The sequence below is a fragment of the Rhamphochromis sp. 'chilingali' genome, assembly GCF_963969265.1.
Source record: "Rhamphochromis sp. 'chilingali' genome assembly, chromosome: 14".
NCBI lineage: Eukaryota > Metazoa > Chordata > Actinopteri > Cichliformes > Cichlidae > Rhamphochromis > Rhamphochromis sp. 'chilingali'.
In genome coordinates, this window is record NC_137941.1 from 12,794,720 (window position 1) to 12,916,615 (window position 121,896).

The 121,896-nt window shown below is 39.4% G+C and overlaps 4 protein-coding genes across 14 annotated transcripts in view; 3 read left to right on the plus strand and 1 right to left on the minus strand.

Moving 5' to 3' along the window:
• The window catches only part of map2 (microtubule-associated protein 2), a 94,236-nt gene extending 52,447 nt beyond the window's left edge, over positions 1-41,789 (plus strand). For 3 of the 8 annotated variants that reach the window (XM_080904056.1, XM_080904057.1, XM_080904058.1), the window contains 15 exons: positions 8,138-8,227; positions 9,456-9,530; positions 11,516-11,731; positions 16,069-19,173; positions 19,271-19,513; positions 19,796-19,933; positions 21,290-21,351; positions 22,392-22,523; positions 22,725-22,866; positions 23,285-23,341; positions 23,488-23,795; positions 33,014-33,106; positions 36,488-36,569; positions 38,155-38,267; positions 39,505-41,789. In XM_080904056.1, the coding sequence (XP_080760182.1) occupies positions 8,138-8,227; positions 9,456-9,530; positions 11,516-11,731; positions 16,069-19,173; positions 19,271-19,513; positions 19,796-19,933; positions 21,290-21,351; positions 22,392-22,523; positions 22,725-22,866; positions 23,285-23,341; positions 23,488-23,795; positions 33,014-33,106; positions 36,488-36,569; positions 38,155-38,267; positions 39,505-39,726 (5,078 nt within the window). In that variant the 3' untranslated portion in view covers positions 39,727-41,789. Of the gene's footprint in view, positions 1-8,137; positions 8,228-9,455; positions 9,531-11,515; positions 11,732-16,068; positions 19,174-19,270; positions 19,514-19,795; positions 19,934-21,289; positions 21,352-22,391; positions 22,524-22,724; positions 22,867-23,284; positions 23,342-23,487; positions 23,796-33,013; positions 33,107-36,487; positions 36,570-38,154; positions 38,268-38,755; positions 38,815-39,504 lie in introns of all 8 variants that reach the window. The other 5 variants (XM_080904063.1, XM_080904060.1, XM_080904059.1 and 2 more) reach the window with 5 other exon arrangements.
• Positions 14,656-15,688, plus strand: LOC308410607 (uncharacterized protein). The gene has a single exon (XM_080904068.1). The coding sequence runs from the start codon at positions 14,660-14,662 to the stop codon at positions 15,020-15,022; it is 363 nt and encodes a 120-aa protein (XP_080760194.1). The 5' UTR covers positions 14,656-14,659; the 3' UTR covers positions 15,023-15,688.
• Positions 41,411-46,770, minus strand: myl1 (myosin, light chain 1, alkali; skeletal, fast). The gene is made up of 6 exons (XM_080904067.1): positions 46,547-46,770; positions 45,884-45,911; positions 44,083-44,226; positions 42,850-43,023; positions 42,672-42,749; positions 41,411-41,951 (listed from the first exon to the last, which is right to left on the minus strand). Exons 1-6 carry the CDS (start codon positions 46,673-46,675, stop codon positions 41,923-41,925), a joined length of 582 nt encoding a protein of 193 aa, XP_080760193.1. The 5' UTR covers positions 46,676-46,770; the 3' UTR covers positions 41,411-41,922.
• A 9,261-nt stretch (positions 46,771-56,031) lies between these two features.
• On the plus strand, positions 56,032-121,669 carry cps1 (carbamoyl-phosphate synthase 1, mitochondrial). Of its 4 annotated transcripts, XM_080903022.1 has the most exons (39): positions 56,033-56,676; positions 57,806-57,915; positions 58,195-58,339; positions 59,860-59,949; positions 60,032-60,088; positions 60,178-60,270; positions 60,394-60,483; positions 61,096-61,224; positions 61,413-61,519; positions 61,670-61,811; positions 62,052-62,129; positions 62,773-62,871; positions 63,001-63,096; positions 64,711-64,900; positions 65,206-65,363; positions 65,626-65,754; positions 66,902-67,046; positions 69,673-69,883; positions 70,167-70,365; positions 70,455-70,631; positions 73,017-73,138; positions 77,333-77,474; positions 78,470-78,535; positions 79,102-79,165; positions 79,410-79,591; positions 82,375-82,569; positions 85,571-85,638; positions 88,106-88,181; positions 89,266-89,343; positions 95,154-95,261; positions 96,964-97,053; positions 97,449-97,619; positions 108,366-108,440; positions 108,655-108,753; positions 113,731-113,790; positions 115,595-115,707; positions 119,627-119,756; positions 119,859-120,011; positions 121,401-121,669. In XM_080903022.1, the coding sequence occupies exons 1-38, from the start codon at positions 56,554-56,556 to the stop codon at positions 119,970-119,972; spliced, it is 4,521 nt and encodes a 1,506-aa protein (XP_080759148.1). In that variant the 5' UTR covers positions 56,033-56,553; the 3' UTR covers positions 119,973-120,011; positions 121,401-121,669. The 4 variants fall into 4 exon arrangements, 3 of the variants coding, with proteins under 3 accessions (XP_080759149.1, XP_080759148.1, XP_080759147.1); XM_080903021.1 differs by lacking the exon at positions 121,401-121,669 and having other exon boundaries at positions 119,859-120,942; XR_013974098.1 differs by lacking the exons at positions 115,595-115,707; positions 119,627-119,756; positions 119,859-120,011; positions 121,401-121,669 and adding an exon at positions 97,708-97,762 and having other exon boundaries at positions 56,032-56,676; positions 113,731-113,771.
• Positions 121,670-121,896: the final 227 nt, after the last annotated feature.

Sequence of the window (121,896 nt, forward strand, 5' to 3'; positions counted from 1 at the left end):
ATATAGAGTCTGAAGAGTGTGTTTCATTTTGGTTTTTTACTCCAGTGCGTGTGTGAAATGTCGGTTTGTATGACTGGGCACATTGGTATGTTTGTGTTTGCACATTGGTATATGTGTATTTGTATCTTTACAGTATTCTTGGGTTTGTATGCTGGATAGCGATGTGTTTGTGTGTGTTTGCGTTCTGTCTCCACTCTAAGCTTTCTAAGTCCTCACTGCAGACACATACTGTTATTAACAATGCTATAATTAACACATAAAATCTGTCCCCCCCCACCCCCTCCAATCGCCAACCTCACTTACACCCTGGAGACAAGACCAGTAACGTACCAATGGTGTAACCATGGCAACTGCTCCCCTACAATTTAGTTTGCCAGGCCTTTGTTCTTTTCAACTGTAGCTTACCACTGACAAGACCAAAAAGCATGCAATGACAAGACCCCAATTAACCTCCCATCTCCCCATTACTGCGACCTAGCAGTTACTAATTTTTGCTCTGATAACGGTGTTTTTGAGTGGCCGTTTTTATGTCTTCAGTGCCCATCTTTGATATGCTTACTTTGTCCATAAATAGGTGAGCAAGTTGTTCAGTAAACATAATGCATGGGCACTTGCCTGTACAGGTCAACTGCTTTTTTTTCTGTGCAAGCTGAAGTACAAACACTAAAACGGAATAGTTGTTATATTAATACACTGTTTTTATAGCTAATAATGTTATTCTGCGGAGCATGCAATGGACCGTATCATCAGTTGTAATTACAAAAGTGTACTTTCGTTCCAGTTTGACATCCTGTGCTTAATTAATCCCTTAAGTCAGTTCACATTTTTACCAATGTCCTTTGAATATATTAAATATAGTTTTCAAAATTAACATGTTAATGCCTGTGAATAAAATGTTTTGCTCCCTGCAGTGTCACGAGAGAATTTCCAGATTTTCGGAAAATATGCGAATCAAATACCTACTGTGATGGAAATGAAATTGTTAGTGACCCTTTCCAGATCTGATTATTTTTTGTCTTTATGACTTGTATACTTCCAGTGTGTGCAGTTTTCATCTGTCACTGAGATTAAATGTATCTCACAGGAGTTTAAGGATTATAATGTGTCAGCTTGACAGACCCGTGCAAATCTGATCCAGTCACATGCAGGATTCAGAGGGAATAATCTGATGGGATATCCTGTTATTTGAGTGAATGAATGATCCATCAAGGTCATAAGATTAATGTGAGGATGTCTCTAAAATATGATGACCAACAAATAGCTCTATTATCAGTGGAATAGTAATGGCTACCATTATTCTTACATAATGGTAGCCTGTAGTTACAAATGGACTAAGTCAATTTGTGAAAACGGAAAATATCAAGTAGAATTCCTCTTCTATACCAGCTTTCATAGATGCTGGTCTATAACAATGATAATTAAGAGTATATCAATACTTTTAACACAGTGCATTCTGTTTAAATATGACATTCTCTCCCCAGCTGTGTAACCAAAGCTGTGTTTATCTGCAGAGCATCTTGTCAGCAGACATTAGCATTGCCACAGAACAGAGCAGTCTGGGGGATAAGTGGGGTAGGAAAGGTGGCAGAAGGGCTGATACTGATACTCCAAACCATCGCACACACCAACCTGTAAATGCTCTTTTGCACAATATTATTACTAGATATATTATATATTATTATTTTTTTTGCACTAACTTGTCTTGTAGCACCCTGGTTCCTGGAGGAACGTTGTTTCGCCTCACTGTGTATTTTTAAACTGTATATGGTTGAAGTGACAATAAAGTTGAACTTGTACTGGCACTTGGTGAGCCTTCTCTCGCTGTGAAAAGCTCTTCAGACACAACAAGAACTACCGAAGCATGAAATTGCCCTCTTGACTTTCTTTGAAACAAAGTTAAAAAAGCCAGTCGGCCATTCTACAAGCGGTCAAGAGAAAGAGATGAAGAGAGAGAAAGAGTCAGACTTAATAGAAGCAGAAAGAATACAAAGCGTTGTTGAGCTCATTACAGGGGGTGCTTGGCTTACATAAATCAAGGAAGCCTTGGTGTTATGCTAGGGCTATTGCTTTGGCTGATGTCTGTGTCATTTATATCGTTGATGTGAATAACTGGGCATAGTGTCAAGAATCCTGGACAAGATTTTCTGTTGTTAATGTCCATCCATAGCAACAGCCTAAGTCAGTATGTTTGGCAGCATCAGAGAGGAGATTATTTTTTTAAAATATTTCCACTTTGGGCTGGGCCATATCATACCGTTCATGGTAATACCTGTATAATGTTAGGCAATGATAAGAAAATGAAATATCGCGATAGAATATGGGTAAAACGTGCATGCGCAGTGCCTTTGTTATCATACGCACATGGCAGAAAAAGCATGGCGGCGACGCAGAATGAGAAGGGCGAAAGCGGTGAAACTTCAGTGGTGCAGAACTGGTTTGGCTTCCGTCCATCAGATACACATTTTTTGGTAGAGCATGCAAGGGGGCCATCGTTATTACAGTTATTACCGAAACAATTTTATGTGGTACACGGCTCTCAAAAATCTGTCAAAAAATGTTTTAGTACGACTTTGCTAAGCTGCGAAGCCGCATCACTTGATGGATTGTCAGAGCATTACGAGTACCGTAGTCAGGAGCCTTGCGGAGTGATACATACTGTGCTTCAACATAATATTACTGCATAGTGTGTGTATAAACTCTTTATGCTAAGGATATGTCGGCCATTTTATGCTGGAAATGCCTTTTGGTTAAACTGTCAGCAAGGAATTTGCATTTGCACTGTTAAATTTTTATATAGCTTTAATGCACATAAAAAACAGCTGCTTGTTTAAGTGAAAATACATTGATGGGGTTTTTTTTTTTTTTGCACCAATAAAGTTGAGGAGTATTTTGTCTCGTGTCAATTATATCGTCAGTTATATCGTTATCGCAAATTTTCAAATATATATCATGATAAATATTTTTGGCCATATTGCCCTGCCCTATTTCCACTACATGTGTATGTCTGATCTGTATGTGTTGGGTTAAGAAAGCAAAATCTAATTGGTAGGGCTGGGCGATATGACCCAAAATTCATATCTCGATATTTTTTTAGCTGGATGGCGATATAAGATATATATCTCGATTTTTTTTTTTTTTAAAGCCATAAGTTAAGAACAAAAAGAGAGTTCTTAGTCACACTGTGTCCCAGATGTCACACGGGCACTTTTATTTACATACAGCGTAGATGTACATGAAGAAATTACTCAAAAATAAATTATCAGCATTTATTAAATAATCATGGTCCATAAATAAAAGAAAATGTTGTTTTTGTGCATAACAAAAAGCTCACAATTGTGCAGTCAAAATGTAAACTAATAGACGCTGAGCATAATAACAAAGAGACAGATTTCACAGCTGCACCACGTCTCTGAACAGGTGCCATTTGTGGTCCTTATACACACACAGTACGTATCACTCCGCGAGGCTCCTCCCCGGTAGCCATAATCCTCCGACATCAAGCCGTGCAGCTCCGTAGCTTAGCAAAGTCATATTAAAATTTTTTTGACAGATTGCTGAGCGCTGTGTACCACATAAAATCGGTTCGTGGTCAGTAAGCACAACCAGAATTCATACATAAGGCGCACTGTCGAGTTTTGAGAAAATGAAAGGATTTTAGGCCGTGCAGCCCCTCCGGGCTGCATGTCGTTAGCGCGGTTAGCTCGCTAACACGTTGACACCGTCCAGCCCCACGCACGGGGCCATCCGCGGTAATTCGCTAACGGAGATTTTCCGCTTTCATCTTGTCATTGCCTTGTCATTGTCAGGTGAAGCTATGGGGGAGGCGGAGTTGTGTTCAGTGAAGGAGAGGCGAGGCAGAGTAACGTTGCGTAGAGACAAAAGTGGACGAAAGAGAGGCAAACCTGCGGCTCCACAAGTATAATTATAACGTAACATAGACTATATCGATATAAACGATATTGTCACATCTTATATCTCGTATGAAAATATATCGATATTTTTAAAAAACTCGATATATCGCCCAGCCCTACTAATTGGTCTAATTGCCGAGGATACTATATTTTGTGAAGGTTTTTGTCTCCGATTACGTAGCTACAAACTGAGCTTGCTTGTGTTCTGGCAGGCAGACCGTGGGGATATGGGGAATGAGGACCCAAAACGCAGACTCTGCGATGCAAACAGTGCTTTTTATTTACAGTGAGAAGCTGTAAACACAATAACTCCCCGTTGCTCCCTTGAATCCCGTGTGTGTGCTTCCCTCCGACATCTGTGCTCGTGCTCCCCGCTCTTGTGTTTCCGCACACCCCGTGCGTGCAGCCTTTCTGGACCACTCTTTCTCCTGGTAGGATAACTCAATGAACCCGCACTGGTAGGAGCTCCAACACTCTCCTAAGTAGCTCCCCCGACGAGCCCTGATCACCAACAGGTGTGTGGTAGGAACTTCAGGTGTGGCCAGTCCTCCTGCCGGGCCACACCCATCAGGCCCGCATGTGGCTGTTCTCCATCCTCCAGCCACACTTGTACACACCCACACACCCACACCCTGCCTCTACATATAATGAGTGGAACACAGAACAACACAGCACAGTGCAGAAAGACACACATCCCCAAATAACAACACTAATAATAATAATAAAAACAATAATAATAATACTAATAACAATAATAATGATAATAACGGTCCATCCTGCTCACGGACCCCCGAGTCCTCCAGAGCCGGGTCCGTGACAGTTAGCTGTTAGCTGTCACTCCTGGCTTACTTAACTATATTACATACTTTAAGGTAATCACCACTATGAAAACAGGGGTTTAATTTAACCTTTTGTTTTGAAAGAAATTGTTCAAATATCTGTTCTTTATAGCTACAAACAAAACAATTTGTTCCACTGCGATTTCATTGAGAAAATGAAAACAATTAACATTTATTTTACTTCATCAGATGATTTAAAAATAGAAATTGCTCAGACTTGCATCATGTGTCAAAAAAAAGGAAATAAGTCATCGTTTCTTTTGATTGGTAGCTTTAGACATGGAGGTTGAAACCGAATGACAGGATGCTCGCATCTGAATTACGTATGGACCCAAGTCAATGGCCCACTGGTCTGTTGCTATGACAACCACTTGCTTTACACATTTTGGGTGCCTGCTGGTATCATGCCAAACATCAGTCCTGCTCTCTCTGTGCCGTGTGTGTGTGTGTGCGTGCGTGCGTGCGTGCGTGCGTGCGTGCGTCTGTGTGGTGCACTGTTTGTGCCTTGCGTCGACTTTGGGGCTTCCAGTCACAGTCTCTGCTCAAAGAGGGAGCATTCAGAGGTTCGGTCGCCTGTCATACAGGTAATGCATGCTTTTCTTTTACAGTGAGAGCAGGTCTGTTTATACGTATCGTGTTACTTTTGTTTAGTGGTGTAGTAAGATAGATTCTGCTGTCACAGCCAGTGACAGACAGGCTGTCATTTGACATCACTTCATCAGAGAATGCTGAGACAGCCATACAAGGCTAGTTTTCATCAGTGCCAGCTGGCTTTATGGATGTGACAAGGTTGGGTTTTTTTGCATTGCTAATGCTTTGTCATTGTGCATTTGTCTAGATTTGTTTGTCACTCACACACACACACACACACACGCACGCACGCACGCACGCACGCACGCACGCGCGCACACACACACACACAAAATTCACAATTTCCCAAAAAGTGGTTGTTGTTTTTTACACATAAATTCCATACTGCTCTAGTAGTCAAGTTGACATTTCCATATTTTTTAGTTTTCATTTGAATCTTGCAATTGTGCAATTAAGCTACTTCCCTATTCTGTAATAGTTGCACTATCTTCAGTAGATCCCTATGCTTGCTTCAGAAACTTTGTAAGGACATTTGTAAGTGGCTTACATGAACGTAACTGGAATTTTGTGCCAAGCATTAGTTTGAATAAAATATGTCGTTCTCAGTGTTAAAATCATCTTTGCAATTGTTAATGTGGGGGAAAAAAAAATGACACAAAGGCAGTGTGGTTCTAAACCATTCACAAAAATGTACAGGCTTTTCTTTTAATGCCCGTTTTTAGCTTTAGGGGCTGTTATTTGATGTTACAACCATTGAGCAGGTTTGACGAGGACGCCTCTCTTCTACTTTTTAGTATCAGATGAAAGGATTTTGCCTGGAAGCAGTGAAAAAGGTGGTACACATTTATTGCACTTTGCTATTGAAAATGGGAAATGGTGGCTTCGAGTTGGTGAGTGGGCTGTGTTAAGTGTTCCCGGAAGAAGTGAATGTATGTGGGTTATTGCGCGTGTGTGCGTGTGTGTGTCCCTGCCAGCTTGTGTGTGTTGATGTGTGGGTGATGCTGGAAAGAAAAAGGTTCTTAAACGGCAACAGTAAAAAAACATCACAATGCCATCCAGCCATACATAACTGCTGTTACTATAGAAATGATGGTTTTGTTTAAAACTCTGCCGTCCTCTCTGATTCGTACATGCATGCAGGCAGACTGATGAAAGCTTGAATGCAGACTGCTTGACCAGTTTCGTATGGTGCCCTTTTGTGTGTGTCCTGATTTAGGATAACACTATATTAGCGCATGAGTACATAACTGTCACAGACTTACTCCCTTTGTTACAATTGAAAACTGTGTGCATGCTGGCTTTTCCTGTTATACTGTAGTTATTTAACACCTACTGCCTACAAGTGTTAGACGGGCATATTGTGTTGACAGCTTCTTGCTAAATGCTAACACTAGTATTACCATCTAACATTGTTTTTATTTCTTACTTTACTGTATAGCTGGTAAAAAGAAAAAAAAAGAATTGCAGAGAGTTTATCTAAATTTGCAATAAACCCAATCTGACATTATATTATCAGGAACTAATTTTGCTAATGGACCCTAAAGCAAAATTGTTGCTGGGCTTTCTGATATATAAATACCAAACAGTACCAAACTGCCTTGTGCTTCAGCACCTGGCCATGACAAACTCTCCTTGGGTTTGGCCACATTTTTGGAGCTTTTGGATTGTTTTTTTAAATTAAATATTTACTGTTTGGTTTCATTGGTGTTCTAATGTTCAAAGTTTTTGATTATTGTTAGTTTCCTGTTGTGATTTTATTGTATTTCCAGTATCTTTATCCTTCCAGGTCTAGTTAATTTTTAGTGTTGGAGTGCGTTGTTATGGGATCTGAATACTGTTTAGGATAATGGTTTGCTCTACTGTTGCTTTTCATTCAGCTTTAGTTCCTAGTTTGAGTTTGTTACCTGTGTTTAGCTCCCTCAGTGTTTCCCTATCTCCTTTCAGTCCTCCTGCTGCCAGTTTGTTCATTTATCTTTTATTCTTGTGGCTCATTTTCCTCTCATGTCCGCTGTTTCACTTTCTGTCTGTTTATTGTGTTGATTAAGTTCTGTTTCCTATTCCCAGTTAGTCCTCTGTGTACCTCTCTCTTTGTCATTCTCTTCCTGTTCCTGCTTTTTGTCAGGTTTTTTATATTCTTGGTTTAATCAGTTCCATATTTGCTTTCATTCTGGACTGTTTTACCAGCTTAGAAATAAAGCTCACTTTTTTTGTGCTGGCCTGCAGTTGGGTCCATCTTTGAACTGCATCTTGAGACAGCACTCTTTCCTGGATAATGAAATGAATTCAGATTGATAGTTAAATTACAAAAAAGTCTGCGCCGACGGAACTGGATTCAGCTCACATTTGATCATTCATTAAAAAAAATCAAAAACAATAGTAAACAACTGACAGTATTACACATTGCGGTATCATTCTTGTATTTCTATGTAAAAAGCTGTTGCATTCTTTATTCTTTATGTTACTTTTAGGTTTGGCAGTATTTTTATAAATGTTACTGTGTGTTATTGAAATGTAAAATTTCCTTTCTCTATTTTCGTGATGAAAATAGAGAAAGTATTACAGGTATTTTTTCATACTTTGTGTCTGCATGGGATGTTGTGTTCCCATGGTGACACTTGCAGCCTTCACTAGCAGACATGGTGTTATGAAGACAATCTCAGCCCCCTCATGCTGCCTTTCGTCTCACATTTTGAGTGACATGAAAGAGCTACTGTAAAGCAAAATGGACAGAGAATTAGTCTGGTTGAAACATGTTTAATAATATTGCATTGACCTTGTATGTCTGTGTCTGGGTAGAGCAAGTGTCAGCCCGGATTGTACAGGAAGTGACAGCAGAGGCAGTGGCAGTACTGAAGGGAGAGCAGGAGACTCAAAGACTGCCATCAGGTGAGCTATAAAAATGCACATATGTTCTTTAATGGTGCTAGAGAGCAGTAGCAATTGGAAAACTATAATATGCAGGCCCCTGTTCACATGGGACCTGGCCCTGGGTACAGAGGACATGTCTCCAGATCCCTAAAAGCAGCATTTCAGGAGTCGGAGCACCTAATCCATCTGCTAGACAGCTGAAATTATTAATCTTTAGTCCTATTGTTATACCTGTTTTTTTTTTTTAATAAGTGAACAGTGGAGCAATATAGCAGACTGTTACTAACCTGAAAAGACTCGCTAATTGAAGAACGTTAAAAACATGTTGCAGCAAAAGAGAATATGTTGGAGACACAGAAATGTCTGTATTTTCCCTCAGCAACTCTAGTAGTTCTTTCTAAACAGTAGACCAGTTGTATATTTTGTTTAATTAGTCTCATAACCTGCACACTTGAAAACCAGGCTTCTGGTTGTCAAACATTTACATGGAACAGTGTACCTGTAGTAACAAGAGTAGCTCATACCTCCATCCTTTAATTAGTCACTTTCAACTCCCACGTTGCCTAGCCTGTTTCTTACTGTCTGACCCCCGTCTTTGGCAACAGAATCAAGCAGGGAACAGCCACATATATAATACCCATAACAGGAGTAAAATGTGCATAAGCATAGTGTAATGTGCCTGTGTATATGTACAGAAAGGATATATGATCTGTGCAGTTTATAACTGTGATTTAAAAAAAAAAAAAAGACTAAATTGTTTCTAATTACTGCTGCAGTGAAAACTGTGAGCAACTGACACTGAAACTACAAATAACAGGGAATATGCACTCACTGGTATTAACTGATGATTTAAGCAATGGTTGGACAGCAATCCTGTTTGGCTGCCAGATGTGGTACCGATTGGATGGCCAGAGTTCATATTTAGCAGTGCCTTTCTTTTTCTGCTATTTAAACAGAAAAATACAAAGCTATTGCTTATTCACAGCACTTTTTTACAGGATTCTGCACCTGTACTCCATGTTTTACTCTTTTTTTTTTTTTTTTTTTTTTTTTTTTTTTTTGCTTGTAAAAATGCATGTGAAAATGGAAATTAGCAGTTTTCAGCCTTGCAATACCTTGCTATACATATATATGCTTGGCATGTTACCTTGCAAGAAGTGTTTTCTGCTAGTGGAAAGTATCCTTTATAATATGTGATTTATTTTTTTTAATAACTTCAGTCTTTTATCTCTGTCACACTTTCTAGTTGAAGACACCACCAATTTGCCTCCCTCGCCTCCCCCCTCACCTGCTGCAGAGCACTTTGGACCTCTAGAACAAGGTAGGCCAAGAATATAAATACATACTCGGTATGTCTCTTAAAGAGAGAGACTTCTTCTTTTGACTGTGGCTTCTGATGCTTTATGACCACCAAGACTTGGGCCTTGGTGTATGCTTGCACTGGAAGTGCCCCACCTCTCCGGACACGCCCTGCCTAAAGGGCATGAACCACACGTTGATAAACGTTCAGAAAATCTACTTAAGCTGCTATAAGCAGAAACATCTTCTCCTTTTTTTCCTGTCATCCATTTCTTTTGGAATACTGCATATGTGTCATCATTGTATGCCTGAAACAGATAAAATGAATATCTTCATTATGATCCCCATTTATCCTGACAAAGACGCAATAACATGCATGAACACTCCACCTCTACTAAGTGCACTCTTTTTGTCATCCTTTCCATCCATTTCCTTTTCTAACCTCTTCATTTCACTGTCTTCTACACACTAATATGACAGCCAATTTAGGTAACCCTCTGATTTCTTGTTGTTTGTGATTTTACTTGAGTTATGTCTTCAGTTTTGCCTGTCTAATCATTGTGTTGCGTTTTTTGGTCATTGTACCCTGTGTCTTTGGCTGTGGCTATAGGTGACAGAGATCTAGCTCTGTTTATACAAATTATACATTTAAGGACTAAGAAAGCTGCAGCAAGGTGTAGAAAAGCCAATAAATTGGGTATTAAAAGAGCCCCTCCCAATGTAGAAATGCAATCTAGTTACATAATTTAGTATAGCTTGCCTCTTGAGACTGGAAGATGATGAATGCCGTTTGCACACATAAAATACTTTATATTTAATTTACATTTTCTGAATCACACAGTGTAGATTTATCCTGTGATTTTGAACATCCCAGTTAGAGCTGTGATAAAGTTTGATTATTTATGTTTGATCGAATTTTTTAAGCAGTGACTGGGCTATAAAACTAAAACTAAAAGAAATAAGGTTAGGAGCTGCAAAGCCTTGTGACATGTGTTGTTATGTGTTGTGTGCTCATGACAAACAGCTGTAAAGCTGTTGGGATGTAGGTTCCTTACTGTAGGTGGAGTGTTTTACAGGACTGAGTAGTTTGTATTAGTGTTGAGGTTTGTTCTCACTGTGGCTTTTAAAACCCCCACAAAACATTACAGGTTTGTTAGCGACTTCTGCTGTATTAGTGCTATAACTGTTGTAGCTGTTTATTTTTAATGTTGTATGTATTTTATTTTTGGTTGAATCATTCATATGTGAAGCAGATATCTTTCACAAATGATACAATATGCCCGTTTTGTTGCTCTCAAAGAATGGCTGGCCCCCAAAGCTTTGTTATCTTGAGTTGCTTGTCACTGTCTGTTTGTCATTGTCCTCTGTGTGTTACGTCTCTCTTGCTCTCAAACAAGTTTTCTCTTCTTCTTCTTTGGCATTCCCCTCTCTGCTGACTCTTTCTGTTTCTTTTGTCGGTTTCTCTTCAAGCTTTATCTCTCTTTTCACTGCAAAAAATGTCCATCTTAAATAGTCAGGCAAAAATTGTTTTGAACTTGCTGGTTACTTAGCATTTCATAAAAGTTAAAGGACCATAGCTGGGCCCATATTTGTTCTGCTTTCAGTTCTGTTCAGTCTAGTATCAGTAGTAGCTAAATCAATAACGATACAATAAATGCAGAATATATTTTCCTGGTCATATCTATAAAGTTTAATTCTGCCGTTTGACCAGTCTCAAAAAGTTACATGTGCAAAGTGACTGCTGTTCAGTTGAACTGGCTGATGAAATAATAAAGTCAAGACCAAATGGAAAAAGTTTGGACCAAAGCTCCTTATAGAAAAAAAATCTTTAATTGCATGTTAAGTCACTTTTAAGATGGCCATTCTTTGGTGGTTTTTTTTTTTCAGTTTTTTGCTTTCTTCTCCCTTTTCCTTTATCTTTTTTTCTCCATCCTTTTCACTCTCTCTTTCAGTCTGCGTGTCCAGATTTCCCTGCAGTTCTTCTCCTTGTGTCTGTCTTGTTTGTAGATGTAGGGGATGAGGAGGAGGCGGGCCCTCTCCGCCGCTTCCAAAATTCTCGTGAGAGGTGCAAGTTCCTCGCCCCCTCCATCTCAGTTTCCGTGCCCGAGGACGACCCCTACCACTCCGAAGAGGAGTACTATGAGCACCCATTGTTCAGCCCAGAGTGGACGCACTCGGGCTCTCGCCCCACAGGGCAAGCCGTGGCCTTTAGACAGATTGAAGGTGAACCACGCATGGTTCCTCTTTGCCATCCCCACTCCCTCCATCTCCTTTCTCTTTCTTTCCTCTCTTCTCTTGTGATTTGACTCCCTTCCCCCATTCCTCTCTCCTTTCGTCTTTCCGTCTCTCCGTCCGTCAGCTCGTCTCTTCGTCTGTCTTTGTGTGCGTTTGTGTGTCCTTGTGTTGGTTATTCAATCAAAACAGCATATTAATTTAACAGCCATATTTCTCTTCTGTTTTAAATTTCTTTTACCCAAGCCCATTGCTATCCGTGTTTGCCATGCTGTTAACTCTAACACATAGTAGTGACGGTTCAAAGTAGTTATATAAATAACAGTGTTTTATTGCCATTCGCTCATCAGTCAGACCATCGTGCAAGTCCGACTTGTGGAACATGACCATAAGCCTTTCATAGATGTCTTGGAGACCCAGAGATGTATTTTGGTTCTTTTCTCCAGACTACTTCTCATCCCCTAAACCATACTGTGCTATGTCAGACCCTCTACACTCATCCGTACCTACCTTTACACTCTCACTGTGGCAACAAGGAAGACTTTCAGTTCAGACATATTCACCCACATTTGTGGTTCAGAAATGTGGACGTCATGCACATGCAGTCTTATGAGGCCCTTCTGCCTTTTTAATAAACACCCATTATCAACTCTGTTATTAAAAAAAATCATTCCATTCATTTGTTCTTGTTATTCGGGGTCATCAGTAAGCATAATAAATAACCTTTTAAAAAAGCAAACCAATCTAAAAATAATCAGCTGATTTTTCATGGTTTTTTTGGCATTTTTTAACAAGTTTGTCAGTCATTCAGCACAAAATAAGTGTAAAGTCTAGTATGACTGTAATGCTGTGAAGGTGCTGTAAAAATAGCATAATAAATCTTTGGAAATCTAATGGCAGAATCCAAATCCCTATCCAGTAATATACAAAAAAAGTAATATAGAGAAACCAAGAGCCCATCTCGAACCGATTCAACTTGTCTCAGTTATTAAACTTTCCTGATGCTGCTGATTTTTTTTTTCTTGCTCAAAAGAGTGCAGGAAAGAAAGTTCTTTCTCCAGAGATATTAAATTAAAATGAAATGAAAAGCCAGAACTCTTGACTCCCATAGCTTAGGGATTCAGAAGTTATCTTACAGGACATATTTTACTGTCGTTGTTTGGAATCACAGATCTCAGCTGAACTTAACATTTGTGTAATACTGAAGACATTTATTAACTTCTAGTTAGTGTAAACTAATGTAAATGATCATATTTAATGACTATTAGCAACCACTTTGTACGATCAGCTAGGGCTGCTCGATTATGGCAAAAATGATAATCACGATTATTTTCACTGAAATTGAGATCACGATTATTTGACGATATTTATTTAACCCTTTAAGACCTACTATAGAACCAAGTCCACCAGAGCTTATATTATTATTTTTTTTACATGTTGTAGTGCCATTTGTGGGAGCATTTCAAGTTGCTATACATCAATACAACTGTTATAGCCCATATTTTAATAATATGTATGCATTAAGTCCATAGTAATTACATAAATTGCAAAAAAGTGCAATAAACTACAAAAAAAATAGAAAATCGCTTTTGTTTTGTTTACATATATTTCTACTTGGAGAAATTCAAGAGGTTTATCCCTCAAAACTTTAAATACAATAAAGTTGCAAAAAATAGTTTACAACAACAGGAAATTTATTTTGAGTGTCTTCATAGTTTTATTTTGGAGATACAGCAATTTTTATATACTGCAGGAAAAACAAAAAACAATCCTATGATGCAAATTTGCAAAGAAAACAGCATGTGCATCATTTCACTGTGGGAAGTGTTACGAACAGCTGATAGGAACGGCAAAGCGTGTTTCTGGAATATTATGCTTTTGTTCCTGCAAGCGCTTTTTATGCAATTTTTGCAAAGCTATATGTGGAACGAAACCGTGACTGAGGACAAGCTGATGGCATAAGATGTAAGTACAACTCCTCCGGTTTCATATGCAAAACAAATTATTGCGCTAGCTTACACGGTTCAGGTTCTAAAGGGATTTAAAAATAGTTACACAAAACGGAGCGTGCTGCTCTGACCGGCTTTAAAGGGTTAACAATGACTTTAAAAAATAATATAAAATAGTGTGCAACACCACTGAAGTTTTTTTTTACCTCTCTTTTCAACCAACGGCAGTCACTCTCCTCTCCAAATAACTTCTGCTTAGCTTTCCGAGCTTCCCTCGGGTCCTCTTAATCAGCGGTCTCCACCCTTTTTTGCGCCACGGACGGTTTATGCCCGACAATATTTTCACGGACCGGCCTTTAAGGTGTCGCGGATAAATGAGGGAGGGGCTAATAATCGGCTCAGTCATTTTTAATGATCGTTGAAAGCCCAGATCGTAATCGTGATTAAAATTCGATTAATTGAGCAGCCCTACGATCAGCTGCAAATCCTTAGAAAGATGCGACATTGTCACGGTGGATCTGCAGCTAACTCTCCTTTCACTCAAATGAATACAATGTTCCTTCATTTACTTGCATATATAGTATCCTGTCCATGCAGTGTAAAGCCATGAAGTGTTGTTTCCTGTTATCTTTACCACTAAACAACTGACCTTAGTCGTAAAAGATCAAAGGTCAGTATCTGTTAAGGATTTGCTTATGGACTGGAAAAAATATTTTAAAAAGACAGATATTTGGGGGGAAAAAACATATTCTTCTAATATGATAAAAAGAAAACAAAAAATGCATAAATAACAGCAGTCTGTACTGTATGTGTAATGTACATATATGTGTGAACAAATAAATATTTTAGGCCATCTTTCCCTAGAGCTGAAAGTGTCCCGTCATAAGTTGTGTTCGCACATAACCCAAGTCTGTGTTGCCTGTAGTCTTAATGTGTCCCCCTTTCACCCTGTTCTCGGGAAGAAGAGACCATGGAGGCTCTTACAGCTGAATACGAGGAGGAGGTGGAAGATGAGGAGGAGAGTGCAGAGGCAGCAGAGTCCGAGGCAGCTCTTGATGAGCAGCAGTGGAGTGGGGAAGAGCCCGAGCTGGACAGCCCCCAAGCTGAGCCCTTAGAGCAGGCAGAGGCCATAGACGAGGCCCAGGATCTAGACCTGGAGCCGGCTGAGGCAGCTAGTGCTACTGCAGAGAGCTCTATGGACAGAGAGGAGGAGGAAGCAGAGGGTGAGGAGAGCCCGGAGACAGGTGTGTCCTGCCCTCTGCTCTCCCTGCCTGCATGTTCCTGCATTGCCCACTGTATAAGAACGCAAGATGTGTACAAAGGAAATGTATAACTTATAAGCATTATAATTCAAGTGGAATGGCAAGTAATCCTCCCTGCGCTCTGCTGCGGCTGCAAGGCAACACAGGCTTGTTGGTGAAAAAAAGCCACATTGTTTTAACTTAACCTGGTTTTATTGTGTATTTTTGCTTATATTTTCTTTTACTTGCTGTGGTTTTCGGGGCCGGCCGTTTTCGTAGTGGTATGATGAAGTGAAGTGATGCTAATCGTGACGGTTGCTGGTTTTATTTTTTCCACCTGCTATAAGCTTCCAGATTTTTCATTGTGTTTATACATTGCCTAGTGCTGGTATGCCAGTGCTGTGCGCAGTTTTGTAGCCATGATTCATTCCTGCAACACGTGCATAAATCATTGGTATCATGAATCTGAGTACAGAGTTTGCAGGGGATTTTGTGTTGGCTGTCTCATGTTCAGTGTGGTGCAGTTGTTGGTAAAACCATCTCATCAAATGCATTTCTGTATCAGCTTAATTCCTAATTATTTCTCTTTTTTGGGTTGTTTTTGTCACCTTTAGCTGGTGACAGCATATAGCATTTATCTGTCATTTACCAGTAAAGTTCTTCCATGATTGTGCTAATAAACTGACATCTGAACATTTAAACCCTAGATTTTTCACAATAGTGAAAACTATTTAAATATTAAAAGCTTTAAACTTGACAAACTGACTAAACACTTCATTTTACTGAATGACAGAAATGTTATTTCACTTGGTATCTGATGGTTTTGAAGGTCAGCATGGATATTTCTCCCATCTGTTATTGCTTGTTTCCCATAAAGCAACATCACAGTTGCCTCATGCTGGTTTCCGTCACGCCACCATCCCATTTTATCATCCATCTGTGACTTGGTGGACCGCGTAATCTCGCTGTACTTCTTCATTGATGGCCGTACCATTGTGCTGTAAGTTTCTGAGGAGAGCTTTGCCTGTTTTTGTCATAGCTTTTCCAGACCCTGGCTTAATAGATATCTCATTCACAGCATGCTAAAACAATGCATTTCTGTAATGATCGAACAGCCAACTTACAGATATCCTTTCAGCTTTGAAGATGGAGACAGACAAGCAGGACAGTGGATCCATGAGCCCTGACAGCATTGGATCAGAGAAACGCCCAGAGGAGTTTTATGAGCCCCAGATCCAAGGGTTCTTTGCTGGTGAACGAGTTGTACCAGAGAGTCCCACCATGGATATGCCATCCTTTGTACCCCCAGATGTTCAAAGTCAAGCCAAGGAACCCGTCAGATCGCTCACACTTCAGCCTACATATGGTGAGCCGATTACAGTGTCAGAGAAGCAGCCATCAGTGGAGCTGGTAGAGTTCAGCAGCATCAGCTCTCCTGCTGATTTCACATCAGTGGGAGCCAAAGTTCAAGGAGGAGACTCAACAAGTGACACAAAAGACAGATCTGGGATGTCAGCCTATTTTGAAACATCAGCCATGGAGGTTAGTGAAGGTCCTCACAGTAAAGGTGAGGGTTATTACGAACTGAGTAGAGCTGGTGAAAAGCAGAGTACTGATGATACCAGTTCTCCTGAGATCAGCTACAGCACACTTGCTGAAGCTCAAGATAAACCTGAAGCTAAAAAAAGTACAACAGAAGACACTAGGGTATTTACAGTTCCTGACAGGAGTAATGACTGCAGGCTTTCCCCAGGTAAACTTGCCTTAGAGCAGAGGAGTTACTCACTTAACATCACCATAGGAGCAATGGATCAAAGTGGCCAAGGTAGACAAAGAAACTTCTCCCCACTGGCCACAGATATCATGTCATATACCAGTGGAAGCTTAGATGACTCAGCAGACTACCTTCCAGTTACCACACCATCTGCAGATAAGCCACCATCTTTCCCTCCACTCATACTTGAGACGGCAGCTTCCATTACTTCAGACTCCTCATCTCCTCCAAGGATCACAGAGCAGCCTCCAAAACCTAGTCCTGAACCGGAATCTCCAGAATCCCCTGAGCCTCCCAAGAATACATATAAAAATGGCACAGTAATGGCACAAGACTTGCCCGAAATGCTTGACCTTGCTGGTAACCGTTCGGGACTGCAATCAGAAAACAGTGACCCAGAAATCATTCGGAGGAAGTCGATTCAATCTGATTCTTCTGCCTTAAATTATGACCCACTGGCTAGCCTAATTTCAGGGGAACAGAGTCCTGGAGCTAGAAAGAGTGACAGCCAGCTGGAAGAGATGGGTTATTGTGTTTTTAGTGAATATTCAGGGCCCATGCCGTCCCCTGCAGATGTGTTCAGCCCTACAGACACTTCTGCACAAGTCTTCACCCCGTCTGTCCTGGAGGAAAAGGTAGCTGAGCAGGCAAGAAAATTAGCAGTCAGAGATGTGTCTTTGGAGGATAAGACACAGCCATCAGGAGTTGCTGATGCAGCTGAAGAAAAAGACCAGAAAGAAGAAGAGAGAAAAGATTCAGCTGAAGAAAATAAAAAGAACAAAGAAGATGATCAGATGATTACCTCTGTAAGCGAGACACCACTTGCTCAGCCCTGTGAGCCTTTTGTGACACCAACTGTCACTGTGACACTGGAGGAAGGTGGGAGGTCAGTGAGCGAGACTGAACGGCAAGCCAGCGGTGAAGGCTCAGCGTCAGAAACTGAGATTGCTGACTATGAGAGGCAGATCCGGAAACTGGAGATGGAGGACAGGCCTCTCAGTTTGGAGGAGGAGCGAGAGCTGCAGGAGCTTCGAGAGAAGGTGAAGCTGGTGCATCAGGAAGCCTATGAGGAAGTGGATGCTGAAGATGTGTACCAGCTGACTGGTGTGGCCAAGGACCGAATTGCCAGGCCTGTTAAAACTTCATCTGCCTCATCTGTGGAGAGCAATATCGATGATGACAAGCTGCTCTCCCCAGTGCTCTCACCCTCCAAACTTAAACAAAGAGAAATGTATGGCTCCCCGAAAAGATCAGCTTCACCTGTGTTAGGCATAAACAAAGATGAGAGAGAAGATCCAGAAAAGAAAATGAAGGCAGAGCAAGAGAAAGAAGCAGTCGAGAAGAAACTTAAAGAGGAGGAAGAAAAGAAAATCAAGGAAGAGGCAGAAAAGAAAGAACAAGAAATGGAAGAGAGGGAAGAGCAGAAAAGGAGAGAGAAAGAAGAGGCAGAGAGGATATTGAAGGAAGAAACAGAAAGGAAGGAGAAAGAACAGAAAGAGCAGGAGATGAGGGAGAAATTGGAGAAAGAAGAGAGGGAGTTGAAAGAAAAGCAAGAGAGAGAGCAGAAAGAAAAAGAGGAGCGAGAGTTGAAAGAAAAACAAGAAAGAGAGCAGCGTGAGAGAGAGGAGAGGGAGTTGAAAGAAAAGCAAGAGAAAGAGAAGAAAGCGAAAGAGGAGCAAGAGTTGAAAGAAAAACAAGAAAAAGAGCAGAAAGAAAGAGAGGAGAGGGAATTGAAAGAAAAGAAAGAGAAAGAAGAAAAGGAGTTGAAAGAAAAGCAAGAGAGAGAGGAGAGAGAAAAGAAGGAAAAGGAAGAAAGGGAGAGAAAAGAAAGAGAAGAGAGGGAAAAGATGGAACAAGAGGAGAGAGAAAGGAAAGAAAGGCTGGAAAAAGAAAGAATAGAGAAGGAGTTGAGAGAGAAGGAAGAGAAAGAAACAATAGAAAGGCAGCTGAAAGAAAAGGAAGAGCGTGAGAAGGAAGAAGAGATGAACACAAAAGTTGCAGACCAGCCTGAAGTGGATGCAAGACAAAAAGAAGCTGATGCAATAAAGCCTGCTGAGGTTGAGAAGATGAAGGACAAAGGCGACGTGACGAAGGAAATACCCGAGGCTCATGCTGCCATTGAGTCTGTGGTGACAGTTGAAGATGATTTCATTACTGTGGTCCAAACCATTGATGAAGCCGAAGAGCCGGGCCACAGCGTTCGTTTCTCTGCCCCACCTGAGGCCGAAGCAGTTTGCATTGCTGCCCAGAAAGAAGAAGAAGAAGAGGAAGAAGAGTCTGTGGAGCTGGCTCAGGAAGCGGACATAGAGGCTGCCAGTTTAGAGGAAATGGGAGATGTTCCTGAAATTCCCGGCTCCCCTGAGAGGGAGGCTCAGACCATAGAAACAGAAGGACCAACAGAAAGCTATGATAGAGATGAAACCACAATGGATGACTCCATTCTGGACAGCTCCTGGGTTGACACTCAAGGTGAGATCACCTTTTTTGGTTCTTCTTTTTATTCCCTCTTGTCAGCTTCAAATACACAAACTGAATAAAGTCTCATGCCCTATTTTCCACACTGCAGATGACGATAAGAGTATGGTAACGGAGCACACTGAGCCTTTGCCCAAGATGTCTAGTCCGGTCAAAAAACCTGCTGTGGTCCAGAACAAACTGGCACAACAGTGGAAGACAGAGAAACAGGAAAAGCCTGTTAAAGCCAAGACTAAGGGGGGGCGGCCTAAGGGACGAATCTCGACTCCAGAACGCAAACCTACCCGCAAAGAACCTGCCTACATCCCCAAAGAGGAACTCAAGAAGAAAAAAGGTTATTGTAATTTTATTTTTCGTCGTATGTAAAATAAAGTCAATAACTGAAGCAATAATCATTGTTAAATAATGTTCAAGTCAGCTGCTCCTCAAACACAGCACTCTGTGTATCTGACTGTTTTGTATGCAGGCTTTCTTATTGAATAGATAGCTAATATTCAGTATGCATGAACCGTACACAGGCTTTCTGTGGTGTTTTCCGTATTATAACACGACTGTCTCTGTCTGTGGTTGCACTCCTCTGCTGTTGTCACTGGTCCTCTTTTCTCCGATAATGCAGCAGTGATAAAGAAGGCTGACCTGGCCAAAAAAATGGAGACTCGGACTCAATCCCCGTCCAAGAGGACTGCGGGGAAAGCAGCAGTCCGCCAGACCCGTCCTATCCAGCACCACTCCTGCCCCAGGAGAATAACCACAGGTGACACGTTGCCTTGGTCTGTCACACAGCTGGTGCTTGCTGCAGGACAGTCACCGCAACAGCATTCCCTGTCTCGCCTCCGCTTCATTTTTGTTTTATTGGTTGTTTAATGTTATTAGTTTTGTTAGTCATTTGTTTTCAAATGCATTTATTTTGTGTTTCATCATAATAAAGATTGACTTTCATTAATATTTTCTTTGGATTCATTTGTGTATTTTTTGCTTTTTTTGTGTTTTTTGTTCGTTCTCCGAGCTAACAAATACTGTCTCACTTGTGTTCTCTGTTTTAAGCATTTGTTTGTGCTTACACCTATGCTCATATATACATGTGTCTAAGAAGGCACAGCACACTTCCCTTAACTACAGTATTGTTAACTTAAATAATACTTTAATTCCTAACACATTCATAAAGATGTTATTCTTTATGAATACATCTTTCCTTCATAAAATCTTTTTTTGCAGTTTGTATCTAGGTTCTCTGTCAGCTGCTGGTGTCCAGCTGACTTGTCACAATAATGAATCTTGTCAGTAAAGAAACTATAGACCTTCACAACCTCGATGGTCTTTTAAATTACATATCCAGTTTAGCCATTTCCAACTTGTGGTATCTTCTCCGTGGTGCTAAAAGCACTTTTCCACTCTGAGTACTGAAAGCACTTTTTACTACAAGCTACTTTAATATAGTCTATGCCTTGAAGCATTTTCTATTACACACACACTGTCACTACGATCAATGCATCGGGGGGAATATGGGGGCCTCAGCATCTTGCCCAAGGACATGTCAATATGAAGACCAGAGGTACCAGAGATTGAACCACTGACCTTCTGGATGGTAGACAGACTTTGCTAAGTGACAGCCACCCTTTAACTTATTACTAGGTTTGCTAATGCTGCTCTGACCCAGAGGCAGTTTGCTCTCCATTTTCCCCTGACGGACTGAATTCTGTGTCAGTGATGAGGAAAGCTCAGTATACTGCTGCAATGCCCCAATTCGATTTTTTTTTTTCCAAGGTTGCCTTACATAATACAAAATCCCCCATTCTGTGTGATATCTTGCCAAATCTTTGCAGAACAAAGCTGTCAAGAGAGAAACATCCAGCTCCTATAGAACATTGAATTTGGCATATCGCTTACCATGCCACATTTAAGAATGCAAAGTTGGATGTCTGTAATTTTTACATTTTATGTAATGGGAACATATTCTTGCAAGGATATAAATATGGGGGTAATCCTCCAAAGTAGGGCATTTAGAGAGCCCTAACTCCTTCTCCTTCAATGTACGAAGGTTAACGCACAAATTCTTCTGAAGTATTTTTGTTTCCCTGAACTTCTCTGTCTGTCTGTCTCCGTCCCTCAGAGGTCCTACCTGACAGTCGTCAGCCTCTCAGCGTTGCCAGACAGTCTCGTGACAGAGCATCGGTAAGTATACTCAACAAACCTAACAATGGCACGACCTCTGGCACAAAAAACACTGAGAGAGATTCCAAGAAAACTCTGCTGGCAGTCAGCATGAATGAACAATTAAATTATAGGCATAGAAACTCAATGGATACTGAACACTAGAAACAGGCAGAACCTTTTTTTGGTGCAACATATTTGAAACTTTTGCTTTTTTGCTATTAATATGAAACCGCTAATACACATCTTGACTTCTGCAGGATCTGAAACAAAAAGCATCTCGGTAATTTTGAAAAAACAATTATCAGTAGAATCATTAAAATGATGTTATTTCCTAGGGTGACTTGCTGAGTTCAAAAAAAAAAATCTCAAAAGACATTAACACAATAACACATCACATCCAGATAACGCAAATGCTTTGTCCTTCCATCTACACACTAACACGGGCAGGTGTTGCATTAGTTTTTTGTTCATATTTCATGAAGAAAATTATTAATGGTGGTTACATTTTGTAAAATGTTTCCTCTTCTTGGCATATTTTAATGGGTTTTTGCACAAGTAGTGAAGACAGACGCATTTGGAGTGTTTATTTTGCTGAGTGGGTGTTGAACCAACCTGTGACATTTCTCCAGTGCCTGTGGTCGTGACTCCATTTCACTCCTCCGCCATGGTAATGACAGTTATTGTGTCTAAAAGAACATGCTTTCTATATTTCCTAAATGTCATGTCATCACAGCATACTGAAAGTGTCTTCTAATACCATGCTCTGCAGTGTAGCTGTTGCATGGGCATGATGAAGAGTATCCCTCACATTCTTAAGTTTTGTTTATTTGTTTGATATTTTCATGTCCCATGAGTTTTCAGTTTCTTACTAAAATGAATGTGCAAGAGGAGCTGCTTTAATAGATTACATAGTAAATTGTTCCACATGATTCATGAGATCATGTGCATTCATGATGCATGTTGTAGCAGTGGTATTTTCACCACTTTTTGTCATCCTGTGTTCTTTATTTTGTTTTCATGCGCCTCACCAACCACGCCTCTTTGTTGTACCATCTCAGTGCCATGCCCATCATTTACCGTTTACAAAGATCCCCACCTTCATATCCAGAGCGGCTGCCTCGCTAGATAGACCTCGTCCATCCTCAGCAGAGCCTCAGGGCTCCACAGAATTACAGAAACAAATAGCTAAGGTAGGTGGATGGAAGAGTGACATGGTTCCTGCACAAGTCCTGGAAATTTCATACATGTTTTCATGCAAACATGAATATTATTTGCTTTAATTTTGTAATATTGCTTGCAAACGATATCTGTTGTTTCACATTGAATTAAAAAGATAAACCTCAGTCTGCCTGACTGGCCTAACAATGCGCTCCCTGTATGCTTTCCAACAGGATGGTGGGTCACGGAGCCCAGAGAAGAGGTCTTCAGTGCCACGCCACACCTCATTTATGAGTCGCCGTGGGCCCCATGACCATGAAGAGAGCTCTACCTCTATCACTAGCTCTGGCTCTACGGCTCCTCGCAGGCCCACATGTAGGGTCCAGTTCCCCTAAACTGTACAAAGTATCAGCATTTAGTTTACGTTAGGTTGTCTAAAACGAAACTCTTGATAGCCTCCAGTGTGCGATAAATGCTACTAATTCAGTCTTTACTACTGTTGATCAATTTTAGAAAAATATTTCTAGAAAGTGAAAAGCACACTCATAAGGCCTTATGCTTGATTATTTTAAGAAGTCCCAGCTGACATCTGCTAATGAGTGATTTTTGCATACTCGCTCTATTTCTGTCTGTCTTCTGGCATCTTTAACATTTGTTTTTTTATATTAATACTTAATTTACTTTTATTACAAAGCCAAAATGTTATGTTGGACTATTAGCGTGCACTAAAACTCCTCTTTTTCTTCATTCTCCATCACTAAATCCAAAACTTTTGATTTTTCCCTTTCTCCAGCATTTCGCACTGAGATGAGGGCAGAACACAGGACAGGGCGAGCTCCTAGCATGACAGGTAATTACAGACTATTTCTACTATTTCTAGATATAAATTAAGAGCATTTTGTAATTTTGTGCTGTGGACTCAAAATATTTTGAATAAAAGGAATTGCAGCCTGTCTTCACCTCCACCTCCATCACCTGTATTTGTCATCTTACCAGTTACAGAATCAGTGCGCTCACGTTCAGCTCGCAGTGGCCACTCCACCCCACGCACCCCTGGCTCAACAGCCATCACCCCAGGAACTCCTCCCAGTTACTCATCATCTTCGAGGACCCCCGGGACCCCACGCTCCCTCAGTCTGATTTGTCAGGAGAGGAAGGTGGCTGTGGTCCGTACCCCACCCAAGTCACCTGCAACAACACCCAAGCAGCTCCGTATTATCAACCAGCCACTCCCTGACTTCAAGAATATCAAGTCTAAGATTGGCTCCACAGAGAATATCAAGTATCAGCCTAAAGGAGGACAGGTAACACTTTTACTTTGTCCAGAAATCTGCAGCTTTTTTTAACTGCTTGCTAATTTTCTTCCATCTTCACATTTGGTTTTACTGCTTATTGTAGTTTCCTTTTTTCCTACCTCTCCCTTCTGCACTGATCTCAGAGACAGAAGCTGCCATGTATTTTATTTTTGTTTCAGGAAGTTACATGTAATAGAAATAAAAAGTATATTAGGTATATATAGGTAGATTTACTGAGCATGCAAAGAAACTTAATGCTTGCCTCCTAGCAGATTTTACTCAGGATTTGACCTTTGAACCATAAAGCAACAACAAAACATTCAATAGGAGGAAAAAATTGAGTCAAATAACTGTTTCATATGGATCTGCAAGAAAAATCTGTACAATATATTTACAGACCACTGATCTGTGATGAGGTCTGCTTTACCATTCCTCGTATAAATAATATTATAAGGTTTTGTCTAACATCTTCTGTCTTTTTCTTCTGCTTTAAGATGCTTATTTCCCATATGTTTCCTCCCGTCTCTAGGTCCTCGCTAAAAGTCCTGCTTTAGTCTTTTAGTTTCCCTTGCCTGCTGCTAGCTCGTGAATAATCTTGCCCATCCATCATCGTAAAAAAAAGAGTACAAAATATTACATAATGATGTTTTGTATAAGAAAAAAGGAAAATCACACGTAATTACACGTGTCCATTGGTTAAATTTACAATGTCTACAATGTAAAGTGTAGCGTGTTAAACTTTTCCTTTACCTGATAGACTATCCTAAAATGTACTTCAACTTATAATGTTGATTTTAATGATATATAAACCTATTGGACATATGATTTATCATCTAAACTATTTATATGGTGAATCAAGACCTACAGCAGCTTAGCAGTTCTTTACCACTTCTAGATATTTTCAGTTCCCAGTCTGATTTTGTGGCTGTCTTCCTCTGTTGTCTCTATGTGAAGCATTAGTTCAGATATCAGTTGCTGCTGTCAGTGAAAGTAAAAGTATGCTTGCGTTAATCAGATTGCAGAAAAATTTGTCTTCAAGAGCTGTAAATGTTGCTCTGTGTCTGATGGATGAAAGCAGTTTGATATATCTGTTGCCATCAACACAGTAGACCGAGGCTCTTTTTCTCTGAGTTTAATATAGACTAATATAGACTGCCACCTGATGGCAGGTTAAAAAGTCATTTTAACATTGTTGTGATTGATTGTGAGTTTATCCCAAAGATAAACACTGAGATAAAGGTCTAAAGAATGATTTCAAAATATGTATATATACATTTTTTACAATTTTAAAGCAGTAAATGCTAGCTTATGTTATGTCAGCTTTATTTTTACCTGTGATTTCTCACCACCAAGCAGTTCTCCATCTAGAGATTTCAGTAAACAGAAAATGACATGACTATGACACCTGAGCGAGAGTCTGAACTCTGAGCAGTATTGTCCCGTAAGCGTTCCTCCTGGCTCTCTAAAGCAAAGACAGCAGTTCAGCAAAATCAGAATTACAAATCTTGTTTTCTGTTGCTGCACAGAATCTGCATTAGCACAGTGTCTCGGGGTACATTTCTTACATTTTGACAAATGTCTCGAGTCTGAAACACAAAGGCAGCACTGCACCAGGAAGCAATGTGTCTGTAGCCATCAGTTCCTACAAGCCTTTGCTGATGACCTGATTAGGAATCTAAGTGTTTGGCTGGCATCTTTATGACTTAGCAGGCCTCTGAGCTGCTCTGTGCAGTCAGCCATAAAATAGGGAGGGATCATGTTCCAAATGCCAGCCTGTCATCTGCAGGAGAAACACGCTTGAGCTTCTCTGGGGGGGGTTAGCATGTGTACAGCATTACTGTTTATGCTTTGTCAAAGTGTTCATAACTAGCTTCATCAGTGTTTGCAATGTAAATACTCAATTATACAGTCACATCACTCACTGTGGATGTGGAAGTGCTTGGCCAATATTTCAGTGTGGATTTTGCTCCACTGTGTGTTAGTTTGCTTGTGTGTGATTTTGAATACGTCATGCTTTTGTGTATTTCTTATCTGTAACACAGATAGCAGATACATTGACTAGGGGGTTATCTCCCTGTTAGATAGACGTGGCTATTTATCAAATGCATCTATTGAATTTGCACAGATATCTGATCCTTAATGGGAATTATTCTCCTTATTGTGTAGTTGTTCCTTCTGATTACAGGTGTTTGTTTCACACATGAGCATGCTGTCTTCAGACAAAGTCTTTTGTTTTTGGAATCAGCATAGATTAATGCAGTGCGTTATTCGTCTTCAGTGGTAGTTTGATAAGTTGTTGAGGTTCAGAGGTCTATGTTTATGCCCATAAATGAAACTGAATATAATGACTGATATCAGTACTGATATTTGGTGATATTTGGTGATTTTAAAAAGCTAATATACTGTAAATATGTTCTTTAATATTTCTTTTAGCCACACAAAACATTTGTTCCTCCTGGCTCTCTAACAAAACAAATGTTTAACTACACAAAACATTTGTTTTGTGTAGTTATTTGTCATTGTTTTATTATCACAGCAAATCATGGATTACTCAACGCTCAGCTCGACTCTGATCAGATCAGCTGAGATCTTGAAGTTGCAGAGTGCGCACTGGTGGACCATCAACACCCATAACATTGTTAAAGGATATTTCTCCTGTCTCATCTCTATTTTTTAAAATGTTAATTTATCAGCAGTTATAAAGAGTGATACTTTTTATAATTTCGGGCTATATGTCGGGCCTACTGACACATTGGTCAAATTGTATTAATCTTCACATTTTAGTTTAGATTTAAAAGACACCTTGATGCATATTAATAGAAGCATTTATAATTATACAATTACAAATCTATCCATCCATTTATTTTCTTACCTGCTTACCTGCCTTGGCTGCTATATAGTGAGAAGCTTGGCAAAGAATTATCATATATAATGATCTTTAACACTTGCATTAATGCTCCTGTTAATGTCTCCAAGGTTCTTTTAACAAAAGCAAATAACTTGAGAATATCATTGAGTGTTAATTATAAGAGAAAAATGGAAATACAAATAGAAAACTTTAGGACATTTGAATGAAACAAATGATTGATTAAAGTATTTGTTTAACTGGAGCCTTTATTGCAGTACAGTGTTATAAACATTCATTGTTGAAATGGTCCTCTAGTGTCACTATTGTACCACTGAAGTAGTACAAAATTATAGATAGCGCATAATTTTACCTCTTTTTTTAAACTTAATGAAAATTAAAAAGCCAAACTAGTGTGACAGCATTTATATTGTTGCAAATATTTATAGACAGTAGTCACATGACATGATGGAAGTGTACTCCTCACCTTAATATTCACAGCACCCTCAAAGATCCAAATAGTGTTACTATAAGCAGCTCCTGTAGTGAGCCTCCCCCAGCCCACAGCAATATAGCAAGCCTATACTCAGCTACTGACCTGTCTAATGACTGTCCTCATAGAAACAGAAGGACCCAGATGGGCCAACAGAGGCCAAACGCAGGGCCTCTTTGATCTGGAAGTCAGTGCTGCGCCTCATCTCTGTTACTCTGTGTCTGTCTGCGGTACACAGCGTGACCTGGACGCAGGACCTGCTGGTATACCTTATCACTTTTAATTATAGCACTTTGAATAAAAAGTCTGGAAACCTTTGTCCCAGTGGAATAATTAAAAAGAAAGCATTTACTATGTGTAATTTTACTCATTAATATCTTGAAAAGGTAATTTGATTGATTAAATTTAAATTCAAATGAGCCATTAATATTAACAATACAAAAAACTATTTTAGAGCCAATTAATTATTACGTGGCCACTGCCTTTTGTCTTTTGATTGATTATTGAATTTTAAAGTGCTGAAGAAAGTCCATCGCACAGAGCAGCAGCAGAACGTGTTTGCGTAGCTGCTTTACATAGGATCGAACCAGTCACATCAAAAAATCAAAAGGCAGTATTTTTCTTTTTTTTTTCTTAATATTTTAGTAATCATCATGTTGAAATTGTACAGTACTGAGGAAAAGTCTTAAGCCACCCCTCATTTGGGAAATATGTACAATGATTTACTGAAATGTGTGCAAACATATAGTATAAAAAACAAAAACTGAGTTTGTACAATTCTAAGTCAACATTTGGTATGCCCACCTTTATTCTTCAACACAGCCTAAACTCTAAGGCAACCTTTCTTTCAGTAGTGTTCAGGAATAGTTCTCCAGGCTTCTTGAAGAACAGTCAAAGCTCCTCTTTTGATGTTGGCTGCCTTTTGCTCTAATCTCTGTCAAGATGATCCTACATTGCTTCAATAAAGTTGAGGTCTGGACTCTGGGGAGGCCAATCCCTGATTGATTGGGTTTCATTGTGTGTTTTTCTATTTTGTTATGCTTTTATTGCATTGGCATTGTGTTTGGGATCGTTTTCATTTTGGATAAGGAAGCCATTGCCAATCAAATGCTTTCCAGATGCTATGGCATTGTGGATCAAAATGCTAAGATACTTTTCTGTCCATAATACACAAGAACCGACAACCAGCTAAATAAGAAATAAGAAAAAATTTAGCCTCAAACAAAGATGGAGCCTCTAAGAAGTTTTACAGATGGCTATAGAAACTCACTGTTGTACCTACTGACTATTTTAACCAATAGGTTCATCGTGTTCATCATGTTCTTCCTTATGAATGGCATCTTGGCAACAAACCTTTCATTGAGACCAATTCTGATGAGTAATCAGTAAACAGTAGATGGATCAACTGAAAGATCAAATGAATCTCTCGGGTCATGTGTCAGGTCTTTGGTGGAATTTTGACTTTCCGATACTGTTCATGTGTTCAAATAGTCTTCTTCTTGTGCAGTTTCCTCAAACTTTTTAAGAACACACTACACACCATGCTGAGATGTGTTTTTGTGACAGCCTGCTAGTAACAAAGAGCCTAAAGAGACAATTTAATTCATGTATTTATTTATCAGTTCATTTATGTATTTATTCTTTGAAAAGTTGTCTGTTATTTGTTGATAATACCTGGGTCCATCTCTTGCGTGAGGTGCCTTATTTATGCTGAAATTATTCATTAAAACTATGAAAGATCTCTGGAAAGCCTGGTGAACTATTGCGCAGGACCATTAAACATTACAAGAAAGTCTGGCTTCAAAGTGAAAGAAAATGTGAAGAAATGTGCGTTGGCTTGAGACTTTTCATAAAGAGAAGTCAAACAAATACTCTGGTTGGCAGACTGATGACTCATGGGAAGAAAATTGAAAAACTCTATTTGTTTCAACATGAATGCAAGAGGTACAGAAAACAGTTAAAGAAAACACAAACTTGTGATTTCTCATTCTTTAAAGCATTAATCATGCTCCAGAACAATAGAAATGTGTGCACTGACACTTTTTCAGTATGCTGATCATCAGTATCCTGTAGTCCCTAGAGTATTAGACAGTGCGATCAAGCATACGAAGATAATACACAGTCATTCCTATCTACCATTTAAGAGGTCCATATATCTCTGCATGTTTCCATAGATTCATATTTTAAACAAGAGGCAGGACTTCACCCCATCACTGTCAAAGTGCAGCTCCAAGGATAATCTGAAGCACTCTTCTCGTGGAGCCAATGTATGTACCCTTCAAGCTTTGCCTTCCTCATTAAGAGGATGGGTGAATGCCTTATACAGGGAGTGCAGAATTATTAGGCAAATGAGTATTTTGTCCACATCATCCTCTTCATGCATGTTGTCTTACTCCAAGCTGTATAGGCTCGAAAGCCTACTACCAATTAAGCATATTAGGTGATGTGCATCTCTGTAATGAGAAGGGGTGTGGTCTAATGACATCAACACCCTATATCAGGTGTGCATAATTATTAGGCAACGTCCTTTCCTTTGGCAAAATGGGTCAAAAGAAGGACTTGACAGGCTCAGAAAAGTCAAAAATAGTGAGATATCTTGCAGAGGGATGCAGCAGTCTCAAAATTGCAAAGCTTCTGAAGCGTGATCATCGAACAATCAAGCGTTTCATTCAAAATAGTCAACAGGGTCGCAAGAAGCGTGTGGAAAAACCAAGGCGCAAAATAACTGCCCATGAACTGAGAAAAGTCAAGCGTGCAGCTGCCAAGATGCCACTTGCCACCAGTTTGGCCATATTTCAGAGCTGCAACATCACTGGAGTGCCCAAAAGCACAAGGTGTGCAATACTCAGAGACATGGCCAAGGTAAGAAAGGCTGAAAGACGACCACCACTGAACAAGACACACAAGCTGAAACGTCAAGACTGGGCCAAGAAATATCTCAAGACTGATTTTTCTAAGGTTTTATGGACTGATGAAATGAGAGTGAGTCTTGATGGGCCAGATGGATGGGCCCGTGGCTGGATTGGTAAAGGGCAGAGAGCTCCAGTCCGACTCAGACGCCAGCAAGGTGGAGGTGGAGTACTGGTTTGGGCTGGTATCATCAAAGATGAGCTTGTGGGGCCTTTTCAGGTTGAGGATGGAGTCAAGCTCAACTCCCAGTCCTACTGCCAGTTTCTGGAAGACACCATCTTCAAGCAGTGGTACAGGAAGAAGTCTGCATCCTTCAAGAAAAACATGATTTTCATGCAGGACAATGCTCCATCACACGCGTCCAAGTACTCCACAGCGTCGCTGGCAAGAAAGGGTATAAAAGAAGAAAAACTAATGACATGGCCACCTTGTTCACCTGATCTGAACCCCATTGAGAACCTGTGGTCCATCATCAAATGTGAGATTTACAAGGAGGGAAAACAGTACACCTCTCTGAACAGTGTCTGGGAGGCTGTGGTTGCTGCTGCACGCAATGTTGATGGTGAACAGATCAAAACACTGACAGAATCCATGGATGGCAGGCTTTTGAGTGTCCTTGCAAAGAAAGGTGGCTATATTGGTTGCTGATTTGTTTTTGTTTTGTTTTTGAATGTCAGAAATGTATATTTGTGAATGTGGAGATGTTATATTGGTTTCACTGGTAAAAATAAATAATTGAAATGGGTATATATTTGTTTTTTGTTAAGTTGCCTAATAATTATGCACAGTAATAGTCACCTGCACACACAGATATCCCCCTAAAATAGCTAAAACTAAAAACAAACTAAAAACTACTTCCACAAACATTCAGCTTTGATATTAATGAGTTTTTTTGGGTTCATTGAGAACATGGTTGTTGTTCAATAATAACATTATTCCTCAAAAATACAACTTGCCTAATAATTCTGCACTCCCTGTATAATTCTAGTTAGTCCAATTCCCAATAAATATTTTGATTCATATCTCTTTAGGTAGTGTACAACATGTTGCTTCTTGTTGTGTTGTGCAGTATATGGGTAGGTTAATAGTATCAAAGTGAGCTAGTTTGTATATTACCCCCCTTTTCACTGTAGTTTGGCTCTCGGTTTTTAATTTTAGATACAGTTGTCTCTTTTCAACTATAGTTCAAGGGGTGACAAATGTCACTTGTATTATAGGTTATATATTACTGGCATTATGAATGACCAACAACAACATAGCAAGGAGGATGCATGCTTCTGACTTTTTTCTAATATTTAGCCGACTGTCTAGCACAAAAATGACCTGATGGTTAAGAGAAAGATCCACTCAGTTGACTATAGCCTTAGCTAAAATGCTAAAGTATACTTGAACATGCAGTCCTGTTGGATCCATATGAATACTGTAGCCTAACTTTTCTTTAGCACTTTACCCCAAAAAACCCCCGTCATGTATCTGTGATTAGTTTGACATTTAATCCTGCACTATTGTGTGTATTAGGTCTAGTCCTACATTTCGTGTAGAATAATACGAATAATAGTGAGTCGACAATAGATTAAATGTGTTTTTCCTTCCCCAGAAATCTCCCACTAGTTGAGTTCTCTTTTTCTTTCTATCCTCTTCTTCTATTTTTTCCCCTTTTTCCTCCATTTATTTCCTTCTGAGGGTACATAAAATGCTTGTTTCCTCACTTTAGTTTATCCCACAATTCTAGGTCACATGAGATATAATAGGTCACATGCTATGCTATAGTGATGGTGCTTTGTGGCAAGACGAGGTTTGCATATCTTGTGGATATTCTGTGGTGTTACAAGCATGAATAATCTGCTCTCATTATTCATTTAGTTTGCTACCTTGTGTTTAGGTTGCATTAAGAAGAAAGACAAAAATAATTCCTCTTTTAAAGAAGGGGAATAAATTCTCTGTTATATTTAGCTATTAAAAATTTATTGATAGTGTAACATTTTACTGGCAGTGGGTGGAAAGTTATGGTTCGATGTCCATTTATAGGTCACGGGAGCTGTTTAATGAGACCACTTGTGCATACCCGATGTTTGAAGGGAAGTAACAGCAGAAAACCTTGTGCTAATTGAGAACTGAATGAAAACACTTCCTCTTTGTCTATGTCTGTTGCATATTAAAGAAATTCTCAATATAGCATAAGAAAGGACGTCTGATCCCCCACAAATGAGATATTCTTTATATGTTCTTTATTGCCTCTGGTTGTCTTGAGCCCATCGGCACATAAGCATTGTTCCAGCAGTGTTTTGAACCGAGACTGATTGTCTTCCATATTCTTTGAACAGATGTCCACATATTTGAAAGCACTCCTTGTGTTTCATTAAGCGGTGAAGGAAAAGGAAAACAGTTCAGAGGCCACATACCCGAAAGTCTCCGTTGTCCTCATCTTTTCTAATTCACAAAATGTGTAAGAAGTGTATGCACTGTCACTTCTTTATCTGGTGTAAACCCCCATTGCTTTTGCTGTGCTGTCGTATAAAAATGAAAGCTATTTATTTGTTGTTTCAGTACTGTTCCAACTCTGCTTCGTCTGCATCTCACTCCTGCTTTTTCTCCTTGCAGCTACAGAGAGTCAGCACACGTCACAGCACACTCACATGTTCATCATCCTCAATCCCTAAAGTAGTGGCCTCAAATCAAAGAACTTTCAATTGTGTTTTTAGCTTCTAAAGGTTCATCAGTTGTTGCATTTTGGTACATAACCAAGGCTCACAGACTGTCACAGCTCACCCCATGAGTCAGATCAAATTGTCTTTTCCTCTGAGCTTAAAGTGATCTTATCAGTTGAATGATGTTTGTCCTGGGCAACAGGGAAACTACTAGTCCAATTGTACCGCCAAACACAGTCAGACATCTATTTAAACAGTGGGAGTATACAAACTGTTTAAAAGACTTAAGCCCAAGCGTTTTCCCACCTCATTCCTCACCTCCACCCTGCAGGTTTTCATCCCCAGTGTTAAACTGGACTATAGCCATGTTCAGTCTAGGTGTGGGTCCTTGGACAGGCGTGGCTACTCGGCAGGAGGTGGAAACGTGAGTCTTGTGCTGCAAGCCCATTGTGTCAGTGTTGTTGTCGGTATTATTTATGTGCCGTGCTGTGCTGTGTTTCCTCTGTTTCCTCTGTGTTTTCCTGTATTTTTATTTTGCCTTACTGCTTCTCAGTTTAATAGTTAAGTCACTCATTCATTTGCAGTGCTCTTACTAGACTGCTCTTCATCTTTGCATTATTCTCCACCAGTGGTTTGTGTCCTGCAAGTAATGATACCAAGGGCTGAATGTGTCTGCCTCCAGAACCTGACATTTGACTAGTCTGCTGACTTAGCTTCTAAGGGCACTAGCTAATATTAGGATGTAGCCAAGTTATCAGGAGATTAGAAAAAATATATCCTTTTTAAAATGCGGGCATGTTAAAAAAAGCTAAGTCTTCGTCAGATGATAGCCAGTGGTTTCAGTATTGCATTTTACCAAATGCAATGTCTTTATGATCCCCATCTTGACTTTGTAACTGCATGCAGACACAGCCTGCTTGGACTACAAGTTCAAAAACAAAACAAAACAAATAAACCCAGAAAGCTTCTGGTACCAAAAGCTCCTTCCTGCTTGTACATATTCATGTTTGTTACACTTTTCTGCTTAATGCTTTTCTAATCCTATATTGTATTTTGTACTGGACAGAGAAGCTCATCAAATCTTAATGAATTTTCTTTATGTACGATGAAAATAAAGCTAATAAAGGCTTTCTTCTTCATATGCAGAAACACACAGAAGAGAAAGTAGACTTAGTGCTTAACAAAATTAGCCCACTCATTGCTAGCAAAACTCTTGCCAGCATCTCTCATCCACAACAGGTAGCACGCTGCATGAAGCACTTGATTAAGACTGATTACAGCCATCTGAAGGCAGCAGGTATAGTGTGCGCTCCATCTGCAGTTTCTGATTTGAATAATGCACATTAACAATGCACAGTTATGCAAGCTTAATAACAATGAGACAGTTAAAACTTATCTCTTGACTTTATATCACTTCCCTCAGAATGATCTGTTCCCATAAAACCTCTTTTTATTTGATTCTTGCTACAGCAGCTGAAAAAAGTAGTGCCAGGAACATTTATGAGGTCAGTGCTTTTGGCACAGCAGATATTATCTGTTCAGGTGACTGTAGTGATTAAATTCATCTGTTGTGTAACAAGAAACAGCTATTATTCTGTGCCCAGTTTTACAATAGCGGCCTCAAAGTAGTGAAATCAGAGTTGGCATTGTGTGTATTATTCTGTATTCTTACATGTTACTTGTAATCGCTCGTCTTTAATTATCTGCAGAAAACCGCCGTCAACCTAAAGAAACACGTGGTAGCACATTTGCTCATATATTGCAGCATCTTAGTTTTGAGAGTCTCAAATAGAGTGTCAGTACACATCAAGTGAAGAATAGCGCAAAGGCCGCTCAACTGACAGTTCCTGCAGATTTTTAGGACAAGCCCAGCACAAGTCAAGGTCGCTCAGGAGAGCGAAGGTGGAGAGCGGTGGTTGGCTGAGTTGCTGAACGTAAGGACATTAAATTGCAGATTAACATTTGCAATCAAACATTACTAAAAGTTGTTGCATATAACTGTGCATAATTTCATGAGAAGTGCTCTTTACTCTTCCCTCTGTTGCAAATTATTATATTTGGAGATTACATCAGCTCCCGTCAGTGTATAAAAGAGCCAGTTCGTATTGCCTCTGATAAATTAGACTTTAAAAAAACTCACTAGAAAACTGAGGCAAAGGTTTGAAAAAATTAAAGCCATAATTAACTATTAGTCAGAAAATCTTTATTACATTTGATATAAATAAAGAAAACAATGTCATTTCTCCAAATTAAGCATGCAAACACTCAATTATTGCAGTTCTCTTTTGAGAAACAATTAAAAATGGATATCGTACTACTCTGCTAATGTGTAAAATCTACACCAATCATCGGCAACATTAAACCCACTGATTGCTTAAATAAAAAAAACATGTATCACAGTGTTATTATGAAAAGTGTTATAATTGTTTAGTAATCTTATTATGAAAAATGTGCAATTAATGAAGGTTCTTACTGTTAAAGACTTTGGATCCTTGTGTTCATCAATGATACTTTTACATGTATAACCTACATAAGAAGGCATACTAGCCTTTTTCAGTGGTAGCAGCCTTTCCCAGCAGACCAATGTGCTCCACCAGGCCACAAAAACTCTTCAGCAATGACTTTAAGAGACCAAAAGTCCAAGGTGACGATCCTGGCTCCAAGATCCCTAATGATGATCTGCAGCACACAGAAGAAACTTGATCCACAGAGACTCCAGCACACTAAAGGACCCTAAAGGACCCACTACCATCATCATACAGGGCCTCCATAAGTCCTAATGGGTCCAAGGTGCTTTGTACAAAGACCTTCAGAAAGATGGTTTTTAATGTTGTGTGTGATTGGTGTTTTCACTTCTTAGTAGAACTGATAAATTAAGCAATCATGCGCATCTGAAGAAAAATGCATGTATCTGGTTTATGTTCAGTTATATGAATAGGTCAAGAATTTGCATTTGCAGAAGGTACTGTGTTATGTAAGAAATCAACACATACCATACAAATGAAAAACATCAACAGTGGGGTTAACAGATGCCTAAGTGACATGACTACAGGAGCGATGTGCCAAACAGTAGCCTGATGTTCACCCACGCTGACACAAAGCACTTATAATCTCTTCTCTTTAAAACTCATATGGTATACTTTTGCTAGTCTTTTGCATGTGTAAGAGACTTGGTGTTCTTTGTCAGTCCACAGCTTCACAAAACAATAAGGCCACAACAAGATATATTGTAGGTAAAGGCTGCATACAGTATTGTGTGCTTGCGGTGTGGTTTTTTTTTTTATGTGACTTTCTATGTGTCATCTTACTTTTTATGTCATTTTGTGTCCCGGGCCTTGTAAAGAGGGTTGAAATTACGGGACACAAAATCACTGGTTACAAAAGACATTTGTACTAAATCAGCGACATGGCAAAGGTTGCTGACCACAGGCGTGTCTGCGTGATTCATCTCAGGATGTGGTGTATCTGTCCTTGTTCATCGTGCTGTGATTAAAGCTTTATGTTTGCTGTCTCATCAGTTCACTCCTTACACATTTCTCTGCGGGTTGCTCTTCAGACCTCCTCGGTGTGTCCTTGCCCTCTCTTTGCCTTACACTTCTCACTGTTATGTGTATCTGTTCAGTTTTATAAATGGGACAAATTATTTTCAAGACATACTTACAGCTTGAAAACAGGTTGCTTCGGTTACAGGTACAATCTAGATCAGATGTATTCCTCTTGATAAATCAGGGGGGGGGGGGACCTGATGATCTTGCCTTGAACTGTGGGCTCTAAACTTGCCTTTTCCTGACTGTGTTCCTTCCAGGTACAAATACAGAACAAGAAGATTGACTTGAGCCATGTGACCTCCAAGTGTGGCTCTCTAGACAACATCCATCATCGGCCAGGTAAAGGTTTGCAGTTCCCCTACAAAGAGGGCAACACTGCACTGCAGTGAGTGTGCTGTGACCAGAAGGTTGCTGCTGCAGTCCCTTACTTTCAAATATGAATTTTATATGTGGGATGTCCAGGAGGCCGTCGAACTGCTTAGATACACTTGAGCAATTTATCTAAATTTCATGAGCTTTTGAGTTCAGACTGTGGTTATACTGGAAAGCCTCAAGGTATGACTGCATGTGAAGCTAAAAATGTGAGTAGATAAGATGAACTGCACGCTCCCATTTTTTCTTTTAGTGATATAAGGAAGTGCATAGTAGACAAGCCAGACAGGTAAACAGTGTTGAGTTCAACATTCATCACCCAACTCTGTTTGATGCTGCTGGCTTACAATGCCAGGTAAACCCCTGTGCGCTTCCACCTGGTCTTATCATTACACGATAATACCAAGGGACACAGATTAGACGTTCTAAGACCGGTTTTCTTGTATTTGTTAGACAAAGAATTTCCTGCCCTATTTGAATGTATTTATTCATTTGGCAGTTTTTTTATTAACTCCTGAAATAACATGTCAATCAGATGCAGCTCCTGGACCAGTCTGTATCTAAATTTGCAACAACAGTGGAAGCAAGCAGTAAACTGACAGCCTGATAGATGTGTCCGCAGGTGGCCGCATGTAGGAGGTGTTTTGGTTCCTGGCAGCATTTTCTGAAATTTGTCTTTATACCTTGAGTGTTAGAGTGTGGGATATGATGTTAATAAATTGGGTTACATCAAACCTGGAGAGGGTTTTACATTCAATTTAATGTTTGTTCATCCAAATTTCTGAAATGCAAAGTAATAAATTGCCTTCACAGTAATCCCTTAACATTCCTAAGTCCATAGGACTTGCACTAAAAGAAAACTTGCATATTGGTTATAGGGGTTGCTGTTGGTAAGTTTGAAATTTCTTTTCCATTAATACAACAAAATAAATTCTCTGATGCTGTAGGGCAGTGTGATGCTCTGTGACAGTCATGTTAAAAGCTCTACAATTAAAATATAAATCATAATTATTAGATGCCATAAAAGTGGTTTTATGTTTTTTATTCTTCCGGATAACTGCACAGAACTTGTGCTTATATTTATCTGAATTGGCCTTTGAAATCATTTTCTGAATTTCCAGCTTAATTTACAGAACTGGAAAGATTTAGTTGCACTACCAGTACTTTGGCAGCAAAGCCCCAGGCAGAAATATGGAATCCCCTTTTTATTTACCCATAGAGAGTATTGGACTGTCCTGCAGCGCCACCTGCTGTTCATTCTGCCATGTTTATTACAGTCTTTCATCTATTCCTAAACTCTCATTGAGAAGCTACTGGGGTTTCATACTTTAACTCTGCACAATTTTTAACCTCACTCTCTCATCTGACCTTTAATAACTTCTTAATAAGGTGGGCGTGTCTTGAGTAGATATTAGGTGGATATTTGGTGACTAAGTATTCGCATTTTTTTTCACTTGATGCTGTTTCAATTTCAAAATTGAAATAAATACTTACAATTAATATAGCGCTCTTCTCACTTAATAGTTTTTACACTTCTTCTGCTTTTAAACAGGAGGTGGTAATGTGCGTATCGAGAGTGTGAAGTTGGACTTCAAAGACAAAGCCCAAGCAAAGGTGGGTTCCCTGGAAAATGCTCACCACATTCCTGGTGGAGGCCACGTGACGGTGAGTGTCAGCTCCATGCTTCTAATCAGCCATTTAAGGGAAAACATCAAGTTATTGAGAGATTGTCCTACTCATCAATTTAAATATAAGCCCTCATAAGTAATAGCCTTTACTCTCCCTTTACTCAATATTCACCCAAATCTCAGGCTGTGCAGTAGTCAGAGAAATTGCAAAAAAAGCCCAAGGCCTACATCTCAGACTCAATGTTCATGACAGTACAATTAGAAAAGGATTGCACAGATACGTCTTGTCTGGAAGGTTGTCAGGAGAAAGCTTTTCTCTACAAAGAACATAGCAACCAAGCTCAGGTTGCATCTAAACCTGCAAGACTTCTAGAGCGTGTTTTTCAATCAGACATCATTTAGATGTTTAACTGTAATATACACTGTTCCATGTAGTCAAAACCAAAGCACAGCATATCAGCACAAGCACCTTATATCAATTGTCAAGCATGGTGGTGTGATGATTTGGGTTTGTTTTTGCCACAGGACTTGGGCACCTTGCACTCAGTCGGTCGACCGTGAACTCCTCAGTATAAGTACTCTATGTGAGGCCATCTGTCTGACAGTTAAAGCTTGGCTGAAACTGGGTAATGCAACTAGACAACTATCTTGTTGCATTGCAAACCAGAAAAAAGGTTTTCCAGGACTCTGCAGTCATGTGAAAAACTAAGAACAAGCAAACCAGAAAATTGGTAATAGAATCTCTGAGAAAACCACAATGAACTGATGCAACGTAAAGAAGAGTACGTCGTGTAGAAAATTATTACTTAAGATTATTACTGCTCAAGGTGGTTCTAGAAGATATTAAACCATGGGTTGTACTTGGTTTTTCACATGACTGCAGAGTCCTGGAAAACTTTTCTGTAGTAGCAATAACTTGAAATAATCATTTTCTGTATGACCATCAGTCTCTCACGTCATTGTGTGTGTGCATCTTAACTATTTGTTTCCATAGTTCTGTAGTCAATTAAGTTTAAATCTTACAAAACGGTGTTTCCACCAGGCCAATCTTCCAAAAACTTGCTGTATTCCTTTAGCAGTAAAGGTACAGTATATACACATCAGTCCATACATGACTGCTCTTAATAAGTGATCAGTAATCCTCTGGAGGCATGGGAGTTTTTCCACTTGTTCTAAAGCCGTTTCTAAAATGAATCAATATTTCATATGACGTCTGATAGTAATATTTGTTTTTCCCTATTCGCTTCTCACATCACACCATCTGCCTTTAACAGATTGAAAGCCACAGGTTGACATTTCGGGACAATGCCAAGGCCCGAGTAGATCATGGAGCCGAGATCATCATCCAGTCACCAGGTCTCTCTGGCTCAGTGTCTCCCCACCGCATCCGCGAAAGCCATCTATCATCCTCCGGGAGTCTCAACATGATGGATTCCCCACAGTTAGCAACCTTGGCGGAGGATGTCACTGCAGCTCTGGCCAAGCAGGGTTTGTGAACACTGGATCTCTGGATCGCTGCTCTGCACCCAAGACGTCCTCATCCTGATCCATTCAAACTTTTCTGCCCTCTCCTGCCACCCTAAGGCTGACTGATCACCGCTACTACTCAGCTAAACCGGTTCTAAGTAGAGACTCAAAGTAGGAGCTACTGTACTTTGGTCCTATTTATTCTGTTTTCTGTCTATTTTAAACCCAAACGTCCTATTTCTGATTGATTTTGATCTCCCTCGTTTTGAATGATGTTGCAAAGAAAAGTTTGCTGTAACCTCTAAATAGTGGGGACAAAAGATTGGCTTTACTGGTCTTGGATCAGTGTTGAAGAAGCAACAGCCTTTTTTCTACTTTGAATAAGAAATAACGCCACGACCACCACACCGCACGTGTTGCTCTTGTTCAGTAAACGTGCATGGACACCCTATCAAAACACGCATCCTTACTGCAAGTCATTCTTGTCATCCAATATATAATATATTTATCAAATATATATAGAAACATGTATAAAATAAAGGTTCTTTGCCATCTACATGTCCTGAAAACATTTTAAAAGGAAGTGACAAAAATGGCTTGAAAATCTGTAAAATTGCATTTATGCAAGCAACTAGGTCATGTTACCACGAGCATGTATGGATTCAAGTCTTAAAAGAGGCTATTTTGTAATTTAAAATAAGGATTTTAGTAAGTTATTTCCTCATTTATTGGATAAAAATTAAACAAGTTCATGTTTTGTAGTTAATAGTTGTTTACAGTGTAATGCTTGGTGACAATGTCAGACAGCTGATTTGGTGTTGCTAAAGAATGCATCTCAGTCATGTCAAAGTGCATCACACACTTGCACCTGCTCAGCGGTTCAACGCAGAAGCCTGTCCATACATCACAGCAGTATTAAACACTGGCACTCATTCGACAAACATCCTCAAAAGGAAAGTCTGTTCAGACGCAGCTCACAAGAATAAACAGCACTGACATTTCTCCAGTATTACAGGCTGACATTGCCCTCATCGGGACTGCCGGAACCACAGAGGAGATGCTACAATTTGCGACCTGATATTTAGCAGAAGATGCAGCTACTCTGAAATCTGTCTGTGCGTGTGCTTTTTGGTGCAGGTCCCCTGCTGTTTTACAGCGGACGCTACCGTATCTGGATGTTTTGTTGCAATATGCGGGAGAATAAATTGGACAAAAATATTTTGAAAAATCCTAAAAGTTAAAAAGACTCAGTCAACTCCTGTTATGTCTGTTAGGAAAAAAAAAGTGTTTGGGTGATCTAGTTTCTTTTTCAGACACCATTTGTGGTATGCCCTGCCCTCCTGCCCACTACTTACTGCCCTCACCTGCAACTGTTTGTTTGCTTCCGTGTTTTTTCTGCATTCCCCATCTCTGTGTGCCCCTTCCCCACCTCCTACTCCAACCTACAGCAACTGTAAATGTATTTAAAAGGTCAAGTAGATGTACGCAGTTTTTCTCTTGTTGATATGACACCAGTTACAATAATTAATGACAATAAAACGACCAAAAAATGGGAAAAAAAGTGACGTACTTGTTTTGTTTTCCGCTAACCAGAAAAAGCACCGCGTATATAACTTCAAAATGTCAAACCACTTCCTTTTGAAAACATCTGGCTTAAAATAAATGTCCAAATATCAGCGTACAACACACGGAGTCAAAAAGAGGGAAATTAAATGGGAGTGTGAAAAGTTTATTGTGAAATGGCAGAGGATACAATAAGTTAAGACTTAGGGAGGGTTAGATTGGAAGAGGATTGAATTCATTTTGATGGCCAGTCCTGGGCCAAACGAGTCACTTTACTGGCAGATAGAGAGCCAGACAGGCAGTAAGTGGGGAGGGATGGTCATCGTTATTCCGCCTTCCCATCCATCACTGTTCCTCTGTGACGAATATAAACCCCAATGACACTGCGGGATTTTGGTGAAGATAACGAAAGAAGCACCTCATGAGTAATCAGGATAGCTTTCCAAGTGACAGGAGGAGGAAGAGAGGAAAATAAAAAGCACCAGTTTGGACAAAAGAGGAAAAAGAAAGTGTTGAAAAAATAAAACAAGGATTCAGGAAATGATATCTCATAGTCCTTTGATCCCTCTGCTTCCACAGATGGTACAGGAAGCAGCGAGCGAATGCAGCGACACCATGGGGTCTGCACATGTACGATGCTCACCACCACGGTGGCAGGGTCCTTACACAGACATGATGTGCTTGACGAAGGCTGCGGGCGAAGGCCGGGGCGGGAGACAGAAAAAAAAAAAAACAAGAAAGGAAGAGAGGGAAAACTGAGTGAACTGGAAGAAAAATACATTCTCAAACTTCCATGAAATAAACATATGTTTAATTTACTAAATGTGAAGACTGACACTGCAGTTTCTCTGTTAACACCCTCATCATTCATTACATTTTCTTTGCTGATAAAAAGCACTTTGTTCTTTGCTGTTTACATTTTATGAGCAAATCGCAAAGTAAGAAACTATCTCTGCTGTGGTTGTTTCTAAGATATTGTTTTCTGTGATTCACAGCATTTAAAGTATGAGAGTTTGTACTGTCTATAATAGCTTCATCTATTAAGCTACACTTTTTTGTCTAGAGGACAGATGACACTAGAAAAGGTTTGACAGTCACTTCTTTAAGACTATAAGAGAGACTTACACGAGGCTAAGATACTGTGTGTTAACTCCAAAAAGTCTGGATTCAACACTTCTATTAATATCAAAGAAAAGCAATGACATCATCAGGGATGTGAAGCTCCAAGACAGAAGGAGTCAAATAGTTTTCACAGGTTAGATTAAGCAAAACTTGTAAAGTAATTCTCACATAAGATAAAACAATCTATAATAATAGAGTTAATAATTATTTTGAACAGTGTGAATACTATCAGCAGCAGTAATAGTATCATCATGTTTTTATGTAGCTGTTGTTGGACTGTGTGGCTCACCCTCATAGTTGACACAGCCGTTTTCATCCTCTTGTCCTGTCATGAGAGCGTCAATCTCAGCCTCTGTCATCTTCTCTCCTGCAGGGGGAGGCAGAGGACATCTGATATTAACAACACACAAAGCGACTCGGGCACGCACCTGAACAGATCAAAGGAAACGCATCCTAGGCTGACTCACCAAGTGTTGACAGGACAATACGCAGCTCAGCACCCATCACTGTGCCGTTGCCCTCCTTGTCGAAGACGCGCAGACCCTCAACATAGTCTTCAAATCCTGCCTTGTTTGGGCTGTTGATGATGGCCTGGAGCATGGGCAGGAAGCCCTCAAACTCTACTCTCTTGCTGGCCATGTCTGCATGAAAGGAGGTAGAGTAAGTTGGATCTAGAGGTGACACTAAAGGAAGGCTCAGAGTTCTAGAGCTTCAGCAGGTTCACGATTGAGCACAGCGCAGTCCTATTTTAAGGCACATTTATTACTTTGTTTATTTATTTATTAGGTCATTTGTCATTTTGATCTTGATTGCAGTCTTGAGTTTGCACAAATCTGCACCTACACCATCATTTGTCTTCTTTCAGTTGCTCCCTTATTTAAAGGGGCTGCCATGGCAGATTCACATATTGGATTTAGCATAGGTTTTTATACCACATGCCCTTCAAGGGATTTGTGTCTCCTCCTGGTCTTGAACCAGGGATCTTTCTCGTCTTAGGCAAATATGTTAACCACTATAATAATATAGTTCTTCTGTTAGTTTAGAATACAAAGTGTGTGTGATTAAAAACAAACAAAAAAGTTTTAGATCAGGCTACGTTTTGTACTGAAAAATACAAGACGTGGACAAGCGTGAGCATTTATTGCATAGCTCTGTGCTACACTTCACAGTTTGGGAGAGTTTATGAATGAATATGACAATGTTGACCACTAGCTGGCAGCATAAACAATTTATTATGCCATTTCCTCAAAGGCACAGACCTGACCACAATATAAGACACTTTTGATGAGCAGACGATCATTTCTCAATTCTTTGAACATGACTGCTTCCAGTCAAAAAAGCAGCTACTGATAATTTCTCTCTCATACTTGCTATCGTTTGTGTTTGACAGCAGCACTGTACACCTCTTTTGCATATTTTACCAAAAACCCAGAGCTATCCATTAATGTTTACCACACATATTATTAAAATCAGTTTAGACAAATTAGCCTTTTGAACTATGCCTCAGTTAGTAATGTTCCTTGTTTTAGCCCAGTGACGACAGCATGTCATACTGGCATCAATACAAAAAGCAAATTGCTAACTTATCTTTATTGGGATTAGAATGAATCTAGTCATGTATTTCATGCTCCCTAACATCTTCTGTAGCAAATCTTTAAGTGATCAAGTGAGGGAGCAGTTACTAAATGTCATTACTGTACCATCAGCAGAGGGGTTTCCCAGCAGTTTGGTCACCTCCTTGTTGGTGGGGTTCTGTCCCAGAGCGCGCATGATGTCAGCAATCTGGTTGTAAGCCACCTTGTTGTCACCCACCCTGTCGAACAGACCGAAGGCCTCCCTGTAGTCTGTTTAACAGAAGCAAGAGAGGATTTTGCCAGCTTAATGATCCATAATTTCCATTTTTATTTTATCTCAAAGTTGGTAAAGTTTATAATCATTATAGTTTGTTATGTCTTTATCATGGACAGTAAGACATTTCTGTTATATTCCTTCTAACTGTAGAATTTCTTTATTAAACAGAAACTACAGCAATGCAAAAACCTATTTAAAGAAGAAGAACTGCATTTGGGGCACATTTACATTTAATTGCATAAAAATAGCACTAACCTGAGGTATTGCAATATTTTTGCATTTATGTTTGTATAAAAAGAAGCTTGTGATGTTTATTTTATAGACTAGCACAGTTGCTCATCAATATATGTGATATGCATTGTCATCTGATTGTATGTATATGCAAACATAACATATCTTACTTCAAAAATTGAAGTTATAGTTTGTGTAAATGCTTTTTTTAAACCGAGTCACTAGTTTATATTTCAGCCTTAGCTGTTGCATGTCAGCAGGTGGAGACAGCTATGCTACAAACTGACAAGGAAAATATCTAACAAGTGCAAGACATCCCAAAAGGTTGTGGTATTACTGGCTGAATAGAGTCTCTCCTGCCGATCTCGTCACCCCTCATACTATTTTCATCTCAGCTGTCTCCTTCTCTCTCAGTCAGCGGGGCAATGGGCTCTTTTAAAAGACCACCTTGGAATTGATAAACATAGCTGAGAATATGAGCTCCTCCTTTTAAAGGCAAGGCCCTCTGTGGGCGAGCTGAGTAAAAGTAGGGAATGCTGACTGCAGTGTAACAAGCAGCCTGCCAGACTTCAGGTTTGGTCATGTGGTTCCAACCAACAGCACACAGGTGTTTCTATCTGTCAAACACTACACTATCATTTTACTGTGCTTCCATCTGTAATCTTTAAATCTTCCGATCTTTTCTTTTTTTTTCTTGTTTTTTTTGGCTGTTGGCTCTTGGAACACAATGAGATATCGCTGATCTAGTGACACAGAGTTCTAAAAAGCATGTAAACAAGCTAAAGTTAATATCTGGTCACAGGGATTTGCTGGCTTGATTTGTGACATGCGACCCTTTCGTTATTAAATGATACTCTTTACAGCCAAACTGTGATGTGATCAAAATGCTTTTTAAAATGCAATCTGAGTGTTTTTAACTTGACACCAGTTGTCCTATTTATTTTTACTAACAAGTTCAGTTAGTTGATGCATTTGTTGCCAGTGTTTTCCATGCAAGAAGCCACATGTTTAACCACATATGCGGTTTCTTATTCAAGCATGCAAATCAGTCAAGCTTCTGAAACCGTAAAAGTCTTCCTAAGACTGACTGTACGCATGAAGTGTTTCTGAGCTTCATTAGCCACAAATGGGCTTCAGAATGGATTTGATGGCTTTGTGGAATTTCAAAATACAAAAATGAATGAGGTGTCCAACTGTCATGGATACGCTGAGACCTGTTATGATGTCTATTGTAGTTTTTTTTTACATTGCTGTACTCTGTTATTTCTCTTTTGCTCCCTGTATGTTTTTAATTGATGGAATTTGCAAGTCACATTTTATGATAAAGGCAGATTTTCAGATTTCTCTGATGGAGGGCCAGCTGAGTTTTGTGGACTGTAAGTAACAGTATAGAACTGAGGTGAATTAAGTTTTACATACCTTCAATCTGGTCTGCGCTGAATTCCACCTACAAGCCAATATAAAAGCAACATTTTAGTAAAAAACATGGAAAGGCAAAAGTTATCACTTGCCATGTAATTAACATCACATTTGTATTCAAACAACGTGATCAGGCACTTCCCATTTATTGTGCCCTAAACAATCACATCAAAACCAAATTTAGCTTCATATTATGCCACATATGTAGGTCCATCTTTAGCTACGTTAACATGTCCACATTTGGTGTCACTCTGCATTGCCATCACATATTAGTCCCTACTCTGATAGTCCAATCCAGAGAGCCCAGGGTGTGGTCTAAGAGATCTAAGACATGGTGCGCTATCCATGGTCCCACTCATTCTCCCCAATACTCTGCACACCTTTTATTGTGGTCCTGCCAACCCGCAGTTGCTCTCACTGACTCTCAAGTGCGTATAAGCTTATAGATATTCAAATCATTCATATAAATGTAATAAATGGTGATTGCCCCTCCCCCGCCACTCCACCAAGCTCTTACTCCATTTAGCAAAAACACTGCATCCGTCTACTTCTGTCATGCAACTTTATGAGTAGAGAGGAAGAGAGAGATAAATCCCAGTTCTTCCTTCCTCGGTATCCAGCACCCCAGTGTAGATCTGGTTAGGCCTTCACAGGTCATTGTACCTTGATGGCGGAAAGGTCGACAGCGGGAGCTGCGGGAGCAGGGGCTGGCTCGGGCGCTGGTGCAGGTGCAGGTGCGGGCGCAGGTTCGGCTTTCTTTGCGGGAGCCTTAGCGTCCTTCTTGGGTGCCATTTTTGCTGATAGTAGAACTACTTTGGCCCTGAAGCACAGACAATTCCCGGATCGGGTGACACACAAAGACTGTAGCACAGACTGAGCACAGAGGAAGAAATCACCGTTGGGGCGTATATATATGTGACTATTTTTCCTCTTGACCACCCGTCAACCCTATCCCCGTGTAAGGATTGGATAGCGGATGGGAGGGGTGTGTGTATGTGAAGGGGTTCTCTCTAAACTTGGAATATAGGGCTACGAGCCAGAAGGTGTTTAGCCATATACCTATAATCACAAACGAAAACATTGAAACGGCGTGAAAGGTTATCCGGGGTCACGTGATCTTTCCGCTGGATCGTTTCTTAAAGGATCTACTTTTACGCACTGCCCCCACTTTTACGCACAGCTTTGCGCTTCATTGCGTACACTATCTAGGTAATATATTCTGAAATGTTTTTCAGGCCAATCCAATAGATGATATGGATACATTAACACAAATCAGCGACTATCAGACCATTAAAACCTGACCTAAGAAATGGGAATGTGTCTGAGTAGAGGAGAGATAAAGCAATTTGATGGAAACTAAAGAGCAGATCCCGTGGAGCTGCAATATTAGACATGTGATGGAAAATGAAATCAGCTGCTGTCAAGCAGAAGTTAATGTGAGTGATTATGAGTGTGAGAGCAGAAATACGTCAATGACTTTTTTCTCTGAAAAGAAAAAGACGTCCATGGTCATATCCTCTAGGAACTGCAGTATCAGTGTTTCATTAAACACATCTCTGCTTACCACAATATTAGTAATGTTAGCTGAGCTGATCTTTGACAACATCTCTGATGGACTCTTCGGGGGGCTTCATTTTTACCATCAGCTGTGTATCCAAGCATTGCACAGAAATTTATTTGAAATATAGCACAGATATCCGTGTTTCCAGTGAGTTTAAGGTGACGATATTTCTAACATTCCTTTAAAATATTACACAACATATTTAGAATATGTGCAACTGATATCACGATGGTGCAATCATAAGAACATGGCACATTTGCTTTAATATTTAGCTTGAGATGACCCTATTATATGTGGTGCCAGTGGAGTATTGATACAAATACATTTGGAATATGTGTGTATCTAAGAGTGTAGAAAACTCAAAAAGGAATAAATGCATATGACGTTTTATGGTAAGAAATACGTCTGCTGTTGGCTGTAGTCAGAAAAAAAACCTAACTGATCGGACTACTTCAAATTAATATGTCAGTGTCAATATCTCATTTTTTAGATGAACAGGTGGTGGAAGGAGTGTCTTTCAGAACTAATAAAGAGCCATTGTTTATTTCTAGTCACGGATAATGTGCGTTGGGTAGATCAGCAGCTGTGGTCAGTTTGATTCTCTACTGAGGGAGGTGAATGGGGAGGAGGGGTCACCACAACCACAGGAAGGATGTGACGTAAAGGCACAGGGAGATGGCGACCTAGTGGAGCTTTCAGCTGCTGATGCCAGTAACCCAGACAAGACCAAGAGTGCAAATTCTACCTCCTTAATTCTTGTCTATATCTGTCTCCCAGTGCCAGCGGTGCCGCCCTGCCCCCAACACCATGACAGGGCCAAGTGACGAAGGAACAGCATAAATTCCTTCACCCCACAGCCCCCAACCCCTACACACTCCCCACCCACTTGCTTTCACTGACCCCATCTCCGTGAGGGTAAGCCAGAGAAAGCCTCAGTCCCTCAGCTGTCATCTAGGCTCACCCCCAGCACTCCACTTCATCTTCTTGGAGTCTGACTTCCCTTTACTCCCTCCCCCTATAGAAACTCTGCCCCAGTCCTTGCACCTGTGCTGCAGTCCAAACTGAGCTCCACTATAGAACCTTAATGGATTCAGCAGCACGATAGAGCTGGGCTTTATTAGGAGGTGATGGCAGGTCAGCTTATGAAAAGAGAAAAAAATGGACAGAGCAAGTTCATGAGGTGATAATCTTTAAAAATTTACCAAGCAATGTCATTTCTAACATTTATAAAACATTTTAGTGAGTAAAATACTGGGCAGTTTTTTTCCTTTTGCTTATTCAAACCTACATAATGTTTCAATTTCACTCCCGTAACAAATTAAAATCCAGACAAATAAGTTCTGTGTCATTTGCTCCAGCAGCGTGAAGAAAAAGGGTGTCTAAATATCTTTGGGTTTACTGTTACTGAGAATCGCATTAGTGAATATATACAGTGCTGTCTTCTCATGACTAAATGCTTAAACCTTTACTTAGCTATCTTCAGTACTCAGTTCCTTTGAGAATGCCATAGAAGACATATGAGGTCAGACCTTTGGAGAGAAGAATGAGCTTCAGCCTTACAGTGCATGGCACGGCAGTGACATCTGAAGAACAAATATAACAGCCCCCCTTGGTGATTCACGATGCCGTTCACGGTAACAGAACAAGAGGATAAGGGAGAAAAAAAAACCTGTATCCAATGTTACAATGAGTTGTGTTTTCTTATTTTTGTGGAGATGGAGTGGAGCTGTTACATTTATGCATGAGGAAGACTATCTAAGAGAGATCGTATGTGGAGCTTCTTCGTAGCATACAGTACTGTGTAAAAGTCTTGAATAACCCTCATTTCTTTATATTTTGCTCAAAAGAAGCCAGACGTGGTCTTGTGCAATAGTTCTACAGGCTTCTGAAGGACTTTCAGGTTTTCTTTGACAATGGCTGCTATTTTGGTCATTTTCAGTCCAGTCCAAGCTCGGGCAAAGGCAGCCATTGGCCAAAACTGGTTGCTGGTGAGGAAAGGGAGACAGGTCAAAAGATGGATTGTGGAAGAGATCTAGAGATAACCTTATGATTAAATGCGGAGTGGCTTTTATTGATAGAAAATCAAATAATCTTGTGTATGTAAAGTGGAGGTCAAGAGAGAGGTACAAAGGTAAGTGTCTACAGCCTGTAAAACATAGTGAAGTCTCTGTGATGGTTTGTAGCTAACATGGAGTGAAGAGGATTTTATCACAATTGATGGAATTTCAAAGACAGAAAAGGTCAGATTTGGGTCTACCATGAAATACTACCTGGAAAGCAATTGATTGGCAGTTATTACAATGTTCTCAAATACACTGCCAAGTAAAAGGATACCTGGATACCTAACCAACGTAGGATAATCTTGACAAAGAATGGAATAAAAGGCAGACAACATTCAGAGAAAAGCTTTGAATGTCCTTCAAGAAGCTTGGGGAACCCTAAAACCTGCTTAGAGAAATCTCAAAGCTTAACTAAGAGAGTTCAGGCTCTGTTGAAAATAAGGTGGTCATAGCAAATATTGATTTTCAAGCTCATTAGAATTGTATAGACTGTTTTTGCCTCATATGCCATATTTCCACCTGTGGTTGCACATATTTTATTAAATGCTTGCACCTATTTCCCATTTTCTTAGCAAAATATAAAGGAAAAGGAGCAGCTTAAGACCTTTGTACCATATTGATAAACAAGTGTAAGACTCTTTTTTTGCTGATATAGAGTTCACCCATACTCCAGTTCTCCAGTCTCAGGTTGGACCTTCCTTGGAGGACCAGCCTACATGCCCTGTAGCCATGTCGCTACCATTATATAGGTCTACATAATGTACCTGTAATTTAAAAAGTACTTTTTCTTTCTTTTATTTTTAAACTTTATTTTAAAATACCCTGAATATATTCTCTGATCATATAATAAGCTATGCAAAGTGACCAGCTAGCCAATCTTCTTCCAAGCTCAGACAATACTGAGCTATAATTATCCTAGTTAGGGTGAAGACCGTGAGCTGTCAGAGCTATTCATATTTCTTATGTGCCTCGTATTCCTTCTTTGGTAGTCAGGTCTTCCAGTTGGTCAACAAGCACTATAAAAGTTTAGCTCTTACAACCACAATTTTGCTAGTGGTTGTTTCCCCCGTTAAAGAAATAACAGAAATAGTGCATACAAAAAGTCTAGATCACTAGTTAGAATCAGCCATGGTGCATTCCCTACACAAATGTTTGTATTTATTCAACTTTCTTCTTACTAGAACTTTTCTTTTGAGTCTGAAGTGGATAGGATAAGATAAATCATCACTGAACATTATAGAGGATCTGGGATGTTAAAGCAAAACAGTAATAGGAAGCAATAACCAAAAGTGGGGTAAAACAAACAGTCTTTATTGAAGTGAAAGCCTATTATCTTCCTACTTAGTAATAACCAAATTATGTTCCACAGAAAGATCACAGAAAGACAAAGAAATTGTTTGCAGTAGAGTTGAACAAAGCAGTTGATAGATGTGAGTGGGGGGCTTTTGATGGGCATTCTTTTGCAGCTACCTTGCTTTAACCTGTCTTCTCTGGGTCACTTCCGCACTCTGTAGCTATGCCCTTGGTGGGGACAAGAGAGGCATTTCGTATTATCACTCCAAGGTTTGCTTCAGGACAGGTGCTATAACAGTCTCACCTCAGGAATGGAGTTGTGACATAAAGTGGCAATGAATGTTTGCTACTTTGCGTTCATAGTAATTTGTCAAATTCTGCAGTTCAAAGTATTTCTAACTTGTATCCGTACTGGAAATTCTGGATTTTATAGTACTGCAACTAAAACAGCCGTGAAATTACGAGTTGTGCAATTAAGATTCCACGAAGAAGGAAAGACAGAGGTACTGATTCCAAGACATAGCACCTGTCCTAGCCTTGGAGTACTCCTGCGTTAAGCATGATTAATGAAATGCTGAGAACACGAGCTTGAGAAAAACATCATGCGATGAGTGCAGTGTGGTGTAAGATTCCAAAGATGGCAGAAGCTCCTTGGTCACTGGCATTTGGCTCGGTGGGGAGCTGCAGTGCTGAAAGGGTTACTGAAAAGAAGGAAATGACGGACCGTAGCGAAGGACTTCCTTTGCTTCAAAATATTCAGCAGAGGTCACTGAGTCAGTCTTCTGAGATGAGCAGAGTAAATTTTGGATTCTGGTTCCATCTACCGCCCCCTCTTTTTAAACCCTGAGTGCTTCCTTCTCTGCCCTACATCCATGCCAAAAGGAATGAGGCTGTAACTGAGCCTGGGGGACAGATGGTGCCTATTTATAGTCCCCACAGAGAGGTGTGAAGTTTCTTGGGATTTCAAAGAGCGGGAGCCATGGCTCCTTAAGGGGTCTGATGCAGCCTCTGTGGCCCATGTGTTCTCTTCCCCTCCCTCGCTCTCTAGAAAGCCCCACACTGGCCACACAGGGCTTAAGATGGGTTCAGGCTAAACAAAGGTACCTATTGCCTTTTTTACTGAGGCCACTGCATCACTACAGAGGATGGGAATCTAATACGAGCCAAAGGGAAAAGTCTGCTCCTTCTTTTCTCTCCAGACGATAACTTTCTTTAATAATCCAGAGGTTGAATTTGCTGTCACAGCAAGACTGCTAAACTGTCACAATGCCACTCAAAGCATGTATGGTAACACTGTGAGCGGATTTTGTACCAGCTTGACAGCTCATGCTGAGGCACTGATTGATGCTAGCAAAACCTTGTTCAAAAGATTGTATTAACAGTATACAACACAACTCCATTATAGATACGGAGGCTTGACTCAATGATTATAAATCAGCGACTGTTCATTTAGAATAATTCAAATGAAAGCATTAAAATATAGTTTTACTATTTTTTCTTTTTAAATAATGGAACGTTTTGCTTCAAAGTACTGGTTCAGAAAGTCACACAAACAATTTTCCAGTCATTACAACTGTTGCAACAACTGATACACATGTCACTACTCCTGCTCTCCTGCCATTAGTGCTGTATGCATAAAATCCAGCCTAAGTGTGCAATGACTTGAACAAAATCAGGTCGGCCATGAATGTGAAACAAATCACTGCTTTCCGTGCATTTGCTTTCTGTATGCTGTGAACTGTAACTGAGAGGTTTGGTCCTGCGGTGCTGTACATTTCTCATCTGCTGCTACTTTATGAACCTTTCAGACCTCCAAAATCATCCCACGCACACACACACTTCTTCTTTTTTCGACCTGTTTATATTTTTCAATAGCATTTTTTATTAGTCTTATTGTTGGAACACACTATACAAACAAACTTGCTTTCATATGTAAAGTGAAAGTATTGTCAGTCAAACTGCTCAATTTAAGTAGTCCGAACTGACGGCGAACAAACCCCACCATACATCCTTGAAACGAAGCACCAGTTATCTCTCTTATGTCAGGGCCAAGACTTGGAAACCTGGCAAACAGCGGGGAGAGTTAGCGGGGCGTCTATTTAAGTCCTCTCTTAAGCTTGGTCCCCATCTGAAACTCATCTGAAACTCACACTTGAAACTGCAGACAATGTGGGATCCCTCCGCCGAGGATAGACACTAGAGTTCATTAGGCCGTACGCCAGCCAATCAGTGGAGGAATTTAAAAGGCAGCTAATGACAGCCCTCCCGGTAATAAAGAGCCATACAGTACATTGCCCAGGCTTCTCGTGTTCTCGCAGTCATCACATAGTTATTTTCTAGATGCAGTTTATTCATTATTGATAGAAAAGAGCTAAGGCTGAATTTTGGCACTCTATCTGTAAATGGAAACATTCAGCAGAGAAGATCAGAGGACGAAATTGAATACAGTTGAATATAGTATATGAATACAGTCCTATAATTACAATTATACAATCAGTTGTTTCGGTCTAATATAGTGCAGTGATAATCTCTAAACGCTGAGTGCATGTTTATTTTACCGCATTATTTTTAAAACAGAAAAACAACGACCCAGCATCAAATCGGATATTTGATGGCACTGTTTAAATGACCTGTGTATTTAAAAGTGACAGAGGAACAAAGTTATTGCCCAATTAAGTGTTGAGTGGCTTCATAGTCTCATAAAAATATTTACAGACTTAATATAAAGCTTTTTAATGCCAGTAATAATTCTCAGGCTTATGGATCTGCTATGACAGGTTTTTCTCAAGGACAACTTCAAATAAAATGATTTATTACTGTAACGGTTCAGCACCAGGACGAAAACTGATGTGTAATGAGGTCTGTAATGTATAGACTCCAGGCCAAATGACTGTAGGAGTTAATGTTAGAGTTTCACAATCTGATCAGTTTCAACCGGTGCACTTAACCTTTTAATTTTCAATGTGACATTGTCTCTCTTCACTACATACTAACAGATCTCCTGCAGACGCCTTACTTGTTCATGCCTCTTTTTTTTCGGAATATTTATTTCCACATAGTGGAACTTTATATGGTTGAACCATTATATTTAATTATCCTCTCAGCAGTGGGCTCTGCAGTAGGCTATACTCCCATGCACTCAAGGAAGATTTGCACTTGCATAGCTCACGTTTATTGTTGTTAAAAGGATACATAAATAAATGTTCTATGCACATGAAATGCTCTTCTGTGTTATTTTAATATGCAGAATAATACTGTACTGTAAATGTAAACTACTGCATAAGCTACAGCACGATCACAGAAATAAACAGTCTGACTATAGAGAGACAGAAGCTTGAGTTCCCTTGAAGTGGCTGTTGTTGTGATTTGGTGCTATATAAATAAAACCGAACTGTATGAAAATGAACCAATATTAACCTGAATGGCTAAGCTTGTGCTGGATATTTGCTCTCAAAAACATGAAACCAACCTTTTAAATCCCTGTTAAATGTTAAAGTTCACTACATTGGATTACAACATCAACCGTTTAAAAAAGCTGTAATGGTATTAAGTGAGGTTTAGACAGCAGTATAAACAGAGACTATGCATCACATCCTTTATTACATCAAAAAAGACATGTCCTCTGACTTAAATTTAGTTGTCGTTTTACCGATAAAGCTGTCAAAGCTTTTACAACATAGTAGGAGCGAAGGTGTTATTTTACTTATGCATATACAGAGAGCTGCAAATCTACACATCAAGTGTACCCACTCACTGAGCTGCTGTAACACTATTCAGTGACTCAAGATCCCTCCGCAGCTCTTGCACAACATCTGCCACTGGATGTCAGCAGTGTTCCACAGATCTACAGAAGGAGCTCACTAGGTTCATTTTGATCGGGGAAATGATTGTGGTTTGCAGGGAGAGGAGGGCAGTTTCATCAAATAGAAAGGAACTACACAAAATGCACAGAACTAAAAAAATATAAAAATAAAAACAAAATAAGCTTCAGCACAGGAAATGAGGCATATATGTACAATGCAATGACATATTGCACCAGAGCACTTCTTTAATGCTAAAGACTGGCACATGGCAACAAAGTTAACTATACAGCACATGTTATAGTTCCAAGTCTATTTTCTGGAGTGTGGAGGTATTTCCTGATCTAAACAGGTTCTAGTACTCACACCCACTTTGTTCAGACTGCTGAACACAGCAGAGTGGCAGTCAGACAGCCTTCTCCACAGAGGACCAGTCTTGCAGTGATCAGCAAATACACAGTACACTCTAATCCTACCACCATGCAGCCACTCCATGGTCAGTTTGCCTTTTTTTTTGCAGGCAATTGGCCTCAAAGAAAATGTTGTATAGAGTTTGTTGCACAGAAAGCACTATACAAAAGTTTGCTATAAGTGGGCACATTTATTCCCAGTGGGAAAGCATTTTTCTTTTAGCTCTGTCTGTGTTTAATGTTCTAAAATGCAGGGTGTGCATTTAATCACAAATGTCTTGTGTGTAGACATTTTTTAAAAAGTCAGTTGTTGTTTTTTTCCATTGTAACTTAAACTAAAAACATAATCTAAGAAAAAAATTGTCAAAAGCCTGTTTTTAGCTTGACATTAGTCTCTATAATAATGTTGAAACACGGCCAAATGATTAGAACAAAAGCTACATCCAAGGTCAACTTATTAGAAAACCAACAGGTGACTGTGATTATATAGTTCACAGGTTAAGTCACGCTGATACACTACAGAGCTACATTTCTGAACACTTCCTGCTAATCGTGCACTATATTTTTATCCTTTGTGTCCCTCCTCCCTCGTATTGAGACAGTGGACCTTATTTTTGTTTGGCTCTACTAGAGAATGAAAAGAATGAGTGTTCCTTTATGCTTTCAAAACAATTAAAGTCAATTCAAAATATATATTTTTGACATCTCACAGTGCAGCTAGGTAAGTAAGGTGTGGCCTTGATCCCAAATTGAATGTTACAAAGGTCACGTGTGTTTAGATTTCCTTGCATTCAGTAAGTACACCTCTGTGTTGTAGCTTGTATTTGCAGTGATAGTGATTGTTTTGAATTTTCAATTTGATAAAAATGAAGGAATTAGAGGTATTAGAACAGGGGTGTCACACTCCAGGCCTCGAGGGCGGGTGTCCTGCAGGTTTTAGATCTCACCCTGGGTCAACACACTTGAATCAAATGATTAGTTCATTACCAGGCTTCTGGAGAACTTCAAGACATGCTGAGGAGGTAATTTAGCCATTTAAATCAGATGTGTTGGACCAAGGACACATCTAAAACCTGCAGGACACCAGCCCTCGAGGCCTGGAGTTCGACAACTGTGTATTAGCACGTATGCATAAACAATTAGGTCCATAAATATTTGAACATTTAAAATCACAATATCAGTATTGTGATATCTGTCATCTTCAATTCAACAACAGGTTAAACAATATTGTTGCATCAACTGTTTAGAAAACCACAACCATTCTAGTGCTGGGATGTGATCACTTTACCCGTGAGTCGAAATTTAAACACATGCTACTTCTACATTCATTCGGCTTTCCCCGAGGCCCTAAACACCGCGCGCTTCAACAATTCCCCACCGGCGAATCCACATCAACGTTTCAAGCGCTCACTTGCTTATACTGCAATCCTGCGGCGTGGACACGAGGGAAAGCTTAAATCTCGCTCACACTTTTTCTCCCTCAGTTATTTGTTATAACAAGTAGCTTCTCAACCACGTCTGCGCCGTCTTACTGCCATAGGTTAATATGGCAAAAATCCTCCAAGCTGTCAGCGTTGTGAAATCTTTGAGACAAGGATGCGTGTTAGGCAGAAACGTGGGGAACGCGGGCTGCCTGAGACTTCACACTGCAAAACTTTTTAGTGTCAAGGTAAGAAAACAGAAGTGTGACTGGTAAGGACTGTTGTCTGCGATAAATCCAAGAACTGAACTGTTTTAAAGATCTCGCTGAAAGTAATTTACTTTATTCAGCCCTTGAAGTTCAGGAAAAAAATGCTGAAGTTTACAAACAACAGCTGATCCACATGGTGGCTGGCAAATAGGAATCCGTGCCAGATGAGGGGGGGGTAGAAACTGCAAGTGTATTAAAATAAATGGCGTCAGGCATGCTTTGCATACGGCGAATACACACACGAATATATTCTATAAAACACACTGAGTTGTTTGTGGTAGAGCTTGACGTTTTTCATTGTGCAACATTTTAGTAAATTGGCTGATTTTTCAAGGCAGATTGGAGCGGTCATGGACAAGTGAAATTTTAGTGTGACAATTCGTAAAAGAAGTTGTAAAATGAGATGCTGTAAGTGGGTGAGATGTTCACATGCCTGTCTCGGCTAAAGTGGCAAACAGCTGCACAACTATGCACAACGTGTAAATCAGAAGGAGTGTTGCGTCATGCTTCAGATGATCTCTGATTGCAACATTCACGGAAAAGGCGAGAATTTTATTTGTTTCGAGTCAGGGTTGTGGTAGATAAAGTACTAGTTTTTAAAATGACATGCATTAATTTGCTAAATAACGTTAGTAAGTAAATGCATTAATTGAGAAATTACTTCTTTTTTTTTTATTTAAAAGATCTTAAGGCTGTGAATAAATCGGTGGTATGCTAATATTTTTATATCTGTGACGAGTACGAGTAATATTGGTCACTGTTTTCCTGATTGCTATCTGGAGGTCATGGTGCATCACACCAGCCTCTTTAATAATCTATGCAGCTCTCTCTCTCTCTTAGACACGTGTACAGATGCACTCTCTCACTCCTACACAACAGAAAAACAGATTTGTCTGTCTCAGCATTCGCAGTACAATTCACACAGGCCTGCAGTTTCAGCATGATGTCCCAGAGCGTCACTGGTTGCCATTGCATCTAAACTCAAAATCTACAACACATCTTTTTCAAAGTCTTTCCTTTGGTTCTTCCAAAGTCTCTTAATAAAAAGAGAATATATTATTTTGGGGTGTGATGATTTTTTTTTTTTAACTTTACTTTTAACTCCCAGGCCCAGACAGCCCACCTGGTCTTGGAGGATGGCACCAGGATGAAAGGGATTTCTTTTGGGCATGATGCCTCTGTAGCTGGAGAGCTGGTCTTCAATACTGGTCTTGTGGGGTAAGAGGGAGAAATGTTGACTGAAATTATAACACCGTTAGATTTTTATTTATTTATTTCTTTTGCATGGCACATTTCAACAATTCCAGTACATATTTGAAGAAACAAAAAGGCATTGACATCTGACATGAAACTTGCTTTTAATTTGATAACCTCTGCATCAGTCACATTTATATAGTTTTAAATAGAAGTGTGAGTTTAAGTGCATTTTTTTTTTAAACCAATAAATCACTTCAATAAAAATCTTTACAAAATGTTTCTGTTTTTTTTCTACTTTAGGTATCCCGAGGCCCTGACTGACCCAAGTTATAGAGGTCAAATACTGACGCTGACATATCCTATTGTAGGGAACTATGGTGTGCCGAATACAGAGGAACTGGATGAGCTAGGCCTGAGAAAACATGTAGAGTCAGAACGCATTCAAGTAGGTAACTAAGGTGTGGCTTGTCTTACAAGCATGTCTTCATATTCCACTACATTGAGTAATTATCTGACTGTACAAGCGTTTGTCTCATTCTTTTGTTTTTAATAATTGGATAGAAATCCTGTGTAAACAATGCCTGCCTCAAGTTTAGAACCCATGGGCATCACCAGACTAATGCAGACAAATATCATTTTCTCCCCTGAAATGCTCTGTTAGGCTTTTACTGCAACCTCCTTCAGTTGCTGCTTGTTTATGAGTCTCTCTCTGCCTTCAGTTTTGTATTTAATAACTGAATAGCATGCTCTGTTGAGTTGAGATCAGGTGACTTTGCAGTTGGAAAATGTCACTTTTTTTTGTCTTGAGAAAAAGTCTTGGGATGCTTCTGCAGTATGCTTGGCTCGTTATCCATTTGCACTTAGAAGTTCTGTCCGATCACTTTTGAAGTATTTCGCTAATACGAGCAAATGCTATAGCCAATCCATTACAGCCAATTCAACTAGTGGCCCAATCCATTATAGGCGCTCCAGCAATACATGCCCATAACATTCCCTCCACCATATTTGACAGCTGATGTGACATATTGGATCTGTTTCTTTTCTTCTTCAAACTTTTCGCTTCCCATCTCTCTGTTACAAGCTAAGTTTTAGCTGCCTAAATAGTTTTTTCCGACCTGCCCAAAGAGCATGGGAAGGGTTTCCTGTTAAGTGTAACCAGTGGTTTGCAACTTGATGCAAACGCTTTATTTGCAGTCTTGAGGACATCTCTTGAATGTAGGCTTTAACAGTGATACAGCTACCGCGTAAAGAGTTCTTGACTTGGATAGATGTGAAAGGTTTTACTTAATCAAGTGAAAAATAAACTCTGTGCTCATTCCATTTTTTGAAGCTTTCTGGTGTTGCTGAGCTGGTGGTGCGTTCATTCTTTTTAAGAATGATGGTTATTTTTGGTCACTCTTAAAGTTTTTGATACATCTCAACCTCATTAAGGCTTCCTTAAATTGGCTTGGCATCTCTTTGTTCTTCATATTGAGATTTTCAGTGAATGGCTACTAAATTCACCTCTGGATCCTTTATGTGTTTGGCTTTGTGCACGGCTTCACTTGGCTATGAAAATGATTGCCAGAAGGCAGTCTGTTTGCTTTTCAAGCCATAAATTGTCCAGATACTTATGGACCTAACTGCATATAATCCACCACAGTTTTCTCACTGATAACAATGTCAGCTGTTAATGTTGAATCATATTAGAGCTGCTTTAATTTTCTGGCAAATAAAGAATTAACACTGCAGTTGGCACTGACCACTCATGGCCATTTTCCTTTTTTTTTTTTTTTTTTTTTTTTTTTACTTCACTGAATTTTTGTTTAATTACAGCTAGGGTTAAGTGGTTGAAGCATCAGGTCAGAATGGTTATTATTATTGACTGACCCTTTTATTAAAACTGTGTAACTGCAGTTAATAGACTGGAGGGGTTTTAAATTGGACTTTTTTTCCAAGGCTCATACAATGCTTTGGTTTCTCTAGGTATCTGGTCTACTGGTTCAAGACTACAGCCACGAGTACAGCCACTGGAACTCTGTCAAGTCTCTGGGTCAATGGCTGCAAGAAGAGAAGGTTAGATTGCAAATTAGAAGCTGTGAGAATGCGTGAATGATGAATATGACTTTTCTGTTAATGTAAATCTTACCCTCAAAAGGTTCCTGCACTGTTTGGGATAGACACCAGGATGCTGACCAAAGTCATCAGAGATAAGGTACCACAATTAGAAAGACTGTATCTGTTTCACGTTTAATGAATGAGTCGGTCAGTTTCTGATATGTTTGGCTTGTGGTTTCTCTTAAGGGAACAGTTTTGGGGAAGATTGAATTTGATGGTCAGCCTGTTGACATAACTGACCCCAATCAGAAAAACTTAGTAGCAGAAGTTTCAACCAAGGTAACAACTGCCAGTTTTTTTTCTTTTTTTTATTTAACGATAATATCAGATTTAAAAACTCCTTTTGTTTAGATATTTTGAAATGGCACTAACCTCTTCTTGTCATGCCTCTATACTCACCAGGAAGTCAAAGTTTTTGGAAAAGGCAACCCAATTAAAGTGGTGGCTGTCGACTGTGGCATTAAACATAACATAATTCGACTGCTGGTTAAGGTGAGAGTTGCGTGAAACATCCTTGTTCGACTGTGTGCGTTCCATTTGGAGACCTTGTTTTTGTGACTTAGCCCCAAATGACCTCCTCTGCATAAACACAGAATAAAAAAGTCAGCGCTCTGTTACATGCTTTCTGCAACCTGACCTAGAAATTTTGAGAAAGTAAATCTGGGCCTAATGAGCTCCAGAAATGTAAAATTTGTTTGTGGCATGGAGATTGGTAAGAGAGTGGGTTTTCATCATGTTTGTACTCAAAGTTAATGACTTGTGATATTTGCTTTTAATTGGATTGGTTATAACATTGTATTCATCGATTTGCTCTTATTCGTTACACTCAGCGTTGACCCTTCTCTATGTTTTCTTTTTGTTCTATTTTTCAGTATTTTTTTTTTTTTTTTTTTTTTTAAACAACATTACATGTTTGGAGATTATAAACCATAAATGTCAGAGCTCTCATTATGACATTATGTCTATTTGGTGTTGTCTGTAGTTATTTTTACAGCTAGGGGGATAAAATAAATGTCATCTTCTGCTACTTTGATTTTACATTCGTTTGACATTTTAAGTATACTCAGAAGATTACAAAATAACTACATTTGTGCTTTTGTGCAGCGAGGTGCAGAAGTCCACCTAGTGCCGTGGGACCAGGACTTGCTTAGTCTAGACTATGATGGCCTGTTCATATCTAATGGACCAGGAGATCCATCTCTGGCCAAGACACTCATCAATAACGTGCACAAGGTAGGATGCTTCACAAATGTTTATGTGAACTGAGAGACTTGAGTATTGATTCGCAGGTTTAACAAGGAACTAAAATTGTTGCAGAGCTCTATCTATATAATATTTAATATATTTGTTTCAACAATTTCTTTTCATAACTGTGTTTATAGCTCCACCATTGTTTCTGTAATAATATTTATTTTGTGAAGGTGCTGGAGAGCGATCGTCCCCAGCCAGTATTTGGGATCTGTATGGGCAATCAGATCACTGCCCTGGCTGCAGGAGCCAAGTCATACAAACTACCTATGGGCAACAGGTGACCAATTTAACAGCCAATCATAAATATGATACAGCGTGCTGTATATGCTCTGCATTCAGATAAAGATTTCAGTCTAAAGTGTAACCTGTCCGACAGAAAATGTAATGAAGTAGATGATGTGTTTTATTCATTTCTGTGGGTCCCCAGAGGCCAGAACCAGCCGGTGTTGAATGTGATGACGGGCCAGGCCTTCATTACCGCACAGAACCACGGTTATGGCATAGACAGCGAGTCCCTGCCCCCAGGGTGGGGCCCGCTTTTCATCAACGCAAATGATGGCACCAATGAGGTTGATTTCAGTCTGTGTGAATATTCAGTCTTTAACAGGACTTTTTTCCCTAGGCTTTGGCTATAAAAATAAAGAAATAAACAATTCTTTTACAGCAATAACTGAAGCAAATACAGGACTGTATGATGTTTACACTAATATTTTGGAAAGATGCATTTATTTTCGAAATGCTAACAGTATCTTTCTTTTTTTTTTTTTAATATATACATAATTTCATGATTTTTATTTCACAATTTCCAGGGGATCATGCACATCACTAAACCTGTTTTTACAGCCCAGTTTCACCCTGAGGCTAAGGGCGGTCCCACGGACACAGAGGTAATTAAAAAAACTTGATGGTGCTGCATGAAGTACCTGAACACTATACTCCAGCTAATTAAAGTATATTCACAAAATGGAACTTGCGTAAAACTTTGAGCTCTATTCTAAAATAGTACTTGTGTAAAAGTTGTGAATGGTTTGGAAAAGTGATGTGGTGTCCAGGTAGCAATAATCAGTCAGACCTCAGAAGTCATCAGGTGCAGATCTTTTAACTGTTCTTAGAATCTGATCTAAGTAAGCTGAGGGTGATGTTAGTTGCATAGCCCTGCGACAGACTGGCGACCTGTCCAGGGTGTACCCCGCCTCTCGCCCTATGACAGCTGGGATAGGCTCCAGCGCCCCCCGCGACCCTGAAAAGGATAAGCGGAAGCGAATGGATAGATGGACGAATGGCACACTTTTGCATTAGAAGATCATTTATTCAGCACGTTTGTCTTGATCTCAAAGATCTGTCACTTTAGTTAAATTGAATTCAGATTCCATGTACATTTTAGCCAGAATTTAGCCTTTTGTTTTAACCAATATAGGGGTTTGGCTCCAAAACGATTAACAGGAGACCATTAAAAAAAACAATATTGTTAATATAATACTTAAACTGTGATTATAAGGCGCTTTTTTTTTTTTTTCTTCTCCCCCACAGTTTCTCTTTGATGTCTTTTTGTCCCTGATCAAAAAAGGAAAGAATATCAGCATAGCGTCAGTCATGCCCATAAAACCCAGGATCCCTCCCAGGGCCCAGGTAGAGTATTTCACCCAGGTTGAGCAGGTTCAACTTCAAATATTCTGAACATAAGAGACTTTTATATCAGTCATTTAGTGGAACCTGCTGTTTAAATGGTGCCAATCACACCTTTTTGTGTCGATGCAGGTTTCAAAGGTGCTTGTATTGGGTTCTGGTGGCCTCTCTATTGGTCAGGCTGGTGAGTTTGACTACTCTGGATCTCAAGCCATCAAGGCCATGAAGGTCAGAGCATCTGGATGAATTAATCATTTCTGTAGCCAATTAATAATACTTTAATATGGTTGTGAATGAAGGCATAGAAGTGTGTTTCATGTGACTTTATGTGTGAGAGTCAATGCAGACGTTTTTTTTGTTTTGTTTTGTTTTGTTTTTTTTTTTTTTTTTAAAGTGATGTGATGATCCAATTTGTCTGCATTTTAATTCATGGACTTATAAATGTGTCATTTATTCTGCTATACTGTCCTTATATTGGGTAGTTAAGATGCTGTAGCTTATTTCATCGATGAGCTTGGCAGCTTTTTCCCTAATTACGTGGAACACTGGGATTTTAGTTTATCTAATTAAGATCTAAAAATGCTGAGCAGGCCCAGTTGATTGTGATTTTCTTTTTTAATCAATATGGCAAGATGAGAATATTTAAATGATAATGAAAGATGGTTCATTATTTGGACACAGATGCAGGAGACTCACTAGCTAATACTGCTTAATGGGCAACTGTGACTAAACTTGCATTTGGATTAAGCTCTGTTTTTAAAAAAAAAAAAAAAAGGCAAACGTAAAAGGAGTTTTTCATGGACAGAGCACATTTGATAACTGCAATTCTTGTGCATTATAGTTGGTATGCATTGAAAAAACAGTAAATCCTCCTTAGATAACTGTGACTTTTTGATAATTGCATAGGGACCAACACTATAGTACTGCATAAACCACTCACTTCAAGAAATAAAACATATTTGAGGAATTAGTGGAATTAAAAAAAAAAACAAAAACAACAGGCAGTGATCTGCAGAGATGTGAAAAAGGTTTATACCCAGATGAGTTCCGTGGCGGCCTGAGTGCTTGACCCCAACAATGACAGCATTTGGTGCCACCGTGCTTATACTGTGGGGGGCCGTTTCGTGCCATAGGTTAGCTCCACTTATCCATTACAGGGAATGGTCACTGCAAATGAAAACAAAGTTGTCCTGAGTGACCCCCTTTATCCTTGGATGTAACATTTTTATTCTTGTGTAAATACTCTCTTCTATGATGACATAGGGCACAGCAATATGAATTTCATGCTGTGATATTTGCAGTCAGTAGATCTTAACCCAATTAAATGGCCACAGGACATTTTGACCAACCTGTTAGAGGTCAGCCTGTAAAAGGAATATCTTTTAAAGGAATGATTTTCCTTCCCTCTGTAGCATTCCAGAGACTTGAAAAATAAATGCCAAATTGCATTGATGCTGTTGTGCTGTGTCTTAGGTGTTTGCTTTTACTGTAATTTGTCACTATCTCTGGGCCCCATGTTCCAATTTTTGAATGGACTTTTATGAAAAATAGAGGGAATCATTTTTTTAATATAAAGTTTGGTATAATAAAATATAAATGACAGCAATATGACAATGATAAAATTAATGAGGACTGAATTCTATTTAGCATTTGAATTGGGGCACAGAATTGAGCAGAGCTGCTAATGTTGTTAGTAACACTTGCCTCTTGTATCTGAGATATGTGACAGGCCTGGAAAACACTTTAGAACATCTAAAATGTCAGACATGATGTAAAAGTGTCCCTGAAGGCTTTTTGTCATGGGTGAGTTTGCTTTTAATAATTTCCCTTGCGGTCATACAGGAGGAAAACCTGAAGACTGTGCTCATGAATCCAAACATAGCCTCCGTTCAGACCAATGAAGTGGGCTCCAAGCAGGCTGACTCAGTCTACTTCCTGCCTGTAACGCCAGAATTTGTAACAGAGGTCATCAAGACAGAGCGTCCAGACGGCATCCTGCTCTCGATGGGTGGACAAACTGCACTCAACTGTGGTAAGATGTGCACAGTTGCTTGATTAGTACGTGTAACTGACCAAAGGGAATGAAAAATGCAAATGTGTCCCTTTGAAATTCAGTTCAAATGTTACGTCTAAGTCTTCTATTATATTAAAAACCTTTTGTATTATATATTTTATATTATATTAAAAATCTTTTACCTTAAAAAGGTAAAACATATATAATAGATATAATATAAATGTGTTATATATACATATGTGTGTAATTTATTTAGACATCTTTTTTTTTTTTTGTGTGTGTGTGTGTGTGTGTTTAACCATGCATCTTTAATTTGTTTTCAGGGGTAGAGTTATTCCAGCGTGGGATCTTGGACCAGTATGGGGTGAAAGTCCTTGGAACCCCTGTGGAGTCCATAATGGCAACAGAGGACAGGCAGCTTTTTGCTGACAAACTAATGGAGATCAATGAGAAAATTGCACCTAGTATTGCTGTTGAGTCGGTAAGGACCAATGTCCAGTTGCCGAAAAAAGTGTTCTTGAGCGATACGTTTGGTAACTACGTATAGAAGATACTAAAATATCCTGTCAGCTTGTAGTCTACCACTAATTTCTTGATTCCAGCATTTTGTTAGTGTTAAAAAAAAGAAGTCATTGACATTACTTATATTGGAGGTCTTGTGTTTGTAATAGTTCTATAGTGGTTTAAAGCCCGTATCAACAGTTTTTGTTATGGGAAGCGTAACATTTATGTGCATTCTTCAGGTGTCTGATGCATTACGAGCAGCAGAGCAGATAGGCTACCCGGTGATGTTGCGATCGGCCTACGCTCTGGGGGGTCTGGGCTCTGGTCTGTGTGCCAATAAAGAAAAGCTGGAGGAAACTGCCCAGAAGGTCAGAAAAAGCAGACACTTATCAATAGCTAATGTTTTTTTTTTTTTTGTTTTTTTTTTTCCTCTCACTGGTCCTTTTTTTCTCCTGGCATTTAAGCAAACATTCAAAATCTTTTGTCCAAATCAATCAGAGCATTTATACCTAGGCTTACCATGTTTTTTCCTCTTTTTATACCTTTTCTCGAGTTTACAGCATGAACCTGCACAGAAATAATACCTTTTGAAATTGTTCAGATACATTTCTTTGGTCCTGTGCCAAGAAAGGAATAGTTTTCTGTTGCTAAGCAACATTCTTTTGTGCTCTTCCCCTTTTCAGCATTATGTCTGACAGCTCAATTGGTTCTAATCTATGATCACAGGCTTCAAAATGAACCGCTTGTGCCAGACTGTGTTAGATTGGTGCGTGCTTGCTTTTTTTTTTTTTTAATTTTTTTTTTTTTATGCTTAATGTTTGTGCTCTTTTTAAGTATTTCTTTGAAGCTTACTTTAGTTATTTATTTATTTTTGGTTTCATTTGGAAGTTTCAATGGCAAGTGCATTGGTACCAATTATACTCAGCAGCTGTTCACCTGATTTGTATCAAGGGCAGTTCACCAAGACAAGAATGCAAAACAAAAACCCCAAGGTAGACAGTCCTTTAACCTGGTCTGGCCTTGTCTGTTATCAAAAAGAGTTTGATAATTGTTTCGGTGCAAACTGTCCTAATAGATTACTACATTTAGTTTGATTCAACAAAGCATCTTAGCTATCGACAAACCAGAAGGACAGTTTGCAATGAAACAATTCTAACCCTTATTTTGATAACTGACAAGGACAGACCGGCTATAGGGCACATTTATCGCATTCTGAAAAGCATCTTCTCTGTGATTGTCACTGTGATTTGGAAGTTTGCATTACAAAGATAAAACACTATTTAAAAAGACCAAAAATCCTTACTACACAAAACACAAACTTTAGTTTGATACATTTCAGTATGGATGTCCTGCATTTACTTCTACTGCATTTACTACTACTAACTACTTAAACTACTAACTACTTAAACTTACTTACTTAAACTTTAATATATAGGTATTAATTTCTTTCCGCTTCAGTTTGATGATTGTAGTGAAACACACATCTAAATTGTTTAAGCTGTTTATGTATCGTAGGCTCTGGCCATGAGCAATCAAATCCTCGTGGAAAAGTCTTTGCTTGGCTGGAAAGAGGTGGAATACGAGGTGGTACGAGACGTTGCTGATAACTGTGTCACCGTCTGCAACATGGAGAACTTCGATCCACTGGGCATCCACACAGGTAGGCACTAATCTGTGGCCCTTTTCAAACCATGAAAGGCTCTTTCTTATTATTTTTGTGAAAATTTTTTTATTTGTTTCTCTCTCAATCTCCATATCTTTGAGCACACTTCACCTGTCTTTTGAGGGGTTTTTTTTTTTTTTTTTTTTTTTAAATTTTATGAAATTTAAAGCTTCTGCAGAAGGATCATTGTGCTCTGACACACAAATTATTATGTGCAGGTCGATAAAGAACTGCACTCAGAGGTATTTACTGGTACTCCATTGGGAGCCAGCACAATAAGGACATACTGACCTTGAAGCTGGACAGTTACAAGAGCACACTGGTTGAAACTAACGACACAGTTGCTCCCTATTCACCTGGCATAAACGTAAAACATTGACGCAATGACAAAAGAGAGATATTTGTTTCCCAGATTATTGATGAATAAAAGAAACTAAAGATAATCAAATTTCTGAGAGTAAACAAATTAGAAGTTAGTTCAAGTTAAAGTTCGGTTGGTTAACTGTTTTCTCCGGCTTAGTTCAGAGCCGGGCTGAGATGTGTAGCAATCACTGGGTCTTCACTTAGGGATTATGCGGTCTGCAGGCCTCAAATTATATTATTGTAGTCATTCAGGTAGTTTGGCACTCTAGCCAGATTTGATGGAGCAATGCTGGTCGGCAGCAAGCAGCTGTTGGTCACTGGATAATTTGTACATATGCCTTTATTGGTTGTGATCCAATAAACTGAAGGTAAATGAACAATTTGACATACAGTGAGTTGTATAAAGAATAACATTTTAAATTTACTCTTGCTCACCAGCTCTCTCTCGCTCCCTCACTCTCTCTCTCGCTCTGCCTATGAGATCAACCAACACATGTAGCTCAAATCAAAGCCTCTGTGAATTCTCATGGTTCAGTCACGGTTTATCTTAAAATAGTTATGCATGTCTTTGGAATTACAGCAACATAATTTTATTGTATTTTATGTTCATTTTCTTTTTACTCTTGGTAGTAATATATGGTAGTGTAAATTGGTAGTGATATACTGAAATATATAAAGAATTGTAGGGACTGGCAGGATTACAGAAATATTAACCATTTTAATAGAAAAATTGCAAAATAAGATGATGATGATGATGATGATGATAATAATAATAACTCAATAAAGCCAATGCAGTCTGTCCACTTGTGGTATGCAGGCTTATGTTGGGTGCATAAACAGATGTCTGTGTTTGCGCAGCTCTTTATTGACCTGCACATACTTTGCGTGTCCGTTCACGCTGATCCTTCTGCAGAATTTGGGCGGATCCTCCCAAATTCCATTGCAATTCAGATTTGTCACTTGAGATTATCCTAAGGCCAATCTTGTGGTGTGCTAGTTTATAAGATTAAGGTGTTTTTATCCTTTCATTTTACCTTGCCGTACTGAAGTGCAAGCAGTGTTCTTCATGCTGTCTGAGCTGTCGCAGGAAGTCTGATTTTGATAACCTCTGTACATTTGCCTGTCATTTTATTTTATTTTTTTCCCACGCTAGATTATGCAAATACCACATGTTACATGGATTTTTTTTTTTTTTTGTGATTAGTGTGATTTAGACTCATTCTCTATGCATGGTAGTTCTGATTACCATATTACTACTTTTTTTTTTTTTTTTTTTTTTCCCCCCCATTTATGATTGACTAATTTTCCTGTACTTCCTGTGGTGGTGTTGTTGTTGTTGTGGTGTGTGTGTGTGTGTGTGTGTGTGTGTGTGTGTTTATTTATTTATTTATTTATTTATTTTTATTTTTCTCCTCCTCCCACCTCTTAAACATCACAGTCAGATTTTCCAGGTCCTCTGGCTGTTCCTTTCCATGTGGATCCATAATGCATACACACGTCCCAAACTAACAGAGTACTGGTGTTCTACAGATCATTTTATAGTTATGCTTATGCAATTAGATGCAAAACACGTGTGATTTACATTTAGCATGAGATGATGTATGATTGTAACTACAGGTGTGTAATTTGAATTGATTGATTAAAAAAAACAAACACTCCCTTTGACAATTCAGAAGTGATTGTCATTGGGAGGTGATACAATTTTTTTTTTTTTTTTTTTTTTTTTTTTTGAATCACTGACATTGAAGTGAAAATGCACGGTGGTGCACTCAGTTGTAGACGTTCTGCAGAGCTGTTGTCCTTGTCCTGTTTTGGTAGGAGAGCACAGAGTATCAATATTTTGAGGAAAAAAAGTGTTGGGTTTGAGTTCTGCTCTTATTGCCAGCATTAAGGCTGGTTTAAGTGCTTCTCACAAAGTCCACTGTATAAACAGGCAAACAGGTGTGTTTTCAATTTAAGACACACTTTTTTTGGTCACATGGCTTTTTTGTTTTCCTCTAAAAATGAATAAGGAAAAACATGAGATGACTGTAAATAATTTTTACAGTCTCTAATGTTTTAAAATTATTGTATGTAAAAGTTTCTCTAATTTAAAAAAAAAAAAGAAAACAACCCCGCTACAACCACTCCATGGCTTTTAAGTGACACGTTTACTTTTTCTGTCACTTTCACTTAACTAAAGCCAAGTTTAGATATATATTTATTATTCGTTAAAGCGAATCTTAGTCTGAACAACTTCTGAACAACACTTCTTTTACAGGTGACTCCATTGTGGTGGCACCAAGCCAGACATTATCCAATGAGGAATACCATATGCTCCGTGAAACTGCTATCAAGGTGGTACGTCACCTTGGCATTGTTGGCGAATGCAACATCCAGTATGCCTTACACCCATCTTCTTTGGAGTACTGCATTATTGAGGTGAATGCACGGCTATCGAGAAGCTCAGCTCTTGCATCCAAAGCAACTGGGTAAGTTGACACCTGAAACAGGCTCTTTTAAGGCAGAGTTATGAACTCATGCGGCAGAAGATAAAAATGCACGTTAACACATCAAGAGATCTTAGATATTTATGTATGACAGACTATTGAGGTAATAAAACAATAATTTTACACTGTACTCACTTTTTAACCCTTTTTTTTTTTTTTTTTTTTTTTTTTTTTTTTTAAACAAATTATGTTTGATAAAATATTCTTGCACTTTTGCCCATCGTTATTTGATTTTGGTCTCCCTGCACTCCGGTTCTGGTTTCAGTTACCCCTTGGCATTTGTGGCTGCTAAGCTGGCTCTGGGAATCCCCCTGCCTGAGATCAAGAATGCTGTATCAGAGAAGACCACAGCCTGCTTTGAGCCCAGTTTAGACTACATCGTCACCAAGATTCCTCGCTGGGACCTCGACCGCTTTCACGGCATGTCTCGTGAAATAGGCAGTGCCATGAAGAGTGTAGGAGAGGTGGGGCTAAACATTTAACCGCTCACTCGGTTACTCAGCGTTCTGGCAAGCCAATTATTCCATCGTGTGTTTTCTTCCTTTGCATCCAGGTGATGGCAATAGGCCGTACGTTTGAGGAGAGTATGCAGAAGGCCTTAAGGATGTGCCATCCATCAGTAGATGGCTTTGTGCCCCGGCTGCCACTCAAGAAGCCGTGGTCCGACACCCACGATCTAGAACAGGAGCTGGCTGTGCCCTCTAGCACCCGCATCTTCTCCCTCGCTAAGGTACAATTATTCTTCATTACATTAATAATAAATGACACTCACTATAGTTTGCTCATTAAAATCACATTTTGTAGTGTTGCTGAAAAAAAAAGTCCCTGCATGCCTAGCTATGAATGCTTAATCCTGTGGCTGTACTCGTCATTTAAATTTCGATTCAGTTAAACAGAGCTGACAGTAGGGCTCTTCAAATATATTCCAGAGAGAGGAAAGATGCATCGCGCAAACATATACTGCTATGTGTCTGTAGCTTTCCTCATAGAAGCAGATGAAGGTGAGACAGCACTTATAAGCACAGGGTTGAGCTTTATTTTTCAGGCACAAAGATCTTACAAGGTGAAAAACATTTATGGCTCCAGCATATGAACATGTTTTTCATCACCGGTGTAGATGGATCAATTTCCTTAAGTATTGAATGAGATAATTGAGGTGGTGACAGCGTCAGGGATTGATGATCCACATTTGATCTCTAGTCTGTTACATGAGTCTGTAATGCTGCGGGGTGGTAAGCATAGCTACTGTCACTCAAAGCTAAACTGCCTGCTATCCACATGATCTCAGACTGTTAGAAGCTCAAACAGTTTGAATGGTTTTAGTTTTACACCTGTACATCTTGGGGACATTTTCTTTGTTGTGTGTAAAGCAAAAAACAAATTGTATCAACTGTAAGAGACTTACAGCCAGATGTAAAGGTCCAAGACACGACACATTGCAACACAACACAGTAACTTAACTTAGTAATAATGAAATGTTAACATCATGTTATGATGTAATCTTGTTTTCTAAATTCAAACGTACCTTTACCATTAAAGACTGTCCTTTTTAATTTTTTTTATTTTTTTGTGTATATTCATAGCACTCCTTCTTACGCGTTGGTCAATTATCAAAGTTGTTCATCTTCCCTCAAGTGTTGCTGGAGTTCCTGCTTTGTGAATTCTTTCATCCTCTCCATGCACCTTGGAAGCAGGTGAAGTTGTGCCAGAATTTTTTTGCTGCGCTTTAGTCTGTTTGTCCAGGACCTCAGCAGCCTGAATCTTACCAGACGGCAGCAGCTTAAACACCCAGTGTCCTAGGTATGCACAGTCCTGTAGGATGCTGCGTGCCCTCTTGAGACAGCGAGTGCTGTACAGATCCTTCGGGAAGGGAAGAGGATGCCTAATGAGTTTTTTGGGCCATATTAATGACCTTCTGGACTGCCTGTCTGTGTGCCATAGTGCAGCTGGAGAACCACACAGATGTAGTATGTCAGCACACTTTCAATGGAGCAGTGGTAGAAGACGCTCAGCAGCTCCTTCAGGTCCATTTTTCTGAGGATTCTCAGAAAGTGGAGACGCTGTTGGGCTTTCTTCAAAACCACAGAGGTGTTTGAGCTCCATTGGAGGTCTGGGTCTATGTGCACACCCAGGAACTTGAAACTGGAGACCCTTTCCACACACTCCCCATTGATGCTGACAGGCTGCAGCTCAGACTTCCACCTTCTAAAGTCAACTACCAGTTCTTTTGTCTTGGTGGTATTGAGGTCCAGGTTGTTGTCTACACACCAGTCTGACCGCCTCTGAACCTCAGCTACGTACGCCGTCTTGACACATCAACTGTTAGGTGAGCAGTTCTCAGTGCTTCACTGCAAATGTAATATAACTATACTTTTGTTATTCCTAAGTGTTTTTGTCTGCATGCACAAATGCAACAACTGAAAACATTCTTTTTTTTTTTTCTACTTTTGGCATCCTTGCTTCACGATGTACTACATTCAAGGGTAGGGTATAGATGACTTTCCAGCCTACATAAATTTTGCAAGGCATCCCAGCCTGTTTTGGAAATGACTATATTGGTCTGCTCTTTGTAGGTATTTCTCATGGTTGATAACTTGGTGCACCAGATGGTTTGTTACAGATAACCTTGGACTTTCTGGCAAGTTGTCCTTGGAAACTGTTTGTATGTGTGCGCAGATTTTTAAGATTTATTTTTTGGCTTTTTGCATTTATTAGATAGTGACAGTTGGAAGACAGGAAGGTAGGAAGAGCGAGAGGGGGACGACATGCTGTAAATGACCTGGGGCGCTGCTGTGAATAAAAAGCTTTCAGTACAAGGAGCTTGCACACTATCAGCCTGACACTTTAGACACTTTATTTCAGATAAAATACTTATTTTTCTTTTAGATGAAATGTTGCAATAATACTCTGTATTGTTCATGCACTTGATTTACTTATAATACACTAGAGATCACTGGGTTATTGGTTGCGTGGTTTTTCTCATGAGCAGCCGATCACAGAATAAAATCAAATTTTAAAACTCTGACCAATTAAACACATGTCCGAGTTTCGTAATAGTCGTAACAATGGAAGATCATGATGATCCCGTTCTTTGTTTCTTGCTTTTACTTCTCAGGCCCTCTACAGTGGCATGATGAGTGTTGATCAGATCCACCAGCTGACAGCCATAGACAAGTGGTTCCTCCACAAACTTCATGGAATAACAAACGTGGAGCAACATCTTGCAAACTACAACAGGTAAAGCATGCGGAGTGTTTATTCAAGTAACTTGAACTTACTTAAATAGATATGTACATTTAATAAAAAAATTTTTTTTTAAAAAAAGTAGATGTGCCGTCTATTTGTTTATGGGTGTGGATAGAAACATGAAAAACTGTGCCCACAAATTAGATAAGCCCCAGTCTCTTTAGTCTCTGTGTCTGTCTCCTTTCATTCTTTCTCAGGGTTCCTCGCAACTACCTTTCTCCCCCTCTTTCTCTTTCCTGTCCTTCTGCCCTTCAGCTCTTACCTGGACAGCCCAAATCCAAGCCTTTGTGAATTATCATTGCTCAGCCACAGGTTACCTGGTGCTTTCTTCCGACTCTGCTGTTTAATAATTAATGGCTGGCCGTTTGGTGGGCACCCACTGCTACAGCCTGACACACGGCGTGTTGTTGTAGTTTTCACTTCTTCTGGAGCAGGGGACATGGGGATGGGCAGAAAATGTTAGTCTGCTGCCAGACTGATGGAGTATGGTGCTGAGCACGGGTGGGCTTCATGCTCTGCTGCTCAGCAGTCTTTGTTTGCGTAAGAATTTTTTTCCTCTAGATTGAAGGGTAATTACAATTAAATCACAAGGAAAAAATATAATACAACATATTTTAATCCTTATTTGTACACTGCATCACGTACTGCACGCTCTCTTATTTGGTCAGCTGGCTTAGTGAAAAAAGACACACTGGCTGCATAATGTAACTCTGCAGTCCTCTAAGGAGGAGTCGGGCTCAGACAGAACATGTTGAGACTTCTGCAAAAGTTGCTACATTATGCATTATATGCTTTTATGCAATGGTGTTAACATTTCCAAAGAAAGCTTACTTTTGACCATTTGTTCTATTTTTCCAAAGTTGTTTGCACAAGTCAATATGAATATAGTATTGAGTCCTTTTTTTATTGGTACTTGCATTTCTATAAATTAAAATTGCATCATGCTGCCATGGATACCTGGGTATAGATAAACCACAGACAGTCCCTAGCAATTTAATGATTTATGCACACAAATGTAAATATAATCATTTAAAAGTTTAAACTTCAAGGGAAAGTGAGTTTTTAAAACATATTGTGTGTTCATGTGTCTTTGCAATATGTCAGAATACATAGCAACTTTCTATTCACACATAGCCGCAATGGCTCCGGGCAAGTATATGGTGGAGTGTTTTATTTGTGCGCGATGGTCTATTCACATCGGTTCATGGCATGCGAGGGGCTTTCTTCATTCTTTAAACTGCTTTTCCAGACAAAATTGCTCACAACACAGCCAAGCTTTGGGATCAAATGTCTTTCCTTTGATTCTGACTTGCCGCTCCCGTTTCTTGGGTTTGTTATTTCTCAGCAAAGCCACGTGCAGTGGGAGTTAAAACACACTTGACATTTCCAATATTGTTACGCTATAAGGTTATAAATAATTCAGATAAGGAGCAGGAAGAAAAGGCAGTGGTTTACCAGGAAAATAGAATCCCTTATTGTCTCTACCTTGAGTTAAAGAAATACTGCTACATTTGCTTGTTGCTTTGTATGTGGGAGTTGGATGATAAAGTCAATATCAACTTTATAGCAGCATATTCATCTGTTCAGTTTAACTCATTACTGAATCAGGAAGAAAATGGAAGTTTGCATACCTCCTAAAAAGAATACTTTCAACACTTACAATGTGGTGTTTTTATATTATGTTTTTTTTAATGTGTGGAATGTTGTATTGTTTTAATAAAGTTTAATATTTTATCATGCACTGGAGCGGTTTTACCTACCACCTCCTCTGTCATTTTACTGCAGTAATGTTGCAATTATAGTTCATGTTTTAGATTGGTTTTTAGCTGGCTAGAAAATTCAATACAACATGTAAACAAAACAAATTTAAAAGGACCATTTTTCCTTGAGTACTTACTAATAACAGAATCCGTCACACTACCTCAGATCTTGTGATAAGCTAACAGAGTCATGGTAAAAAAGTTCATTCTCTTTAAATTCTAAGGTTTTGTGTCAGGACATATTTTGAATTCTCCCCAGACAGTTTTAAAATTGGGTAAATGCAACCTCAGATGAAATACAAATCCAAAAAGAAACTGAATAATACTAAATATATTACTTTGCCATTGCACATGATTATTGGTCATCATCAGGTGTGGCCGAATCTATGAAGTTTATAAAACCTGTGGACAAACCTGTATGAAAGCAGTTTGCAGGTCTGGACCATTCAGAGGTAGGTGTGTGTGTGTGTGTGTGTGTGTGTGTGTGTGTGTGTGTGTGTGTGTGTGTGAGAACAAGGACGAAAGACATCAGCAATGATGTGAAAGAGTCAACCTTTGCTGCCCATCAATCTGGGAAGGGTTACGTGGCTGTTTGACATTCATTTTCTTACAGTGAGAATATTCACAAGTGGAAAATTATTTCAGCAAAAAAACAGAACAAAACAGTGGAGTGGACGTACTAGCAAATTCAAAGGTCAGACCGTGCAATGCTCAGAAAAACTGGAAAATACCCAAGAGCTGCATCTTAAGACTCTACGGGCCTCATTTAGCATGCTAAATGTTAAAGTTCATGACAGTACAATTAGGGGAAAAAAAAAAACTGAACAAGTATGGCCTTTTTAGGGAGGGTTGCCAGGGGAAAGCCTCTTCTTTAAGTTTGCATGTAAACACACCACAAGACAAGGAACAATGTCCTTTTAGGAAATGAAACCAAAATGGAGATGTTTGTCTATAATGCACAGCACCACATGCAGAGAAAACAAACAAATAAAACCCATATTGGTATAAACTACTCATACCAGCTGTCAAGAGTAGTGGTGGGGGGCTGATGATTAAGGTTTGTTTTGGAGCCACAGTACATGGACATCCACGAGCACCTTTTGTGTACCAAAGTATTCTAGAGTCAATTATGACCTCTGTTGGACAGCTAAAACTGGTCATGCAAGAGAACAAGTTTGCCAAGCATACTAGCATATTTACAGAATGGCTGAAAAAGAAAAGGGTCGAGGTGTTATAATGGCCCAGATTCAACACTCAACCTGACTTTAAGAGAGCTGTGTAAAAACAAATACCCAAAAGCCCCTATGAACTGAAGTAACATGGTAAAGATAATGTGAGAGGAGAATGACGGAACGGACCACATCTTCCAAACTTTAACACTACGCAGCTGCGCCACAAACCGCGCCACAAACCACGCCCCGCAACAGATGAGTGGGCAAAAGTTTCTGCACAATGATGTGAGAGACTAGCAGTCACACAGAAAATGATTACTGACAGTTATTTCTGCTGAAGTTGGCTCTACAAACTATTGAAGCACGAGGTGTACTTATTATTTCTTATTCATTTTTTCCCCCTGAATTTTGGTTTAGTGTTTGTCTAAAAAAAACATTGTAATGTGTCATGATTTCACACATCTCAGGTTGCCTTTACCTCATCTTTAAGACCTGATATGGACTAAAGAGAATTTTTGTCTTAATGTGTAAAACATTGCTATTGACAGACTATAAACTGTTTTACCATCACAATAGGTAGTATGCCAACTGATATAAATTCTTTTATCAAAATTATTTTAAAAGGATTATTATTATTAAAGAGGATTTATTGTATCAATAGAAAATTGATATGCAGACTATCAGTGCAAGTAAATTGTGCAAGGCATGGTATCACTTAATAAGTAAAAATGTAAATAAACAAAGGAATAAAAGAGATCTTATTCCTTTCTCAGACGTCGCTCTACGGGTTGTATTCCTGATTGTGACTTTTCTGCACACAAACCACATACTCGCCTTACCACGATTCAGAATTCACCTTCCGATTCCCAACTTTATTCCCACTGCTATTTATCTGTGTAACCTTACAGCTCACGTGGAAGTTTTATTGATTCAAATGGGTTTTAAATGGCTGCACTTGCCAGCCTAATGCTCCCACAACTTTGCACCTTGTTTGTCAATTTGTTATTGATTGCTCTGAGGTGGACGCTTCCCTGTGGTCTCCGCTGCTGGGTAAGTGAGCTAGTCATGACCCACTTACTCGATTCACCTTCTTATTTCTATGGTTCTATGGACGTTTTCCTCTTTTTCTCATACTAATGTCTGGCATTTGCAGGGATTCACACTTAAAATGCATCAAACTGTGGACAGTCTTTAAGATTCAGAATGGTTAGCAAAATTGCCTAATTACCTCTGCTGATTATCTTTTCCCACAGTGGCACAGTCCCCAAGGGGATGTTGCTAAAGGCCAAGCAGGACGGCTTCTCAGACCGGCAGGTTGGTCAGATTCTAGGCTGCAATGAGGGAGTAGCAAGAGAGCTGAGGCTCAATTATGGCATCAGACCTTGGGTCAAACAGGTGAGCATTACTGGGCTGATCCTTTTAGTAGAGACCAGATGGGCTCAGATAACTGACTCTGGCTAATCGATATATATACACACACCTCAACAGAGAAGTATCCTCTGGCTACAAATATATTTAAAAGATAAGCATAAAAAGTGCATATAGCGAGAGAGTCAGTAAAGTTGTCTTTGCATCTCAGTCTGTATTGACATGTCCTTTGTCCAAATTGTATTTCTTGAAGCAGGTGACTAAATTATTAACATCTGCAAATCCAATTCACCAGCCTGGCATGAAATCTGTTTTTTACAGGGCTGGGACAACAGCAGAGTTCATAAGCGTAAAGGGATGAAGCTGTATCAGCTTCAGAGGCTAACTTTTTAGTAGTCCAAATTAATTTTTATTTAATACATCATCAGCTAGTACATGTTCTGTCTTTAACCACATACTGAAGTTAATACACATGATAATCTGTAATTATGCGGTATCGTGGTAAACCTCGTAAAAATGAGCAAATTTCTTCGTTCTGGAGAGAGTCTGCATGCTCTTCAAATGCTTAAACTGGTTTACTCCCATTTTGGCCATTATGATTACATTATAGAGTAGAGGGGCTCAGAGTAGAGCAGCTGCTGCTCCACATCGAAAGGACCCAGCTGAGGTGGTTCGGGCATCTGACAAGGATGCCCCCTGGGCGCCACCTGGGTGAGGTGTTCCAGGCATGTCCCACCGGGAGGAGGCCCCGGGGCAGACCCAGGACACGCTGGAGAGATTACATCTCTCGGCTGGCCTGGGAACGCCTTGGTATTCCCCCGGACAAGCTGGAGGAGGTGGCTGGGGAGAGGGAGGTCTGGGCCTCTTTGCTTAGGCTGCTGCCCCCGCGACCCGACCCCGGACAAAGCGGATGACGATGGATGGATGGATGGATGGATGGATGATTACATTATAGAGTAGTAGTTGAGTTATTTATTTATTTAAATGCCCCATTTTTAACATTTTGTTTTCTCTCATCTTAGATTGACACTTTGGCTGCAGAGTACCCAGCAATGACCAACTACCTGTATTGTACTTACCACGGTCAGGTATGTGGTCTCGGAAAAACAAAGTCGTTTGTAAATATACAATTATTGAATGTATAAAATTGAATTACTGTATCTCTTACTATGTGAGGCACACAGTTTATTTGTTTGCCTACAAACTTTTTTCACTATCAGGAGTTGAATAGACAAAATGAACACACAGGAACATCTTAGGCCCGTGAAGGTTCTTATCTAAATCTGATATTATGATGTCATCGTGTGGCCTGGTAGGCATCTACAAAAATGGGCTAAAATTACCCATTTGTAGCATTTACCCACCTTGAATATGTTGTAAAAGCACATCATTTTAATTTTAAATCCACAAAAATATATAATTATATCACTATGTTGCCTAGCATCAACCTAACAATAGAATAAAATCACAGTCCAAACAATACTGTAGCATGACCAAACACTAGTATATTTACTAGTAAATGCACATATTAATCCACTGGCTGACTTTCTTATTTGTTTTGAGAAGACAATGAAAGAAAATTTGGCAGCAAAAAAAAGGCTAAAACATGGTTTATGTATGCAAGAGTCTATCGTTGATTTGTCTGCTTCACTAGGAGCATGATCTGGACTTTAAAGACCAGGGAATTATGGTTCTTGGTTGTGGACCCTACCACATAGGTGAGTGTAATAATAAACTGTTTGTTTGTTTGTTTGTTTGTTGCGATATGTGATAATAAAAATAGCACCATTACTTCTAAGATGTACATTTTTCATTATTTCTCTTGTCTAGTGTTTTTTACCCAGAAGGGATATAACTGAAACTTGCTGCATTTTGTTTCAAATTAAAACTTTGTAGGATGAAATTTTGAAATTGTGATCTTCCTTTGATGGCCAACCTATTTATCAACCATTTGACCACCAGGCAGCAGTGTTGAGTTTGACTGGTGTGCGGTGTCCAGCATCAGAGCCTTGAGACAAATGGGCAAGAAGACAGTTGTAGTAAACCACAACCCAGAGACGGTCAGCACAGACTTCGATGAGTGTGATCGCCTTTACTTTGAAGAACTGACCCTGGAACGCATTCTGGATATCACCCAGCAGGAGGTTAAAACACTACCGAACACGTGACTTTTTTCATTTGTGGAAATTCAAACAAAATACACATATTTCTCTACTTTTTGTAAACGAACAAATATTTTAATGCAATACAATTAAGACACTGTCCAAACCAAACATACTACAACTTTAAATGCTGAATTACTGAAAATACCAAAGATAAATGTACTGCCCTGCTTTGATCTAAAACTCTAAGCCTATCACAGCTCAGTGTTGAGGCAGTAGACCCTGGGCAGGTCACCAATATGTTAAAGGGTTTTGTCAATGAAAACGATTATATTCATATGTAAACTGTGGAATCTGATTTAAATATTGCATTGCAACCAATTTAAATTTCCCATAAACAGAGTTATATTGATTAAGTACATGATGCATATTTATTAAAGAAATCAATCTTGACAGCTATATCAAAGGCAGAGTGCACTCGTGGACTTAAATGTTTGCCCGATAATACTGGCAAGTAGATTTATAATCCGAGACCAGCACACAAGCACTCATATAATGGCATAATAACTTCTCTGCACTGCTGAAGAATAATTCTTTATTGAAAAATATATAGAAATCAAACATTAGCAGCATGACTGTGACTTATTACCATGGACTACCCACAGAGTAGATTGCCGCAGTGTTGGAGGAAAAATACCTTCTCTGCTCAGAGTGGCATGGATGAAACATAACCACCACTGTCTGAATTTTCTCTTATTCTTATATATGAATTCAGAAGACGGTTAAGCAAGCAGCTTTGTCACTCTTTATGTGTCACACCAATTTTTGCCTCAAAAACCAGCTTAACATAACTCTTTTAAATGGGGGGGGGAAATTGGCAGTGAATGGACATTTTGCTTTTGTTGTTTTGCGTGGGTTTTTTTTTTTTTTTTTATATGTGTGTATGTGTGTGTATATAGAGATATAGATATCTAGATATAGATATCTATCTATCTCTGCTTTTGGTTTACATAATGCAACATTGCATAATGAAGTTTTTTTATTTTTTTTATTTTTATGGTTATTTCTGGATTTATTGGTTGATCTATGATCCTACTCTTAGTCATGACTAGAAGATGTGGGCAGTAACTGGAAAAAAAAAAAAAAAGATGGGTCATACAAGTGGTAGAGCTCAAGTTAGGGTGTGATGCTAGGTCTTTTAGGAACCTGGTCAGAGATGCTGCTGCTCCACATTACGAGGAAGAGCTGAGGTGGATTGAGAATCAGGACTAGGAAATCTTATCGGAGCCCACGTAGGTGATGTGTTTCAAGCATGCCTTACCATCAATAAACCCTAGGGCAGTCTGAGGGCACTATGGACTAACTTGGCCTTGGCAACTCCCAAGATGAGGTAGAAGCAGTGGCTAGGCAGGGGGAGATTTTTGGGGGCTCTGCGTAGACTCTTACCCCTGCAACCTGGACATGGAGAAGTGGTAAATGGTTGTTGGATTGATGATTTTATGAACAAAAACAAATGAACAGTGTATTGTGGACTTTTATAAATAAATTATTTGACAGTTAGCATCCTAAATGTAGCTCACTTCCATCTCCATATTTTTGTACTTGGAGTAAAAGTACTTTGCACGATTCTTAACTTTATATATCTTATACAGCCCCTCATCCTGTCTGAAATGAGCCATTTTGGCTCCCATTTAAGCCAACGTTCTTCTGGTTCATTGCCCTTTTGCAAACAAACAATTTGAACAACAGGTGGACAGGGTTACTGTGTCCCTAGCAAGAGCGATGCGCCCTCCGCCAGAGCGATGTGCCTGAGATGCCTATATTAAGGATGTCCCGACTCTTTGATGTCATAAAGACTCAAAAGTAGGAAAGGGGAAAAACTGCTTGAAAACTTTTGGCTCACAGACCGACCTCTTCATTTGGCCGTGTGTAATGAGGAAGTGTGTGTGTGTGTGTGTGTGTGTGTGTGTGTGTGTGTGTGTGTGTGTGTGTGTGTGTGTGTGTGTGTGTGTGTGTGTGTGTGTGTGTGTGTGTGTGTGTGTGTGTGTGTGTGTGTGTGTGTGTGTGTGTGTGTGTGTGTGTGTGTGTGTGTGTGTGTGTGTGGCGTAAGGTGACTCAGATGTTGTCAAAGAATATTCAAGGGCAACGTTTCCCTGCTATTTTCCATGTATAGGTTTGTTGGCACCTGTGTATTTATGTTGTGTTCTGTGTTTGTATACTTACGTCCGCTGACTTTCCCTTGCAGAGGAAATGTAATCCAGTTAAAGTTGAGATGGGATCAGAGTGTGATTAAGTGTTTGTTTGTTCAGGGAGATAGCATTACCATCAATCCCTCTCTCACAGCTACAGTTTGTATATGTGTGTGTGTGATAAATATGGCATTAGAGCATGGAGATAAACCCTGGACAGGAGCAGGAGAGCAAGGCCATGAATAATGAAGAGATACAACCTGGCATTGCCATGGAAACAGCATCCCCCTTGGATCAGCTAGACAGGAAAAGGGGCTGCACGCTGTTATTAAAAGGAGCGCGCGCGCGCGCGCGCGCACACACACACACACACACACACACACACACATCTATCTTCCCCGGTGATAACTAAACCCATGGCACGACCAAGATCAACTCTTTGTGCTTGTCTCATATTTTCACTGTGATCAGAGGTCAGAATAATTGAAAGTGGTTTCAGAATGTAGATCTTGGCTTATAGGCAGGGTTTCTCTCCTCCCGTCTTTTCTCCCCTCTTCCTCTTCTTGTTTTAGTATTCTAGTTGATTTAGTGCCTGCTCTCTTTTGCATTCTTCTTATTTTATTTACTCCTCTCCAGGGTTGCTCTGGCTGCATCGTATCAGTGGGAGGTCAGATTCCTAACAACCTAGCCGTCCCCTTGCACATGAGTGGGGTGAAGATTCTCGGGACGAGCCCCCTGCAGATCGACCGAGCTGAAGAGCGCTCAGTCTTCTCCAGTATCCTGGATGACCTCGAGGTTGCCCAAGCCCCATGGAGGGCCCTGAGCTCCCTGGTGAGAGGAAACTCGCAAATTCTGAATTATTGATGTGACAAAGTTGTATAGTAGTACAATGCTGGGATGCAGATTTTTCTCAGCAAACTCTTTACCTGTGGCCCAAGGATCAGTATTATACCATTAATTATTTCTGATAACGGGGAAAAAAAATCAAAATGTATTGAAAGAGGTTTTAATTTTGAGTTGGTGCTTATATATGAGACTTGCCCTAACACATAATGGCACTTCAAATACTAGTTAGCATTCTCAACTTCTTCTTTTTTTTCCCTTCAGTTTGTGTGGTACATGCTTTCTCTTATATTCACCATCACAAAATGCAAGAGTGACATTTGCGACTTGTAACTGCAGTTAACAATTTTGAGGCAAAGATTTTAAGACAATATTTTGAGTCAAGGCATGTAAAGACATTTACTTGTATACATTGCTAGATTTATTACAGCTCTGCTGTGGAAAGTGTGTTAATATTTTAGAGTTTTAGAGTCAAAACATGGTGTAAAACAGTTCCTGGAGAAACTGTAACAAGATTTTGCTTGTCAGCTGAGGCAGAGAACATAAAGTGATTGGAAATTTAGCGTTTTACTTCGTTTCTATAAGACGATCTTGATGGTTTACAGGGAACTCCTATGAATATCAATCATAGTGTTTGGATGAGAAATTTCAAAACTATGAAAAATATTAAGATCATCAAACCCCACACAGAGTGTACTGATGCACATATTTGACCATGGAAATGCCTTTTTTCTGATTTATCAATTAGCATTATTTTTTTATATTTAGAATTTTCTACACACATGCTTATTATTTCTAAAATATATTCCTTACAAAGGTACTATTCACTACTACGTGCATGTCTTTTTTTAGTCTTTTTCTTGTAATTGGCTGGCTATACTCACTCCTGGCTCCATCTGAATGAAACACTGGCAGACTGCTCTGTGGAACATGCGGAGCACTGTGGAAATATGTCTGCAGTCGGTGCTAAAATGTCTCTTCCATTACCTTTGCTCTTGTATTCAGTTACCACTGAGGAGTGATTATCTAGTTCACACACACAGATAGAGTTCCTTCTCTCCAAGGTTTGCGTATATTCTATATTCATGCCAGTCTTTGAGAAACGGTTTGTTTTTAATTGGCTGGAATAACTCCAGGAGAGCCTCAGGGAGATGGTTCTTGCATCTCTGGGAAGCTATTTTCTGTTTGGTAAATGGTACTTCACCTGGTGAGTGAAGAGTGGGTAATGATGGAGAGAACAAGACCAGACATGCGGTGAAACAGAATAGAGAGAATGATGATGATAATGATGATGATGAGGAGGAGGAGGACATTCAGCCTTGCTTTTGCTTCTAGACTCTGTCCACAACTCCGACAATTTCTTCGTTCACTCTTTTCATGACAGAGGGAGGGTTCAAAAGGGAGATGAATGTAAGCCCCATGCTTTTTCACTCTTGGAGCATTTATCTTCCCCCTTGTATTTGCTTGATTTGTTCTGTTCTGTTCTTCGCAGATATGGGAGTACACCCTTTGTTCATGAGACACTAGTATGTGTGTTTTTGAACTGAGAAAAGGTAAAACAGGGGCTTGCTGTATAAAAGATTTAAGAGGATGAGCACAAGAATTCCTTGTTTTGATATTTAGTCTTTTATCTGAAGTGTCTGTAATCAATAAGCTTTCTTATTGCAGCAACAACATAGTAGTTACACAAGTCAGATGAATCTAGGTATTATTAAATGTACTTTGATACTCTGGTTAAACTGTCATGTCTGGACTAAATATTCTCCCTCATTTAGAGTTTTTAACACTGTTAACACATTTTAGTATGTTAAAGGAATAAAATATTTTTTCACCGTGTCCTCCAAAACCGATGTATTTGTAATTTACACAGATGTCCTAAACAGCTAATATGCAGAACCTTTCAGAACTTTTATTCTATAAAAAGCAAAATTGCACTGGATGTTGATGAACGTTTGCATTTGAAAGCACCTGTCCAACTTTATATTAGCAACCCCAACCCTTCCCCTAATATCAACTGGATTTTAAAACCTTTATGTTTCAGTTAGTTGTTTACTACAAAATGTAAAATTGCAGAAATGTAAAAAAAAAAAAAAAAAAAATCCCACTTCAGTTGACAGATGTGTTTTTCTAAAATTTTAGTGCAGTGTCACTGGAGCTTCAAGATGCACATTTATATGTGGAGCTCAGAGTTGTGGCAGCTTAGGCTACGTTCACACTGCAGGCGAAAGCGCATCAAATCCGATTTTTTTTGACCCTATGCGACCCATATCCGATCATGCTATGACAGTGTGAACGGCGCAAATCCGATATTTTCAAATCCGATCTGGGTCACTTTCGTATGTGGTACTGAATCCGATACATATCCGATGTTTTAGAAAGCGACTGCTGTTTGAACGGTCAAGTCGCATTAAATCCGCCTTTTACGTCACCGACACAAGACTGAAGCCAATTATCAGCGCCCGAGAAGACATCGCGAACGCTTCCTAGCCATCCAGTGTAGATGTCAGTGAAACTGTTGGGAAGACAACGTAAACATTTTATTTGTACTGTATAATCTGCAGATTCTGACAGAAATCTGCAGCTATCCTTTGAAGCACCGCTCCTCTCTTAAACAGCAATAAGGATCATTATTAGGTTATTTACATTATTATGTAAATAACAAAATAACTTAAAGCAAAAATTGGGAAACGTAAAGTCCGAAGTCTTTATATTAAGGGCCATCAGTCAAACAATACTGTTTGTTCTTGGTCTAAACAGAGCGCGTTGTGTGTGACATCTTCTTTTGCGCATGCGGGCCGCTTTGAGCGTTCACACTAGAGCGCGTTTGCTGTCGCATTTTATTTGTAGTGTGAACGAGGAGACAAAAAAATCGGATTTGATCAAAAAATCGGAATTGAGCATTAAGACCTGCAGTGTGAACGTAGCCTTATTCCCTTTGATTTCTGGCCCAACTATAATACGTCTGCTGTGCACTTCTGTCTCCTCACAGGAAGACGCGTTTGCCTTCGCTAACCAGATGGGGTACCCCTGTCTGCTGAGGCCCTCCTATGTTCTGAGGTAGGTTTTAATATATCATAACAACCAGACTAATCTTGTTTCCCATCACAAAGGTTGCGGTAGTTCAGATTCTTATTCCATCAGCAGTCTCTTAACTGTAAATGTTGCATATTAATCATTAATACTTTAAAATATATAGATATTTTTAGATAATTTGCTTCATCTTTTTCCAAAAAATATAGACTGTAGTGGCCTGCAAGTATAAAATCTAATCAGAATTTATCTTGTGCCACGTTTCTGTCCTAAATAAATACACACTAAGTGCACCCTTGGTTTTACTGAGACTTGAGAGGGAAATCAATGGAATTTCTTAACAGCTAATTCACAGCGTAATTACTAGATGGATAAAACAGATTTTAAGTTATGATGATTAATGAACTGCATTCACTCAAACGCTGCTTCAGTCATGCAGTGACACTTTTGTCCAGAAGGTGTCATGATGGCACCCTGGATTCGGCTGGCAGTCTGCTGTCACCGAAAACGTATGTTTCTACATTCAAGCTGTGATGTTGTTTTAAACAGGATTTGTCTATTCACTGCAGGGGACTGTGGGAAACCCATGAGTTTTGTGCACGAGGCAATATTAATGTAATTCAGTCAAGTGATATGTACCAGTATTAAAGTGTGCTTCTGTTTGATGTTGAAGGAACTATAATCATACAGTTTATGATCGAATGAAATGAATAATAATCCACTTACAGTGACTTCTGTTGAATACCAGTGGAGTGGAAGCTCCTCTCTTCTCCGTAGCATCAGTGTTCGATGAACTCATCCTGATCTTTAGCATCCCTACAGCTTTTTTCACTTTTTTCCCTCTGACATGCTTGCTAATATATTTTGAGTGTTCTGCTCAGCCTCAGTACATATGCAGAGATACTCAGATTTACACACTAAACACTCTCATCCTTGTCGGAATCATACTTCAGTTTTCTGTAGAAGTAAAATGTGCACACAAACGACAAAAGTGATACTATTTGCATATTTAACTTAATCTTTCCATTTAGTTGTGTAAACATTTGCTTAGTATTGTTACTGCTGTGACAAGCAAAGCAGACTTTAAACTAGTCTGTAGTTTTACCATTTTATGAAGGTCGCGTCTTTTAAACATGCATCTGAGATGTGAGTCCAGAGCAGAAAGATTGAGACATCGTCTTGTTCTTTGCTTTTAACAAATGCTGCAAAAGCTTTTCTTGAAAATACAAAGTGCAAATGCAAAGTCCTGAAGATTTGCTACGCGTGTGAAATATCTGTGTGGGTGAGTTACCATAGTCGCTTTTATTAGTGGGGGAGAGGGGACAAAAAAAGCATCAAGTGAGTTTATTGCACTCCAGTTGTTTTAATAAGTGTCTGATATGGTGAAACGTCTCTGACTGGGAGCTAGCTGGAAGTCTTGGAAGTTGAAATCCCATCAGAATGTGAAAGTAAACAAACGAGGGTTTACAACTGAGCACCTAATTAATACTTGCCACTTTCCAACTGGCCAACCCTAACTAACGTATTGTCTGTCAGACATTAGGATCATTTTACATCAGGCATGTGGCCTTTTACTGAAAGTTGGTTAAGATTAAGACAGCATTTTTACTTACTCCTTAAAAAAAGTCTTGAATTTTCAAAGTATGATGATTACCATTACATTATCCAGCAAATGTGCACCTCTTTAGAACTAAAACTCATTGTGATCACAACTTTTACTAATCCTGCTAATACTGGACACATTATATGCTGGGCTAATGGATGGAAAGACATTAAAGCATAGACATTTTAGGGGGTTTTAATAGAATGCTGACTTTTGATTTTGGCCAACACTGGACACATAAGCCATCAAGTTTTAACTCGGCAGCACTTACACAGCATGCTGAACAGCTTTAATCTTAATGGCTGGATACATTTGAATGTTCCGAGAACAGTGAGGCAAAAACTAGATGGCATCTGAGTCAGTTATATGCCTTCATTTAAATGCGATATAAATATATCACTGGTTTCCTGAATGAAGGGTCAGTTTTGTGTTGGGGTTTAGACATACAGTATATCTGCCTCTAAGCTACAGAGAGCTACGGTATAAAGCTCTGACCCAAGCATGAGGCCTTCCTTCGTCCTGTTTCACTCAACCACGCTTTTTCTATCAGGAGGATAGCCCAGCTAGCAGTCTAAAATCAAAAACAACAACCACAACAAAACTAGCCTAAATCCATTGTTTTTTAATGATGAAGATCTGAACTCATTTTCTAGAGCCTGGAGTGCTTTTCGACCTAAATAGCTGTTCTTCTCCCAGTCTCTCTCGCTCCTTATTTCAACTGTTTCCAGACCTTGTTCCTGATGGTAATAGTGATGCAATGGAGAGATAATGAGTGTTTTTGAACAATCATTTGAAGCTTGTATGTTCTCCTCTTTTGCTTGTTTCTCATCCTCTCCTGTGCCCTTTTGATTTCCCTTCCCCACTCTCTCTCCCTCGCCTGCATCGTGCCAGTGGCTCTGCTATGAACGTTGTGTACGGTGAAGAGGAGATGAAACGCTTCTTGGAAGAGGCTGCACACGTGTCCCAGGTGAGCTCACTCTTAACTATTTGTACTTACCTGCACCTGCAAAAGAGACATATTGCGATAAAACTCTGTCTCACCCTTATTTTTTTTTCTACTGGTCCCTCTGTCTCTGTCTAGCATATACAATCACATTAATTTTGCACAAAGTTGTCCCTTTGCTTTCAATTAACTAATGCTACCAGCTGGCAACGGCTGTTGACTAGTATTATGTGCCCATCTCTACTCCACTGAACACCTAGGCAGCTTGGAGGCAGTTGGCCCCTCCAAGGGCCTTTGCTTAGGGCTATATGCGTACACACATGCACATTTTACACCTTCAGAGCACCAAAGCAAATCTTTTCATGGCATTTTAATAGACTTGGAACAAGGCAATAATCACAGCCTCTTGTAGTTAAAAGCAAAATAAGGAAAAATGTGTGCAAGAATAGAAATATCTTATCTGCATACATGGATGAACTTAAGCTACGGGGATCAGGTGTTCAGTCTGCTGTGTCGCCTGATGCTGATGGTGGCCAGGGAAGTGGACGCTGTATGCAATGTGTTAGGGACCTGAAGCATGGTGAGAGGGTACACATCCATGCCTGGCTAAAAACAAACCCTAGTCAGCCAAATCTCTCCAGCAACATTATTGTTGTGCTGTTCATTGACTGCCTGTTCTTCAACGTGACTGACAAGAAGTTGAAATTACGGTGTATAAAAGAAAAATGCAACACCTGGGCAGTGTCACCTCTTTTTCTTGTGTTTGAATGAGGCAGACCAGATGTTACAGTGACTCACCATCACCTTTTCGGGGTACAATGTGGTGTAATGTAATGGCAGATGGCTAGCTGTTAACAAAAGTAACTGCCATAACCCACTGTACACTGCTTTCTCAAGTGATGGCAAAAAATGGTAAAGCATTTAGGAGAAGAGAGACTTTCCTCAGAACTGGGTAGAATCCAAAAACTAAAATTATGTTGATGTTGGCACTAGGCCAGAAACTGAAAAGTTCTCTTCATAAGATTCATATCTTCTCAATATGAATATACACAACTGCGTTTTGTTTCCCCCCCACAAATGAATAACCTTGCTCGTGACTCTCTTTCAGGAGCATCCAGTTGTCATCACCAAATTCATACGTGGTGCCAGGGAGGTGGAGGTAGATGCTGTGGCCAAGAATGGCAAGGTGGCTTACTCTACAAAGGCATTACTGGCAATACAGGCTAAATATACAACATGTGCTAAGTGTTTAATTATGAGGTTCTTACAGTGCTCACACAAAGTACCCGACTATTTAAACAGTGTGTGGTGTTGTTTAAAATATGACCTGTCCTAATGTTCTGGACTCAGTTTTTTATTTATATTGACAGTACTTTTTTTTTTTTTTAAACATATATTCATTTATAGTATTCACAACATTTTTATTCATCTCTATAGCCTGGCATTATTCAGTCTTCCATTATTCCTTAGTTTAAACTGAGAGGTAGGACAGATATATTGAGCTTAGAAGAAAAATAAAGTGGAGCTAATCTCATTCATCTTGTATGAAAAACATCACAGCCCAGATAGATCTGATGGGAAGAATGGAATATATTAAAACCAAAGTACAGGAAAATGGTGGTACTAAATTATTTTTTCTATTTATATTGGATCAGTTAAGGATACTTTTAAATGATTCTGCTTCAACATACTGACTTTTAAATCTGACAGTTCACACAGATTTAGTTTTCCATTGCTTTGTTACTGGATTGAACTGCTGCGCTGTTACTCTGTCATGTATGACATGCACATACAATAACTATGCACAACTTGGCTTGTTCCAATGACTGCTTGAAGGAAAACTCTAATTCAAAGTGCAGTCCAGTTAATGCAATATCAGAAAGGTCAGTTATGCACTGGATGTGCACTATATTAGGTACACCTTGTTAGTACTGTGTTAGACCCCCTTTTTGCCTTCAGAACAGCCTTAATTCTTCATGGCATCAATTCAACAGTGTTGTGGAAACATTCCTCAGCTGCAGATTTGTGTGCAGCCAACAAATCTTCTACCACATCCCAAAGGTGGTCTATTGGATTGAGATCTGTTGAGTATAGAGGCCGTGAACTCATTACGTTGTTCAAGAAGCCAGTTTAAGTTGATTTGAGATCTGTGACATGGTGCATTATCTTGCTGGAAGCAGTAATCAGGTAAACAGTGGTCATAAAGGAAACTGTCAATAAGAAACATTTACGTAGGTTGTGGCAGTTAAACAATATTTAGCTGGTACTACGGAGTGTGGCAAGAAAATATTACTAGTGGTGTGCGGATCGATATTGATTCTTCCGATACCAGTAATTTATGCTCTAGAATCGATTCTCATATTAAAATATCAATATTTTAGTACTTTGGGGTAAATTTGTAGTTTATCATTACCAGGAACACAGTGGAAAGAAACTATATCATTCGGATCATCTATATTGGAAGGAACTACTTCCTCTTACGCCTTTCATAGTCATATGCGAAATACGGCTGTATAAATGTGTCGCAGCCCCTTGGCGTGCACACGAACAACAATGGCTGAGCGTAAACAGTCATGCGTGGACATATTTTACCTCCACAAACAGCCGAGACGCAGTTTGCGATACATGTGGCAAGACAGTGAGGTGTTGTGGCAACACCACTAACCTTGTCAAACACCTCAGAGTAAATCATATCACAGAATATGACGAGCGTATGTTGAGGCGAACTGAAGAGGAGGAGAGGGACAGGTGCTGCTAGGGTGAGACAGATGTCTCTTACGGAGTCCTTTAGTGCTGCAGGCAGGCAAGGTGTTCAAATAGGCACAACTTCAAGTTTTTTTTATTTCTATATGATAATTCTGCATTATTAAGCAATAAGAACAAGTAGTCTGATGTCCTGTAATCATTATGAAGCTATATTATATTATTATTACAATTACATAATACAATTTTTTATATATATATATATATGAAATATAATGAAACAGTTTTTGTACAAAGTAATATAATAATAATAATAATAATAATAATAATAATAATAATAATAATAATAATAATACATTTTATTTTTAGGCGCCTTTCAGACCCTCAAGGTCACCTTACAGTAGCACGTAAACAATACCATAAAAACATAAGAAAAATGTGTATATATAGCAAACACGGTAGATAAAATTTAGACACAAACAGTCATAAAAGTATCAAAGCAAATATAAAAACTGAGCAAGGTAAAAATGTCCTAAGACAGATCAGGTGTATGCAATTCTAAACAGATGGGTTTTGAGTAGTGATTTAAAAGTGGTGAGACAGTGTGTGGTCCGTAGAGCAAGTGGAAGTGCATCCAAAGTCTCGCGGCAGAACAACTAAAGGCTCTGAGTCCCATGGTAGTCAGGCGAGCAGGTGGAACTGACAGAAGGGAAGCTGAAGAAGAGCGGAGTGTACGAGGGGGTGAGTATGTATGGAGAAGATCGGATAGATATGGAGGAGCAAAGTTATGAAGCGGTTTGAAAGTGAGAAGCAGGATCTTGAAATTGACACGGAGGTGAATTGGGAGCCAATGGAGCTGTTTAAGAACAGGTGTTATATGTTCAGTGGATCTAGTTCTGGAAATAATACGAGCAGCTGTATTTTGAACCAACTGCAGTTTATGGAGGGATTTATGAGGTAAATCATAGAGAAGAGAATTACAGTAATCCAGCCGAGATGTGACGAGCATTGACAAGTATGGCGGTACTGTGTCGTGTGAGTGAGGGACGAAGACGGTTAATATTACGGAGATGAAAGTAGGAAGACCGAGTGATATTATATGTGCTGTGAAGGACAGAGTGCTATCGAGAATGACACCAAGACTCTTAACCTGAGGGGAGGGTGTGACAACAGTTATCAATGGATAACGAAAGACTGGTTGGAACTGTAGTCAGTTTTGATCTGGTGCCTATTAAAATGAATTCTGTTTTATTGCCAGTAAGTTTAAGAAAGTTGTGAGTAAACCAGACCTTGATTTCAATTAAACAGTCAGAAATGGATGTGGGTGGGAGAGTAGCTGTGGGTTTGGAGGATGGGTAGAGCTGGGTGTCATCTGCGTAGCAGTGAAACTGGATGTTATGCTTCCTAAAAATATTACCTAGGGGTAGGAGATAGATGATAAAAAGTAAAGGACCCAGGTCAGAGCCTTGGGGTACACCGGAATTAACTGGAGTAGATACTGATCTGTGAGGGAGTAATTGAACAAACTATGAGCGGCCAGAGAGATGAGAAGTAAACCAGGCGAGTACTGTACCATTGATGCCAATAGATGCTAATCTGTGAAGGAGGATGCGGTGGGAGATCCAGAATCAGCTGCAAGCAAAAGATCATTGGTGAATTTTACTAGGGCTGTTTCTGTACTGTGACATGAACGGAAGCTGGACTGAAACTGTTCGTACAAGTTATTTCCAATGAGATGATGATGAACCTGTGCAGCCACTATCTTTTCAAGAATTTTTGCTAGGAAAGGGAGATTTGAAATTGGCCTGAAATTATTTAGATTGGAGGGATCTGAACCATTTTTTTTTTTTCCAGTATTGGAGTTATTATTGCAGTTTTAAGAGAAGAAGGAACAGAACCAGATATAAGAGAGGAGTGTACGATATTAGCAATCAGTGGGGCAAGAGACGGGAATAAGAGTTTAACAAGATTTGTAGGCAGTGGATCAAGTTTACGTGATGATGACTTTAAGTTAGTAATTATGGAAGATAGCTGAGTTATTGTGGGAAGTTCAAAATTGGATAGAGAGGATGACAGCTGAGAAGGACAAAAAATGCAGATAGAACAATTTACCATTTCACAGTACGAGGGCAATTGTTGATGAAGATTCTCAATCTTGGTGTTAAAAAAAAAAAATCATAAATTTGTTGTAAACGGTGGCAGAGTGTGTATGTATGGCAAAGGTATCTGGGGGTTTAACAATATTATGCAATGTAGAAAACAAAGTGAGAGTGTTTCCTTCAGCAGATTCAATAACAGGTGTAGTAAGCAGATTTAGCAGGATGAATAGCTTCTTTATAGTGTTGTATATGACTGAGATACATGTCCTTGTGAATAGTAAGTCCCGTTTTCCTGGAGAGACGTTCTAGGCGGCGTCCAGTAGCTTTAAGTTGGCGAAGTTCAGATGAGTACCATGGCGCAGAGCGAGAGAAAGAAACTGTTCGAGTTTTTTGGGGAGCCAAGGTATCTAAGAGGTTGATGAGTTCATTGTTATAGTGAGATACCAGGTCGTCTATGGAAGCTGAGGCATCAATGGTAGGTAAGTTATTAATGCCATGGGAAAGAGCTGATAGATCAATGCCCCTAATATTTCTAAAAGTAATTGAGCGGTTTTGTTTATTTTTGTATAGTGGGAGACTAGCATTGAATAAAACTAATTTATGGTCTGAAAAAGATACAAGACAGGATGGATCCATGCTTTCATGTTGTTTATGGCAACATGACCCTACCATTTAAGCAACATTTTTCTAGTGTTCCAGAGAACTGTTGCTCACCTGATATTTTTTTTTTTTCTTCAGACCATTTGTCCTGCAGGTTTTAGATCTCACCCTGGGTCAACACACCTGAATCCATTCTCATTCCCAGGCCTCTGAAGAACTCCAAGACATGTTGAGGAGGTCATTTAGCCATTTAAATCAGCTGTGTTGGATCAAGGACACATCTAAAACCTGCAGGACACCAGCCCTCGAGGCCTGGAGTGCATGTTTCTCTAATGCATTTACCTAATAAAAACAAACAAACATTGACCTGCATATTCTGTAATTTTTCATATCATATTATTCTGAGTGTTCACTGAAGTGATCATCTCCTCCATGCTGATGCCAACTTGCCCGCACCTTATTTAATACGGTAATTTGACTGTATAGGGATGAAGCTAGAGGAGTTGAATACAAGCAATTTGGCTTGAAAAGATTTTTTTTTAAATTATTATTATTAATTACCACTAAGTGGAGAAATGGATCCACAATGCATGACGTCACCCCATTTAAAGTAAACGTAAGGTGAGCGTTGACCTCTGACACCTACATATGAATCTGACCTTGCAGACGAAAACACTACATAGTGCTACAGTAATTTCACATTAAAGTACAAGCTGGTGGTCTAACTTTTTAATTCTTGTATAACTGTATCTGCAGTTTAAGCTGCAGTAGGCGAAGGAGCCACCAAGGTAATTGTCCTGAACGCCTTGTCTATTTTTCTATTGTTTAGACTGTGAGAGCCATTTCAAGGGTGTCATTTTGAACGTGGGCTCTTCAGTTGTATGGTAGATTTTCTCACTCTGCTTTCTCTGAATACAGACCCTCCTTTATCTTCAGTATCACATTAACAAGCTGTCCATTCATTGAATACCAAACAGGACTCATTACTTGAAGCTAGACTGTGTGCGTATGTGTGGGGGAGAGTAAAAAAGTCAGAGATAATACGTATTAATTACAGGCTCTATCTGAAGAGTGTTAATGAATGCCGTGGTTAGCAGCAGTTTAAATGAGCTAATGACACGGCAGCTCATTTACAGACCCGCACACGCACTCACACACATACAGAGTGGCTTGGCAATATAGATCTTCTTTCCTTTGGGTGAAATTTTGGAAGTTATTCAGACATAGTTATATCAATGTACATTGTTTCAACAAATACAAGGCCTTTGTCTCAAACAGTGTTGACCTTGCTGAATTTATTTGTTTCTCCCACATGCACAATGCAGCAGTCGTCATCGTCAAGGTGGCTCCCTGTACGTTAATGCTACAGTTTTCTGTTGTGGCATACTGTATGTATGAAAACATCAAATCTGGAGGCGATTTTCCTTAAATTTGGAAACTTCCTCTTGGTCAACAGACCAAGGCTGTGAAAGGAGTATTTGCTTTGAACAGACATTTTTGTGTCTTATTAGAGCTGTGAGCTGCTTGCAAATGTTATTCTGTGCCCAGTTTACTCCGTTAATGTTTCTGCATGCGTTCGGGTGTGTCTTTTTAGGTTTTGGTTCATGCCATAACAGAGCATGTGGAAGATGCTGGGGTGCACTCTGGAGATGCTACCCTAATGCTGCCAACACAGACCATTAGCCAAGGGGCACAGGAAAAGGTCAGTTAAGTCACCTTAAAGTTGACACGGTGCACATTGCATATTCCCTTGTAGAAAGTGTCCAGTGTGTTATAGACACACAAAAAATGACATATAAAGAAATTATTTAGTGTTCAACAAATTTCCAGATTGAGACCATAATTCAAATGGTTTAAGAAACAGTCTACAAAACAGTCGATCATCTGTTGAATTTTTTTTTTTTATGATATTTATTTAAAGCTAGTTTCACATTTATAGCTAAGTGAGGGGGGATGTGCCTTGGAATATTATATTCTTTTGTACTAATTACTTTAAGTCCTGCAGTTTTAGGTACAAAATGAGCTTTTCATGTGTGTCTCTTGCTTTAGGTCTTTTCCAGCCCCATGCACATGTCGTTATGTTAGAACCAGAGCTGGTACTGCCATCCCTGTTTGTTGTTACAAACACAACAGTGTGAATAAGCAGAAAATGCAACCAATCAATAAAATGTATCCTGATGAAAAGGGTGCATCTGTCCATTAAAAAATAAATAAATACCGTATTTCCCGGACTACAAAGCGCACCTGAATATTAGCCGCACAAGCTAAAATCAGGGGAAAATCCTGTTTTGTACATACATTAGCCGCACCTAACTAAAAGCCGCAGGTGTTTCAATGTTGACTTATCATATGTAAGAGAATGTGCACAAAGGGAATTGTCAGGAAAGAGATGGCTGTTTGGAGACACACCCCTTTTATTAATATTTTGAAAAACAAGTTATGGGTACATATTTGCACATGTAGTACATAACAGTAGCCTACAGCACACCAGAAAAATAGATTCGGACTACCTTTTAGGCTCAGGTGCAGTGACACGGCTTTAACAAGAAGAAAAGTCAGTCATTCACCACCATCTTCCTGCGCACTAAAACCACCAAAGTCCTCTCCTCCAGTGTCGGATACGAACAGGCTCAGGATGGCTTCGTCATCCACTCTCCGCTTCTCTCCTTCGTTGTCACTTTCAAAACCAAAGAAATCCTCGCTGTCAGTGTCAGAGTCGAACACCCTCAGAAGGGCCGTGGCGGTGTCCTCCTCTCCATCATGCAGCAGTCCAGCCCTTCGAAATCCGTTGGTGATCGTGGATGTTTTCACACTTTTCCACGCTGTCAGAATCCACCGGTGGAGTTGAGCATAACTTGCTTTTCGCAAGTTTATCGCCGCTCATCATCCACGCCTCCCGCTGAACGCGTAGCGCTACTTTGAAATTAGTTTTTCGCGCTACTTCGTACGGCACTACGTTGCCTGGCGGACGGACATGTGACTAACATACCACTCTTGAACCCCGATCCTTCCGCCAGGCAACGTAGTGCCGTACAACAGCGGAACACACAAAACAAATCGTCTTACGATATGACAAAAGTCATGGACAATCCATAGAAAAGCTGCACCTGACTAAAAGCCGCAGGGTTCAAAGCTTGTGCAAAAAGTAGCGGCTTATAGCCCGACAATTACGGTAAAAAAAAAATTTAAAAAAAGGAAATCAAAACTGGCAGAATGGAAAGCAGCTTTAGTGATTCAAACTGGGTTTTTTTTTTTCTTAATCCATGTTGAGTAAGCAGTTTACCTTGCACTTTATGCTTTTAATGTTCTCCATTTGTGTTCAAACTGAAACAGTCTTATTTGATTTTTAAGTGTGTGTGTTTTTTTTTTTTTTTCCCTTCGTCTTCTCCTCCTTCTTCTTTTAGGTTAAAATTGCCACCCGAAAAATCGCGCACGCATTTGAAATTTCTGGGCCATTTAACACTCAATTTCTGGTTAAAGGCAATGATGTCATGGTAGGTATATCTCTCAGTGTGTGACTAAAAAGACAGATTGACATTTTCACACCTGGTTTCAGCTAATGCAATTCACTCACAAAATGAAATCCCCTGTTGTTTAAAATGGTTGGCAAAGCTGGCCGAATTAATAATCAACCTTGCCTTCAGCTTTGGTGTTCAGCCACAGCGCACATGCACGCCCACTATTTGTGTGTATGTGTGTGTATCTAATCTGGCCATTTGTATAGTATATTTATGCATTTGTAATCTATATATTTCTATTTATCTAAGTAACCTTAATTTAAAGTTAATGGTATACTGAAAGAATCGGTTTTTCTTATTTTTATTTTTTTTAAAAAAAGAAAAAAAAACTTTTTTCAGATGACTATATTTTTGTATATTGCATCCTGTAGGTGATCGAATGCAATCTGCGAGCGTCACGCTCCTTCCCTTTTGTATCCAAAACAATTGGTGTCGACTTTATCAACGTGGCAACCAAAGTGATGGTGGGAGAGCCTTTGGATGAGGCCAGCCTTCCCTCGCTCGATAAACCCATCATTCCCGTGCACTACGTTGGAATCAAAGTAAGAAGGAAAACTTACAGCTTACAGCTGGGAAATGCACGACTGGCTTTCTTTGAATGTTTTTGTTTGTTATTTTGATGTTTTTCAGGGTGCAGAGAGAATGGATTGGATTATAGACAAAATGAGTTTTAAAAAAAGAAAGCGTAAGTGAGGAAACACAATTGCAACTCTCTGTAAGTCTTTGTGTCCAAGCATGAAGAATGGAAAAGCAATGTAGGCTATAACAGCTTACTAACCTCTCATAGTTGGTCGAATTAATTGATAGTATTAATAAATTTTAATAAAGTACTGATAGTAAAATGGTGTTAGGACCAGAGATGGGCCGATTACTTTTTTCAAGTAATGAGTAAAGTAAGGGATTACTATTTTAAAAGAGTAATTAGAATACTGTTACTTTCCCGTAAGCATGCTGCATTACTGCGTTACTAAACCGTGATTTTGTTTGTGAGAGTGTCTCATGACAATGACGTACGAGCGTGCGACGTCCGTGGTAGCAACAGACGTGTGTAGCTCAATAATGTATAATATGGAGAGCGGGAGAGAGTACGACCATTCAGTGTTTAAAGCTATATTTAATTGTTATCAGCTCTATTCACTGCTGTCTTCCTTTTTCTTCACTCTCAGAAGGTTAACTCTTCTTCTTTTTTTCACTGGCTAGCCTCACTCATTACGTTCGTTTAAACAGAATCAGAAACGCCACTTGCAGTGGGAGCGACTGGAGTCAGGTGGGGCCCCCTTAGGGATGTGTGGTCTCTCTGATTCTCATTGCAAACTTTTCCATTGCTGTAGTGTAAAGTTTGCCTGGTGCCAAGCGGTGCCTCTGTCCGAGGAGGTCTACAAAATTAACCACCTGGGATACCAGGCTTGCAAGGTTTTGACATAAACTGTTGCTATTGTTGAGCAGCCCAAGTAGCCCTGTGATTCAACCCACAGGAGGCCACAGAGTAGCTCCTGTGATCAGCCAAAATGTCCCAAGTGCTGCTCCGGTCAGCCTAAGTGCCTGCCCTAAATTCTCCTTTGGTCATCAGCTGTCAATGCGAAGAGTCGGGTGACCCTGTTTTCAGCCCTTCTGCTTTTTGTAGTGGTTTTGTTTTTGTTTTTTTGTTTTTTTTTCCCTCCAGTCTGGCAGTACTCAGGACTCTCTTCAGTGTGCCCATGGAACTCTGTGCTCAGCCCATTTTGCTGCCAGTGGGCACAAATGCTGCCAACGCACTTGTGTAATTGTGTGTTCAGTGTCATTCTGTGCAGGAAAAAATGGAATAGCTGAGCAGACAAAGGAACCGCTTTTATTTTTCATTATTTCAGCCCATGCCCATTAGAGTCTGTACACACTAATGTAATAGAAATTTAACCATGGTTCCATTATGCGCTTGCAGGAAATTCTTCAGATGTCACTTTTGTGTTTATCTGTGTACATTAAAGCAGTCGCCTGACACTTCAGGCCAAAACATGTTGTTAGCTCTCTGGCTTGAGAAATTACACAGATAGTCATTGTTAACACTCTAAAGTGCAACAAATGAATTAAAAATGATTTAGTTCTTCTGAATTTCATTCTATTTGCACACTGAAAGCCTCTTTAAATTGAGTAGCAACAGTATTTGTGCTGTGGTGTTATAAAATGCAGCTGTTTATTTTGAGATCAAGCTTAACACCAGCTTTCTTTTCTTTTTCATTTTCCCCCCCCCCCTTTTTTTTTTTTTCCACTTAATAATCCTGACTTTTGGGTTTTAGGGCCATAAGAAAATAGTATCCATTCATTCTTTCTCTACTGCTTATCCATTCAGGGTTGCAGGGGGGCTGGAGCCTATCCCAGCTGTCTTAGGGCAAGAGGCAGGGTACACCCTGGACAGGTTGCCAATCTGTCGCAGGGTTAACACATAGACACAGACAACCATTCTCACTTACATTCACCTATCACCATTAACTGCATGCCACTAACTGCATGTCTTTGGACTGTGCGAGGGAGCCGGAGTACCCAGAGATAACCCACACAAACATGGGGAGAACATGCAAACTCCACACAGCAAGAAGGTCCTGAGTTCGATTCCACCATCAGGCCGGGGTCTTTCTGTGAGGCAACAGTGCTGAGAGAAACCAGTGTTTTTAACATTACAAGGTATAATCTTGTAACATCATCTTGTATTATGAACAAACAGTATAATTTGATAGAGTATAGTATATTGCATATTTTGGCTGTCTCAGAAACACCAGTTTGGACAAATGGAGGTGAAGCTTCTCTGTTTTGCAAATGGGCAGGGCAAGTCAACGATACTGTGGTAGTTCGCTGTCACTGAGCTTCAGGTTGCACTATTTCACAGATTTCTCTAGCGGTCTCCTATAACCCCTGTAGTTTGCATCAGACCACAAACACAATGGTGACTTTAAAGGGAACAAGTGTTTTGTGTGAAAGAGTCATTTACCTTTCCTTAAAAATACCTAACTGCCATATCCTTATCCTGTGTGGTTTGTAAATGAGTTCGCGTTTAGAGCCTTACATGTATGGTATTGTTATACGTACTGCAGGCTGCACTAATACAGCTTGCGTTGGCTCACATAACAAAGACAGCAATTACTCCTTCATCGTTATACCTAGGCATGATGAGGAGAATAGTACCTGGCTTTCTCATACCAACTGGGAGGCTTACTTCTTAGACTGGGTATGAGAGCGTTTACGTGTCGCCAGCTGTTCAAAAGCTATTTTTTCTGAAGTAATTTCTCTCTCTAATTACAACAGAGCTGCTGTAACAATGGTTGTAGTTTGAAACCAATCACGCAGGCATAATCCCCAACTCTTCCCCACCACCTAAAGTTTTCAATTTCCAGTCTGCGCAGTGGTAAGGAATATTAATCAGAGCTCTGAATTCTCCATGCGCCAGGCTTAGACTTCCAGAGTTTATTTGGAGAATATGACACAGGCTTCATACCCCCTGACTGATATGGGACTTCTTTGAAACCTTGCCTCGGTGCATTTGAGTTGTTTTAACAAAGCAGAGCTAATTTTCTTTTTTCCTGTTAAACATGTTTCTTCCACAACATCAAACCTGACTGCAGACAGAGTGATTGTCGAAAAAAAAAAACAACCTTATCCAGCAAAAGTGCCCTAAAGTGTGTTTGATCAGTATATCCCCTCTCACCACCTTTATCCTCACTGTATCATCACAAGACACATGTTATTACCACCAGAGAGACCACTGTCATTTATCTGTCTTATTCCCTCTCAAGCTTTAGTCTTGCAGCCTGTTTTCCCTCTGAAGGCCCCTCATTTGAAGCAATGTTTCTTTATTTTTATTTTTTTATTTTCACTAACAAGTCCCTATTGTGTCATTTCTGTCTCCATATACAAACTCATAGGAATAACACCACATTTGTATTTATGATACCAGGAGGAGAAAGAGCATGAAAACAACATTTGAGCAGGATATGATGGTTTGGTGTCGCTCCCCGGTTCAAAGCCATTTAGTGAAGAAATGTAAGTTCCAGCTGCTACATGCTTGGTCCCCTGACCATGGGGAATTACTGTATTATGGTAACTTCTAAGACAAATTCTTGTGAGCTTAATGACCCAGGAGAAAAATGTACACTTGAAACAGCATGCTGGACTTACACTTTTCTTAAACACTTAAATATGAGGAGGTCATGTTAGTAACACTCATGATACTGGCACCAAAGCATGTGGCACAGGTATATCTGCCAGTTGGTGTTTGGTTACTTTTATGTCATTTTTAAACACTCAAATATTGCTCCTGCTTTTTAAAGTGCTGTGCAAACTGCTCCAAAATATTTCATATTTTTAGGTACATGCAGGTACCAGAATTTTGGGGCCACATATACGCTTTAGTCTACTCCTTTATCATGCATGACTAGTCCATACTGTTAAAAATGTACAAAAATGATTATGGTTTGTTGTGGAGACTGCTTGAAGGAGTGGCCAATCTTAAAGTCCTGGCCAGAAAGTGACCTCAGAAAGGTCACTTTACTGGGGACACTTTGCTAGTATTGGGTTGGACCCCATTTTTGCCTTCATTACTGCCTCAAGTCTTCATGGCATAAAATTATCAAGTTGCTCAAAACATTTCTCAGAGATTTTGGACCATGCTCTCATGATGCCATTCCACAGTCGCTATTGATTTGTCAATTGCATATCCAAGACACACCTCGTAGCCCGAAGGTGCTCCCTTGGATTGGATCCCAGTCTGAGATGATTTGGGATTTGTGACATTAGTGTGTTATTCTGCTGGAAACTGAAGATCTGTACAACGTGGTCATAAAGGAGTGTGCATGGCCAGGATTAGTACTTACGTAGGCTCTGCTATTTAAATGATGCTTAGTAGGGAACTAAGGGCCCCAAAGTGTGCTAAGAAAACAAGGTTCAAGGTTTGGCATGTTGTGCGTTTAGAGATGTCTTCTGTGCAGTATGGCCATTGTCCTCTGGTTCCTGGCTTCTCTAGGTAAAAATAACTAGTTGAACTGCTGCTCATTGGACGTTTTTTCTTATTTTGAACCAGTCGGCTGCGTGCAAAAATGCCAGTACATTGCAAAATTCTAAAATACTCAGACCAGCCTGTGAGACACCAAAAACCATTCCATAGTTTTTTACTGTTCTGACGCTCCGCTTAAACTTCAGCAGGTCGTCTTGAGTACGTCTACATGCCTAAATACATTAAGATGGTAACATAATTATGAATAATGATTTATGTCAACAAGCAATTGAACAGATATACCTAATAATAAGGTGATCTGCGAGGGCAGATTTTATTTTATTTTTTTAATTGATTTCCTTAAGAATTCTGGTCAGCTTTCTGGGTGGGGGGGATAAATAGTTCTTCTTTTTCATCTTCTTTCACATGCTCTTTTTTTTTTTTTTTCAACATGAGAGTGACCCAATTTAGCCTGAACTTAGCAGAAACTTGTTTTGTGGTTTTCTTTTTTGTTTTGTTTTTTTAAGTCTTGCATGCCACTGAGACGCACAGCAGCTACCCTTCTGATTTTGGCAGATGTTTTTTATTTTTTCTGTGTGTGAGTGTAAGAAAAATCTTGCCCAAACAGATTTTTTTTTTCCCTTCAGTTCTTTTAAAAGAAAAAAGAAGAACTTATAATGGTTTCTAGTTTGCCCAATTATATGCTTCCAAGCTTTTCAACTAAAAACGGTTCTCAAATTAGAAGTGTGCTTTGCTGTTTCCCCTGCTGGTGGCGTGATTTTATGAAAAAGAAGAAAAGAACATTTTAGACTGTGCAGCTTTTCACAGTTGTGTTGCCTTTATTCACACATGTGTATAAATATCAACTACTGGTTGGAGAACCACAGGAATAATATTAACTGGGGTTTATTGGTAGTGATGATCAGTCAGAGCACCTTCCAGCAAGCTTTACCACTGAGGTGACTGAGGTGCAGCATAACAGAGCCAACCTGCACCATACAGTCATGTGAGAAAATTAGGACACCCAATTAAATAAGTGGCTCTTTCTAAAGAAATGTTCACATATCAATGTCCAATCATGTTTTCATGTATTACTGGGAAAGAAAGTGACTTAATTGCAATTAAACAACAATAATTAAAAACATTTTACACATCAAAAAAAGATATGAACAAAAATTTGTATTTTAATGGAGGAAAAAGTTAGGACACCCTACCCCCTAATAACTAGTGTTGCCCCCTTTGGCTGACATAAATTCAGTGAGACGCCTTTTGTAGCTTTTTACCAGTCTTTGACAACGATCAGAAGAAAGTTTGCCCCACTCCTCAATGCAGAATTCTTTCTGCTGTGAGATGTTTGAGGGTTTTCTTGCATGTACAACCTGTTTCAAGTCACCCCACAGCATCTCAATGGTATTAATATCAGGGCTTTGATTTGACCATTCCAGGACTCTCTACTTAGTTTTTAGCCAGTCCTTGGTGGATTTGCTGGTATGCTTTGGGTCATTGTCATGTTGCAGTGTCCAGTTCCACTTTGGCTTTAATTTTTTAACAGATGGTTTCACATGTTCTATAAGCACCCCCCAATACACAGTCAGATGCATGATGGATTCTATTAAATTCAAATTCAAATTTTATTTGTCACGTACACAGTCATACACAGTACGATATGTAGTGAAATGCTTGGACAACTGCTCGTGACCTAAAGAAAACAAAAAAGGAAAAGGCTATGAATAAGATAGGAAATAAATATGAAAAATTAAAAAGGGTAAATTTAACTAAAAAGGAATAAAATATAAATTAAGGTTAAAAATGAAATAACTGTACAACACAAATTAGAATGAAGGGTAAATTTAACTGGGAAGGAATAAGATAAAATATATAAATTAAAGTTGAAAATAAAATAACTGTACAACAAAATACACAATATAGAACTATATAAGAATGTATGAAGAAATCTAAATATAAATAAATATATACACAATAACAGCAGCTGTACAAGTATTAACCGGAAATGAAGAATATAGTGACCAGTGTTGTGCAAAAAAGCAATGTGTGCAAAAACAATGTCCAGAAAGTCCAGTGTGTGTGTAAGAACCATATGTGTGGGTCAGTACTGTGTGGTGGTGTGATTGAGAGACCGTATCGCCTGCGGGAAGAAGCTCCTCCTCAGTCTCTCTGTGTTGGTCTTCAGGGAGCGGAATCGCTTTCCTGACCTCAGCAGAGAGAACAGTCTGTTGTTGGGATGGCTGAGGTCCTTCACGATCTTCCTGGCCTTGGTCCGGCACCGCCTGCTGTAGATTGAGTGCAGGTCAGGGAGCTCGGAGCGGATGGTGCGCTCAGCTGACCGCACAACCCTCTGTAGAGCTCGTCTGTCCTGCATGGTGCTGTTCCCGAACCAGGTTAAGATGTTTCCCGCCAGGATGCTCTCTATGGTGCACGAGTAAAAGTTCCTGAGCACCTTGGAGGGCAGTTGGAAGTCTCTCAAGCGTCTGAGGTGGTAGAGACGCTGTCGGGCCTTTTTCACCACGGTGTTGATGTGACAGGACCATGACAGGTCCTGCGTGATGTGAACTCCGAGGTATTTGAAGCTGTCCACTCTCTCCACTGGGCACTCGTTGATGACGGGGGTCTGGTAGTTCCTCTCCTGCTCAGTGCTAAAGTCCACTATCAGCTCCTTTGTCTTACTGACGTTTAGAAGGAGGTTGTTCCTCTGGCACCAGTTCTCCAGATTCCTAATCTCCTTCAGGTAGGCCGTCTCGTTGTTATCAGAGATCAGGCCCACCACGACGGTGTTGTCAGCAAACTTGATGATGGTGGTGGAGCTGGTAGTGGCCACACAGTCATATGTGTACAAAGAGTACAGCAGGGGGCTCAGAACACACCCCTGGGGGGCTCCAGTGCTGAGAGTGGTGGAGGCTGAGACATGTCCGCCCATCCTTACTGCCTGTGGTCTGCCAGTTAGGAAGTTGGAGATCCACTGACACATAGATGAGCTGAGTCCCAGATGCTCCAGCTTGGTGGTGAGTGTGGAGGGAATTATGGTGTTAAATGCAGAGCTGTAGTCTATGAAGAGCATTTTAACATAATTCCCCCTTCTAGTGTCCAAGTGAGTGAGTGATGTGTGGAGGAGATGAGAGATGGCATCGTCTGTGGAACGATTTGGACGGTAAGCGAACTGTAGTGGGTCCAGTGTGTCTGGTAGTGAAGAAATGATGAAGTCTCTGACCAGGCGTTCAAAGCACTTCATCACTACTGAGGTGAGGGCTACAGGACGATAGTCATTGAGAGAAGCCTATTATGGGGGGCTGCAGGTGCTGCTGCTACAAAGTATCCCCAAACTAGGATACTGCCACCTCCATGCTTCACAGCTGGTATGAGGTTCTTTTCTTAGAAGGCCGTACTTCTTCTTGTCCTTAGCGGGCGACCAGCGGCGGTGGTCTGCCGCGCAACCAGTACGCTGCTGTAGGTGCCGCAGGTTCTCTTGCTTGACCAACGATTATCTTCCACGCTTTTCGATCTAAGGCGATGGTTCTTGCCAAACATGGTGTCCAAATAATTCCGTTTTAGACTCATTTGTCCAAAGAACATAATTCCAGAAGTCATGGTCTTTCTCTACGTTCGCTCTGGCAAACTTCAGTCTGGCCTTAATGTTTCTCTTAGAGAGCAAAGGTTTCCTCCTTGCACACCTACCATGAAAGTCAAACTTGTGTAGTTTCTTTCTGATAGTCATGCACTTTCACATCGACAGTAGCCAGAGCCTGCTGCAGTTCCTGTGATGACATTTTAGGATTTTTGTGCATCTTGCGCTCTGCTCTGGGGATGAATATGCTCGCACGGCCAGCCCTGGGAATCTTGGCAGTTGTTTTGAATGTCTTACACTTGTAAACATTTGGATGGTGGAATGGCTGATGTCAAATTCTTTTGAGATCTTTTTGAATGCCTTACCAAACCCATAAGTGGCCACAATCTTCTGAGGGCATCAGACAGCTCTTTAGATCTCACCATAGCGCTCACTTCAACAGTCAGGAGCACACCAAACTAAATCTGAGGTTTAAATAGGGCAAGGCTCCTTTAAAATGCTGGTTAATGACGTACTGATCATGTGCACCTGACGTGATACACCGGTGGGATTTTAACCATTTTAAGTGTTTTACGTGTGGGAGTGTCCTAATTTATTCCTCACCAGAAATTGCATTCTTTTTAAATTGCATTTCACAAAGTTTTAAAAAGTCTTTTCTTATTTTTTTAATCGTTTAATTATATTATTTGAATCCCTCAGTATCATCAAAATTTATATTAAATATCCAAAATATAAAGGTCATCACCATGAAGATGAAACTTTTACTGTGTTATAGCTGTTCTAATGATAAATGGCACCGAGGAACACTTGTTTCACACCAGCAACAATTAAGTTCTCTAGGATCCAATGCTATGTAACTTGGTACTGCCCATTAATGGTATTGACACCACCCCAGTTATCTACTTATAACACAATCCTCAGAGGGCCTACCCCTAGTTGGCAGTAAGTGTGCAGCTTTACCAAGAACACTATCCAGGCACTATTTGTTTCCTAGAATCCTTACAGCCATGCAACCAACTAGCATGAGCCAGTTAAAAACTTCAAAATTACCACATAATTGCGTTTGTAATAGAAAAAGCACTTTACTCAGAATGGCAGTCGTTTTACTTCTTAGAATGAAGATGCCGTCAACTTTCAGAAAACTGTCTTCACTATTCGTATTTGTTAAAATGTCTTCCAAGAATCCTGAATCTGCCAAGTTCCTGAGTTCCATTTATCTGTGAGTATAAAGACATTCATACAAGTGCTTTTTCTAGTAAAGCAGACAACAACAACAGCAATGTTACATGAAAATGTCTTGCTAGATTCATGTCCTTCTCCATTGGAGCTCAGCTGGTGCCCGAAGATAACACGATTCATGTTGTGGACACTCACAGTTCTACTCTGTTTCGAGTGGTAGGATGTTGAGATTGGAAAAGCTGGAATATTGTAACAATCATACAATCCCACACACTCAATTGCATTTGAAGAACAAGCAATTATAGGCCAAACTGGGCAGCCTTTTTAAGAACTCTGTTTATGAAGGCTTGTCTTCTCGTATCTCGTGACGGCTAAATCTTGACAGATGTCGGTGAGTGCATTTTTTTTTTTTTTTTTTTTAAAACACGTCCCTGTGTTTCCCCTTTTGTTTGCGCCTACATTATATTTCCATTTTCATTTCTTCTTCTTAGTGTTAATGATTTAGAATTGGATGATGTTGCTTGGGTTTTTACAGTTTTGTGGCAGGTAAAATTGGTACTTCATTTGACTCACAAATGGACAGTTTTACTCGGAAACCTTCAAATGTGTCTTTGTCAGTCTTTCTGAATTTATATCTGTTTTTGTCTCCGTCATTAAAACTTCCCTCGTTGTTGTTCATTCTCAATACATGGCCCTCTCTCCATTTCATTTTCTTTCTTCTTTACATTCTGCCATTTTATCTCTGCATACTTCCCTGCCTTTCTCTGACTCTTTGAACAAAGGCACGATAAAGATGCTGGTCCCTTGTCTGCATTCCCCTCTCTTCGTCCCTTCTTACATTAGTATGCTAACATTACATTCACTGATTAGATAGCTCGCTTCAAGGATGAATCCCCCGCCCCCCAAGTGGCCCTTGCCTGTGTGTGTGTGTGTGTGGACAGACAATGCCACAACCCTATTCGCGGTGGTCTGCAGTTTGAGAAGCATCACTACTTTTCTCTTTCATGTTGTCCGCGGCAGTAGTCATAGCAGTTCTCTCTTGTATTATACCATGCCTCCTCTTCTCATTTCTGTAGAAAGAATTGTTTCTACTTGGTATTAATTTGACACTCTATTTATCAGTATTTGCCTTTTCTTTTCTGTAGTCCATAAACAAACAGCTGTTGCGTGGTTTAGCTGTTACTCCTAATGACAAGCTTTCTTCCACCTGTAGGTGGCAGCGTCATGAAATCTCTGAAATGGTTTCAGTAGACTGTAACCATAATGCATGATACTGACCAATAATGTTAAAGAATATTCTTAATTGACTGCCACTTTTTTGTAGTTTTCTTTTTCTGTTCTTTGGAAACCATTTTTTCAACTTCAGTTAAAGATTTTACTGATTTATTTTTGGAAACTTATCCCACAAACCTAATATTAATCTTCTAGCTTGTTAGAGCTGTAAACTGGAGTCTCTTCAAAAAAACAAGTGACAGAGCTTTAGTATTAGCTCACATTTGGTGACATTTCTTTTCTTTTTTCACAATCTTGTCAAAATAAACTTCTTGCTCTTTTCGATCTTTTTACCAGGCACCCATGTTCTCCTGGCCACGACTGAGAGATGCAGATCCTGTACTTCGCTGTGAGATGGCTTCCACTGGAGAAGTAGGTCCCTTGCAAATATACAACTCAATGGTGTGTGTGTGTGTGTGTGTGTGTGTGTGTGTGTGTGTGGATATAGAGGTGTGTGTGGATATAGAGGTGTGTGTGGATATAGAGGTGTGTGTGGATATCTCTATCTCTCTTTATTATTGTGTTTCAATTGTAGAATTAGTTCAAAGACATTCTCATGTTTCTCCTTTTTTGTGTTCTGATGCAGGTAGCTTGTTTTGGACCAAACATTTACTCGGCCTTCCTGAAAGCTATGCTGTCCACAGGCTTTAAGTTGCCTCAGAAGGGCATCCTGATTGGGATTCAGGTAAGGCTCCAACTATTATGCTTTTACTTCTTTCTGTTTCCTTTAGGTGCTCCCCTACAAGACATCAAATGTGTAGACAAGTGTTTCAGGCTAGTGGGTTCATGCAGGTCTAACTACTCTCACTGACCTATAAACTATGACCAACTCTGGCAGTCTGGGGAATGACCCAGTAAGGCTGCAATACATAATATGGAAATGATAAAAGTTCTTAGTTATAGAGCTGATGCTTTTTTACATAAATGACTAAGAACTACCACTGACATAAGAGTCACATTAGTTAAGGAGAAAACTGTTTACATACTTATCAGAATGCTATGTCAGAATGAAAAAATTGCTGCAAAACACAGAAGTTTTTCCAATCTGCAGTCACAGAAAAGAACAAAATGTTAAGCTGGACTGTTTTCTGCCACTGCATTACATGATTTCTAGTAATTAAGTCTTGCTGCTACCCAGAGTTGCCAAACTGCGAGTTCACTAATGCAGCTTTAACAAAGCACTCACAGCACCAGCTGTGTAATTGGTGCTCTTGGGGAACAGGTCCACTTCAAGGCAAGTGCCTGGGGTCATATACAGACTATAACGTGGCTGACAAACAGCAGCAATTTTGGCTGACGGATCCAGAGAATGCAGACACATGGAACTACAAAAAACAAAAAAACTTAGTTGTAGGGGAGTTTAAAATGGTCTTTTTGATTGAGCAATCTTTGTGAAGAAGTCTGCTGGAGGGTGGGGTAAACATCTGAGTTTCACACAGAGTTCTGAAATGATGTACTCATATTAGGCTCATTTCTGTGATGCTGATATGAGTTTTTTAATGGATATTCTGCTGACAGTGTACACATTGGACTCTTGGTTTCTGCCTATCACAGTTTTTTGGCAGAAAAGTTCCTAAACCCAACCAGCTGCAGTAGAGGAGGCGGGGGATGGGAGAGTTCAGTGCTTCATTACAATTTAATACTGTGCTCTTCTCATGCAGCATTATCAATCCTCCATATTGAAGCCAATCACCTATTGTGCAGTAACACAAGAACAATGGATCCACTAAAATGCCAGAGATGGCAACAGAGAGATAAAAGATCACACGTTTATTTTTTTCTTTCAGCATGAATATAACATATAATAGTCATATAATATAATTGTAACCATCAAAGGAAAACTTAACTTATGACATTGTGAAAAGATGACATGGGCTCCCGTATTTCAGTACGAAAGCTTTTTATTCCGTGTTGCGGAAAATAACTGCTCTAGGCAAATTTCTAATTTGTCTCTGATTGGTGAGAAAGCTGAGTGAGCGTGGAACTTCAGAAATTGCATGAGCGGAAAGAAGCACTATACCATATCGATAACTAGGCTATACTTCACTACAAAGTATTTTCCAAATTATAATTCTAAAATACTACAATAATGAAAAGTATTACATTTAAAAAGGTAGAAGTGGTACTTTCAATAAACAAATGGCTTAGCAGTTCTGTCACTGTTCAAAGTAAATATGTACAAAATCTTGTACCATTTTGTTTTTAATTTTTGTTACTTATTTTATTCCATGTTCAAACATTTAATGTTTCACCTTGTAGGTGATTGACTTAGTTGAAGGCTTCAAACTTTTATATAAAAAAATTCTGAAATGTAAGGAATATTTTTGGAAAATTCCCTTCTGGAACCAAGGCCCTAAAAAAGGTATGCACTCACTGTTGCGCTCCTCACATTAGCTTAACTTAATGGTTGTAGCTTTACCTTAGGACCAGCAGGAGGTCAACTTGCAGCTTCTCTGACTTGTAGCACAGTGGCAAAAACCCTTTAGGGTTCTATTTCTATTGTAATTCCTTTGGTTACTCGTATCATGTTGTCTGATGGATAACTAAGTGACAGTTATAAACACAATCTAACTAAACAAACACACAAAGACTTGTACCTTTTTCTTATGGAACAGTCTGAGCCAAGGCTCACGGTGCAGGCTGGAAAGAGTAAGTGAACAGATGAAATTGGAAGTGAGGTGCCCCTCCCTACAAAGAAGAACATACGTCTGGTTACTGACAAGGTTTGCTGTTCTCATGCTGTGATCGATGCTGGATGAATCCACAACAAGATAAAAATCAGAGCTGAGTTGTTTTGGGATGGTTGTTCTCCCTAGAAGTCGTTGTCCTGCAAAGACCACACCAAGAGCACAATAAGCAGTCCTGAAAGATGTGCAAAAATATCTACAAAATACAGAATTAAATGGGTTGTGTACTCACACTGAGCACGCATACCAATTTTTCATATAGTGGACAGTCTTTAATATACAAAAACACTGAATAAGAATGGTGTTAATCGGTGAAAGGACACCGCAAAAGAAATCCCTATTGGGTTTAAAAAAAGGGGAAACTTCTAAGGTTCAGAAAAGAAACTAGATACTTATAAGAAATGCACAAAGCAGACGCAAGTTAACTTAATGGAAAAAATCCACAAAGGGAGAAAAGGCAATGCACAGCACCATCAAAGCCTCTTTTTAACCACAGTGATGCTTTGCTACATTAGGCTTGAAAACTTTACTACCAGCGTGTACACCCTGAATTCCAAATTGTATCAAGAAATTACAGAAAAAAAGGACCAATCTTACGAAATGTTGAGTGAAATGATAAACAAAGGCACTCCAAAAGCACACACCAATTACCACTAGAAGAAAGATCTTCAACTAAGACGATGCAGAAATGTTAAACGTTTGCATGAGATACGGTACAAGATTCTTTAGCAGATACAGAAAATGTCTGAGGTCATTCCTGCTAATGGATGTTCCACAGGTTGCTCAATTGAGGCGTTTACTTTTTCCAGCATGTACTGTGAGGTATACTAGTTTTGGTTTTTTGTTTGTTTTTCCCCAATAAAGGCTTAAACATTTTGAATAATTAATCCGTAAACCCTGACAATACCGATGGTTTTCAAAGATGTTTTCTTGCAACTCTACACAAACTCTACAAAGTTCTTTGATCTGGTTTTGTATTGGAAATATGTATGTAGGTCTGAAAATATTATAACCGCTGTCTGCGGCTCTGTGTTACGGCAGATCATTTTACAAATTGTTTGTCTAGAAATGGATTGCTTAGCTATCAAATGTCTTCAGCATTTCAGTATTTTTGCAGGATCTACAAAAGTAAAGTTTTTTTGTTTTACTTTGTTTAGTTTGTCTTAACAGACAAAAACTAAACAGTTGTGTTCAAGATACTCTTTCTTTAAGGCTGTTTAAACAAGTTTTTATTGAAAATTAGATTAATCACTCAGACTACTTATATTAACAATAACTATTGGTAAAGTTTGTTATTTTCCTAACCTGTCATGCCCTTATTTTTAGCTGTATGTCAGATTTGCCCATCTAAGTACAGACTTCTGTGTTATATAAGGCTTAATGTAGTTACATGACAAATATCAAACCATATCACAATGCTTTTGATGAGACAGCAGTGACTTCAGCAGGCGCATTGTTTACTAAGCTGAAGGGCACCCAGTGTGAGCATAATCAGTTGCAAATCAGGAGCAAACACTCTGAAAGTGCTGAAAACTCTTCTGTGTGCTTGGTAGAATCCATTAAGTGGGTCATTTGAAGTTGATCTCCAACAAAATTGTTTTTTTTTTTTTACGTCAGCTTGTTTCATGGAAAAAAAGAATAATTGAAATTCTTTTCTGTTTAAATAATAGATTTTTTTTTTTTCTTTTTAAGTGCACAACATTGTCTGTACCGAATGTCCATGAGTTACATAAAACAGACTCGAGCAACACACAAGAATGAATGTGTACTGCATAACAAAACTGACATCATGTAAACTGCTTGTATGGTTGAACATGTTTATAATCCTCTGACAGAACAGTCTTAACTACCACAGTTACAATCAAACAAGCATCTGCAGACAACAAGAGTAACCCTTTTAATACTTAACTGAATACCTCGTTTCAGGGCTGGTTTGTGTCTTCCTTTTATAGCTCTAGAAGATGTAACCTTGAAGTCTTTTTTTAGCATCAGTGGTGTCAGACTGTTCCAAGATTGGCACAATATGACCTACCCTCCATTGACCTGAAGGAAAAAGAACACCTAGTTACAATCACATCCTTAAGATCAGAGCAGTTTGGTCTATTTAGATGTAGTTGTCCTGCTCATACCTTGTTTTATAGATTATTATAGATTCGCATTATCAAGGGTTCTGAATCTAGAAGGATACCTCAAGAAATATGTATTGTTGTTTTTGTGTTTTGTCTCTTTCTTTCTTTTCTTTTTTTAAAACAATGGTTTCTCAGTATTTTTTATTTTTTATTTATTTTTTAAGCACAACTGAAGTTCCTGGTAAGCTTGAAAATAAATTATGCAGTCAGTGTCTGTTGTCATAGCAAACACATGTACTCTCTGAGAAATCTTCCATTGGTTGACTGTTGCCAAAAGACAGATGGCAAAGTCATCCCACCAGAGTGAGGAAGTAAATAGACTGTCACACTTTAAAAGAAAAAAACAAAACTGCTCCTTAGCTTGCCTCAGTTATCATATTCCTTATCAGAGAATCTGTTGTTTAGATTTCTGTTGTCTAGATATTGCAATGCTGCCTTTTTTCTTTTCTTTTTTAACTTCAAATTGACTGATATAACACACCTACCTACCAAACCAGAATGTCATTATGTTGTCTTAATTTGGAACAACCCTTTATTGCCTTTGTAAATGTTAAATGAATTGGGGGGGAGAATGTGGGTATTCCAAAGGGATGACAATATTTGTATTATTGTTGAATATTTATATAGTCCTAATTGGGCATCTAAAAATTCAATTATTTTACAAGTTGTGCCTTATTTTGTAACCGCTTTTCTGTAGGGAAGTATCATTAATACAGTGTGATTGTGATTTGAAAGGGAAAGTGAGACAGAAAAGAAGAACAAACCTTCAATGATACAGTGCTGAATTTGTCTCATACAGTATCAGTATCAGTTTTTCAAATATCCGTCTGCTTCCCTCCCTTCCAGCATTCGTTCCGACCCAGTTTCTTGGCTACAGCAAACCAGCTGAAAGAGGAAGGCTTCAAGGTGACTGCAATTTCAAACATAAGAGACAAGACGTGTTATTGAAAATCAGAAATATTTTCCTTTTTGTGATTTTCGGTCATTGAAAATCAGAAATGGCTTCCTTTTTATGATCTTCGGTTAATGAAGCTCTTCTGATTCCTGCTCTTTAGATTTACTGAAAAGAACTAAGAATTTCTTTCCTTCAGTATTTTTACATTCTATATATGTATGCGTTTGTAATGCTGCATTACAGGGAGTGCAGAATTATTAGGCAAGTTGTATTTTTGAGGAATAATTTTATTATTGAACAACAACCATGTTCTCAATGAACCCAAAAAACTCATTAATATCAAAGCTGAATGTTTGTGGAAGTAGTTTTTAGTTTGTTTTTAGTTTTAGCTGTTTTAGGGGGATATCTGTGTGTGCAGGTGACTATTACTGTGCATAATTATTAGGCAACTTAACAAAAAACAAATATATACCCATTTCAATTATTTATTTTCACCAGTGAAACCAATATAACATCTCCACATTCACAAATATACATTTCTGACATTCAAAAACAAAACAAAAACAAATCAGCGACCAATATAGCCACCTTTCTTTGCAAGGACACTCAAAAGCCTGCCATCCATGGATTCTGTCAGTGTTTTGATCTGTTCACCATCAACATTGCGTGCAGCAGCAACCACAGCCTCCCAGACACTGTTCAGAGAGGTGTACTGTTTTCCCTCCTTGTAAATCTCACATTTGATGATGGACCACAGGTTCTCAATGGGGTTCAGATCAGGTGAACAAGGTGGCCATGTCATTAGTTTTTCTTCTTTTATACCCTTTCTTGCCAGCCACGCTGTGGAGTACTTGGATGCGTGTGATGGAGCATTGTCCTGCATGAAAATCATGTTTTTCTTGAAGGATGCAGACTTCTTCCTGTACCACTGCTTGAAGAAGGTGTCTTCCAGAAACTGGCAGTAGGACTGGGAGTTGAGCTTGACTCCATCCTCAACCCGAAAAGGCCCCACAAGCTCATCTTTGATGATACCAGCCCAAACCAGTACTCCACCTCCACCTTGCTGGCGTCTGAGTCGGACTGGAGCTCTCTGCCCTTTACCAATCCAGCCACGGGCCCATCCATCTGGCCCATCAAGACTCACTCTCATTTCATCAGTCCATAAAACCTTAGAAAATCAGTCTTGAGATATTTCTTGGCCCAGTCTTGACGTTTCAGCTTGTGTGTCTTGTTCAGTGGTGGTCGTCTTTCAGCCTTTCTTACCTTGGCCATGTCTCTGAGTATTGCACACCTTGTGCTTTTGGGCACTCCAGTGATGTTGCAGCTCTGAAATATGGCCAAACTGGTGGCAAGTGGCATCTTGGCAGCTGCACGCTTGACTTTTCTCAGTTCATGGGCAGTTATTTTGCGCCTTGGTTTTTCCACACGCTTCTTGCGACCCTGTTGACTATTTTGAATGAAACGCTTGATTGTTTGATGATCACGCTTCAGAAGCTTTGCAATTTTGAGACTGCTGCATCCCTCTGCAAGATATCTCACTATTTTTGACTTTTCTGAGCCTGTCAAGTCCTTCTTTTGACCCATTTTGCCAAAGGAAAGGACGTTGCCTAATAATTATGCACACCTGATATAGGGTGTTGTCATTAGACCACACCCCTTCTCATTACAGAGATGCACATCACCTAATATGCTTAATTGGTAGTAGGCTTTCGAGCCTATACAGCTTGGAGTAAGACAACATGCATGAAGAGGATGATGTGGACAAAATACTCATTTGCCTAATAATTCTGCACTCCCTGTATATTGCTCTTCTAGCTCTATGCTACTGAAGCCACTTCCGCTTGGTTGTGTGCCAATGACGTTCCTGCCATTCCAGTAGCCTGGCCCACTGGGATGGGTGGAGACAACAGCTTGCCCAGTATTAAGAGGTGAGTAAATGTTCATTTAGATTACTAAATTGATGTTAAACCCTTCTGGCACATTTATTGAAGTGGCTCATGTGAAACTTTGGCCTTTAAACTTTGAAGCCAAGCTTGTGGTTTTCAGAGGAAGTGTTTAAGCATTAAATGAATTGTAACATATTAGATTAAAAACAAGATGTCTAATCAGCATAGTATGCTGCCTTAAGATCTAAAGCCTCTTCATTATCGTTGTAAGATGTGAAAAGATCAAAGAAGATTTAGCAGACTCTGAAGTCCAGAGTCATTACATTGACCAGTATAAGACTTGAATAGGGAGAATGATGAAATTATTTATAAGGGTAACATAAAGTTAAAGCAGTTATGGGCAATAATAAAGTACAAAAATTGAACAAATATTTTGCACAACTTCCATAAATGGCACTGCTACTCTTCCACTTTTTGACACTTTGTTACGGTCCTATAGCCTGTCTCCTAAGTTGATTTTGGTTGGTCGACACTAATGACTTGTCATTGAATTATCATTTTCTCGTGTACTACTGCTCCACTTTCCAGACACACAGCACACTGTAAAATACTGACACTGAATTCTGGTCACAGAGAGAAACTATCACAACCAAAGAAAATCAAAAATAGCACAAATTAGGTAGATAGTGATATATTTTGCTGTTGGCCACTCCTGTGAAACATTGTAGGGAAACTTGCAGTGGAAGCTTAATTAGAGTTGCAAAACTTTGAACATTATAGATTGCATTCTTTAATAGCATTTCACTTTCTTGGTATCTTAACCAGGACAGGTCTGGCGACGAATTGCTGTACATTGTTTTAACATTGGTCTGTTTTTTTATTGAATTGCTCAGTTGCCAGTAGTACAACCTGTTAAGAAAGTTCTACATAGAGAGAATTATTGTAGCACAGTAGCCGTGACTGTGACGGTGTTCAGGTAACGATTCCACAAACGGGTAATGATCATGCCACAATGAAGCCATCTGGACCATATGTTCGGAAGTCAGCTAGTGAAAAAGAAGGTACGAAAAATGTAATAAGCCTAGACCAACACTAACAAACACATACAGATGTACACAACACTATTTGGCATCATCTGTGCAAGGTGGCATAGAGGCCAATTCTTTATAGAAGGAAAAAAACTCAACCTTTGTTGTCACTGTCTGTCACACACGTTCATTTAGAATTCAGCCTTATTTCTATGCAGTCTGTCGAAGGCCTTCAGGTGAAAATGTAAAAAGAGACTGGGGCTGTGTGTGTGTGGGGACAGAGAAAATTTGGTCTGATCTTTGTTTATGTTGGAAGTATACAAACACAATTTGCTTATTTGGTCATAATTATAATATTTGTTTGTTTGTTTTTTGTTTTTTTGTCTTTTCTGAACATTCTTGTCCAACATTTGGATTATTGGCAGGAAAAATCTAACACTTGGATTTAATAACTGGCGGGACATCCTTTTGCAGCAGTAACTTCAAATAAGTGTTTTCAGTAGCTTCACATCAGGCCTGTTATGCTCTCAGAAGGTATTTTAGACTTTTTTTTTTTTTTTTTTACAGCGTTCCTATATCTCGGCCACATTGTTAAGATTTCTTGAGTGAACAACTGACCTGAGCTCCGTAACATTTCTAGTCTCAAGGTCTGGGTTCTGTCTGGCCAATGTGCAAATTCAGCGTCTCTTTCTTTTCACAGTGTATTTACTTTTATGTTTAAAGTCCTTTTTTTTTTTTTTTTTTTCTGCGGCATCACCAATTTCTACAACAGCTTCAGCTAGTGGAGAAGCCACTCTGATATTATCCTGTAAAATGCTCTTGAGCTGTCTAGAAGGAGCAAACCAACCCCAAATCCTCTTTCCACTGTGTTTGACTTTTGGGTGAATGATTTCATTTTGGCAGCAGCCCTCTTTTACACTATGGTTAACTTGCATACAGTACAGAAAGCTCAATCACTGAAAAATATTCCTGTATTGATTCCTCTTCATCTCCAACTTTTTGTCTCTGATTCTTGTTTTAAGTTGTTAAAAATATTGTATTATAGTTGGGTGACCATTCCCACAGAGTAGACTCTGCTAAATTGTCTTTACATCCACCTGTAAACTGATGACTGAGACTTTCTTCATCAACTGTTCCAGCTTCATACAAGTCAGCAATTACAACAGCAAATACAACTTTGAGATCTTAGATCTTCCCACAACTTCAAGCTGATTTCATTGATGATTGGGCTTTATGTTTGCAAGTTTGTAACTCAGCTTTTGCTGATGATTATAATTTTAGCTGTAATTTTCTACTTGCATTATGAGTATTTCAGTTGTGTGATCAATGTGGACTTGTGTTTGTGTTTGAATATTTGTTAAACTATGGTTTTATCAATCAAGAGCTGATATAATGATTATCTGAAGCAGACTGATCAGTCAGGCAGGAGAAAATGCCATTGTCAGCAACATGGTCAAACCTGATTTTAGTTATTTCATTTTTTTTTTAATTCTTCATAGCTCTTTGTTCTTTCTGTTCTTTTCCTAGTTGTAAAGTATCTGTGTCATTTCAACTTGCTGCATCTCTGTATAATTGTCTTCGTCCTTCACTGATTCCTTTTTTTTGTCTTTTTTGCTTAGAATGTAAAGTCAAGTCATCTTGTCTAATCTGATTTTCAAGAATCTGTTTCCACTGTAGAGAATCTGTGGGGTATATGGCCTAAAGCTATGCGGTTCTGGTCAGGCGAGTTGGCTGCCAATCAAGCACAGTAATAACAAACCATTTGGTAGATGTTTTGTCACTATGGGCAGGTACTAAGGGCTGCTAGAAAACAAAAATGGGTATTTCCATAAAGCTCGTCAGCAGCTGGAAGCTCTACAACTTCCTGGCAGACGACCTGCCATTTGCAGGCACCTCAAATAATCGGACTGTGGACAATTCAAACTTGAATGATCTTCAACTCTTGTTTCTTGTACTCTCCCCCCACACTCTAGGTCCTGGATTTCCAAATCAAATCAGAATTTACTTTTATTTGAAAGGGGGATTTTTGAACCAGTGAACAACACTCTAGTTCTTTTTTTTTTCTTCTTTTTTTTCTTTACCCCAAGTAAGAAGCTTCTCACATCTCTGATTTAGGAGTGGCTTAATATTAAGAATGTGACGGTTGTAGCTCCTTTCCTGAAAACATCTGTTCATGGTGGCTTGTGATACACTGACACCAGTTGTGAAACCCAAGTTCTTGAATCAAATGGTCACTGGTTGCTTGTGCACCTTCCCAACAACACTTTCCTGTTCCAGTGAACTCTCCAATCTGTGGACTTTCTGTGGCTTAATCCTCCTTGTTGAAGGTTTCATTTGTCTTCCCAGTGACTGTTTCAATGTGCAAGACTGAACTAGACTGTAAATATCATTTCTTAATGTTTGAATAGTAATTTAATCAAATTTAAAATTTAATATTCTAATAATCTGAGATTAATTATTGATTTTAGTCCTCTATAATCCATAACCAAAGTTAAAACACAAAATGAATGAAATATTTCATTTTACATAAATAAAAATAGGTTAAAATCTTTTCTGAGTTAAATTATAAAAAAATTTCATAATATTCTTACATGTAGCAGCTCAGAATCTTAACATTTAATTTTCTTAAGAGTTAATGCAAAGGAGTTAACTCATTGACAGATTGACACACTCACTCTCACACACATCAGTTGTGGGTGTAGAAATATTTGCTGCATTTTCCAAGGAAACTTTGGCACATAAGGTTCAGGGCTCAAACCTTCAAACCTACAGATAGTCGAGTCTGCTCCACCACCTGAGCTGCATCCACCCCATCACATTTTGTTTGAGTCAAAGTTTACTCTGTGCTTTGGGTTTAAATTGAATGATTTCTTTTAATTTTTTTTTTTTGCATGTGTGTTTTTTTTTTTTTTTTTTTTTTTTTTTGTTTATAGATTGATCAGTGAGGGTCATATCGACCTGGTGGTCAACTTGCCCAATAACAATACTCGACACGTGAAGGATAACTTCCTCATCCGCAGAATGGCCATTGACCATGGAGTCCCACTCATTACCAATTTTCAGGTCAGTACTATGCTGCCAACTAAAACTTGTGGTTTTATTTACAATCTGACTCACTGTGACAACTGACTGACTTCTGTTTCATTTTTTTTCTTTCTGCGTTAGGTGGTAAAGCTATTTGCTGAGGCGATCCACTATGCAGCTCAGCTGGACACTACAAGTCTTTTCCACTACCGACAGAAAGAAAGCCAACAAAGAGGGTCTGGCCAGCAGGGTTAGAATTTCCTCTCCAGTCCTGTTGCCAAACAGCAATATGAAGTGAGAGCAATATTTTGTACTATTTTCTTATAACACTTGGAGCCAAGCTTTCCACATTAATGGGGAAATAAGCCCATTTTAAATAAACCAGAATTCTCCTAAAGTCAGGGCTTTTACAATAATTAAACTCTGCCTTTCCCAAAAGGTCAGACGGGTCATTAGAATAAATGTCCCGAACTAGGAAAGAGATGAGTGTTGTACTGAATTAGGATAAACATCAGCCATCGAGTTTCTTCATAACCTGGCAATTCAAAAACTGTTAATATTAATAGCTAGCAAGCTAAAAAGCATTATAGAACTAATTACTAATAATTAAAGCCCTTTCGTTGGAGCGCAAAACCAATTCTAAAGGGTGACTTATAAAGGGGTACCAGCGAAGGTAATTACACTGGATTTTCAATTATGTAAATCCCTAAGGAGAGTTTATGTTCTTTTGTTGTTTCATTTATGGCTCTCGCTGGATGTAATGAAATGAAAATTTTCAATTTCTCAGCTCCCCTCAGTAAATTTTAAGGCTACTGGCTTGGCCAAAAGACTTTACTAATTTGCTCTTGTTGAGGCATTTTATTGTAGTTTGGATGGTGCTAAAGATGTACTGTATGTAAAGCATGTACTATATCCATAACTTTCAACATAAGTGTAGATAAACAAACTGAAATAATAGACTTTCCCCCATTTTGGTAAGAAATCACTGTTATTTTCAAGGGCATCGGTCTGGAACACAAACTTTGAAGTTTGAAGAAGATGGCAACCTCCCTGTTTATATATTTGGATCGATCTCTGTATATGCCATATGTTTCAAATTCAGTCTGCATGTGAACCTGCTGTGCATTTTAATGCATCAAAGTGAAAACGCATTCAACCAGACGTTGTGTTGAAATAGTCTCATATTTTGTTACGTGCTTTTGGTAATAGTTGTTTTAACAATCAGTGAAACACAATAAAGACTTATTTCACATAATGGATGCTCTTTGTGTTGGTGTTTTTCAGTGCGCTTGTGATGGTCGTGCATTAAAATGACTGTCACTCTAACATCAGTGTAGATGCTTTTAAGAGCCCCGTCGGACACAGACACACACAAATTAATTTGGCACTAAAACGTCAAATTGAGAAAGACTAATAATGGCGACAGTTAATTCTAAGGCCAGTTGTTAGCTTGTGATCAGATCATCTAAGTCATATTTACTGCAAATGTGTATGACGTAAAAGCAAAAATCCCAACTTTATAACAAGGCTTGATATCTGTGGCACTGTACACTACATGTTAAATTTGTTTAATACTATTATATGTGTTAATACAGTTCATACATGGACAATTAAGATGACTTTTAATGTCAGAATGTCATGTACAAGTTTGGATTTATTTGGGATTTTCTTTCATCCACACAGGCTCAAAATTAGACATGCATACATGAAGTGATGCTGAAGCGCGCTGGTTGGATATGCAGTCGACCATATGCCGCACGGCTGAGAGTGGCCGGCCCGGGTTCCAGTGTGACTCGTGGCCCTTTGCTGCATTTCTCCCCCTCTCTGTCACCCTCAGATGAGAATAAGTTGGTTAGGAAAGATGACTACAATAAAATGAGTTTTACAATACGTTGGCATCCTCTCAATCCATCCAATCAAGAAAGACGCCCCTGCTCCAGAATAAATACACAAGCTCACACAGACAAGCTAAATGTCTTCTGAAAAGAAAAGTTTTGCTGTCGGATAATAGAAAGATTGAGGTATTTGCCCACAAAGTGTGTTTGAAGGAGTAAAGGTGAGACTTTCAAACCTAAAAACACTGTACAACATAGCCATGGATTCATTGTACTCTGCATTGTTTTTCCACCTGTTGACTGATAATATTGCACAAAGTGGATTAGTGTTTTAGTCTGTTAGG

Excerpts from the sequence above, each read along its gene's own strand:
- LOC308410607 (XM_080904068.1), top strand. The coding sequence starts at position 14,660 with ATGGAGGCTCTTACAGCTGAATACGAGGAGGAGGTGGAAGATGAGGAG.
- myl1 (XM_080904067.1), bottom strand. The coding sequence starts at position 46,675 with ATGGCACCCAAGAAGGACGCTAAGGCTCCCGCAAAGAAAGCCGAACCT. Across the intron at positions 43,024-44,082 it reads GGGAAACCCCTCTGCTGATG|ACATGGCCAGCAAGAGAGTA; the intron begins GTACAGTAATGA and ends CCTTTCATGCAG. Across the intron at positions 42,750-42,849 it reads TATTGTCCTGTCAACACTTG|GAGAGAAGATGACAGAGGCT; the intron begins GTGAGTCAGCCT and ends CTCCCCCTGCAG.
- cps1 (XM_080903022.1), top strand. The coding sequence starts at position 56,554 with ATGGCAAAAATCCTCCAAGCTGTCAGCGTTGTGAAATCTTTGAGACAA. Across the intron at positions 79,592-82,374 it reads TGGATATCACCCAGCAGGAG|GGTTGCTCTGGCTGCATCGT; the intron begins GTTAAAACACTA and ends ACTCCTCTCCAG. Across the intron at positions 97,620-108,365 it reads TGCACTACGTTGGAATCAAA|GCACCCATGTTCTCCTGGCC; the intron begins GTAAGAAGGAAA and ends TCTTTTTACCAG.